The 144,179-nt window shown below is 37.8% G+C and overlaps 4 protein-coding genes across 7 annotated transcripts; 1 reads left to right on the top strand and 3 right to left on the bottom strand.

Annotated features, from left to right (window-relative positions):
* Positions 1–288: 288 nt before the first annotated feature.
* Positions 289–12,075, bottom strand: etnk2 (ethanolamine kinase 2). The gene is made up of 9 exons (XM_087800369.1): positions 11,726–12,075; positions 6,329–6,466; positions 6,129–6,250; positions 5,844–5,984; positions 2,577–2,719; positions 2,367–2,450; positions 2,150–2,310; positions 2,006–2,079; positions 289–1,935 (listed from the first exon to the last, which is right to left on the bottom strand). The coding sequence occupies exons 1-9, from the start codon at positions 11,870–11,872 to the stop codon at positions 1,863–1,865; spliced, it is 1,083 nt and encodes a 360-aa protein (XP_087656495.1). The 5' UTR covers positions 11,873–12,075; the 3' UTR covers positions 289–1,862.
* A 9,807-nt stretch (positions 12,076–21,882) lies between these two features.
* Positions 21,883–29,857, top strand: LOC148070463 (EF-hand and coiled-coil domain-containing protein 1). Of its 2 annotated transcripts, none has more exons than XM_087800686.1 (9): positions 21,883–22,506; positions 23,972–24,383; positions 24,450–24,584; positions 25,960–26,033; positions 26,135–26,276; positions 26,617–26,770; positions 28,326–28,433; positions 29,513–29,573; positions 29,651–29,857. In XM_087800686.1, the coding sequence occupies exons 1-9, from the start codon at positions 21,972–21,974 to the stop codon at positions 29,779–29,781; spliced, it is 1,752 nt and encodes a 583-aa protein (XP_087656812.1). In that variant the 5' UTR covers positions 21,883–21,971; the 3' UTR covers positions 29,782–29,857. The 2 variants fall into 2 exon arrangements, with proteins under 2 accessions (XP_087656812.1, XP_087656813.1); XM_087800687.1 differs by having other exon boundaries at positions 28,332–28,433.
* Positions 29,858–30,965: 1,108 nt separating this feature from the next.
* On the bottom strand, positions 30,966–55,179 carry slc41a1 (solute carrier family 41 member 1). The gene is made up of 11 exons (XM_087800450.1): positions 55,064–55,179; positions 52,344–53,407; positions 44,691–44,798; positions 40,651–40,722; positions 38,651–38,795; positions 38,318–38,464; positions 35,246–35,393; positions 35,086–35,165; positions 34,892–35,026; positions 34,582–34,730; positions 30,966–33,440 (listed from the first exon to the last, which is right to left on the bottom strand). Exons 2-11 carry the CDS (start codon positions 52,824–52,826, stop codon positions 33,255–33,257), a joined length of 1,653 nt encoding a protein of 550 aa, XP_087656576.1. The 5' UTR covers positions 52,827–53,407; positions 55,064–55,179; the 3' UTR covers positions 30,966–33,254.
* Positions 55,180–65,594: 10,415 nt separating this feature from the next.
* Positions 65,595–106,770, bottom strand: klhdc8a (kelch domain containing 8A). 3 transcript variants are annotated; one of them, XM_087800465.1, is made up of 10 exons: positions 105,999–106,770; positions 103,480–103,564; positions 95,054–95,176; positions 83,791–84,213; positions 83,051–83,261; positions 81,552–81,716; positions 79,612–79,830; positions 67,168–67,269; positions 66,833–67,008; positions 65,595–66,194 (listed from the first exon to the last, which is right to left on the bottom strand). In XM_087800465.1, the coding sequence occupies exons 4-10, from the start codon at positions 84,031–84,033 to the stop codon at positions 66,141–66,143; spliced, it is 1,170 nt and encodes a 389-aa protein (XP_087656591.1). In that variant the 5' UTR covers positions 84,034–84,213; positions 95,054–95,176; positions 103,480–103,564; positions 105,999–106,770; the 3' UTR covers positions 65,595–66,140. The 3 variants fall into 3 exon arrangements, with proteins under 3 accessions (XP_087656591.1, XP_087656592.1, XP_087656590.1); XM_087800466.1 differs by lacking the exon at positions 95,054–95,176 and having other exon boundaries at positions 66,860–67,008; XM_087800464.1 differs by lacking the exon at positions 95,054–95,176.
* Between the last annotated feature and the right edge of the window lie 37,409 nt (positions 106,771–144,179).

Genomic DNA, 144,179 nt, shown 5'->3' on the forward strand with positions numbered 1-144,179 from the left:
ATACGCATGGACAACAGGTGCTATAACTTTTAATTAAAAAAGTCATTATTCAACAAAAATAGTTAATTAATTTAATCATCAAATGGCATATTAGCAAACTATGTCCAGGTCTAAAAGCAAACTACTGCCATGTTGACTTGTTTTTCAGTCAAAAAAGATTTAAAAATGTTCCATGTTCTTAAAACACTGGCAGTATCCGTTTAATAACTGCAGGGCTCGTGACACCACAGCAGGAAGCACATCAACAACCTCTACAAAGAATGAAAAACTGAAGGTCCGTCCTTTGAATTGAATCTCCTAAACTTTATTGACAACTGTTAAATAAGTCCGGCCACTCGTATCCTTGAGAGAGAGTTCACTGTAGCGACAGTCATTGTAGCATTTTCTCACAGTATGTACACCCTCCGTGCGTCTGCAGTAGTAGTACATTTACATTGTGCAAAAACTCCTTCGACATCACTCGGTTCAGTTCATGGCAAAGCAATCGAGTGAGAAATCAACACGGAAAAGAAAGAAGAAAGTAGGTCATCTGTACAGTTTTTGTTTTTAGAAATAAATTGAGCACTTTTTTTGACACACAACTCTAATGCAAGGACTCCCTGAAGCCACTAGAATATATATATATATATATATATAAATATATATATATATTCTAGCTTAATTTGAAACCTCTACCGTTGGCTGGACACTATCTCATCACTGAGGACAACAACTTTAGTGATTGTCCTTCTTAAATATATGTATTTTTTAGCCATTTCTAGTAATTCAATGTCGCCTTCAACATGTATCCAAACATTCCACACTCCCGTTGATGCTTTTGGAAAGTTTTTTCCTAAAAATTGTGCAAAGGGCGTTGACTCGAGCTAAAAACATCCGAAATACACACGTTGTTTTAAGTCCACAGTGAGAAGACCAATGTTGATTTTGGTGGAAAACGTGATCCACGCGATGCTGGACCGAGGACTGAGGTTCACATTTAGAGCCGGTGACGGCACCTTTTTTTTCTAAATCTCCGTCCGCACAGATGAAGATCTCAAATCAAAAAGCGTCTGCTGGGAAACAGAAGCGACCGAGGCGTGACACGTTTAGCACCAGAAGGGTGAGGGGTGAGGAAAGGTCGGTAGCTGCCGGCGGACTGATGAGCAGATGTCCCCGAGAGGCTCGGAAAAACTTTCTCCACGGGAAAAGCCTAATGAGGTGAAACGCTACAGCCATAAAAGTCAAAAACGCGGAGGCTAAAAAGGAAGCCGGCTAGTGCACGGCGAGTTTAGAATGTTGGACGGACTCTTGGTTCAGTCGGCAGCGGTGAGACCTCGTCACCTGAAATGTGGGACATGTTAAAGCACGTGCAAGAGCCTTTTTCGATTGCTAGAACACAATCAACACAGAACCTTTCAATCAAACCATCCCGTTCACGACAGGATCCGCTTTTGCACACATCTTTTTCTTTTTTCTTTTTTACATTTCTAGCAGCGGCGGTTTGTTTGAGATCTTACAGGACGACGACACAAACGTCAGTGTCGATTGATGATGACATCATCAGCACAAAAACAAAACAAAAGGTCGCACAGAACAAGAGGGCCGATGGTGTCATCACGCTTCTTCCCGAGTTCATCTGGAGTTTCTACTGGAGGCACTGATTCATGCAACTACACCCCCCGCCCCGCCCCCTCTGGGTCGCCCCCCACCCCACCTTTATTTGTCGGACGAGGAAAGCAGAAACATCCATCATGTCGGATGACAAACACACACCTGCGGAGGCTTGCTAGTAAAAGAGCGAAGATTTATGACACGTAGCTACATTTTTTGGAGGAATGAAGGTAGTCCTGGCAGAGAATCCCGATGATGCCAGGGGGTCACATCTATTCCGGGACCTTCAGAGCCATGACGGCCGGTTTGGTCTTGAAGTACTGGTCGAAGCGCAGGACGGCATACCTGTCAAGGAAGAGGCGAGACGTGAAGAGAGACATTCAGACACATAAGAAGAGATGGTTTGAACACTTACCCCAGGAAGTCAAAGTCTATCTTAGAGTATTTTGCTTGGATCAAAGACCAGAAGCCCCAGAAGAAGTGAGACGCCTTTGACACAAACACATGGTTTAAAATTTAAATTAAGTGTGTGTGTGTGTGTGTGGCTGAAGGTTCTCACCAGTGCAAACTTGTTGACCTGGATATAAAGGATCTCCAGTTCCTGTGCGCTGACTTCCTCCGTGTTCTTGGTGAAGAGTTTGAAAGCCTTGAGATACACCGTCAGCCACTCCATCTGCATCTCCCGACTAGGATACAGCCCGTAATCCAGCTCCGCCATTCCTGTCGCAAACACCATTGATGGACTTGTGTTCTTGACCGTCTGCGATTCTACAAACCTGCAAACTCGTTGAAGTGGTTGCCGATGTCGAAGGCCTGGTAGTTGTAACTGGAGTATTCGTAGTCGATAAACCGGACGTGACCTGAAGCAGAAGAGAAAACAAGTTGATCAATTAAATTAAATATCATTTCTATTGTAAATAATATACACAACGGAGGCTGGAGAGCAAATTATCTTGAAAATTAACAGTAGAAAAACAAGTGTGTACCTTCTTTGCTGTTGTAAATGATGTTCTTGCAAAGGAGGTCATTATGGCAGAGGACCACAGGGGAGCCCAGGGTGGAGAGATGTTCCTTCATCCAGGACATCTCCTGTTCCAGCACAGCCCTGGTGGGAACCTGCTGCTGGATTCTGACGGGATTTAAAAAAAAAATTGATTTGTTTTTTTTACCCTTTCGTACCAGTCACTTTTCTCTAAGACGTCACAAGATTTCCATTATTTATCGGCTGCTACTGATCCACAAGTTACATGTGTAGCGTAGAAACTATTCAACAGTTTGATCAGACCATTTTTTCGTGATACATGTTTATTGAAACATTAGGACTGAGAAGCATCATGAGATGTCGTCTTCCTTCAGGGAGAACGTACAGAAACTGGATGGCAAGTTGAATTGAAGGATGCATCATCAGGTACAGAAAATACATTTGTGATTTTATGGCATTATAGAACATTATAGAACCTTTTTTTCCCCATTGTGTTTATTTTCTTTATTTCCTCCTGCACAATTGTTTTGGTCAATATTGTTTTTCTGTATCTATACCTCTTTTAGTTTTTATTAAAACCAATTCCGGAGACGTCCAAAACCACGGAAAATTAAAGAATAAAGCTGCTCTTGAATCTTAAAAACATTAAGTAAAGCTTGAATTTTTCACATCACATCACAAATAAAGGTAGTCGGCACATCCCACTATCATCAACCAATCACTCATTCTTAGAGGAAACCCCATCTTCTGTATCTAAGAGAGAAGATCTGGTTATAAAGATGGAAGAAAACAAGAAAAGGTACACTTCAATGAAAACACCTTTGGCCTGTTAATGTTGTAGATGTTCTCTGATCAACATATTTTCCCTTTCGATCGGATCCGAAAACATCTTAAAATCTGTAAACAGCGATTATAGTTTATCCGTTGCTTCAAGATTACAATCATTAATGGTTTAAGTTTTAAAAAACATGACTCACACAGTAGACATCTCTAGGTATTATTTTAACAATGCTCTTTGTTTGGAGAGAGTGTCCACCAAAGTGCTTTATAGCAGAGGCTAAGAGTCAATACTGAGAGGCTTGTTGAAGATACACGGAAGATAAAACAAGGAACTGACACAACAAGAACCTTTAGTGCAAAAATATGTCATCAGAAAAGATGACATTGATTTTTCACTGTTCTGATCTTGCCATTTCCATGACAATACTGGATTGGATTGACCAACAGTGTGGTGTTTGATTAAAGTATTAAAACAAATGAGGACAGTTAATGTGATTTAAATGGGATTTAGATTGATAAAAAAATGAAGCTTCATATCATTCATAATATACACGATTTATGTCTAATTAAACCCATTAAATGGATAATATGGTCAAGCATTAATATCTAAATATCTGCCGTGGACTATTGTGTAACAGGAGTCAGTTGTCCAGCACCGGGACACTCTAGCTGTCTGCATCACCAAGGAAAAACAGCAACCTGATCCTGAGCTCTGCAAACAACCGTGAGTCCACTACATACCTGAGACTCTCTAATCCACTGCACTGTTATTCCTGCAGTTATGTAAACCTCACGGTGAACTCTCTCATGTGCCTCGCAACACTGGTCAGTGGGGATCCTGGGTCTTCTCCACGGACAACTATATCACCTTCAGTATTATCTTTGGAAAGAGCTTCTCGCCTTTAGACAAGTTCTCAGGATCTCAATGACACCATGATATGCCAGTGTTTTCTTTTTACAGCTCCACAAGAACATCTTCATTTACAAATATTTATATATAATTATAATAATTTTCTTATAAAAAACACATGTGATCTTTAAGACTATATATAAAATGAATCATTCCACTTATATGCAGAATGTAAGTAAGTAAGTAAGTGAATAAAGATTATTTCTAAAGCACCTTTCTAGACCAGGGTCATAAAGCGCTTTAACAATCAAAATCAATAAACAGTTAAAATATATACTTTAAAAGGTCAAGAAACATAAGACAAACACATAACTCCCAGAGAATCAAGGAAAAGTATGCACAAATAAAAATGTCTGAAGATGTTTCTTGAAGGAGTCAGTAGATCATCAAACACAGAGAGAGAGGAAGATCGTTCCAAAGCTTAGGAGCAACAGCCTGAAAGGATTTCTCTCCTCTGGTCCTGAACCGTGTTCAGGAACCATCAGTAGATTCTGATCCACAGACCTCAGAGCCCGAGCTGGGGTGTAAGGCTGGATCAGATCACTGATGTAAGGAGGAGCCTGACCATGAATAGCTCTGAAAGTTAGAACCAGAATTTAAAATTGATCCTGGAAGAAACTTCTAGCCAGTGAGGAGTTTTAAGGATCAGAGAAATGTGAGTTCTTCTACTAGAGCGGGTGAGAATTCTTGCTGCAGAGTTTTGTATTAACTGCAGGCGAGACAGCTCCTTCTTGTTTAGACATGAAATTAAACTGTTACAATAGTCTAAACGAGAAAACACAAACGCATGGAGAGTTTAGACTCTCTTTACATTTGAAAAAAAGTTCTCTTCTTATTGAAGCCGCAAGAAAAAATGTAGAATTGTGAATCTCTTCTTAATGATTTTAACATTCTTACTTACTTTCAGCTGATCTAGCAATGCAGTGCATGATCAGAAAGGTAAGCAAGTATTTGCAGTTATTTTTCATTTAATATATTTTCCTGTTACTTTGTACATTCAATTGGTCAAAAAAGGGTTAAAGCCCAAACGTTAGCATTAATAGGTCCAATCTTTGTCTTGTGGCTTTGGCAACTATGGTTCAAGAGACATTTATGGTTCTTGTGGTCAAACACTGCTAACTCAGCCACAAATTGCAGATGTCCTCAGACAAAGTAACGTGAAAAAACAAAGGTTACATAAAAAATGTATAACATAAATAACTACATGGAGAAAATCATAAACAATAAAGACAAAAAACAAACAATAATAATAACATCATAATTAACATAAACAAAGACAGTAACATTAACATTATCACCAAAAACATTAATGAGCTCTGAAGTTAATGCTTTGTTTGGTGACAAACAAAAGTTATAACAAGCATATACTGTATCCGTCTATCTATCTATCTATCTATAATTATTTTTCTTCTGTCTTATCTTTAATGAATTTATGGATGATTACAGTTTAAAATTGCGTACAATTGTATGTCGTGTGTATTCCATAGAGATAAAACTGATGTCAGCCGACTCAAATAGAATGATGATAAATGAATATTGTAAAGGACAGACAGCTGTGGAAGGTGGAGGCAGATCTCTTACCTGATATTTGAAGCTTGCTCAGTGAACTCTACGGCCACCAAGGAGAAATATTTCTGCATCTTTATCCACAGGTTTGGTTTGGGAATGCAGCCATTGTGCGCGTGGATTGCATGTATACGAGCCATCTCCCTGGCTATCAGTCTGAAAAGACAATGAAACACAACTTTTTACCAATGTCTCATTTAGAAGACCTAAATATAGGACACAATGAACTTTAAGCCCCCCAAAAAATGTACAATCTCACAGATTAACATCAAGTCACATTTTTCATCTTGCTAACTGTACCTGAGTAATACAGGATCTCTGACGTCTTGCGTTCCCAGAGCATCCCCCTGCATAAACTCATAGCAGATGCCGTTCTGAAATGTGCAGTAGAGTCTGGGAGCACAACCGTTGGCACGCAACACCTGGACCAGACACATATTGGTAACAGAAAACACTCAAATACATTCACTACATTTAGGGTGCACATTAATTCACAGTACCTGAAAGCTTTTCAGTTCGTTGTCTCTGTCGACAATCAACTCTGTCTTGTTCCCGTAGACTCGAACCAGGACAACGTCATCTGGACTGTCTTCTAGATAGAGCCCCACCAGCTTGTTAGTCGTACCATCCGTGAAAAACTGCAGAAGTGAGGAAATCATTAATAGTTATTAAAAATTAATCCAACAAAAACACAATGTGAAGCGAAAGGTAAGCCGAAACTCATGTTGTGCCATTTAAAGCCTTTTATTTCTTTGTGTTACTGTTGTTTCTGTTTTATTCTTCTGCTCGAAAGAATCTACTGAGGTGTTAACCCTGGTCTACTCAGATTTTTAAAAGTAATCAAGCATTAAATTGGAATTCCAACAGACTTTGTATTCATAATCATAAGATCCATCTTGGTGAGAAGATAAAATGTTATAGGTTTTATGGGTTAGAGTCAGAGTAAAGAGGCCCAGACTTCTCGCCTTCTTCATCTCCCCAAATGTACTTAATATACATTAATACCTAATACACTGTTCACATGAATAAACATGGCCCTTCACTTCTTCTTCCCTAACGTGACTTGCCATATGTTGCCCAGCAAGACAGATTCCCATATTGCTAAGAGAGCCACAGAAAAAAGCAATAGGTGTTTTTAAAGTCTCTTTAAAATATACTTACTAATCAAAGGAACAGAATAGAATATTTAATCATGTTCCACTGAACACAGTGGTTAACAAGGTTTTAAAACACATTGTTTTTTTGTGTTCCAGGCATCCTGTTGATTTGAAAATAACCTCTAAGAAATGGAAACTAAAAGAGAAGATATAAAAAAAAAAATCAGATACACAGACTTAAAAAAAACTACAGAACAAGATATTGCAAAGAGCCACAACATATCCAATTTAGTCTGCATAAAGCCTGGTACACAATGTGCCTTTTCACTTCAACAACATACAGTAGATCGAATCCATTGCCTTTGTAATAAAAAATTAAAACTGCAAAGAGTCCCTATTCATATCCAAGCATAGACTGATTTGTCATCTGGGTTGAAGCTTTATGTAACTAAGAATTAATCACACAATTAAGCTACAAGTACTAACTCTTTTTTGGCGAGTAAATCATACACATGGTAAGTAACTTCTGTCAATCATAAATGACAGGGAGTTGAAAACAAAATGTGTTGTTAAACGGAGAGCTCCACTCCCACAATCAAAGCATTCGTTGAAAAATAAATACATATCAATGGATATTTGTCACAAGAACATTGAGCAGTCATTCTGGATCTCCCAGCTAAACAGTTGGCATGGGGGATACAGGCAACTCTTGTCCGGCTTTTAAAATGTGTCTCAGTTTACCTTTAGAGGCAAGTAATATTTAGGACCTTTCAGTGTTGAATAAATCTTCTTATGACCCCTTTAAATCAGTTTTTTTTTTGTTGCAGTAGATATGGTGTATAAACATACTTCAAGAAGTCAATACAATTTCTCCAAAGAAAAATCATAGGTTGCGATTCTCCTTTTGCGATCCTGAGTTTGATATAATTGAAAATGAAAAATGAAACAAACAAACACAATAATACCAGGCAAAACAAGATACATGCAATACAGATAAGACACATTTAATTTGCATATGAAAGCATGCAGGTGTCTGTCAATTGTGTAAGTAGTATGAAAAACCTAGCAACATGCTTAAAAAGAAGGCATGTAGCGAATTCTTCTGTCCCTCCTTCATTCGTTCTGATCCAACCGGAGCCCAAGACACAAAGCTAATTGTTCATCCCTGCAACAAGTGTTCCCTTTCAACAAATGCTGAGTACAGCGGCCTGCTTTTACTCGAAAATGTAAAACATTTCCCTTGAGTATAATGTCAAATAAAAATCTCAAAAATTATTTATATCCCCTTAAGCAAGAATGGGGGGCAAGTTTTACAAAAAAAAGTGTGAGTTAAACTGAAAAAATGGGCAATTTAGTTTGTTCGCGTATTGATTCAAAGGGAAGAAACCAGGTTTAGTGAGTCGGTTACCATAGCAACATATGCTGTGAATCAAACCTACTTGCTAGCAGGTTTTTCTTAACTAACCCTGGGTTTCCTGTAAAACAAAAACGTAGCAATCTCCCTGGGAAGAGTGATCAAACCAAGAATGGATCTTGTGTTTGATGTGTGCCTGTTACGTTGGTATTACCGTGTGTTTCACAAAATATGCTTTAGTTTAAAATATTGCACGTATGATTGTAAGTAAGTAAGTAAGTAAGTAAGTAAGTAATATTTATTTATATAGCGCTTTTCGAGACCAGGGTCACAGAGCGCTTAAACAATCAAAACAATACTCAAAAAAGTACATACTTTAAAGATCAAGATAATACTGAGAACAACACAGGAGTTCGAGAAATTCAAGGAAAAGCCTGAACAAATAGAAACGTCTTAAGATGTTTCTTAAAGGAGTCAGTAGACTCCATCAAGCGCAAAGAGAAAGGAAGATCGTTCCAAAGCTTAGGAGCAACAACCTGAAAAGATTTCTCTCCTCTGGTCCTGAGCCGTGTGCGTGGAACCATAAGTAGATTTTGATCCACAGACCTCAGAGCCCGAGCTGGGGTGTAAGGCTGGACCAGATCAGTGATGTAAGGAGGAGCCTGACCATGAATAGCTCTGAAAGTAAGAACCAGAATTTTAAAGTTGATCCTGAAAGAAACTGGAAGCCAGTGAAGAGTTTTAAGGACCGGAGAGATGTGAGTTCTTCTACTCGAGCGGGTCAGAATTCTCGCTGCAGAGTTCTGAATCAACTGCAGACGAGACAGCTCCTTCTTGTTAAGACATGAAAACAAACTGTTGCAATAGTCCAGACGAGAAGAAACAAACGCATGGATTACAAGCTCCAGATCATGTTCCGACAACATTTTCCTAAGTTTAGATATTTTTCTCAGTTGAAGGAAACAGTTTCTGGTTAGTTTTCTGCAGTGTCGAACAAGAGACATGTCTTTATCAAATACAACACCCAGGTTTCTCAGGCTCAGTTTGACAGACTGACCAAAATCACCCAAGTACTGACTCAACCCTGGAATCTTATCATCAGGAGCAATCACCAGTGTTTCAGTTTTGTCCACATTTAGCTGTAGAGTTTGTTTGTAGAGATTGTTGCTACATATGTTGATGAGTCTTGTTTTATCCAGGCTTTTTCAATAAAATATTTTTTCCTATGACTTCTGTTAAAGGACTTTAGCTACACAACACAACAATTGCTTGAATTAAATCTCACATTTCCTGGATTATACTTTAAAGATGCTCTATGCGATTTTTAGTCGAGCGACTCCAGTGGACTAAAGTGGTAGTGTTTAGCCCGATGGGAGACCACATTTCCCATGAGCACTTGCTAAACATCGCAAAAGTTGGCATGTTATTTTACATGTTTATGTAGCGTGTTCACACCATCCCCAAGAACTTTAACAGTGAAAATAAAAATCACACAAAACAACTCAAGTCAAGGTATATAACTCATTCAACTAGTTTTAAGTTTATGTGTCATCACAAGTTATTTTAGTACTAAAATATTAAAGGTACCAAAAACTACCCAGAGCTGCTTTAACATTCAAATCGATAATAGCTGACAAGTCTGTGTTTTTATAGTTGGGTGCGCCCAAACACTTAAGACAACATTTACTCTTTTTAAAGTAACACCTTTGTTGACTCCGGTACTATATTCTTTTTTTTTTTTAAATATCATGATATACATATGTGGTCATAATGTTTTAAGGATTTATCACTTTTCACATATGTGGCAATAATGTTTTCAAATATCATCACTTTATATATATATATATTTGGTCATAATGTCTTTAAAAACATTAATTTCTTCTTGAGGAGGACTCTATTCCCTCGGTCATGCGTTCACATGCACGGGCACTGAGCAGGGTAACTTTGAGCCAGGGTTGATTTAACTTACTGTGAACCCATTTTCTGAAACCAAAATTCCTGTTATAATAGCCAAGAGCTTAGTCAACCCACAGTTAAGGTATTGACTCCTAAGTTTGTTAAAGAGAAACTAATGGTGGTGATTTAAGTGTGTCTTAAATAGATCTTGGTCTATTGTACTCACCAGTATGTGTGAACTCTGTTCATTGAAATATTTACAGTAGAAATTGCGCTTAAGTCCACTGAAAACTCTGTTTTTCTGGAGAATAATTCTGTTTTTTTTACTATAGCCACGCCCCCTCTGATGTGATTGGTCAAGCATTCAAGATTTCTAAGAATCATCGATCCCGAGAAGTCTCCACCTCAAAGGGACTCATTGTATAAACAAAATGGGGAGTGATTATAGCTGGCTGGAGGACAGAAGACCATTGCGGTGTCTCAAATCGCATACATGCGTACTCAAAGTTAGTATTTTTAGTGCGTAAGTCCATCTCAATTCTTAGTCGCCATGCACACTAAATTGACGTACTAAAACGCCCACAAAACTGAGTATGGTTCGATGGACACTATCTACCCTAAACGGCTCCATCTTAGTGACGTTGTTAACGGAAGTTACGTCATATATATATATATATATATATATATATATGTATATATATATTCCTTTACGTACATGTGTATTTTCAGCAGCAGTAGAAGGATGAGACGTCTTCGGTGCTGATACCATCTTAAATATCTCTCGAATATTTCGATTCTCATATTTTTTCTTTATTTCTTTTTCCAAACTTGCAAAACGTGCTGCCAGCAGGTGTCGCAGATAGCGTTCAAACAGCTGGTTGCGAACCATCGCTAAATAGTAGTAGAAGAAGAAGCTGTCACGTCATTTCCTGTTAGTGCGTAGCAGCAGTGTTTGATTTGAGACATACTATCTGTGGAGTATTTGCGTACTAGTTAGTATGTACACTATCCTGATGCATACTAACTTCTAGTATACTAAGAGAAGTATGGGATTCGAGACACAGCAAATTACTGCGTCATAATGGGCTCTGCTCTCGTAACCTCTCGTTCGCTGAGATTGAGGGGGGGGGGGGGGGGGGTCAGGAAAAGTTTTCACATGAGTTGTCCTTTAAGTCAGACCAACTCAGTGGAATAAGCACCAGCACAAAAAATGTCAGAACACGTCGACAGCTACGTCAGCACCAGCTGCACACTGGTACCATGAGGATGGAGAACTTGAAACAGCTCGTTCATCATTCGTGAATAAAAAGAACATTAAATAACGGGAAATATGGAGGCAGGTGGTGTAGCTTGTCTGACTTCTTAAAATTAAACAATATAAATGATTATAATAGAAACAAAAGAGTGTACTTTGGGTGTAATTAGACAGTTTATATTCGCTAGTTCGTCTGCGTGTGCAGGAGAAGAAAGTCAGTGACGATGCTCCGTCAGAGGCTGTCAATCCTATTTAGCCTAGCAAAGCCTCCGTTAGCTTAGCCTGTTAGCCTTACCTTAGTCTGGACACGACTCATGTCCCACGCCGGTCTCAGCTCCTTTATGAGCCTCATGGCACCTTCTTCCACGTCGTGTTCGTCCACGAACACCGGAATCTTTGGAATAACCGGAGACCCGACGGGCACATGGATCTGCGTCTCCATCCTGCTCGCTCGTAGTCTTCTGGGACCGGGACTAGCCTGTTGTAAGAGAGCGTTTCTTTGGATGAACCGCCGGAGAAACGTTTAAGAGTGAATATTAAACACGGGTTTGGATGAGAGCTGGAGTGGCGAAGGTGTCAGGAGAGGATGAGCTGCGACCCGGTGTGGATGCTCGATGCCGGTTGTCTTGGCAGCTGTCAACCCACTGTAGCATTTCCTCCTACTTGGCTCCGCCCACTCCAGATCATCCGATTGTCACCGAGCCCGACTACTCACGATTATTCACGAATAATTCCGAATATAGAGAGTGTATATATATATATATATATATATATATATATATACATATATATATATATATATATATATATATACATATATATATATATATATATATATATATATATATATATATATATATATATATATATATATATAAATAATGATCTGTTTTCGCAGGGAAATAGACTCCAATTTTAATTAAACTATGACGATATTTTGTCATGGATGAATTACAATTAATACGATATAAAACAATGAACAAATAAATTAAAGACAAAAAATAAGTAAGTAAGTAAGTAAGTAATTTTTATTTGTATAGTGCTTTTCCAGACCAGGGTCACAAAGCGCTTAAACAATCAAAACAATATTCAATAAAGTATATATTTTAAAGGTCAAGATAAAACTGATAACACAACAGGAGTTCCAGAAAATCAAGGAAAAGCCTGAACAAATAAAAATGGGAAAGATTTCTCTCCTCTGGTCCTGAACCGTGTGCGAGGAACCATCAGTAGATTCTGATCCACAGACCTAAGAGCCCGAGCTGGGATGTACGGCTGGATCAGATCACTGATGTAAGCAGGAGTCTGACCATAAATAGATCTGACAGTAAGAACCAGAATTTTAAAGTTGATCCTGAAAGAAACTGGAAGCCAGTGAAGAGTTTTAAGGATCGGAGAAATGTGAGTTCTTCTACTAGAGCGGGTCAGAATTCTCGCTGCAGAGTTTTGTATTAACTGCAGCGAGACAGCTCCTTCTTGTTAAGACATGAAAACAGACTGTTGCAATAGTCCAGACGAGAAGACACAAATGCATGGATTATAAGCTCCAGATCGTGTTGTGACACATTTTCCTAAATTTAGAGATTTTTCTCAGTTGAAGGAAACAGTTTCTGGTCAGTTTTCTGCAGTGTTGAACTAGAGACATGTCTTTGTCAAATACAACACCCAGGTTTCTCAGGCTCAGTTTGACAAACTGACTTACAAGATTTATAAACGATCACACGCATCTGTTGGTGGGTTATCACTTTTACAAAATATTGGTTTAGTAATAAATTAAATTAATGGGTGATCTTGTTTCTTATTAACGAATTATGTTTTTTTTATGAAAAAATCAACAATTCTTATGATGGTGGTTTAATTTTAAAGGATCTTCAATCATTAATTGAATTTTTTTTTCCAATAGTTCTATAGCCAATGAATCCATTGAAAAAATAAAAATCTTGACACAGAGGAGATGACAAAATGTCCCTCCCTTAACAAAGTTAATATATTAAAAAAAAAAATCCACTACAATTTCAAAGTTAAAAAGTCAATTAGTCGTTAGTCAAAACTCAGTTTGCACATTAAACATGTATTACTACAAATTCTATTAATTCATTTTAAAATAGTTTTACAACACCGTTTAATGTAGGAAATTGACAAAATCAGTTACAGTTTTATAACTTTCCTTAATTTTCAATCCAACAAGGAGACAAAGGCGTGACTCGAGAAAGAACATGTTAGGGTCATGAGATGACCCAGTCAGACTTCTGACCTAATTCATATTGATAATCTGTGGAGGGATCCAAATCTTCAAGCTGCAACCTTCGAACCTGAAGGATTTTGAGAGAAACTGCAAAAAGGAACGATCCCAAATTCTTCCTGAGATTTATCAACGCAAAGCTAGAGCAGTGATTCCCAACCTGTGGGCCGTGGCCCCCTGGTAGGCCGCGAAGGTATTGCAAGTGGGCCGCAAAATCGTTTCCAAAATCGTATCATTTTGTTGTGGGAGGGTGGATGTATTACCGGTGATGTAAATGTACAATGTTGTAGCTCAACTCTTTAGTTACTTTCATGTGAGAACACACAACAACGCTAACAGCAATAAGGGATTCAAAAAATGTTCGTTTATTATCTTCTTCGATATCTCAACACACATGTCAAGAGAACAGCGCACCCAAGTGGTCATTAGGTTCCACTACAGTTATTGTTATCATCTGACATTAATGGTTACAGTTGCTTATAGAGTCTGTCATTGGTTTTGGTTTTCAGTATGGACATCAGTAATACGCTGACAAGAAAAAGTGAAAAGAAGAGCAAGCAGGAAGTAGCGCCATCCATGTCTATTGAAAACACAAGCAGTGAAAGTCAACCTGAACGATGGAGTGAACATTCAAACTGAGAGAGGCAGCTGCAGCTAAAGCCTTTACTTAAACTCACCAAGACACCTGCCTTGGACTATGCATTTGAGGTGGCTCACAACTTCCTCAGGACACAGATGCAAGAGTCTTTTTTCTTTTTTCTCCAGCCGGGTCCGATTTAATTATATAAAAATAAAAATACACATAATAATGTTTTAAATGTTAAAAGTCGTTAATTTGAAGGGATCAATGAAGTTCTATCCATCCATCCATCTATCTATTATTTGCTTCTTTTTTTTTATCCTTCGAGTATTATATATGTGACAAGGAAATGAGAGATAGGAACTTTTGTTGTTATCGGCTGGTCCACTTTGTAGACCGCATTGCACTTGACCTGTTTGTGTTTGCTGTTAGTGACTTTGGAGCTTCCAATAGGTTTATCCTTCATTGATTTCAGTCCTTTATGTTCAATCTTCAATAAAAAAAAGTGCTCTGATTATAATGCCTTCGTGTTTATGGGGTCGGAGGTGGGCCGCAAAGGTATTTGAGACTTAAAAGTGGACCCTGAGTTGTAAAAGGTTGGGGACCTCTGAGCTAGAGTAATGGCTTTCCTCTTTACTATCAACAATGTTTTCTTCACCAAGTACTATGTAATGTTTTGTTATGGTTTCAAATACTTAATGCAACTTTTTTTTAAATATGATTTTTACTATTCATTTTCTTTACATTTAGTCTCTCTCGCTGTTTAAACAAACCTACCTTTACTATTACTTTTATTACTACTCCTAAAACCCTACGGTTCTATAGCATATACACCTTTAATTGGAACTACAGGAGAGCAGGATTCACACCATGTTAAGCATGAAGATGTTTTGGGACAGTTGAAGGCTCACATCAACTCATATTCATATACAAAATCCCCCAGACAGTAATAAAGTATTTCAATCATGTTACTTAGTTTCTCCTCTATTTGTGTGAAGGTCTGGTGGAAGAAAAGCGGTGATCTCACTTTTAGATAACTTTTTTAAAGTTTTTTTTTTTTTTTTTTTAATAATTTCACTTGTGTTTTATTGGTATTTAATGATTAATAAACTGCCTCACTTTTATCTCTATTTCCATCTACTTCTCCCCCGAGATGGCGATTTCGGATTTATATTACTTTAATAATTTGTTTTTCTCCCTGCCATTCTTGCTTTATCAAGGGAACGCCTCTAGTTTGAATGCTTTAACACCATCCAGCCACCGGGGGGCAGCATACTGCAATGTATGCTAACAAGAATACCCACTATTCACAACCATGACCAAGTGGTCTGACGTTGTGACCCCTGGAAAAAATGTAATGAATATCCCTTCTAAAGAATTTTAATAATCTTAGAACAGTGGTGACAGTAAAATGTCTGGCCTAAGGGATGCAAGGAATTAGCCTTTTTGTTGTGGAAAAATAAATAAGATAAATTCTCTTTATTCTCCAATTCTCTCTCCCACGTTCCCTTTATAAAAACATTTTAATTAAATTATATTGTATTTTAAGTGGAAACAAATTAGTTATCTCAAGAGACTGTACAGTTTGTATAGCACCAAAGCAGAGAAAAAAAGGTCTCACAGGGTCACTATGAGCAATTGACATTTAACAAAAATGCATTTAACAGATTGTATCATGTGGGGTTCCCCTTTTGTGATGTGTGATGCATCACAGGATAATAATCTGGGTAAAATATGGGGACCGGTGGTATCTTTATCACCTAAGCCTGCTTTATTTTTTTCGTGACCCATTTGCTGGGTAGCAGTGGATTTAGAGCTGTTTGGGTTATTTTTACACATGGTTGGTTTAACTATTAAACCAGCATACTGGTGGGAGAAGGAATGTAGTCTTGATGCATTTTAAGTTGTCAAGATGATGGATTAAACCAAAACTGTAGTAGAAGATTCAGGATTAGACACAAGACTTGACAGTTTTAATAACAGTTAAATAACACAAGAGAGGAGTTCAACTGGGCCCGGCGAATCACAATAATTGACAGTGGCAAGTACAACTTTTAAGGAAGAAACCTCAGCAGAACCAGGCTCAGTGTGGACAGCCTCCTTCTGCGACAGGCTAGGATGGAGAGAATGAGGGCAAGGTATAAGTGTACAGGTGTTAAGACATGATGCCGGAAGGAAAACAGAGCGAGCTCAATGTAAACATTCTAAGCCTGTTGTAGCATAACAATGGGGCTGGTTAAGGTGCTTTGTAAGTTAAAAGAAGGATTTTAAATTGTATCATTAATTCTACTAGAAGCCGATGTAAAGAGGACAGCAAAGGAGAAATTGGATTATGCCTGTTAGTCTTGAGTTCTGAATAAATCAGGACCAAAACATCCCGGGTAAAGAAGTTGTTCTACCTTTCCATCGGAATCATGAAGTCTTCAGATCAATGATTTAGTTTTGTTTCATTTGAAAGAGTCTAATTTAATGTACGAGTCTCACTTCATTTAAATAATATTAATTTAATTCAATCTATTCAATACAGTCAACACTAGCAATACACATTTTCTGGTTCTCTCTGGTTGAAATGCTATTAGGGGGGAAGTAGGCGGTCCTTGGTATAGCTTTTATGTGTGTGTCCGTGAAGGTTCTCTTTCATCCAGGTCATGGTAATCCAAGTGGTTCAAAGTCAAGTCAAATGGACTGTGCAGAGTTCTGGGAAGAAACTGGAGGCAAATATAATATTAATAGGATTAGTCCAAGAAAGAACCTTACAGGACACCATAGCTGACCTTAGTGGGCGTCAACGAGAGGGGATTTATATGTACTCAGTGCTTTCTGTCTGATAGAAAGTAAGACTTATGAGTCGTTCATTTGAATGATCAACTCATGTTAAAGCAGCTCAAGTCAAGTGGTCAGAGGAATCAAATTCATTTTTTACTGTATATTTATGTACAGGTTCTTCAACAGGACCTTAGCCTGTCTCCTTTTTCTTTTGGTTTTTAAGTAACGTTCTAACCTCGGTAAACTGAGGTTGTTCTGATGTACAACATATCATGTCATGTTTAATATTCTACCTTTTTTTATTTTTTTTAAATATATTTTGGTTTTGTGGCATGTAAAATATATTTTTTAACTTTTTTTTTTTAATAGTTTTTTATTGATTGTTTACATAAAACAACCAGTACAGCTCAACAGTTTAAATGGAATGATACACAGGGAATATAAAAAAATATGAATGAAGAAAATGTCCATCAGGAGAAGGGAAAACATTTTTTTGCCATTGTAAAAATAAAAGTATATATATACTTTTTTAACTTTAACTTGCATAACATCTTGTAATGGAAGTTGTTTAGTGGTAGAATGGCCATTCTGCTACTGATAAAATACTATTTAATAATGTTAATATTTCAATTAAAATAAATGTTCCAAGATCAATTGAAGACATCCAAACGTTAGTCGCCCTTTAAGGTCCAAACGTAACGAAACATACTTGAGTTGACACACACGATAAAAGAATGAACGATCTGCTCGAAGCAGCACCTTCACCTGTAGACACATGTCTCCATTGATTTCCTTGAGCTGTATTGAGAAGAGAGGAATGTGGATTGTTTGAGGGCGTGTTTTGTGTAGCTACGTGTTACGGCAAATAGCTGGAGAAAAAAAAAACACGCTCATCCATCTCTCAGCCTTGACCTTGTTCACAGGTAAACAGCTCAAAGGTGTTCCTCCCATATCTGTGGAATGAGGAAATGTTGACATTCACACTCGCTCGCTCACGAATCATGAAGCGCTTCCTATTATAGCCGAGCACTCGGCGCCTGCTCCCCCGTGTGACCTCCTGTCAGCGGTGATGTCAACACGCCGGATCAGGGCGTGTGCGAGTACAGAGTTTGGAGAAGGATGTGGTCGAGGCCTGGAGTGGACAGATGTCTCACACAATGACCACTTTATGACAGACAGAAGAAAGTCGGCGGAGGGTCATTCAAGTGCGCGGGGCCATCTGGACTGAAGGACTTTGACTAATGACACTCTTTGTCTCCTTCATTCTCTTTTTCTTAACACCTCATATCTTGGTTGTATTTTTCAGATCTGGAGACTGAGCAAGACCAGCCACTGTTTAAATACAGTGTATTTAATTCAATTCCTGTTGATGCTGTACATTAATGTGAAAATTGTGACCTAACTTTCATTCAACAAAATGTTACCACCTGCTGTTCTCACTAACCTGTTTCTCTACCTTTTTACTTACCCATCCAAACAAGTATTTATGTCCAGATAGTAAAGAGGAAAGTACTGAGTCATGCCGTAAGATGAGTAGGTCTTTCTGGTTCTTACTTTCAGATCTATTCATGGTCAGGCTCCTCCTTATATCAATGATCTGATTCAGCCTTACACCCCAGCTCGGGCTCTGAGGTCTGTGGATCAGAATCTACTGATGGTTCCTGAACACACTTCTAGACCAGAGGAGAGAAATCCTTCCAGACTGTTGCTCCTAAGCTTTGGAACGATCTTCCTCTCTCTCTGTGTTTGATGATCTACTGACTCCTTCAAGAAACATCTTAAGACCTTTTTATTTGTTCAGGCTTTTCCTTGATTTTCTGGAACTCCTGTTGTGTTATCAGTTTTATCTTGACCTTTAAAGTATATACTTTATTGAATATTGTTTTGATTGTTTAAGCGCTTTGTGACCCTGGTCTGGAAAAGCGCTATACAAATAAAAATGATTACTTACTTACTTACTATATCCCTCATAGTAACATGTGTCTCTACACTGTATCGAAAATAGACAAACGTTAAACATGAGTAACTTCTGAAGACTAGTTGACTTCATTACTACTTAATGACTTTAAGAGAAAGTCCCATGGCCACCCACAGCCGCATGGGTGCCCCGCGGTGCAAGGACAGATGGTGCGCCCTCAATGAAAGACAGTAGTTTGTCACCTTTATTGATTTAATATCATTGTTTTACGTTGCATTTCTGTCTCTACAGCTGATCTCCATGTGATGTGACACATTAAGTACAAACTGCAAGTGGCAAATATTACATTTTCCAGTTGCGGGCCACCTCCAATGTGACTTGAACGTCGAAGGCTACGTAGTTTAAGATAGAAAAAATGACGGGATCGTCGACTACAGGAGTTTTATCACATTAATTTCCAACCAACCTTAATTGTGGCATATTTTAAAGTGTTAAAAATGACTTAAAACACAAATTAAACTAGTTTTTTTTAGTAATGCATGAGTCATTTTTATAAAAATATATACATTTAAAGGACACCTGCTAAGGCTCAGTTTATCTTAAGAGCCTTGATAATGTTGGATATAATTATTTCTAAAAATCTTTATCTGTTCTTCAGACCTCAAGGCTGAATTGCATAAAGAAAAGTCAAGACGGGATTGATGTTGTTGTTGGAACTATTGTGCTGGATATGGCAGGGACACAAACAATGGATCACATTTCTGTTTGTAACTGAAGTGAGTCCACTGAGAATGATTAACTCTATTTATATTTTGAATTTTGTCGAAAAAATTAAATATATTTTAGTGTCCATCTGTCATTACCCTGAGTTTCCTGTGCGTGGGCTGTGAGTCTCTGCCTAGAGCATATAGCAACCAACACAAAGACTTGTGGTCAATACTGGTAGACTCCTCCTCCCAAAGGTGAAATACAGGACACCAGGAGACACACACACACACACACACACATATCCACACTTAAAGTCCTCCCTAGTTTACTGCCCTCCATCGGGTTCTCCTTCTTTCATATACAGATCAGGTCCTTTCATTGAGAAAAGACCAGCAGCTGGAGGAGTGAGGGAGGCTGCACAGCAGCAGGACACAAACACATGCATGACTAACTCACTGAAATATGTGTAATTGTACTTCATTTTTATGATAGTTTTTAAGTTTGAATAAAAACGAATAAGTGACAACTGTATATACTGAAGTTGATTAATTTATTATTTGTTAGAAAGTGGGTTTTGTTGCACTGGAATTATTTGTTATTCTTTTTTTTTAAAGAGCTTGGTGTGGAAAGTGACTGAAGATTAAAAATGAACATTATTTTTTTCTTCTTTTTGTAAGAATTGATCCAAAAAATATTTTGGGAAAAAGTTACATTCAGGAACCCGTAGTGAAGGATAGGCATATGTATAAGTACTGGTACTGAACGTTTTCAAACGATACCCAGTCCTAGCCATCCCTATTGAAAACACGGCATTCATTTTTTAAATCTGATAATTGAAACCTTGGGACTTGACTTTTAAATTGATGCTCTAGACTTCTATAGATACCTCTATTGTAATCCACCTAAAAGGAAACGCCAGCCTTACTCTAAAACTAAGAGTAGGTTTCAAATGTCGATGAAAATCACCACCAACATCCGCACTAAAGACAGACATTCCAGAAGCTAAAGTACATTATATTTGATCTGATTGTAGGTCGTGTGTGACTCACGGGGCTTAAGGCGAAGCCTCGAACTTTCAGAATTAGTCACACTCGGATTGAATTATCTCTTCACTGTGTGACCCAACTGTGACTTTTCTTAACTCAAACTGGCAGAATAGAAAGATAAAACCCCTCCTGACATTCTATCTGCAGCTTCTGACACTCGTGCGCACACATGCACACACAGGCAGGAGCAGCCTTCACCACCATGACCTCACCAGCTGTCACTCACCTGACGGCCCAAACAAAGACGAGGAGGCGCTCACACACTTTCAGGCATGACTGGACCAAACCTTTCACAGCAAGACGCAGCCCTACACTTAACTACACCGTCAACACTTCCGATGATCGCTTCCTGTTGATGTTAACACAGACAACTGCAGTTGATACAAAACTCTGCGGCGAGAATTCTGACACGCTCAAGTAGAAGAACTCACATTTCTCCGATCCTTAAAACTCTTCACTGGCTTCCAGTTTCTTTCAGGATCAATTTTAAAATCCTGGTTCTTACTTTCAGATCTATTGATGGTCAGACTCCTCCTTACGTCAGTGATCTGATCCAGACTTACACCCCAGCTCAGGCTCTGAGGTCTGTGGATCAGAATCTACTGATGGTTCCTGAACATGGTTCAGGATCAGAGGAGAGAAATCCTTCCAGGCTGTTGCTCCTAAGCTTTGGAACGATCTTCATCTCCCTCTGTGTTTGATGATCTACTGACTCCTTTAAGAAACATCTTAAGACCTTTTTATTTGTTCAGGCTTTTTCTTAATTTTCTGGAACTCCTGTTGTGTTATCCGTTTTATCTTGACCTTTAAAGTATATACTTTATTGAATATTGTTTTGATTGTTTAAGCGCTTTGTGACCCTGGTCTAGAAAAGCGCTATATAAATAAAAATTACTTACATACTTACAAATAACCACCAGAATCAGATTTTCCACACATGGAAATGTATATGTTTTTGTGTATATCAGATATTTGTGTGTTTCAGTATAGCCTAGAGTACTTGGGCTGAACTGGACCAGTGCTTTCTAGTGATACCATGGGTGTTTGTCTGCGAGAGGTGTTTCCCTCAGTGATCCATCATGAGCAGTGCTGTCAAATAAAGAGCTTTTAAACACATCCTTTGTTTCCAGTCTGACTTCAGTGCAGGGGCCACATGTTTGCGCCGAAGGGAGGAGTTTAGCCTGGCTCTGTTTCCAGGTGTCTGTGAAGAATTATAAAGCGAGAGGAGCCTGTTCATATCTTGATCGTGGATACAGAAGCTTTTTTCATTTTTTTTTTATCATGGAGGGAGCGTCTCTGACCTCGCGGTGCGTTCAGGGACCACCGAGAGCCGCGCGGAGGAGCGAGTGGCTGCGGAGCGCGCTGCTCCACCACCACTGTCCGGACTCCGGGGTCCAGAACGAGATCGTGGTCCTCGCGACAGGGATCGACCAGTACCTGCAGGAGGTCTTCCACCACCTGGCCCACCCCAACGAGGAGGACACGGTGTCTTCGGAGGACTTCTGCTCGCTGTGCGCGCTGCTCGGAGTCTCCAGGAGAAGAAGCGCAGAAGATAAAGAAGATGATGATGAGTTCAAGGACATCTGTTCGGATCTCCCACCTCAGCTTTGTTTCAAAGAGTTCCACTCCAGACTCTGTGGCTATTTTCGTGCGGGTAGCTCCAGGACAGGTGAGGCACGTCTGCCGGTCACAGAGGACACGGAGCTGGTGGAGAGACAGATACGAGTCCGGTGGCCTCGTGTGAGGAGGAAGTACGTCAGCTTTGATCTGGACCAGACCACCAAAAACAAGGAATTACATTCAAGCCGGATGACAGGTGAACATTTATTTATAATTTAATAAAAAAATCATACTTAACACAACGAAAAAATACTATAGACAAAGTTACCATGGAAACACTTCAAACAGTTAAAATAAATTCCACTTTTTTCACTAATCACATCATTTTGGACAAAGACTAGACCTTTATTATACCTGCGAGGAACCATCAGTAGAATCTGATCCACAGACCTCAGAGCCCGAGCTGGGGTGTAAGGCTGGATCAGATCACTGATGTAAGGAGGAGCCTGACCATGAATAGTTCGGAAAGTAAGAACCAGAATTTAAAAATGGATCCTGAAAGAAAATGGAAGCCAGTGAAGAGTTTTTAGGCTTTTCCTTGATTTTCTGGAACTCCTGTTGTGTTCTCAGTGTTATCTTGACCTTTAAAGTATATACTTTATTGAATATTGCTTTGATTGTTTACGCGCTTTGTGACCCTGGTCTGGAAAAGCGCTATATAAATAAAAATTACTTACTTACTTACACAAACTGCATTTTATTAATTGCAATAATTTGCCTTATTAACAAACTATGCACTGTAGCAACTCTAATAACTTATATTAAAATTGAGTCCTGATCTTGAAAATAGGAATTTAATCCAAATGTGAAACAAATATTCACATATATATTCTACGAATTGTAGAAAAAGTGTCAATACACTGGTTACATGACATCATGGATGAAGAGCAGGTTCTTTTTATGGGGGGGGTCACCAATTTTGTTTCAACACCAGTGCTGGACTGACAATCAGGACAACCAGTCAATGTGTCTTCAAAAGACCAACGCTTGCAGTTTGAATTGACAGCTGACTGATCCCATGACATCGTTGAGCTCTCTGTCGTCATGGATAGATCTTATGACAAAGTTCAAGAGCTGCTCCAATCTTTCACAACATTAATTTCTTAATCAAGTAGTGTCAATTTACTTGTTAATTCACTTATATTAAAGGGCTACTAACGTGAAACTTCAACTCTCTTGACTCACCCACATGTTTCAAATGTTGAAGTCTTCCTCTCCAAGATGCAGTAAGTCTCTCATGAAAACCATGTTTTTAACTTATTACTTTATTAAGTTCTCCTCTGTCTGAAATCTTAGCAAACGAGGGGTTACGAGGGCAGTATGTGTTTCATGGCGTAGTAATGGCTGTAAACACGCCCGCTTTGTTTACAAAACGAGTCCCTTGGAGGTGGAAACTCCCAGGATTGATGACGCATGGTGACAAACCTTAATCATTGATCAATCACAGCACAGTGGGCATGGTTATTGTAAACAAGATTTCATCTCCTACAATGGAGGTCAAAGGTCAATTTAAGAGACACTTGTGGTTAAACAACTTTGAAAAACTGGTAGTAATCATTGCAAAAAGTACAGTTGTTTGGGAAAATACAATTTTTTTGTACCTCTTCAGAGATTTGTGAAAGAAAAGGTTATTCTTGTGTAACTGCTTCTTGTGTGTCCAGATGAGGTGTCGGCTCTCAGGGAGCTGGTCGAAGACCTCAGATCCGCCCTGCAGGGGAGCGACGCTCGCTGTCTGGCGCTGGAGGTCGCTTTGAGGCGGGAGAAGACTCGCGTGAATCCTCCTGCAGCAGCAGCAACCGTCTCCAGTCCCACCTCCATCACCTTCGCCCACGGGAAGTTAGTGCCGACGAGTCGGATCAAAGGAGACGGGGCGAGGAGGCTCGGTCGACGTCGAGATATTCGGGATCCCCTCGCGAGGGAGTTGAAGCTGATCCGCTCCTCGCGCGACGGCCAGTTGAACGAGGCCATCAAGTTCAACAAGCACCTGGAAGAGGAAGTGAGGTGGGCCTACCAGGCCGTACGCAAGCTGCAGGCAGAGGAGTCTGCACTGAGGAGGGAGAACACACTGATCAGGTCAGTTACTCTTATTTCTAATGCTGTGACTCAACTCAAGTGTATTTTTAAACTTAACTCCAACAGAAGGCGGGCTGAGGAGGCCAGAGAGGCGCTTAGTCTGGGCCTGCAGAGGGTCCAGGTGATCCAGAAAGAGGCCGAGTTGGTGCCGCAGCTGCAGACCAGAATCACACAGCTGGAGAAAGAAGTGCACGAGTACAGGTACGAGTCGTCCTCTCTGTGCATGTACATGTGTGCATGTAGTGTCAAATACATATTGAAACACGGAATGTTTTGGAATGGAGTGTAAACCTTAAAAGAAACTTTCACATTTATTAGAAAATTATGTTGAAAAAAATTCTATTTAATTCTATTTTTTGAAGTTTTTTATTAATCACACGATCATTTTCATCTAATGTCCAGTTTTCTCATCAATCTTTATTACATTTGAGAAGCATGACTTGTTCCGATGCTTGTTTGAATGACAAAAGAATGTCTTTGTGATGAACATATATGGTTTAATGACAAGGTTTACACTTAGTAAGTACATTCAATATAACGTTTGAATACAAATCATATCAGGAGCGAGACATTTCCCTCCCAATATGTAACACTTCAGGCCTAGTATTTGAACAGGTGCAGCCCCCCTCTCTACTGGAAAGGTTGTGCACTGATATTATAAAGGTTTAGTTGATAAAAACTTAACAAGACTTTTAGAGAATATATGACAAAAGCTCATACAACTCAGATGACAGCTTCAGCAAAATTGAAACAGGCCTGTAAAAGCAACACAATACGCTTCATTTATAGTTTGCATCTCAAAACACGGTTGAAAATACAAAAATGAAAACAAGAAAAAAAGAAGAAGTCCAAAATGAAGTGGCTGCCAGATGCACGACCCAATAAAGAAAAAAGAGGATGGTTATTAGAAACAAATAACACTGACTGAGAAACAGAAAATGCTGACAAAAAGATAAAGGGAAAAACATAGTCCAGAAAACAAGTCAACAAACAGTCGTATGAGCGAGGAGATATCAATGTGGTACTAGAAAGAACTGTAAAACGAGCTGACGCTGATCCATGGAAAGTCATGCATTTATGAAGAGCAGGTAGATTAAGGCTCTGTAAATTGTCGTGTCCCTCCGAAATAAAATGTCTTGTGCGGGGACCATAATACAAAGAAAGACAGGAAACGTAGAATCATTAAACCTGTAAACATTAACTGACACTATAACTAAGTTAGTAAGTAACTCATTTGTATTTATATAACGCTTTTCCAGACCAGGGTCACAAAGTGCTTAAACAATACTCACTAAAATATATACTCTAAAGGTCAAGATAAAACTGAGAATAACACAGGACTTCCAGAAAATCCTGAACAAATAAAAATGTCTTAAGATGTTTCTTGAAGGAGTCAGTAGATCTATTAAACACAGAGGGAGAGGAAGATTGTTTCAAAGCTTAGGAGCAACAGCCTGGAAGGATTTCTCTCCTCTGGTCCTGAACCATGTTCAGGAACCATCAGTAGATTCTGATCCTAAGCACAAATGAAACACTCTTGATTGACAGCTTCAAACATAGCTTCACCTCCACTCAGGTCCAGTTGCACCTGCACCCACAATCATCTTGATCCTGACCCTCAGGCAGGAGAGGACATCAGCAGCAAGTCAGGTACCAACAGAGCACATCTTTCTGTCTATGAAAACATCTGACCTCTGATGGCGGAAGGGGTGAACTGCAAGTGCATTTTTTTAATGGACTTTCATCGGCAGGTGAGACGTGTCTGCAGAGGGCTGTCGAGGGCAAAGATGCTTCTGATGAAGAGGAGGATGGTGGAGGGGGGAAAGAGAGAGCACTAGTCCGGGCAGTGGAGGTGAAGAAGTGCTCGGGGCGGCTGCACGGCAGCAGCGAAGGGTCAGTCAACGTCATCATCTGAAATGTTACGAATAGATTCAAAGCAGACTTTGTGAACGAGAAAAGTCATTAAAGATAAGTTGAGATAAGTAAGTAAGTAATTTTTATTTGTATAGCGCTTTTCTAGACCAGGGTCACAAAGCGCTTAAACAATCAAAACAATATTCAATAAAGTATATACTTTAAAGGGCAAGATAAAACTGATAACACAACCGGAGTTCCCATTATTGTTTCACTTAAAGCAACTTAAAGTCTCTGAGTAATTTAATATGCATGTTTTATTTCTTTCCGTTTTACAATGACATTATGATGTAGGTACTGATGACCTTCTCTGCTGCAGCTCCCTGGAGGTTAAGATCCTGACGACCCAGCAGAGGTTTGATCCTCAACACAGAACACATGTCACAGCTGACGGTGACAGTGAGGAACTCTGTAGCCAGAAGAGACGAACAGCAGAGCATCCAGTGAGCTGCAGGAACTATGGAGAGCTGCAGGTAAGAATGGATTTACTCCAGCTTTCTACAGTGTAATTGACTAGAAAAATTACATTTTTTATTGTGGTGCACATCCTAGATCCTACCATTATTATTTTACTATTTTAATGTTAAGGTAAGTTGAATTATTAAGTTTAGAATAGTATAGTTTGGTTTAATTAAGTGCTGTTAAAATAATGATCTATTGATGAACAAACTAATATTACCTGATATTTGCTTTCCGTCATGGAATACTTAAGGTGATCCAGATGCAAAAGGCAATACAATTACAACGGCTAAGGTGACAAAAATACAATTTAGTACAAAGACAAAGTGCAAATACAATGAATTTCCAGCAGATGGTGGCAGTGTAACTAGAGTACAATATTAAGTCTAACAATAGTGCGTAAATTAAAGAGACAGTTCAGGCAGGCGTGGCTAAAAGTCGTGAGATCCACGGGTGGTAGATAGGAGATACAAAAATGAAATCCAAAGAGAACAAAAAGCACTGACAAAAAAGTGGTGGGGAAAATGATCAACAAGAATTCAAGGCAGAGTTCAAAAAGTCAGGCAGGAGCAAAGACTAGGGTAAGAAGGGCAACGTCCTGACGCCGAATCTGAGAGGATTCTCACCTTTATACCTGCCAGTAGAATGCTCATCGTCTGCAGCTGTGGTTCTGTGGAACTTACTGTTCTCGTTTACAGCCGAGAGAGAGAGAGAGAGAGAGAGCAGGAAACCATGATACAAAATAAAAGCCCCTGAAAGAGTGACGTGACACCTTCATTTCAATGTAATATTAAGGCAGATCAAAATCTATTTGACAGTATTCTGTATTTGAGACTATCCCAGAGTCTTACTGCAACCTTTAGTTTCCACCAGCAGGGCTGAATATTGCTGTGTTATTTTGTCTAAATACAAATAAAACTCCAGGTCTATATAGTGAGTTAAGTTAACACATAAAAAACAAGTATTTTGTACGATTAAAAAATACCAAGTAATGTCCACTGGAGGGTGTGAAAAACGATTGTTTTCACCTGACAACTGAAGCACGAGGAGACCAACACAAAAATAGATTTTATAAAAATAAAATTAGGAAACGTATTATTAAATCAACATGATTTAAAAAAAACGGAAGCACTAATAATAATAATCACAAATAATCGTATAATTTGACCAGCCAGTTTTATTTAGTATGATATCGTCGTTTTACTATTATTGCTTTATTATTTTATTAATATGCAGGATTCAATAATAAATAATTGTTTGAATTGGCTTGTGTAATGCTACCAAAAAAAGTGTTGTGTTGTGTTCACTGGCAATAAGAGCTTCTGATTAATTTAATTTGCTTTAAAACTATGTCTTTAATACATTTTTATTTGATGTGAAACGGTTTCTTAATAAATAAGACAGCAATGATACTTCCCATTGACAGACTTAACAGAATGATGTCAGTTAATGGAACACAATTACATTGTTTTTGCTGATGTTCAGGAGATAAGAACACAAACACATGGCGTCAGTTGCTTCTCAAATTCTTTTTATAAATATGAATATTATCATGTGTTTTGTTCTGAGGCGCAGAAGGATACTGCGAGGGGCGACCAGCGAGAAAGGACATTTCTGTCAGCAGTGGAGGAGAAGTTCAGAGACGCACTCATGCTGCTGCTACAGCTGCGAAACAAGGTCAGAGGTCACGCTGCTCGGTCGAAATATCTACTATCAACTTTTCAAAGAAGGTCATTCTACTCTTACTGGTGCATCATGGTTCCGCTTGATTCCGCAAGCTCTCGAAATATACAAATGTGTCAAAATTTGTTCCAAAGGATCAAATAATACACATTTGAATGTCATTTTTAACATTAATTGTATTATAAAAGATAATGACCGTGATACTAGATCTTCTGGTATTGCTAGTATGTTCTATTGCAAAGACACTGTTTATTTGATTAACACCAAGGTCAGCAGATGACATCACTCAAACCTTTGCAAGAGCCAAGGTCACAAGCAGCAGGCATATTTCCACATCATTTTTATTAATATTATGTTCATCTTTTAATTAAAAGTGGTCAAATGTCTAATGGTGAGATTGTTGTTTTTTCCTGATACTGTTGAAATAAAAGATCTATAATTATAATATCAACTTGATGAGATGTTTACTAAAAATGTAGCTCAAACATTGTTTAGAAATACACAATTAATTAATTGTGTCTCTAATGGAGTCTATGTCGTTTTTGAGTAGTAAAGAGGAATTCATAGGTTCCAGGTTTGCCTGATCCAAAATAAAAACAAAAATGCTAAGTAAAACAAAAGATGCATGAGGTGCAAACTTGTTTTGTAGAATTTACATTTATTAATTTTATTAGAAAGGTTTTATTCATCAATGTACGCGTGTGGTGAGCACTGATAGCTCTTTAGCGCCTTCCAGTGGCCATTTTGTAGAACTTACACATATATTTTTTATTGTATAGTTTCTAACATAAATATCTGTTAATGTCGTGAGTTATTTCTGCATTATATGTTTGTAAAAGCCACATAAATGTGGATGTTACGAGCAACTACGAAATACAGCAAAACAACAAAGCAACGTTGTTTAGAATGAAAATGGAAATAGCCATTTCATTAAAGATATCATTTAATGAAGGACAAATACATAATTTTAAATGTAAAAAAAAATCTGAAGCACATCAGGATCAACATATTTAGCAGACGAATAAACAAGTTGATCAGAACCATCCTCACGCTGAGGTGAATTCTCTCCACAGAGTGTGTCGTGCTTGCAGATGGACAGGATCGTCATGGACGTCTGTGGGAAGAGTGGAGATTGTAAGCTTGACTCTCTGACTTTCAAAGTGATCGACACGTTAATATTTGAGCCTCAAAAGCTACATTTCTGGTTCCAGGTCCCACTCAGGTCCTGCATGTGGCCGACTCCCTGTGCCTGCACTTGTCTTCAAACGACACTGTCAGAGAGCAGAGAAGAGTCCTGGGGCGTCAGACCGGTGGTGTCGGCACACTGCTCATCTCTTGCTGAACCAACTTGACTGTGCTCTCAGAAAGCTGTCCTCTGATATATATCTATTTAACTCTCTTTGACTTGTTCAATGAATTAAAACACCTTTTTAATGCTGCGTTACAGCAGTGCAGGTTTGCCTTTTAATGTTGACCAAATTACCAGGAAAAGAAAGTGTATTCACGTAAATCATCTGTCTACAAATTATAATCCGTAGAAATGGAAAATCATTTGATGTCCTCGAATGATACTCAGGTTCTCAGAAATGATCAAATTTAGAATTATAAATATGTATTTGACTTATTTAATGACTATGTAGTAAGTAAGTAAGTGCAAAAAATGTAATTGCTTTTTAGACAAGGGTCACAAAGTGCTTTAACAATCAAAGCAATATACATTTAAAAATACCTACTAATTTAAAAACTCTAAAAGGTCAAGACACATAAGACAAACACAGGAGTTACAGAAAATCAAGGAAAAGCCTGAACAAATAAAAATGTCTTAAGATGTTTCTTGAAGGAGTCAGTAGATCATCAAACACAGAGGGAGAAGAAGATTGTTCCAAAGCTTAGGAGCAACCGCCTGGAAGGATTTCTCTCCTCTGGTCCAGAACCGTGTTCAGGAACCATCAGTAGATTCTTATCCACAGACCTAAGATACCGAGCTGGGGTGTAAGGCTGGATCAGATCACTGATGTAAGGAGGAGTCTGACCATGAATAGATCTGAAAGTAAGAACCAGAATTTTAAAAATTGATCCTGAAAGAAACTGGCAGCCAGTGAAGAGAGTTTTAAGGATCGATGAAATGTGAGTTCTTCTACTAGAGCAGAATTCTCGCTGCAGTCTTGTTTTAACTGCAAACGATGTATGTATATGATTTTTTAAAGTATATATTTTAACTGTGTTGTTTTTGATGGTTCAAGTGCTTTGTGACCCTGGTCTAGAAGGCGCTTTACAAATACCTATTACTTAGTTACTTTCGATAGGTTGATAACTGTGTATTAACTGTGAAAGGCCACCAGATGTCACTCTGTGCTGTATAATCTTTTGCTCTGATCTATTAATTCAATGAAAACTGGCATCATTTTCACTGAGAGTGCCATCTAGTGGCCTTTCAAACTGTATCAGCTCATCACTACTATGTACAATTTTTCCCAGTGTTGGTTCCAGGCCCGGACAGAAGAAGGAGACAGGGCTACAGTGGACTGGTATGAAATAATACAGTTCTTTATTTCCAGCAGGTCAGAGAGAGAGAAAGTGTAGGACAGCTCCCTCACAAAAAGTGAAGCCGATTCACATGCTATTGTTCGTTTAAATACTTCCCTGTGAGTACGAAGCACTGAGGTTAACCATGCAGCCACCAGGGGGACAGGCTTCTGGTTCTAGTGTGAAACATCTGGAATCACAAAAAAAGTCTTCCCGAGCCTCTCTCTTCTCTCGCCGCCGCCAATCATTATTAAATCACAGTTGATCTGTACAACATTAATCAAAGCAGATTAAAAAGACTCCTGATTGGTTACTCTTCGCTGGAGTTCTCAGAAGTTAAGGCCATTTCCATGTGACGCGTGAAGGCACTGGTGAGAGTCGAAATAAATCTACTGGCCAAACACCCAAGAAGAGAAAGAGACATTATAAACAACCTTATATATAGAATAAATATCATATGTACAAATTTGCTTTGTGTGCTTCTATAAATAAATAGACAAAGCATCCCCCGATTAGAAGTATTCACAACCTTCCGCCGAGGAGGAACAGAGAGAGGGGAATCCACTTTGAATCCAGAGGAGCCACTGCTGCTCCTTACAGTACAGTCCGTGGGGTCAGCGTGGAGACGAGAGCTCGTCGACACGGGATTAAATGATTAGGACATTGAAGGGATCGGGATAAAAACAATCAGTCGAGACACCGACGAACAGAAACAATCAAGTTTCTTTCCAAGTGCACTGCACACGTTCACGCTTCCTCGTCCAGGGGAAAAAGACTTTTCTCTGCGCGGTCCAGTGACTTGAATCCTTCTCATCGCCGAGAGTCTGATGAGGGTGTTGTTTGTCGAAGGCGTGACACAGGAAGCCAAATATCACCGTAAAGATCTGAGCTCAGTGACTTTAACATTCTCTCCGAAGAAACGTGAACAGTTACATCTGAACATTCAACAAGGTCCGCTGCTTTAAAAAGGGAGAGCCGCAAATGAAATCATAGATGACAAGAGCCTTTGGTAACAATACACTCAAAAAACCTTCTCCACCAGAACATGTCCAGGGTGTCGAACCTGAAACATACTCTGCTTGAAACCAACGTTCAACGATCACAACAGGTTCTATTGCAGCTGATTACGTGTTTCAAGTTTATCTTCATTGTCAAGTTATTAGTCATTATTAATAGAAATAGTCAAATGCAAAATACTCTGGGGTCAGATGAGGGCAAAGAAAGAAAAAAAAAATCAATTTAAAAGTTCTAAAAATATATATTTACAAATACAACTCTGGCTCTTCCGACACCTGAGCAGAGAGGGTCCCACACTTGGAGGCACTAGAGCGGGTGCATAGTGGTCACAGCAAGATATGTTTTAGTCGTGAGAGTGAGGCTTGACAAACTGGCTTCAGAGAGATCAAGGGTTCACGTGGCTGGCAATTGTTTCACAGATTGACTGGTTTGTTCTGGCCTCAGGGTTGAGCCAGTACTTCAATCTGTAACTCACTTCAAAGAGAAAAGGCAGAGCAAACTCTTTTTTTTTATGCACCTGATCAGGTGTTTTTTAAGTGAGTATCTTTTGAGGATCATACTTTCTCCAAGGTAACAAGATGCATTTTCAGTCAAGCTCGAAAAATAAGGCTGCGAACTAGTGAAAACACAAACTTTCAACGTGCAAATCTTGTCGCAGCCCCAGAGCTCCTGCTGATTCAGCGGTAATTTTTCTTGCACTTAAAGTTTGTTTTTCTGCTGGTTGTGCTATTTTATTTTATCTGAAGGCCGGTCCGTGTAAATAATGCCTCATTAAAGTGGCCTGTGGGGGGGTGGGGGGAGAGGTTGGGGGTTTTGCTGTTCTTAACCAGAGTCAGGATACAGTTAGTGTGCCGACCTTGAGTGTTAGACATAGTGAGTTAACACTAGAGTCATTTAAAAAACCGAAACCATGACTTTTTCAGTCGTAGTCCACTGATCTCAGAGCTCCGGTGTTGTGCTCATTGATTCGAAACTGACAAGGATCTCCAGATCTTTTTCACGAGTATTCCTCAAAGCACTTTGTGATTTTCAATTCAAAGCATGTTTTCTTTCCTGCTAAAGTTGTGTTGAAAAAAAAAAATGGGACCAAATCATTTGTATATAACTGATTCTTCGCCTTCACGGCACAAACATAAGATCAGGTAGGACTCTGCTGTTGTTTAGTAAAAAATAGAATTCGGGGGTAGCTATGCTAAAGACGTAAACCTCTATGAGAGATCAGAGTCTGATCGAGGATTAAGCCCTTTTGGAGTCCAGAATGTGGCTGGTTTCTCAGTTGCCCAGGTCAGAGTCTCTGTCTCCGATGAACCAGCGCATGTGGAAGCAGAGTGCCAGGAAGCCTGTGCCCAGCAGGTCGCCCAGCGCCGTCAGGTATGGGATGGAGAAATTGTCGGGGTCCATCCCTCGACCCCACATCCAGTGGACCATCCAGTCGGCCAGGTAGAGGAGGATCACCACCTGAGGAGGGCAGCACGTGTCAGGATGGAGATAAAAATTACTGAAATACAAACCAAAAATTGAGAGAATGATTTCTAACGATTCCTCTAATTGGTTCTTCTATAGCTGCTGATCTGCTGTATTTTTCTTTGAAGGAAGTAACCAAAAATATAATCTTTTCTTCAACTTTAAATGTGTTTTTAGTTCTTTGTGGTTGAATATTTCTGTCCCATGACTTCAGAGGCGGCAGAGGCTAGAGTCCATTAAACCACTTTTAGTTATATGAAACAAAGAAATAACTTTAAGGTTGATTCAACTTGATGGGTAACCCAAACTATGTGCTGTGTCTCAAATCGCATACTTCTATTAGTATACTAGAAGTTAGTATGCATCAGGATAGTGTACATACTAACTAGTACGCAAATTCTCAACAGATAGTACGTCTCAAATCAAACACTGTCGCTACGCACTAACAGGAAATGACGCGACAGCTTCTTCATCTACTTATATTTAACGATGGTTGCAACCAGCTGTTTGAACGCTATCGCCACCTGCTGGCAGCACGTTTTGCAAGTTTGGAAAAAGAAATAAAAAAGAAAAAATATGAGAATCGAAATATTCGATAGATATTAAAGCAGGTATCAGCGCCGAAGACGTCTCATTCTCCTACCGCCGCTGAAAATACACCTATAAGTATATGTATATATATATATATATATATATATATATGACGAAAAGGTCATTAAGATGGCGGCCGATTAGGGTAGATAGTGTCCATCAAACCATACTCAGTTTTGTGGGCGTTTTAGTACGCTACTTTAGTGTGCATGGCGCACTAAATTTCGCATACTAAGAATTGAGACGCACCTATGCACTAAAAATACTAACTTTGAGTACGCTAGTATGTTTTAGACAAAGCACTGGTGTCAGAGTCACCCATTTTTTTAAAGGTGTGCAAGTAGTGATGAGCTGAAGAAGCTTAATGAAACAGTGTCATGTTGTTTAGAGGTCAGTAGGTGGCGCCATTACTTTAAAAATGATGTTTCATTAGAAAAGTTTGTTAAAACAAAGTAAAGTAGCGCAGAGACCGCCATCTAGTGGAATATAATGACACTGCTTCATGAAGCTTCATCAGACCATCGTGAACTGTAGGTGTTTTTACCTGAAGCAGTGCAGCAGCGAGATAGAAAGTGACAAAGACAGGTGTGATGGTTGTGTGCCCCCCTCGCAGAGAGTTGATGGTGTAGAGGAAGACGAGGTGTCCCGGCGTGACCAGGAGGAAGAGCACTCGCGCCGAGCGGGAGTTCACGGCTGCAGGGGAGAGAGAGAAGTCACTCTTTAACTGTCGCCGTCAAATATTGACACGAGACAGGAACTGGTTGAGACGATAAACTGTTATTAAGAGGACGGAACGTGCTCGAGTCTGGATGGAAAAATGAAAATGTGGAATATTTCGTAACACGATAACTCACAGGAGCCGAAGAAGGAGTTGCAGGGCGTGGGGCACTTCCTGGGGTTGGGGTTGGGGTCACCCATGGGTATGCCGTTCATGTGCAGGTAGGTGGAGATGCGGCTCGCCTGAACGGCCACCAGGTTTCCTCCCACGCCTGGTGGACAAATGTACGTGAATACGAATCTCCACAGAGACGTCCGAGTCAGCGCTCACCATTTATCACAGGAGTGAAAACTGCCATGCCAGCAAAGTTCGGATCCGTCACAGTCTTGTCCAGGATCAAGCCGCCCATACTGAGATCAACACAGAATCCGTTAGAGTTTGAACTGACTTGTGGGAGACAAGTGAAGAGAGAAGAGTGAACTGTGGGGACCTGCTGATGGCCATGGCAATGATGACCGGCTCCCAGCCGGAGTACAGAACCTCTCTAGTGGACGGGATCTTCCTGGCGATGAGGATCCAGATTGGACAAAGAGCCACAAACACGGCGCACACCAGTGGGTTCGCATAATCGTTGAACTCTGTGAAGACAAGTCGGAGTTATAACATGAGTTGAGACATTGATCAGAGCACAAATTAGCAGAGTCAAGACTTCTGCTGATGATACTATTTCACAAAACAGATTTTATTTACGCTGCACATTTCTGCCTTAATAGCTTCCTCTGTAATTATCCTTGCAAACAGTCAATTTGAGCATTTTATCACAAACTATAATTAAAATAAGCACTGATCACATTAAAAAAAACGACTTAAATGACTCCACAAAAACACAACCTCTGAAGCCATAATCAGAAATTAAAGATGTGAACATACAACAGAGAGTAATACATCACCATACTGTCTAACATGATGGTAACATTTAAATGTTTTCTATCTATATGGATTATAAGAAACTAGGGCAAAAGAGTGTTTCTTTAGCTTAAAAATGACTGTTTCATTAACTTTATTGACTCTGTAACTACTCTGTTTGCCTCTAAAGGTGTGGACAAATGCAAAAAAGCAACCATATGTTTGATAATTAATTATAATGCTAATATTTAACATGCTTTTTTTTTTTTACTTATATGTATTTAAATTTTTTATGGAGAAAATGCTGATTAACCCTTGTGTTATCTTGACATAGCGATAACATAAGGGATAACTAAAACACATTTATTTTCAGGCCACCGGAGACAACACAATGGTTATTCATCTGAAAGGTTTTCTTCCAAATGTTACAACACTGGAAATATGGATGTTTCTTATTGGTTCACTGTTGGCAAACCTGATAACAAAAACCTTGAGAGTAGTTTAAAAAAAAGTGCTACAGTAAATTCAGCGTGTTTTCGTCCAAAGACAGTGAATGTTGACTCAGGGTGTAAAAGCCAGTGTTCAGAAGGACAAATCAAAATCTATTGAAATGTATTGTTTGAGTCGGCGACCACAACATTTCCTAAAGAAAAATCCACTCTCAGGTTTTTTTTTTTTTTACCTTTAGGCTCGTATCTGAAGTCAGTATTAGTACAAAGTCAAATAACACAACGTTTACTTTAATCACTAATGTGTTTGTCTAAGTATTCAGTAAACACGCAGTGCATAAGAACACACCAAACAAGAGGGTTAAATCCTCTGCCTTGACAGGAGATGGCAGTGTTTCTCATCACGTTAACACATCCGGACAAGGAAAACCAAACATAACAGCGAGGTTCTGCAGTGGGTTTTTCACTGGGTCAGCCTGAGAAAAGAGAATTCTCTATTCTCTGGTCACAAAGGCTTCATGGTTCCTGTGTGCTGGAGAAGAGATGTAGGTGCAGTGAGCTGCACTGTTGAGCATTGATCAAGTCCAACAAGGCAGGTTGTTTTTTAAAATGTTTTTTCAAATTTTTTTTTTATTTTGGATTTGATTTCGACAACTAAGCAAAATTTCAAACACCATATTTCTCCATAGTTACATTATTCAGCTTAATAACAACCTTTAAATTAAATATGCTTTATCATTAAAAACATATGTTTAAAACATAGTTCTTAATCTAAATCGCATTCCATATGAAGATCTAACCAATAGTTTTTCTCCTGCAAATTACCAAAATACATTTTTTCTCCTGTTAAACTCACAGATTATTTGACTTCTACATTGTCAACTAAATATCACAAGAAGGCGTTTCCTCACTGTGTATGTACACTTTTGTTCATGTGAGCAGACAACTACGTCACACAGCGACAGAGGCTCACGCCAGTGCTGACAAGAGTGACACGTCACGGAACTTCAAGAGGGCTTGACGGTTCATCAAACAACAGGTTTTCTTTTTAGTTCCCTGCCCTCATTCCTCACAATAATGTCTGGGACATGACACTAAATGAACCATTGCATAGTATGGATTACTCTAATAGATAAAAAAAAAGGTGAGTTGGTTGTTAGAAAAAGGAAGTTCAATAAACAACCTAATGGTCTCAAAGTGGTTAAATTCAGTTTAGTAGGCAGTGACAACACAAACATGAAAGCAACCCAAGACTAAGATTTCTCCTGTGCTGTCCTCTCACGTCGGCTTCCAGGAGATTTAATAACGTAATTTAAAATCATTCTTCTAAATTACAAAGCTTGACATGGTCCATTAACTCTACTCAGATCTATTAGTTATAGCACACATCTCTAAATGTAGATATGGAGCCAGGGTCTATAGTTTTCAAGCCCCTCTGTGGAACCAACTACCAGATTCAGTCTGGGGGGAAGACACCCTCTCTATGTTTGAGTAATCTTGAAATTTTACTTTTCCATAAAGTCTATAGTTAAGCTCTGAGTCAGTCTCTTTTTATCTGCATTATATTCATCGCCTGTGCAGTTTAAACCTATACTTTCTATTTCTCTCCCGGAGCCCAAGGCCTCCATCTCAGCATCTTCAGCTGGTCACAGCAGGATGCCATCAACACTGAGTCTGGTTCTGCTCGAGGTTTCTGCCTTCTAAATGGAAGTTTTTTCCTCATCACTGTCTTGCTGTGATTCACTCATTGTTGACTTGCTGGGATCTGTTTTTCTTTTCTCCAATATAGTCTTACCTAAACTATAAAGTGTCCTGAGATAACTTTGGTATTTGTATGACAATGAGAAGAGCAATAGATGGAGGATTGAGGAAATCCCATCAACTCTAAGCGAATAAATCCATTATAACTGAACTGCAAGCACTTCCCTAAATCAGAAAGTGACTGAGTCTTGGGCCCATTATAGGCCTGACGTCACAGATCATTCTCAATGAAAAGTCAACAGAAGAACCCGATAGAGTATGTTGCTATAACATTGTCAAGTATTTATATGAATATCATAAATTAAAGGAGTGATGGGTCAACGGACTGAAATGACTCTCCAACCTGGTTTCTAGAGCAAGGCTGTTTCGTGAAATGTCATCATCCCATCACAAGACACAACTTACAGTAAGAGACCAGAGAGTGTGTGTGTCACGTTATACGCTACCTAGTTCCTTGTATAGTCCTGTGGAAATGCCAGCCAGCAGAGACAGAGTGATAAGGTCACCCAGACTTGCAGCGATCGGCGTGGCCACATTGTCTGGGTTGATTCCCACTTTTCTGGACGCAATAATCACACCGATCATGATGATGCCTGTGGTCAAACGATAACAGACAACAATCAATGGAAGGAGGAATTTTCCCAACTGTAAAAACATATTTCCTGCACATTGGGTTTTCCAGTCATATTTCAAATTTCAGCCACAAAGTGGTGGATTTGTTATCAAGCTTGAGCGTTTTTTTTTTTAACGCTGTATTCCTCGGTGTGTGCAGGTCTCACCCAGCAGCAGAGATGCTATGAAGGCGGTGGCAACACTAGAGGCACAGAGCAGCACAGCATGACCCAGTCTGAAGTGTCCCTCTGGGATCCAGCCGAAGATCACAGCAGCAATGGAGGCCAGGAAGCCCACCACAGTGGCCTGGACCTGAGTAAAAGAAGAAGAATACAGTTGATAAGGCCATTAGAGAGACAATGTATTTAATGTTTTAATAAGATTTTAGAAACACAATGCTTATTTGAGTTACAGATGAAAATGAGCTCTGGTTGATTATAATTCTAGCCATGTGTGAGTAGACTGTCACGTTTCTGTGTACGTGATACTTCCTGTATGTATGTCCCTACAGTTATTTTAAACCCTTGCATTACTGGCACCTGCTCGTCCGTCTTGTTGAAGCAGTTTAGTGACAAGGTTCAAAACGCAAGATTGTCATTCCAAAAAAAAAAGTATCCACTAGGAGAAGTGAGCGCGATGCATAACACGGATCGTTTTACGTTGTTCCAGCTCAGTGTTTACACACACACAAACTCTTCTCAAACTTACACTTAACATATGACAGTCACCCGATGCCACTCAAGTAGACTGACATGTTCCAGGTAAATGTATTGTAAGAGGCTCCTTTATTGTTGTGTTTGTCAGTATACAATGAAACTAGTTCATGTTTTTATCAGGAGGAACCTGTTTTTCTAATCTCCACATGTTAAAACAATGTAGTGACAGTATTTTACTTCCTACTAAATGTAGATAGTAAAGTTACACACGGACTCCACAAGATTGCATGAAGTACATGTGCCAGCAACAACCAACACAACTCCACCCACAACCCTTTACATATGCTGCCCTGCACGTGATGGTCCAAACGACTTTGACATAATGTCATACTTTAAATACTATAATACTTCTTCTATGAAAATAAACTGCTAAATTGAAGAATTCACAAAAGGCCACGATATTATATTCACTTTCAGATATTGCTCGTCAAACAAGTGAATTTTGTTTTTAACAGTGTCTACAAGTCTTCATAAACAATCTAATGATTTGTTTAATGTGACTAACAAGGATTTTGGGTTTAAATTGCCCTTCTTGCTGACATACATTTCCAGAATCATCTTAATGGACTGGACTACAAAAAAGTTTAGGTGTTGAATTATATTACATAAAGACAAAACCAGGTAATGTATCTGTTAAACTGAAAAAATAAAAATCAATATTGGCAAGTTTGAACTTAGATTTGATTTTTTAAAAACTGCAATTTTCCAAAAGTAAGTGGTGCTTTTTTTCATTTCCGTCCATTTATCTGGAAATATAGAAATATATATCGTCTAGTCTTTGACACAGTAATACTAAAGTAATAATAAAGTACATGATTCTACCATGTTAAAGATGTATAAGTGATTAGAGTTAAACTCTCAAACAGGATGTACATTAGAGTTGTGCGTTTAGGTTTGAATACGTTATAATTCTGACTTGTGATCTATTTTACGCAAGTTTATATACTTATTTATTTGATTTTGATTGGTGGGTCTTTTCAGTTTCTCAAGGAGGGTCCAAATCCAGGAAAAAAAACTCTGAATTATTGAGGCTCCTGATTAGGAAACGGTCAATTCCTTGCATCCAATCTCGTGAACAGGATCTCTGTATTCTTGGAATCATTCTCATATTAAGTTCTTGGTGAAGTAAATGTTTTAAAGTTTGTCTCGAGGATCTTTTTTAATATCTTGCCTATTTTAATGTGGATCATAAGTGCTGTTGAATACAAGAACTTATCGTTGCTGCTTCTGGCTCAGATCCATACGATTACTATATAAGTTGGGTAGAAGGTTAGGTAGAACTTCATTGATCCCTCAGGAGGTCTCCTTCGGAGTTTTTAACTTAAGAAGTTCAAACAGTGTTGAAAGTGTTTTGGTTTGCTGATGATTCATCGATGTCTTCTGAAGAAACATTTATTTATTTCCCCACCATAAGTAAACTTTTTATGTTTTGCTTTAATGAATGGATTTACCTGAATGAGAGCCAAGTTCCCCATTATCATCTTCCACATGTCCTTGGCAGTGTCCATCTGGCCAATATTAGCCTGGAAGAAAGAAGAGTTTGGACATTAGATTCACAAAAACAACATGCAGAACACTTCATAGAAAACAATAAATAAATCACCTTCATCACATAGTAGTTGTTGAGAAGACAGTCATGATAAAGTCATTTGAAGTGTGTTTCACAGTATCATATATCATGATGCAGCATCTTCATTTTGATGGCACTCTTTGCTTATCATCTTAGGGTTTTTTTTTTTTTTTAACTCTGCAAGCTTCCATGTTTAAAGCTGAACTCAAGTTCAACCCAGCAATGTTTCCCCTCAGAAAGTTAACAAATGGAGGAAATCAGAGTCTCATGATATATATCAAGTGAGCTGAGCTAAAGTTAGTGTGTATATGTGTGTGCTTCTCTCACTCAAACAATCGGACGTCAGTTCTCCGGACAAAGATACTCTGATCTCTGATCACCCGCCCTGTGGCCGACTCCACTTATCTCATCTTTCACCGACGTACACAATCAAACGCACTAACACAAACACACACACACATCACACACACACACACGGCATCAAGTGGTCGGGGCTACAGTGGACCTCTGTGTCCAGGGCTGAAATAATGATTGCCACGCAGAGTGCAAAGACACAAACAGACATCCTCTTCTTCCTCTCGTATTTACAACTTACGTAAAGGGAAGGAAAACATCTGGGTCAGTGCAAACATTTGTGTTAGAATAGAAATCTCTGTTTACGTCTGATTTGTATGGTAAAGTAAGTAAGTAAGTAAGTAATTTTTATTTGTATAGCGCTTTTCCAGACCAGGGTCACAAAGCGCTTAAACAATCAAAACAATATTCAATAAAGTATATACTTTAAAGATCAAGATAAAACTGATAACACGACAGAAGTTCCAGAAAATCAAGGAAAAGCCTGTGCAATTATTACCAAAGATAATGTGATGGCAACACAATACAAACGCAAGATCTTTTTTTTGCCATATCTGATCAGACTAAAGGCCTCAAACATTTGTTTTTGGTGGTGAGTAAATAGGATTTATTTTCTTTTTACACCAAAAGCAGCATGTGATTTTTTTCTCACTTGGAAAATTGAACTAGAGGAAAACAGAGGACTTGCAGGACTTTAATCTATATTTATCAGACAGGAAATCATTAATTAAGGAAAGGAACATCCAGGTAATTTACAAAATAAAACACTATTTTCAGTTAAAATCACTTTTAACTCTGAAACATTTGTACACAACTGACATGTGCGCACCAACACATCCCTCTGTTAAGAGAGTCACTTATTTGAAACCATTGATAAAGAGACTGGAGACGGTGGGTCGTCATTTAAGTCGTTGCAATCATAACATTTGATCAGTATAATCCAGTGACGTGGCCATCGCTCTGCAGACAGAAAATACCTTTTGATGCAGGTTACTGCAATGATCTTTCGCAAACAGTGATCAAAAGGCTCATTGGATTAAATACGTTTGTTTTTCAAAGGAGTAGAAACCAAGTTCCATCCTTTTTCACTACCTCTTTCAACTGTGTGTGAAAACACAGCAGACAGTTGTTACAGACGCAGTCGTACGTTACATGATCCCATTTTTTATTATTAAAAAATCATTCACGGTTCTATTAATTCACAGGTCCCAGCTATTAGTTTTAGTTTGACCTCCGCAAGTGTTGCTTGATAATGGCTGGTAATAGGGACTTGTTGAAAAATACAATCAAGTCATTGGTTTTTGAACAAAGTTAGCTTTTCAGTTTGCATCAATGTATGTCACAGAAAAAAGAAGGTGACTGAATTGAAATTGAAAACCAACAACTATTGTCCTATTTATCATTTCCCACATAAAAATATGTTGGAGAATCTATGAACAAAAACATTCAGAGCGTTGTGGTTCACATTTAAGACAAAAGTCCCAAAAGAACCTCCTCTGTTTGATGCAAGGTTAGTGTGTTTTTATTTCACTACGAACCTTCAGGGGCAAGTAAACGAGTGGATGGATGGATGGAGGTCTTTTCAATAGAAGACCTCGGTGGTTATTCTAGGAGGGCAGTCTGCTACAGATAAGAAGGATTAAGACCTCAAGATAAGAGGCAGTCAAACATCACTGGAGATCACTGGACCCTCCGCGGTGTTCACTCAAGCTGCTGAGTATAGATATATTTATTTTCATCATCCCATAAAAACTATATTTTTGAATTTATATCTAACTTTACACAAAGTCTCAAAGTATAGTAAGATGGTAGAGAAAAGGTCAATTTAACTTCAACACCAAAAGGTTTTCCACTATGTTTTATACAAGATGTGTCAAAAATGAAACTACTTACTGAAATACAAGGGCTGGAAAATAACAAAGATACATCACCTATTTGAGACTTAATAGCAAATTGCAACCTTAAGTGTGTAACGTACTTTTGAGTTTTTTCTTTAAATCACTGGGATCCTTCTTGTTGAATCAACTATTCTTTCTGCTGAAACGAATAATAACCATAGAATCGTTTTTGCTGCGTAGATTCTGCCTAATAAATTGAGATTTTGTAGCTAATTTCCTAATAAGCAATATATATAAACTATAACATAATACAATTATAACTTCAAACAGTGAGTGTGGCTACATTAAAAAATGTTTTGCTCAGCATTTATTCTATTTCCTGTTCCTTTCCAGCTGATAAATAAAATGACAAGCAATAGTTCCAACAACTACCATGTTATTAAAACACAAGGAACAACTAAAGAGAATTAAACCTACAACCGTTCGCTAGCTATGCAAAGCTACAGACCATGAACTGAATTGTAAAAAAGAATATGGAAAAAGTGTCATCCCTAAAACTTCAGTACCTAAATCAGTCTAAAGAATAAGAATTATAAATTCACAATAGTGATGGCAGAACGATTGAAGAAGTGTCACTTTGTTTTCTTATTGTCTTTCTATCATTTAGAATTGTGATACTTAAGTGCACAAAAAGAGGAAACGATCATGCAGAGAGAACAGTCCAACAACCTGTCAGTACAAGCCATTGCATTCTTCTTCCAGAAATAAGAGCATTAGGAAACCTGGAGTAGTTTTAATCTTCTCATAATTAGCGACGGCATGGAAAGAAATGTGGTCCTGCTGGGGCCGGCCGACAAAGGCTCCCAGAAATGTCTCAGAACAAACTCCTGACACCAGCCAAGTGTGTTATGACGACTGTGAGAATCTTTGAACGGTGACCCTTAGCTGAGGAAAAGGTTTAAATTAACGGCCATATGATGAAGACAAGTAAGTGAAGTGAGTGCTGCATTATATTTAGTTAATTCCCATTTATTAACTTCAGTAACATGAAGCAAAGAAGCTTCAGAAAGAATGCAACTCAACGAAAATTAAGGATGGCAATGACAACCCAATGTCATTGATTATGTCAAAAAAAAAGTAAATAAAATACATTTGAACAAGTATTGATCTTCAGCTTGAGTTGCCTTGTGAGGTGAGACTGTGTACTACTACTGATAATCAGCTTTGGCTAATGTTTCCCACACACCGATGGAAAGAATGTGAGGATTGAACTTCTCAGCTGCACTACATCAGTAATTCTCTTACCCTTTCACAGATAAAATGTTTGACGCTTGAGGATACAGTCATATAAAATTAATAACTGTATGTCACAGACTTGAGGTGATTCGGATACTAAAAAAAAAACCTCTGCGTTTGATAAATAAGCACAGTTTGGACAGGAATAGAAACATCGCCCCCTAAAGAACGGCTTCAACAAACGAAGGACATGGTGAGAAGAACAAGCTCAGCAGGTTGAAATCTTCAAAAACAAAGAGGAGGGGTAGGAATGCTGCTATCAGTTTCTCTGAAACTAATGTGTTCCTTCAGCAATATGACCTTTGACCCCACAAAAATGATGTTCAATGTTTGTCACCATCTTAGGGTTAACTAAACTCAAACCCCCCCACTGCGGGACAAATCAAGTAATATCTTACTCTTAATCCAAAGACAGAACAGAAGACACACTCACTGCTGTGGAGAGTCGGGAGGCCAACGTCATCTCCAGGTTTCCTTTGAGTCCAAGAAGTGCTGGAACCAGGATGAACACCTCGGACACCTCTGTGAACACCGTCCAATGCTGAAACAACCACAAGGAGAATTTAGCAAGTTAATAAAAAACAAAGACATTTTAAATACACCAACTTCCTAAAAGCCCTGTCAACAATTATTACTGTTTGTTACTGGACTTTTCTAACTATATTAAAAACAAAATGAATTACAATAAGTTAAACAACACCAAGATACTTACATATATATATATATATATATATATATATATATATATATATATGGACTGTTTTTATTTGATGTCCCAAATACTTCAAAATTGATTTATTATAAAAAGAAATAAAGCTTAATTTAGTGTAAAAGTGAAGTAAAGAAAATGTTTTGTCTTAGAGAGAGAGAGAGAGAGAGAAGAGTTTCTGAAATTATACATTGGCCTGATAAAATACAATAATAAATATTTGGACAATAAATCAACCATCCATACTTTTCATTGTAGCAAAAGACCATGTAAGTAAGTAAGTAATTTTTATTTATATAGCGTTTTTCAAGACCAACGTCACAAGGCGCTTAAACAATCAAAACAATACTCAATAAAGTAGATACTTTACAGGGCAAGATAAAACTGATAACACAACAGGAGTTATTTGGCTCTTAGAATAAACCCTCACTGACACAGAAGGACCTTTCACCCATGTCTTTAAAATGGGTTTGACCTTTCAGAGATAGTTCAAGCCCTTAAAACAAATTATTGACTCATCCTAGAAGTACTGGAACAACCATGAGTCCAAGCCCTGCTGAATGCAATTGAATTGTATGTGTCAGAAAAAGTATTTTTAGACTCATTTTAAATAGAGTGGGAGACTCACTTTAGCGTGGACTTATGTAAGGCAATACTGGGGACGGGTTGCACAGCACGTGCTAGATCAGTGCCTTCTCATTCGAGTGTCAGGTGTCCAATGTTCAAACAAAATGTATATTTGGTTTTATTAGACTCTGACTTACACCGTCTAACTGCCCAGATAAGACTTTCCTCTCAGAACATGGGGTTCTCGCGCCTAAAGGTCCGTCTAAATTCTTACTGAAAGCAGGTTCGTGGTCTACTGCAGCCGAGAGCTTTTTGCTGAGGCTATCGATTGATCTCTCAGTAAAAGCCTCGATGAGTCTCATAGGACACCGGCATTTGCTGAATCGATACTCTGAGAGGCTGACCCACGTAAAGAAGGAACGGTAGAGAAGTGATGAGTGCAGGAAAAAGAGAGGAGTAGCTGACGTGGTGTCGACTCGCAGACACTCTGCTCACACTAGCAGGTCCTTCGACTGTGCTGCTCCCACTGTGCATCCAGATGTACTGAACTGTCAGGGGGGACACTTTTGTTATTGGAGATTTGTAGGCGGAGCATTCAAATTTTTCCCCCTTGGGTTGAAACTCCTTCTGTCGATCCCATTGTTGTCATCTGGCGACGTCGAGATCATTTTTTATTAGGTCAGTCCCTCGGTTTGAATCAGAGCCTTCAAGATAGAGCACTGCTGTGAACATTCCACTTCCTTTTCACATGTTTTTGGAGGCTAATCCATTCTCCTTCACTCTACCTCTGTCACACTATCTCGCTCTTTGACTCCCCTGCGGTGATATATGTTGTTGTCTCCATGGAACACTGGCTCACGGCCAAACGAGCCCTCTCCGCTCATGGTCTGTTCTTGGAACTTGACTGGACAACTCCAGTACCACTGTGTACAGATCTATAGGAGTCCTGGTATGTAAGCCCCGCGAGGGTCCGGTTGCCCAGTTGAGTAACATGGCCCCATTTTCCGTGTGATCGCTCCCCGTTTAACGTCATTGCATGTTATATATCGACACCGCTCGGTCACCTTTACCACCAAAAGGTGTCAGTTCATTTTGCTCAAGTTGCAAACAGCGTTTTAAGTTTGAGTTCAGTTTCTAAAAAGTTTTCACAATCCATTCTGTCTATTTTAAAAATAAAGTTACCAATTTCTCCATTTTATAAGATAAAAATGATTGCATCGTGAGCTGATAACCAACATTAAGGTAATTGAAAGAGTGCAGCATATTGCCCAGAAAATTAAGATTTAAGAGTCTCAGATGGCAATTAATCAGATTCTCATCTGCTGATTCATCAAAACCCATCAACCCATCACTATAAAACACTAACAAACAAATGTTGGGGCACATGACATGGGAGGCTCAAATGTTTTGCTGCAGTAAACCTCTATAATTCTGCTTCTGTCTTTACCTAATACTCGGACAAACCCCTAAAGTAAACCAAAATGTGTAATCTACTATTAAACATAGCAGCAGTGGCAGCTTTTGAGATATATTCTTGGTGGGTCTCTTTTCCAGTACATTTTCCTGCCCATACCATTGATAGAATCAGTTGAAAATAGACACAACTTAAACAATGTTAAACAGAATAAACCAAATTATTACAACAAAAGTAAAGGACAGCTATGAACAACCTGCACCGAACATCAGAGATACTTTCTACCAAATTATCACAAACACTGCAAATATTTACAACAACACACAATAATTTAAAAAACAAAACCAAAAACAACTTAAGTAAAAAAAAAATGTCCAGAGCAGGACCCTAACCGACGTAACCTCATGTGCTTTTTCATATTTGGAGACAACACTTTTCCTTTACTTTTGCGCAAGTATGATTGGCTGAGTTACAGTCACTTAAGTACTGCTAAAAAAGCGAAAAAAAAACGAATGAAGGCACAAACCAAGATAATCAGAACGTGAATCAATGCAAATATAGTTTATCAGTGTGAAGACTTCTACAAAAATACGAAAATTATAATTGTTGATGATTTTTTTAAACTAAAAAAGAATAAATACTAATAATAATATGAAAAAAATAAAAAGGTAAGTAAGTAAGAAATATTTGTGAGTGCTTTTCTAGACCAGGGTCACAAAGCGCTTATAAAATTAAAACAATACCAAATAAAATAAATGCTTAAAAGGCAAAGAAATAAAAAACACAGCTAGATTGCTAGGAGGGTATAGTACTAACTGAATAGAACGTAGTCAAGTAAGCAAGTAAGTAAAAGTCGTAAGTAGTGAGCAAGATGTAAACTTGCATCAAAAACTGAAATGTTATCTGTGGCATAACTTCTATGGCTTCTTAAATTATTCCAAAAAGTGGGGGTTTTGTTGCAACAAAAGTGAATACAATCAACCAAATAGGTTTCTGGTTAAATTGTGTACTCTTGTTTGGTTGGAAAAAAACATGCACTAAGTTCTACCTTTTCTGGATTAATTAAAACCTTATGTTATATATGGTATATTATTTTCATTCAAACATTTTTAAGAATTTTGCCATCGAAGAACTGTGAAAAAGATCACAGTTCACATGATTGATGAGTGTTTAAAACAGATATAGTGAATGAGGACATGAAGATGGTTGTGATGATCAACTTGAAATTAATTAGTTAAAAAACACTACTCAGAGTACTTTAGTTGCAACTCATCTTCTCTAAAATTCTAAGGTCTAAAGTCTGTTGGCAGAGGATTATATATACATATATGGAAAGAGGGTAAACACTGTGTATCATATCAGGAAGAGAGCAAACATCCTTTTCAAAAGTATCTTAAGATCCTTGTCCAAGTGAAAGATTAGCCAGAGCCCGGAACAACACGGAAAGCATTTAATCCTTCCAATCTTTATTATTCACAAGGAGTGGATCACAAGTTAAAACACAGACAATGATTGCTAATATAGAATAGAAAATGAATGCTTGTTTCAAAGTTTAAAGCGGTTCAGCCCAAATATTGCAACTACCACACTGTGTTTTCTGAATTATTTGATTATTTTAAGTATGGTTTTGAATTTCACTCACATGTGACCATAAAAACTACTGAGCAAATCAGAAAGTTCACCCATTGAGCTTAAAAAAGCACTATCTGCTTGACTAGGTTACTCAACCGAAAAGTAAATCATCTTAACCCTTGCAAACTACACATACCCTTTAACCTGGCCATCCTGAGTCACAGGATCCTGGCAACGGTTCTATAGGACAAATGGTTTTGGGCAAATCTGTCGCCAGGTCACTAGGCAGAACTATTCAGCACCCCTCTCCTCCATACCAAAACCAGACCTTTATTTCTAGGCCAACCCAGGTGGGACTCAGTCCAATATCTGCCTGTGTGTTCCTTGTAATAAGTCAGAGTAAGCAGTATTTTATTTGTCAAAAAAAAAGGGTTAAGAAAATTCTAAGCGACATAATATTTCTGATTATCTATGGAACTGTTTTCTTAGACTCTATGGATATAGAAGTTTTCATCAAAATGTTTGTGTTGAAAGAAGAAAACCCTAATTTTCTTTACTAGGTGTTTTTTTTTCCAAATTCAAGAACCCACCATAACAGGGAGTCTAACCTGATGCACTGTGAGCAGTACTTGACCTCTAACCTTTACTTGACTTCAACAGGATAGCATGATATAGATGTTTTTAGAACTAAGCCTCTTAGATTTACACGAAAACTAAACTAGACTTAGCACTTTACAGGTGCTACAAAACATGCTTCCGATACCTCTTCTCAAGTTCAGTACTGCACCCCCCCCCCCAGCCCTTATGCTGGCATTAGTATGCGAGTACAGACTGTGCCCAGGCTGGTCTCCTGGCAGCAGGACACCCCCAAACTTTATCAGCATCACAAGCCAACTTTGGAAGAAGAAATACATGACCCTTCCGTACGAACAGCAGCTTTGAAACTGATATAATGATGCAAATAGTTAACATGTAAGGACGACAAAAACATCCCATACAGTCATATCTGAAGAAAATGAAATGCAAAATCATCAGTTTAACGTTCAAAGGTCGAGTGTTAATCCTTTCATGCTTTACTAATGATCACCTACTGACAGGTTTTCCCCCCAGATGTGATTGTTATTACAAATGAATAAAAAATAAAATAATAAACTTGATTTTTATTTTTTAAACGGCCACCTTTTCTTGGATTTAATCGTTCTTAACCCTTGTCCAGGTCAAAGTGACCCGAAGGCCTGAAAACCAATGTGTTTGTGGTATCCCTTGTGTTATCTCAGGGTCAAGGTTTCCAGATATACATATACTGTGGTGGAGGTCGTTCATCTTGACCCAGAGATAATACAGGGGGTACGTAAGAAGGCCCCTAAGAAGGGTTCAGCAAAGACGGGAGTGCTAAGATACCCAACACAGTTCTTAACTGCCTCCTCATGATCAGGCCAAAGATGCTTTGTAAGAAGATCTTTGTGGGCTTTGGCATCACTTTATAAGACGGAACCTCTGTTGGTTAAACTAAATCAATATCCTTGATATCTTAGAAATGCCACAGGGTTGTTAATGTTATTCTTTGTGTAGTTGTTAGAAAGCCAATACATTGTATATGTTTTATTTGGTTTATTTTGTTTAAGTTATAGTATTTTTTCTCATTTTCTTATTGGATTTCTATGCCCTTGAATGCATCATTTGCATATGAAAATTAATGTAGCAGAGGTTAAGGCGTGTTCCTTCCAGTTTATTATGCGTATATATAGAAATAGTGAAGTGTGTAAAACGAGAGATAAATGTTGTTCAACAGATGAATTACACTCACAAAGACAATTTAATGTTTCACAGATTACTCATAGAAGTACTATTATCTTATATATGCAGAAGCGTATTATTAAATAAAATATTTTTTAGAATAATAATTTTAATGAAGGACATTAATGCAGCTATGATCGATTCCAACATTGAGCATTGTTTTATTTTTTTTATATTTAAGGTTGTGAAAAGTGTTTCTTTTCAGTTAAAGATCTATGGAGATACATGTATACATATCTAGAATTTAATCATTTTATATTTGGTTTAGTTAAATTTGGAATTATAAGTGTGAAAAAATGTAAATTGAATTCAAATTTAGTTCCGTGTTTCAATATGATATCCTGTGACACGCCTTTATGACTTTATGATAATGGCGTTAAGCAACAGCTCTTATTATTAGTATAACCAAAATACTACCAGCATTTTGTATCTAATATTTTTCACATGAAAACCCAAATATTCTGGAAACAGTATTTCGGGCATTAACCCATTTTAAGATAGTTTGGCGTTATATGCTGCTCTTAAGTGTATTTGAAAGAAAGTATTCTGTTATCAGTCTCATGATAACTATAGTCCCACATTAGTATGAATTCCCGCTTCTTCTTCACACCAACTCGCTTCTTATTCACGCACTACTCCAATTTTACAAGTCACGAAAACGATGCAATTTAGTATTAGGAAACAAGTATTGTACTGAATTTTAATCGCCAACACAAAATAGAAAAACTTTAATTCTTTAAATTGTGGTCTTGGTTGAACATTATTTATCAAAAGTATTTTTGTAGCACTGTATGGCATGACACAATTATGAATCATTCACTTTTAAATTTAATTAAATTCAATTTAGAAAATCTGCCTGTATACCAAATTTGATGCAATTGTGGACTTTACATAGAACTATAGGTTTTCTGCAAGGAAACATTTTCCAGCCAGTTTAAATATTGCTGTTTTATCCTATGATTTCAAATAAAAATATATAAAAACTAATATATTAAACTCCAATGACGATACATCACAATAGTCAGTCAACTCCCTATTAATTATAAAGCTATTTAGAAAACATTTGTTGACCTCCAAACACCTGAAAGTTAAGACTAAATACATAAGATCCTAACATCTCATTTTAAGTTGTGTGTAAAGTTATCAAATACCAAAAATGGAAATCAAATCCATTATTTGACTGTGTATCCTTTTCTTTGATCTATGTTCTTTATACTTGCTCTTTGTTCTTTTATTTGCACTTTCTTCTTGTTCCTTTTTTGTATGAAAATATTGTCTGCTGTGAACTGGAAACCCATTAATCCATCTATTCCATCTATCTATCTAAGTCTAATTCTAAAATCAACATTTTATGATGTCTAAAAATGGGCGAAGAGATCCTGTTTACTCAACATAACCACAACCAAAACTCTCCCTCAGATCCGACTAAAACATTTTATCAGTGGATAAGACAAAATGATAACTTATTTTACTGTAAATTGATAGACAGGGTCATAAATTAGAAGACATTGCTCTATTGTCCTTGATGATATGCAGTAGACACTTACTGCGTACACCCATTTGAAACTAGTAACACAATGGGTGACGTCACAAAAGGAGGGTTGGCTGAGCGAGTTCCTCAAAAAAATAGTTTTGGTTTTGGTGGAGCCTGTTCCGCCACACGATCACTCCTGCACAACGAGTTATCAAAACTATCTACACAACATGAACACAATAATAAACACATTTCTAAATTCTGTCATTTTGAATGATTTCAATGGTTGGATTTCCAACTTAAAAATAAGTATACTAAAGGGTTAGCTATGATAAATCAAATGTATCTTGATTTTAAATTGACTTTCTTTTTAAATGTGTATATTAAGTATATATTAAATAAAATAATTCCATCATAAAAACTTCATCAAGCAGTTATGAGTGCTAGTACTAGTGTCCAACTCTATCTCTGTCCTCTACAATCACATCTAGTTCATAAAAAGAGAAGGAAAACCAAAAAGTCGTTCGAGTATAAATAAAGTAGATTTGCTCACCTGGACGATATCTAGCACCATCCCCGCAGCCACCGTCCCAAACCCGGCCAGCAGGAATGGGAAGACCACCTGTAGACCAATGGTGAAGGACGTCTCCTTGAGCGGCGGCGGCGGTTCGGTGCCCTGGTCGTTACTGATGTCGTCGCTGTCGTTGCTCTGGCTGGCGTTCTCCAGGAGCGCGTCCTCCTCCCGCTGACCTTTGGCATTGGCCCTGCAGTCCATCACCGCCACGATCTCTGACCTCTCCTCGTTTCCCCCCGTCTCGCCAGTCCTCTCCGTGAAGGCCGTCACCTCGGTGAGCTCCAGGTCCCCCCCGTGTCCCGGGCTCACGTCCTCCGAGCCCTTCGTGAAAATCACCGGATGGACAGAGTTGGAGTTGAGGTAGGCCGGCTCCAGGGGGCCTCCCTCCTTCTTCATATCGTTAGCCCCAGAGGACATGTTGATGTCGGGGACTTTGTCTTGTTCTTTCGACCAAAGTACCATGCGGAAGCCTTTTAGGAGACAGTAAGGTTGATAATAAAAGCGTCCAGCTGCTGCACGGGGAGACTGAAACCGATCTGGTCTGACTCTGGACCCGATCACTTTCAAAAGTATTTATCCCATTAAAAGCGTCACAATAAGTAGAGGTCGCGTTAAAAAACCCGGGGAAACACAGATTCGTGGAGCGGAGAGCCTGCAGAGCCTGTGTTCCTCTCTGTGTTTGGGGAGCAGAACCAGTAGGTTCTCCATTCACTGCAGAGTGAGACGAGGACAAAAATAAGGAATATAACTGGGAAAAAAATTGGACTAAAAGATTAATCTTAATCCCTCACGCCGACAAAAAAAAACTCCAGTTAAAGGGTTGACCTAAGAGCTCGGAAGACGAGTCTGAAGTGTCCAGATTTTCAGCCGTGACCGATCTCTCGCTGACCATGACAGGCTGGTCTCGCTGCACTTGAAATCTCTCACCTTACACCACGTGGCTGCTGGGTGGGTTTTTCACGGAAGATATTTAAAGGTCTGCAGTACCGGGATTGAGTTACGGCCTGCGGAAAAGTACCTCTCCAACCACAGTGGGCGGTCACCTGAAAAGAAAAATCCACAGACTTGTAAGACACATTTAATATTCTCAATGTAAATATTTGTAATCTTAACAAAAAATAAACAACCCTATTTGTGTGTTAAAAAAAAAGAAAAAGAGTCTCAGTGTAAATACAATGTGAGCCACCTATTTGTCTTTGATCTATGTTCTATATCTTTATCTTTAAACTTAGATTGGATCATCTTGTTCTTTCTCTTTATTTCTCTTTGTCCTCGTTCTTATTTTAAGGTAAGGTAAGGTAAAACTTTATTGATCCCTCAGTAGGTCTCCTTCGGGAAATTGTTTTTTTCCAATAGCCAATACATACAGCAATCTTTTTATAAAAAATAAAAAATAAATCAAAATAAAATAAGAACAAGAACATAAAGAGAAAGAACAAGATGACACAATCTAAGTCTAAAGATAAAGACAAAGAAGATAGATCAAAGTATTTTTTATTTTTATTCATTCGTTTTTTTTATGAAAAATTGCTGTATTTGCTATGGCTAATTGGAAAAAAACAATTTTCAATAAAGTTCTACCTAACCTAACCTATTACCTACTTAAATGTTTTATTACAACCTTACCACTTCAGATGCAGGTCTCACCCACATAAGCACTTCTTTACGGTTTTGACATTGATGCCGTAAAGTTAGTACGTTTTTGTTTTTACTTTTAGTAATTGTGACTTAGTTTTATACTTCATAAAAGGAACAACAAAGGAGGAAAACTATCTTTGAACTCGGCATGACGTCAAACCATCAGCTTTATGACGCAACATATTATCATAATGCAACTTAAGCAGGATTATTAAACGCTCTCGTTCAATTATTTCCAAATCATTTTAAATAAAAACGATTCCCCATGACAATGCTATAACCATGTAAAACTGTCAAAAAAGTCAGAAGGACAGACATTCGTTTTTAAAATAAGCTAAAATATTTTTTACCATGAGTCGTAGTGCTGCGTACATCCTCTGAACTATTGTCAAGGTCACGTTCATGTCAAACACTTCTGGTTTGGCCTTTTCAAAATAACACTTGACATTTTTGCCCAATTCCTATCAGAACCGTCGGATTTAAACGATGAGAAAATATGTCGTGTAGATCTTACACCTTGTCAAATGGCAGTTGTAAATTTCCCGAAACAAATGTCCGCCCTTGAAGAATCGCTATATATTAAATAAAATGTTTTCTGAGTTTCAGCCTCACCTTATTGTATTTGTTATATATAAACATAACCACTTGCATCATTACAACCCGTCCACTCTGTGGTTGGAAGTTTAAACAGTTTTAAATTTGTCCGAAAACTTTTATTTTGAAAGTTCAGCCTCCTCCACTAGACGAGCGCATTCGTGCTACTTTCACGCCGCTGTCCTCCGCATGTTGCGACATCCACTCGGATTCTTGTCTTTCCCCCCCTTTCGACACAATCCTCTCTGTTTAGTAGTCAGGACCCAACACCATCCGAACCCAACATGGCACAGGCGTAAATTTAGTGCTGCTTCTGAATAGATTCGTTTTCTACTGCGAATTCCCTTCGGTTCCCTTCTGCTGTCACCGTAACTTATCTGCCACTTTTTTTTCTTTTAACTCCCTAGAAACTTGTTTGAAAGTCCAAAAAACAAAACAACCCACAAGTGCACAAACTCGTTTCTTACCTCCAGGATACGGATGGATGGACCCCACTGCGAGAGAGCAAGTGCGGCGGGTTTGGATGAGTCTGTACCTCCTGGCGGCGCGCTCGTGCTGAGGCGTGGACGCCGGTGCGCGCGCCTTAAGTATGGTACCAGTCCGCGCTGCGGCCCCTGCTGCTGGTTAATGGTTAATCCCTCCCTTCCTCTTCCCTCTCTCCGCACGATGGATCCTGCCTTTCTGCCGAACACCGTCACATCGCACCCGTGGCTCTCACCCCTGCCGCCCGTCTGCGTGGTGCTGCTGCTGGTGAGGGGGGCCCAGGGACGCCATAAGACGGGGGCCCCCCTTCCTTCAGTCACCCCCTCCTTGCTGCATTCACTTTGCACGCGTGCAACACTGATTTACCTTTTTTTTTTTCTGATGAGAGCTCAACGATTAGTACAGTCTAACCTGGAGGGTCGTGACTGATCCGTCAACAGGACTTACATAAGGGGCCCCGGTTACTCTTTTACTCACAGGAACATGTACAGTGGTGGAAAAAAGATTTGGCCCCATGGCCCCCCCAAACATGTCTGTATATTATGCACACAACTGTTATAATTAAAAAATTAATGGGGGAAAAATCAATTGTCACTCGACTTAATAGTAAGTAAGTATTTTTTATTTGCATAGCGCTTAAACAATCAAAACAATATTCAATAAAGTATATACTTTAAAGATCAAGATAAAACTGATAACACAACAGGAGTCCCAGAAAATCAAAGAAAAAAAGTGAACAAATAAAAACGTCTTAAGATATTTCTTAAAGGAGTCAGTAGACGTGCGACTAAGACGGTGTCTATGTGGCCCTCATGAGGTCAAAGATCATGACATTTTTTTTATTTCGTATCGATTGACGTTGTTCAATATTAAGTCCCTAAATATGGGCTTTTTTTCATTTTCATGTCTTTACAAGAAGGAGCTGCAGTTGATTCAGAACTCTGCAGCGAGAATTCTGACCCGCTCCAGTAGAAGAACTCACATATCGCCGATCCTTAAAACTCGTCACTGGATTTCAGTGTCTTTCAGGATCAACTTTAAAATTCTGGTTCTTACTTTCAGATCTATTCATGGTCAGACTCCTCCTTACATCACTGATCTGTTCCAGCCTTACACCCCAACTCGGGCTCTGAGGTCTGTGGATCAGAATCTACTGATGGTTCCTGAACATGGTTCAGGACCAGAGGAGAGAAATCCTTCCAGACTGTTGCTCCTAAGCTTTGGAACGATCTTCCTCTCCCTCTGTGTTTGATGATCTACTGACTCCTTCAAGAAACATCTTAAGACGTTCTTATTTGTTCAGGCTTTTCCTTGATTTTCTGGAACTCCTGTTGTGTTATCAGTTTTATCTTGACCTTTAAAGTATATACTTTATTGAATATTGTTTTGATTGTTTAAGCGCTTTGTGAGCCTGGTCTGGAAAAGCGCTATAAAAATAAAAATTACTTACTTACTTATATATGTTTGGTTAGGTAGATCTTTATTGATTCCTCAGGAGGTCTCCTTCAGAATTTCTTTTTTTTCCCAATCTATCCAATCCAATATATATTAGGTTCATGTAAAAAATGATTTGGGGAGAAAACAACATATTTTTCTTTTAATACAAGTTTTGTAAAATACAAAAAAACCCAATAATTTTAAGGATATTTAGCTTGATTCAACCCTTGTGTTTTCTCTGGTTCAAAATGACCCGGAGCCCTGAAAACAAATGCGTTTTTTATATTCCTTGTCTCTGGTTTTGCTTTGGCCCCTCAAACCAACTACTTAATAAAATGTGGCCCCTGAAGCAATTGAATTGCCCCGCCCTGCTCTAGTTGCACAAATCCTATATTCAAACAATATTTATTACAATCTTGTTTATTAAAGCACATGGAATTTGACCAATCAAATGTTTATATAATACATTTATTGTGTGTACTGCAGCTCTAGTACGCAAGAAAAAAAAAAACTCAACTTGAAACTTTGGCACCTTTTGCAAAATATAATGTAAAAAAGTCTCAGGAAACTAAATGTATGTTTGTCCGATCAGCATTATTGACTGAGCTGCACTTGTGTTTGTACCTGTGAACGAAAGTATTCAGTATCACCTCCTACCCTTCCTCCAGTCACAGTATCCACAGGGGATCATTCGAACTGTGGTTTACACTTTCCTCTCGACCTCGGGAACATAAAGATCTTTAGCGAGGGAGGATGTCATTTCCTGTCAGCGTTAGATAATCCCGACAGGACACGAGGACGATGCTCCGCGATGAATCATCAGCCTCAATGGAACTCCAGCTTGTTATTCATTCATTTTCATGTCACACCTGTTGTGAATATTTACATACAACTATACAAGGTTAAAAAGGACTCAGGGCAAATACCTCAAGCGAGGCAACATTTCTGGCAATAACGAAAAGGAATGGTTTAAATTATTCCAACCCTTAGTCAACATGAGGGTGAGTAGAAGTGATGATTAAAAATGTCACTTTCTCAGAAAAGAGAATGAGGGACTGAAGGTTAGTGAGCATCGGAGCCACAATCCACAATGAAACATATATAGTAAGTAAGTAAGTAAGTAAGTAATATTTATTTATATAGCGCTTTTCGAGATCAGGGTCACAAAGCGCTTAAACAATCAAAACAATACTCAAAAAAGTACATACTTTAAAGATCAAGATAATACTGAGAAAAACACAGGAGTTCCAGAAAATCAAGGAAAAGCCTGAACAAATAGAAACGTGTTAAGATGTTTCTTAAAGGAGTCAGTAGACTCCATCAAGCGCAAAGAGAGAGGAAGATCGTTCCAAAGCTGAACCGTGTGCGTGGAACCATAAGTAGATTCTGATCCACAGACCTCAGAGCCCGAGCTGGGGTGTAAGGCTGGATCAGATCAGTGATGTAAGGAGGAGCCTGACCATGAATAGATATATGGCTATAGAAAGAAAGATGGTCCCAAGAGAACCCAAAGAGAAGGTCTCAGACGATCAAAACTGTCAAACCATCGTGGGAGAAGAAAACCCTGCATGGAATGTAACACAGATAACTGAAGTGGCTGATATGAACAAATGGCTACCAATGGTTGGAGTGAGACCTCTGGGCAGCACATAGGCAGGTCTTGAGAGCTAGAGCTACATTCCAGCACCTAACGGGGGTAAGAGTCTGTTACATAAAGCATACATTAAACACCATAACTAAGTAGCAGGTAAATTGTACAAGAACATCTGTGCGGAATACAAACCGGAGACAAGGAGGTCAAGATGGGAACCAACCTCCCAAAGTGATGGACAAACCCAAGACCCTCACTGATTCGACCTCAGTACGTCAGGCTGAAAGACAACACGCCAACACTTCGGTCTGCAGTACAGGAGCACCTCAGGGTACAGGACTCTCTCCTCTTTACCATCTGATCCAGCCTTACACCCCAGCTCGGGCTCTGAGGTCTGTGGATCAGAATCTACTGATGGTTCCTGAACACGCTTCCGGACCAGAGGAGAGAAATCCTTCCAGACTGTTGCTCCTAAGCTTTGGAACGATCTTCCTCTCCCTCTGTGTTTGATGATCTACTGACTCCTTCAAGAAACATCTTAAGACATTTTTATTTGTTCAGGCTTTTCCTTGATTTTCTGGATCTCCTGTGTTGTTTTCAGTTTTATCTTGATCTTTAAAGTATATACTTTATTGAATATTGTTTTGATTGTTTAAGAGCTTTGTGACCCTGGTCTGGAAAAGCGCTGTATAAATACAAATTACTTACTTACTTACTTAGTTGCAGAGAGGAGATCTCTGGACAAACTACTGTCCATCATGGATGATGACAGTCATCTTCTGAACAGAGAAGCAGATGAAGCACGAATGCTTATTCCCAGATGCAAAACTAATAGACTCAGGGAGTCATTCATTCCTCATGCTATTAGATTGTATAATTATGAATTTGGTGTCAGGAGTGGAGTAATAGGATGATGTAGTCTATGTTAATCTTTGTATCCTTTTCTTTGATCTACGTTCTTTATATTTGCACTTTGTTCTTGTTCTTGTTTTTTGAAACTATCGTCTGCAGAGGGATTCATGAATTATATAATTATAATTATTATAATGAATAATTATTACATCTATCTAAGATCCTACAGACCGGCAAAGGGGAACCAAATAGACGTTGTGATTATTGATAAGCAATATCAAAATTATTTTACAGTAGATGTGGACATTCTGAGTGATTGAATGTTTATTGACAGAATCAATAGTGATGGTTTATATTGTCTATAATCTGGATTAGATCAAAAACTTTACAGACGATCAAGATAATACGAAAAAAATCAGTGTTTTTTGACTCAGAAAGTCTGTGTCAAATAATCTCCATATTTTCTATCTTTTAGAAACCAATAAAGTTAAGTTATGGAGCATTGAGAATTGTGCACTAAAAAAGGAAATTCACTCAAAATTAATTCAGGCAACGCAAATGACAGTTGATGTTTTTCTGAGATTGGAAATGTCAGAGTTGCCACATGGAGACTGTGGTAGAGTTGCTGGTATTCTCATTGGTGATACTACGCTGATCCTGACCTCTGACAAATGACTCATACCTCGGTAAACCTCTCCTTCCGCTTGCTGACCTGCATAAGTCATCTTCTTCCTTTCAAAAGTCACTTCCATGACCCTTGGACTAGGATTATCTACGGGGAAGAGCCGTCAACACAACAGAGGATAAAGTTCCGATAAAGTTGGTTGGTGCAATTTCCGCGGAGACGCCTAAATAACCACCACAGTGCTACTAATTTGCACATATTTTCTATTAACTTTAAGGGTTAAAAAAACATCAACATTTTCTAGCAGCTAAAAAAAGGGCATTTTCTTCGGTAGAAGAAAAGAAAAAACTAACATTATCTCGCCACTAAAAGTTATTTAAGTTTTCTCAAAAGTATTATCAAATTCTCACCTTGTGCTCTCGAAATTTCATTACATATCAAAACATATTTAGTTCCCTCCATGGAGGAAACAGTGCCTAGGAGGAATAAGTAGGGGCTACTGTAAGAAAAGAATGCAGGCTGGGAGTGAGTGGAAACTCACGGGTCGATTCTTAATAGGATTCCGTCGCTAAGAGGATTCATAAATTCAGCCCACATGATACAGTCATCACGGTGTGACCGGCTAGCCTCGCTTGGGTCAGCGCTGTTTAGCCTCATCACTGTCTACTGTGCATTCTCATCTTGACGCTGCTGCTTCTAAGGAAACACAGTTTTCTCACATAACCAAGAAGTGAATAAGGTGCTGGGCCTCTCTGACGCAATGGTCGGCTTGGCTGACCCTTGGCAACGGTGCCAGTTTAGGGCCACTTCTGTTATGGTGTTGATTTGGGCTCGGAAGAATGTGGTGGGGGGGGAAGATCTGGAAGTGTTCCCTCAACTCTGGATAAATTGTCACGGTCACCAAACACCCACCTTTCCTCTGCTGACTTCTACACACACTTTTCCTTCAGCTCACTCGAGTCAATCCATGCTGTGGTCGTCAATATTTCAACTTCCTCTCCACACAGTTTTACCCAAACATAGCACTAATCTAAATCTAAAGAAGGGATGGATTAGAAGCTGCCTTTTCAAAAGGCTTCTAACCTTTGATGGGTTGATGAGGCCTCATGAAGCAGCTGCCGCTGTATCATGAAACAGTTTGAAAGGCCACTTGATGGCACTCTCAGTGGAAAGAAGCCAGTGCTGTGTCTCAAATCGCATACTTGCGTATTCAAATTTAGTATTTTTAGTGCGTAAGTGCGTCTCAATTCTTAGTATGCGAAATATAGTGCGCCATGCACACTAAATTGGTGTATTAAAACACCCACAAAACTGAGTGTGGTTCGATGGACACTAACCACCCTAAACGGCCGCCATCTTAGTGACGTTGTAAACGGAAGTTACGTCATATATAAATGCATACATATAGATATACTTACAGGTGTATTTTCAGCAGCAGTAGGAGGATAAACACGTCTTCGCTGCTGATACCACCGTAAATATCTCACAAATATTTCGATTCTCATATTTTTTCTCTTTTTCTTTTTCCAAACTTGCAAAACGTGCTGCCAGCAGGTGTTGGCAACAGCGTTCAAACAGCTGGTCGAAACATCTTTAAATAGAAGTAGAAGAAGAAGCTGTCGAGTCATTTCCGGTTAGTGTGTAGCAGCAGTGTTTGATTTGAGACATACTATCTGTGGAGGATTTGCATACTAGTTAGTATGTACACTATCCTGATGCATACTAACTTCTAGTATACTAAGAGAAGTATGCGATTTGAGACACAGCACAGGTTTCATTGAATAAGTAGATCCGAGTAAAAGACTATAACGCAGAGGGTGCCATCTAGTGGAATTTCAAAATTAGGACACTGTATCGTGATACAGTGCTGATGCTGTATCACGATACATCACCCTAGATTCGGTGACGGTTCATCATAGGTGAACAACAAGATCAATTGTTAGGACACACTTGTGGCTGATTGTGACTGAATGAAAAAATATCTTTATCACATTTCTTGCCTTTTCCCTTTTCCTCCATAATCAAATCACACAAATTAGTCAGAAAAACAAAGAAAAAAAACAACCTTTTAAATGTTCCTATATTTTACTTTCTCTTTCTTTTAAAATGTTTTGATGTGTTGTCACTTTTTATTTGTATAAATTGTAACTTGTGCTTTATGTTATAGACTATTTCTGGCTTGGAATCCCACAGCTCTGCCTCAAGGACAGCCTCATATCCGGGACATTTATCTCTGTAATCTTTAAAACTGGTCCTGCAGGGATCAACGCCTTACGGATTACACAAACCAAATATTTGACTCCACGTCTTGATTTCACCTCTGACTCCACCTGAAGTGCTGACGGATCAGGGACGACCAGAAGGAGATCATACCGGACGATTGGAAAATAAAGAACGGGATTGTCAACACACACACATGACATTGTATTCGTTTACCTTGTAACCTCAGTGAGCAAAACATGTGTTCAATAAGCAACGTTAAAGAAAAAGAGATAATGGACAAATTAAAGCAGGTATGTGACAGATACTTTATTGAACATTGTTTTGATTGTTTAAGCGCTTTGTGACCCTGGTCTAGAAAAGCGCTATACAAATACAAATTACTTACTTACTTACTTATGTAACAAATGTCACAGTCCGGATGGAAAATATTCACGCTGACCTCTGACACCGGAATCCTGTACCGACGCTACGCTAGTCTGCTTATCAACCAAAAAAAAGGAAAAACTGTTAGAAAGTAACAAGCGTCTTCACCGATTAACTTTGTTTAGTGTGCGTGCGTGTGCACATGCGTGTGTGGTGTGTTTAGTGGCTTCACAGTAACTATTGTTGAGCCATTAAACTAAACATGGCTCTGTGCAACTGAGAGGAAGCTGACCACTGACTGACCCGATCCGATTAAGGACAACTTCGGTTTAATGTGGAGTAATTGGTGCGCAGACGTATTTTCCTACACGAGAAAGCGAAAATACATATAGATAGAGAGACTTTATTGATCTCACAGAGAGACTTTTACCGAGAGAATTAGATGAGATAATTAAAGGAGATAAAAAAGACACTTAAAAACATCAAAATAACATCCATCTTGTCCTGAAGCCTTAGCAGACGCTGCTAGCTGCTAGGCTAGCTGCTAGGCTAGCTGCTAGGCTAGCTGCTAAGCTAGCTGCTAAGCTAGCTGCTAGGCATGGACGTTACAGACGAGCACCATGGAGGTATTTGGATGTTTTTAAGTGTCATTTTGGAGGAAGATGAAGACAAGTTAGCATCTGTCGCTACATTAAAATGAACATATATCATTTTTTTCTTTATAACTCTAAAAGGAACAGATTATCCCAACCCTAAATCAACATGAGGGTAAGTAGAAAATAAGTGAAGCTTGGATGAACAAACCCTTTCAATAGCTTTCAACACAAATCCATTTGAGCCAGAATATATTATTCAAGAGATTTTAAGTTTCCATGGTTCATCATGGTTTCCAGAAGTTGTTCATGATTCTTTTGTCACTGGTCCTTCCCTCCATCTTCCTCACATTACAATACTGACCTTAGAAGACCTAAGACCATTTTTAAATCACGTATTCTTCCGAGTTTTTTCTAATCTTTATTCAAACAATTTACGTTGCATTTAATTCTAGTTTTTTGGGGCTTCTTTCTCCGGGGAGTCCATCTCTATGGTTGAACAACACATGATAACATTCACAATGTTAGCCACGGCTACATCTCACTTCCGTTGAGTTAGTTTAAGCTCAGTTTAATGTTCCTTCATTGCATCATGACTCGCAGAGTGAGATGTGGAAAATCACTGGAATGCCAGGTGGGAAAACTGATGTCTAATATCTGGGAGGAAATGGACTAAGAACATGTTTTTGGAGGAAAGAACTTTGGATTTTAAGTAGTAATAAGGTTTTCATGCTGGTTGTGGAACGCTCACCCTCAGCAGGATTCCTCAAGGTTCATGGGAATTTTCCAAAACCGGTCCACATTTTTGTATTGAGAGGACATTCTTTCTGAAGAGATGTTTCTGAAAGGTGTTACCAGAGAACGAAGCGCCAAACCATCGAGAACAGGTCAATGATTTCGGACGCTATCGATGACGCAATGAGAAAACGCTTGAGGAGAATTGAATGACTTGAATAAGAGCATGAAAGACGAACGTTTACGTGATAAAACAAACTGAACTTTTTTTTTTTGAAGAGGACAATGAGACTTGATTAAATATGTTGCTGGAAGACTTACATCCACATAAACAGTTTCAAGAAATCCCCGGATACAGTTGTTAAACAGAGGAGTTTAAGTCAACAATAATAAAAATGGTTTAAATAGTCCACAATTTGTATCTGTATCAATAGCGTGAGAGATTCATGATTCAGGACTATATCCTTATTTACATTCTTCCCTTAATCAAACATCTTATTACACTATGATAACATGTATTTCATCTCTTCATGAGCACTATTATGGGATGCCAGTTCAATTGAACCTCACGATTCCTGAGCTTTAGTCTAGTGTGCATTTCTTTTTTAATAAGTAAGTATTTTTTGAATATAATTTCAAAAGATTTCAGAAGGAATGAGAAGATATTATATATAAACTTTTCTTCTGTTCCAAAAGCTATTTTCTTTCACAAAAAACTGTTTTAATGCTTCATATAACAAAAGACTTTATTGTACATACAAGACTCTTCTTTTTCTAAATTGGACATAACACACTTTTGTAAGTGCTGTAGAAGTATTTTACTTATACATTTAACAATAATGGAAAAGATTATCATGAAGCTGAAATGCAAAATAATAATAATTTTGGGCTCATGAGGTTTCATCAAACAATCATGTTATCATGAGGTCAGTACCTTTCATCGAAATACTCGTTGATAATATTTAGCTCACTTTAGATCGCGAGTTGTGCAACTTATTTTATTCATATCATTTTATTGGGATACATTTCAGTTTGTGTTCAATGTAAACTATTGTTAAACAATGATCCTCACTTCTGACTTCAACTTTACTTCACTTGTTTTATAATTTCGTTTATTATAGTATTAATTTAGTATTTCCGCAATACCACAATATCGGTTCCGTAGCTGGTTTTACGTTTCTGATTCTGACTCAAAGTCAAAGATTATAGGACAAACAGTGTTGTCTAGTGACTTGTTATAATAATAATAATAATAATAAAGTATAGAAAAGAAAATATATATCTTCTAAAACTATGGTGGTGTGAAATATAGCAAACGTTTGAATTAAATAGTGACAATTAGATGAATTATTTAAACGCTGCCAGTTAGATTTTTGAAGATGAAATGGAATTTTATGGACTTTCACCTCTTGAATCTCATTGTCTACCATCTCGGGTCGGATCGTACTCACATCCTTAACGGAACGTTCTGACCCCGCAGTGGACAACAAACTGCAGCGGGGTCTGAATTTGATCAAGTGTTAAGTGTTTCTAAAATACATCTTGAACTCTATCGTACTTAGCAGTATGTGTCTGTTTCACCACGTCATTAATCCCGGAAGTCTCTATTTCCAAGAGACTCGTTGTATAAACAAAGCGGGGTGTGATTACAGCTGGCTGAAGGAGGAGTGAACACCATTATTAGTTCATAATGGACTCCGCTCTCGTAACCTCTCGTTGGCCAAGATTTCCGATGGAGAAGAAATTTCAAAGTAAAACATCAACGCGATGAATGACTTACTGCATCCTGGAAAAAAAAAAAACTTTTTGAAACATGTGAGTGAGTCAGTTGACCTTTAAACTGCAGAGTTAAATAATAGTGATCAGATCTTTTCTTTATTTGCAGTGAGTGATCATCTTGTTTCTTCCTATTTTCAGAACCTACTATTGAAGAAAGTGTTGTATTAATGTTGCGCTACTAGGATTATGTTACACTGTGGAATATTGGCGCTCTAGAAATAACCATTACTTACTTCCTTACACATTGATGTCACTACCGCTATCTAGTGGCCAATGATTGCATCACAACTCCCTCTTTTATTTTAAACCCAATTTTATTTCTCTCTTACATTCCAGAACATTCCAATCTCTACAGAAACACAAGACATGATCTGTATATAGACTATCTATATTATCTCTAAATTATCATGAATCGATGAAATAAACTATATCTTCTCAGTGAAGTCTTTACCGCACAAAACACTTGAAACTATGGAATTGTATTGCTGCAGGAATAAACAGTACAATGATATGCTCTAAAAATGCTTTCTGTTATTTACATCGCTGCCATTGAAATGGACATTCGTGCGTAACTTAATTAAATGTTAATGACTTATTCATTTCAGATGTGTGTCAATAACGGTTCTGCTCCATGATAAATACTAACTGGTGAAAGAATGCACATGAGTGACTGTATCTATTGTATAAAATTACATCAGCAGAAATGTGAGTTGCAAAAAAGTCGATTCTCTCCAGAGATGCACTACAACGTACAGTTTACAGAGTAATCATGGAAGAAAGAGCCAGCTCCTCCCTTTTGTGCTTGTAGGTGCGCTTCCGCGGTCAGACCAGCAGGGGGCAATGTTGCCGCGACAGTCAGGTCACTACAGGTACTCCTCTTCCTTCACGTAGAGGATCTCATGGGCCGGGCTCGGGACCTGCAGGGGTACATTCAGACATTCATTAAAAAAGTATATGATTCACTCACAGATGCGACAAACTGTCTGTTCAATTATTATTGATCGTTCTCTTGCCAGACGTAACATTTTGGTGTTGTTTAAAATCCACCGATAAACATGGTATAAATGACAAAAAGATTGAAAGATAAATAACAGGAAGTGAGTGAACTCTACTTGTGCTGCTTCATCTCACAGAAACCAGGACAAGAATCCATCATTAACCAGTGAAAATATGACTCTTCGGCGTCATCGTTTTTTAACGTTCGTACTCCAGACTCTGCTCCTGTGGAATTTCAAATAGAAACACCTGACTCTATTTTTAGGGGCGTCCCAAATGTTTCCAAAATGTGATAATATCAAGTCTGGTACATCTTTTTTTCTTCTCTCTCAGCCAGCGGGACAAACTAACTCTACTTTATTCATCTTCTACTATCTGTCATTTTTTTTATCCATTGTACCCTCTTCACTTCCAACGTATCTCTTTTTTTTCGACATCCTTTCCTCCATAAGCTGTTGCTGATAACGTTCCGTATATGAAGCTAACTCTCTCTCTTCATTTCATTTGACGTCATCCACCCTTCCTACGTCTATTCGTGTGCTCCACTTCAGTTTCTTACTGGATGTATGGAAACATTTTGGATGACCTGGTTAACTCCGCCCACCACCAGCAGCCGGTCCCTGATGACGATGGAGGAGGCGGAGCATCGGGCGCAGGTCATGGCGGCTAACCTCTCCCACTTCTTCTTCTGCGGATTAAAACCCTCCACCGTGTCCAGGGCTGACGGCTCGTGACCTGCACACACACACACACACACACACACACACACACACACACACACACACACACACACACACACACACACACACACACACACACACACACACACACACACACACACACGGACTCTCGGGTCAACACTGTGAATGTACGTTTGTCCGAGGGGTTCATTACCGAGTCCACCTGCTACGACCATCCAGCCCCTCAGGGAGGCGGCGACGAAGTCTGCTCTCTTGGTCTTCAGCGGGACCGTCTCCTCGGACTTTAACCACGTGCCTGGAGATGAAGAAGACGTGTTTGTGGGTCAAAAACTTGGGTCAGACCAACTGTTACACCATTATAATTACAATAAACTGCAACATGTGGGTATTGTAATACACCGTATTTTCCGCAGTTTTTTTCATAGTTTGGTCAGGTGTGCGACTTATACTCTGGAGCGACTTGTGTGAAATTATTAACACGTTACTACCGGTATATCATTTGATCACATGTTATTTTCACACTAAACCACAAGAGGGCGCTCTAGGCCTGTGTTGATAATTTCGACGTAGAAGAGGAAGCGGCGCATCTTCTACCTCCGGAGTTAGCGGAGTTGTTTAAAAGTGACACCGAAGGATGAAGATTTCATTGGATTTTTAGTTATTTGGAGTTACACGGATGGTTTGGTAAACTTCTTAGCATGTTATTTATGCTATAGTTATCTGAATAACTCTAAATATGTCATGTTAACATACCAGGTTCTCAGTTGTGTCATGTAACGTAAGTAATACCGTACAATTATTCAGCCTGTTGTTGCCTCTATTCTATTTTTATTTTAAATTGCCTTTCAAGATGACATGTCTGTTCTTGGTGTTGGATTTTATCAAATCAATTTCCCCCCAAAAATGCGACTTATACTCCAAGTGCGACTTATATATGTTTTTTTCTTCTTTATGATGCATTTTATGGCTGGTGCGACTTGTACTCCGGAACGACTTATAGTCCGGAAAATACGGTAATAAAGTTCAGAGTTCATCGTGTGGTACGGTCTAATGTTTGCATAATAAAGGGAATTTAAAAAGTGAATGTAAAACTTTTAAAGGGTCAGTTACCTGATCTCGGAATTAAAAATAAACATTTCATTACATTTATTATAAAAAAAATATTATATTTCAACGTGTGTTCTGTTGAATTAGAACATTTATAACTTTTATTATTATTATTTTAGAACTATATTTATATTTATACTTTATATGCATTCATTATTATATTGCACTATTTTTAACTTATTAATGTTTATATTTATACTTTTTATATATACATCTCTTTGCTGGTTTTTAACGGTTGCCAAGCAACGAAATGCTTTGTTTTCTGTGCGATGATAATAAAAGAAAGTCTAAAGTCTATTTAACAAGTAGACAAATGATTTGAATGCGAGTAAAGAATGAGGTTCAGTTTCACACGTCATGGTTTCCTGAGACACGACACTTTCAGCTCAATTTATATCTCGGTAGTAAACAGTTCAGCTTCCACATCAGCAGAGAAAGTGCCGACATGTTGCTCAGCAGCTGGTGTTTCAGTTGAAGCTCGTCCTCGTTCCCAGAGGATCTCACTCTCTTTGACGTATAGAATATGAAGTTCAGAGAACCAGGGACATATGGACATAAACATGCTTCTGTACCAGAAGAAGATCAAGTTCCTTTGTTCATGTTTCATGATGTGATCAAAGTGTGTCACGTCAGACAAACGAAGGTGTTTAGTTACGAGCTATAAACAAGAAATGGTTGGATATAGTTGTTCATACTTATGAAATGACATAAAACAAGTAATTAAATGAATACAACTAATAATAATTAACACCCAAAAAGAATGCATGACATGTGCATTAAGAAGAACAGTTTTTAGCCAGTGAACTAGAAAAGGAGCATTAAATAATAAAACTATTCTTCTCTCTGCTCTTTTCTTACTCAGACATCTTGATCAGTGGAAAATAGTTTGATTACAGTTGAAAATTGTTGAAAATGGTTTAATTACAGTTGAAAATAGTGTGTTTACAGTTGAAAATTGTTTAATTACAGTTGAAAATTGTTTGATTACAGTTGAAAATTGTTGAAAATGGTTTAATTACAGTTGAAAATAGTTTGTTTACAGTTGAAAATTGTTTAATTACAGTTGAAAATTGTTTGATTACAGTTGAAAATTGTTTGATTACAGTTGAAAATTGTTGAAAATGGTTTAATTACAGTTGAAAATAGTTTGATTAAAGTTGAAAATTGTTTGATTACAGATGAAAATTGTTTGATTACAGTTGAAAATTGTTGAAAATGGTTTAATTACAGTTGAAAATAGTTTGATTAAAGTTGAAAATTGTTTAATTACAGTTGAAAATTGTTTAATTACAGTTGAAAATTGTTTGATTACAGTTGAAAATTGTTGAAAATGGTTTAATTACAGTTGAAAATAGTTTGATTAAAGTTGAAAATTGTTTGATTACAGATGAAAATTGTTTTATTAACGTTGAAAATAGTTTGATTAAAGTTGAAAATAGTTTGATTACAGATGCAAATTGTTTGATTACAGATGCAAATTGTTTGATTAAAGTTGAAAATAGTTTGATTACAGATGCAAATTGTTTGATTAAAGTTGAAAATAGTTTGTTTACAGTTGAAAATTGTTTAATTACAGTTAACAATTGTTTGATTACAGATGAAAATTGTTTGATTTACGTTGAAAATTGTTTGATTAAAGTTGAAAATTGTTTGAATACATTTGAAAAATGGTTTAATTACAGTTGAAAATTGTTGAAAATGGTTTAATTACAGTTGAAAATAGTTTGATTAAAGTTGAAAATTGTTTGATTACAGATGAAAATTGTTTGAATACAGTTGAAAAATGGTTTAATTACAGTTGAAAATTGTTGAAAATGGTTTAATTACAGTTGAAAATAGTTTGATTAAAGTTGAAAATTGTTTGATTACAGATGAAAATTGTTTTATTAATGTTGAAAATTGTTTGATTAAAGTTGAAAATTGTTTGATTAAAGTTGAAAATAGTTTGATTACAGATGCAAATTGTTTGATTAAAGTTGAAAATAGTTTGATTACAGATGCAAATTGTTTGATTAAAGTTGAAAATAGTTTGTTTACAGTTGAAAATTGTTTGATTACAGTTGAAAATTGTTGAAAATGGTTTAATTACAGTTGAAAATAGTTTGATTAAAGTTGAAAATTGTTTGATTACAGATGAAAATTGTTTTATTAACGTTGAAAATTGTTTGATTAAAGTTGAAAATAGTTTGATTACAGAATCAAATTGTTTGATTAAAGTTGAAAATAGTTTGATTACAGATGCAAATTGTTTGATTAAAGTTGAAAATAGTTTGTTTACAGTTGAAAATTGTTTAATTACAGTTAACAATTGTTTGATTACAGATGAAAATTGTTTGATTAACGTTGAAAATTGTTTGATTAAAGTTGAAAATTGTTTGAATACATTTGAAAAATGGTTTAATTACAGTTGAAAATTGTTGAAAATGGTTTAATTACAGTTGAAAATAGTTTGATTAAAGTTGAAAATTGTTTGATTACAGATGAAAATTGTTTTATTAACGTTGAAAATTGTTTGATTAAAGTTGAAAATTGTTTGATTAAAGTTGAAAATAGTTTGATTACAGATGCAAATTGTTTGATTAAAGTTGAAAATAGTTTGATTACAGATGCAAATTGTTTGATTAAAGTTGAAAATAGTTTGTTTACAGTTGAAAATTGTTTAATTACAGTTAAAAATTGTTTGATTACAGATGAAAATTGTTTGATTAACGTTGAAAATTGTTTGATTAAAGTTGAAAATTGTTTGATTAAAGTTGAAAATAGTTTGATTACAGATGCAAATTGTTTGATTATAGTTGAAAAATGGTTTAATTACAGTTGAAAATTGTTTGATTAACGTTGAAAATTGTTTGATTAAAATTGAAAATAGTTTGATTACAGTTGAAAATTGTTTGATTACAGTTGACATTTTTTTAATTAAAGTTTCAAATTGTTTAAGTACAGTTTCAAATAGTTTGATTAAAGTTGAAATCTGTTTAATTACAGTTAAAAATTGTCTGATTACAGTTAAAAATTGTTTAATTACAGTTGAAAATAGTTTGAATACAGTTGAAAATAGTTTGATTAAAGTTAAAAATGGTTTGCTTACAGTTGAAAATATTTTGTTTACAGTTGAAAATAGTTTGTTTACAGTTGAAAATTGTTTAATTACAGTTGAAAATAGTTTGAATCCAGTTGAAAATTGTTTGATTTCAGTTGAAAATTGTTCCATTATAGTTTATAATTGTTCCATTATTGTTGAAAGTTGTTTTAATAGAGCTAAAAACTTTTAGTAAAGTTGAAAATTAAAAAAAATAAATAAAGGAAAAAAACAACAATAAAAATAAAACATTTAGTTCGAAATGCACAAAGTAGGAACAAAATAAGCAGTTGATATTGTATCTCGTAGAAAACCTATGATAGATTTTTAGACTTAATCAACCCTTTGGTGAACAATGTCACTATTACATACATGCAGTATATTGAAAACCTCTTGGCTATGAATCCAAACAGGTGGACAAGAATTCATGTTTGTGAAAACAGAGGTAACCCTGAATCATCATACACTCTTGAGATCTCTAATAATTGTCCATTATCAACTGATTCACGCGGCTGTCATGGTTTTTGCAGTGGTAAGATGTCCAACGATTTGCATTTGATGAAGATGAAGACCAAGAAACAAGTAGTAAACATTAAAATGAACATTCATTTTTGTTTATAACTCTAAAAAGGAACGGATTACTCTGAAAATAATCCAAACCTTTAGTCGACATAAGGGTGAACTTAATCTTTAAGATACCTATGATTTTGACCCTTAGGTTGTCAACAATGGTCCCCCTTTTTGGATTGAATACAATATGATGAACTCTAGGATGCATCACACAACTATATTTCTTCACAGCCAGAGAGGTAACAAAAATCAAGAGATTACTCGTATTAAACAACCTTTCTAGGAAATATCGCTGCTGCAGGATGTCTTTGGATGCTTCCGTCATCTCATATCTTTGCCGCTACTTCTGCCCGTTTCCTGAGTGTCTTGTTATTCAGTCGCAGAGGCGAGAAGGTCGACAGACACAACCGTAAAAGAGAATGAAGGAGGAGCGAGGATCCAGATGGTGACCCTTACTGGATGCTGCGGCGCTTTGTAATGAGGAACTTGTGTGTTGTCCTTTCCCGCCCGCTTCAATTACGTGGAGGACACTCGAGCAGTTTGTCCTTGATGCCTTTTTCCTTATCTCACCTGCTGCCTTGCTCACCTATTGTTTCACCGGTTTGATTTTTTTGTCCCGTCGCCCTGAACGACTCGGAAACCTTTCGGGATGAGGCATTTCTCCATTTTGTGTTTTTCTCTATTCTCTGTTTTGTATGCATTTGACACCAGATGTCTGCATACACCCTTTTTACTCTCAATGTCTGAAATGTTCATTTAGGACTAAAAAAAAAAAGACATAAAAAGACAGATAAGCAAGAGAATCGAGGCTTGTCCTTGCTTATCATTCCCAGATGCCTGAAGGCGACCAAGAACCAGGAGAATCACAGCTGTAGCAGTAAGACCCTCCTAGTCCAAGACTCTTGGTTGATATTTTGCTTTGTAAATGAAACACCTGCGAACATAACATTCTCCTCATCAGGATGCAGGAGAAAGAGCCAGTCGAGACGGAGACAATGAGGATGGAGGACAAAAGACGCAGAGAGAGACGAAGGTATTCTCCGAACGCCGGTCTTTGAAATATGCCGGTAACTCATTCCAGCGAAATCTCCTTCGCTTGTAATTGTCTCTCGTGACACAAATTAAAAGGAGGCTGATGCGTTCTGTGACCATGATAAATTCAGGGAAACCATTATCCCAACGACTGCCGGTACTAACTAATGATTACATGCCGGCGATAGAAGCACTTTCATATTTGGCTTTCCATGTCGCTGTTCTCGCGGACCCCTGAAGATTTCATGGTTGTTCGGCTGCAGTGGCTCATTGGGAGGTGAGTAAAGTTTTCTTCAGCGAGCCGAGGTAACTTAGCTGCTCTTTCTCAAAGTCATACACACATATGACGAGCAATGTCAGTGTTGGACTGTTTGCATCCTTCAAAAGAACCTCGAGAAAAGTAGTAAAAAGGCAAATGGTTTTGAAATGTAAGACATCAATTCAACTAACAAAGGGTCGAGTGACCAAACGTGTGGAAAAGGATCTAAAATGTACCTTAGAAGGTACTGTTTATGAGACAAAACTCAAGTGTGTGTTAACCAAAGTAACTGTAAGTAGTTGAGTAATATGTAAAGGTTATTTGTAAAGCGCCTTTCTAGACCAGGGTCACAAAGCGCTTAAACAATCAAAAACAATACACAGTTAAAATATATATTTTAAAAGGTCAAGACAACATAAGACAAACACAGTAGTTCCAAAAAATCAGGGAAAAGCCTGTACAGATAAAAATGTCCAAAGCTTAGGAGCAACAGTCTGGAAGGATTTCTCTCCTCTGGTCCTGAAGCGTGTTCAGGAACCATCAGTAGATTCTGATCCACAGACCTCAGAGCCCGAGCTGGGGTGTAAGGCTGGATCAGATCACTGACGTAAGGAGGAGCCTGACCATGAATAGATCTGAAAGTAAGAACTAGATATTTTTTTTAATTTATCCTGAAAGAAACTGGCAGCCAGTGAAGAGTTTTAAGGATCGGAGAAATGTGAGTTCTTCTACTAGAGCGAGTCAGAATTCTCGCTGCAGAGTTTTGTATCAACTGCACGTGAGACAACTCCTTCTTGTTCAGACATGAAACAAACTGTTACAATAGTTTAAACGAGAAGATACAAATGCATGGATTACAAGCTCCAGATCGTGTTGTGACATCATTTTTCTAAGACAACCGTGAGTACTGTGTAGAAAACGCAGGGATCAGAAGTACAAAATGCATCATGTGTTAAAGACATGTAGGAAAGTAAAACACTTTCCAATAGATCTATCACAAGAACAAGAGTCACTATATGTGACTCACTTTCTGGATGGAATGTACGGGAGAGGATTCAAACTATTGATTACAAAATCTGACAAGAATAAAGACTGTTAGTGTAAGGTTGAGAGACTACATCATTAGATGGATAATTAGAAACAGGCTGTTTTACACCGACATAATTGATCATTTGCCAGACTTAATCATTTACTCTGATCAATCAGAGATGACTGATGTTACACAAGTCAAAGGACATGAGACAAATTGATAACTTCAGAAGACGGGACTGAAAAATGATTTAAAGAAATGATGTGAAAAGTTCATATAATCAATTTATGGATACATATCAATTTAATAAAAAGTAAGTTAATTACAAATGCATACTGTTACAATACATATGATAAGATACCATTGGTTTGCCAGTAAAAATGCATAAAAGAAGATAAAAAACTTGGAAAACTAAAAGAGCTGAAATTGAGTATAAAATATGCAACAACAAACTGAATGAAATAACAAGGCAGGCAACATAGAAGTGCTTCAGACGATGTCTGCAAACTAGTTGCAGTAACATCAAAGACGATTTTAGATACAATTTATTATAGAAATGAAATAAAAAGCCAAACAAATACCTAATTATGGATCTATTAGGAAGAAGAATTGGAGATAAACAAGAAATAAGGGAGGACTTTAATGAGTACCCGGTAAACATTAGACAAAATAAAGAAGAGGACAAACAGAAAACTAGTTGAAAAGGCAGGCAAATATAACCAGGGGACAAGATGAATATCAATATAAAAACCATAGACTTCATCTGCGAGCGCTTTATATACAATACATATGCAATCTGTCATTACAAACAGAAACACTTCCAGCAACATCCTCTCCCTTCATAATAAACATGGTGGTACGCTTGTACTGATTGTTGTTTCTTCCACACAGTGTAGAAATGATGGGTAGTGACTTCCAAACTAATACAACTTCTTCTTCGTCATATCTATAGACAGACAGACAGACAGACAGACAGACAGACAGACAGACAGACAGATAGATGATAGATGATAGATGATAGTTAGATAGATAGATGATAGATGATAGATGATAGATGATAGATAGATAGATAGATAGATAGATAGATAGATAGATAGATAGATAGATAGATAGATAGATAGATAGATAGATAGATAGATAGATAGATAGATAGATAGATAGATAGATAGATAGATAGATAGATAGATAGATAGATAGACAGACAGATAGACAGATAGATGATAGATGATAGATGATAGATGATAGATGATAGATAGATAGATAGATAGATAGATAGATAGATAGATAGATAGATAGATAGATAGATAGATAGATAGATAGATAGATAGATAGATAGATAGATAGATAGATAGATAGATAGATAGATAGATAGATAGATAGATGGATGATAGATAGATAGATAGATAGATAGATAGATAGATAGATAGATAGATAGATAGATAGATAGATAGATAGATAGATAGATAGATAGATAGATAGATAGATAGATAGACAGATAGACAGATAGATGATAGATGATAGATGATTGATAGATAGATAGATAGATAGATAGATAGATAGATAGATAGATAGATAGATAGATAGATAGATAGATAGATAGATAGATAGATAGATAGATAGATAGATAGATAGATAGATAGACAGACAGACAGACAGACAGACAGACAGACAGACAGACAGACAGACAGACAGACAGACAGACAGACAGACAAACAGAATTGTAATTGTATTGGCTGAAGGAAATCAACCTGCATCCTCTCATGGATAAATCTCAGATAAATCTGTGTGTAAAACTCTGTAAATATTTGAGCAAATGATTTGTCATCTAAAGCTGAAGAATGTTTGAATATGTTCATGTTCATGCTCAGGCATAAAGTATAAAACCGAGGCCAAAAGTGACAGTAGAATCAGGAGAGTGTCATCCAACTGAACAGTTTTCATCATGCTGCTCTCGGCGGCTCTTTTCACCGAGACTTTACAGAAGTAAATAAAGCAGCTTGGGAAATACTCCTGCTTTGCATAATTTCCATATTTCATCAGCTCGCTAAAATATCAATAAATCGTCGTGTGACTGTCGAGCTGCCAAAATGTCGACGCGGGAAGAGAGAAGTGCTTCGTCTCGGATGTAATGAACAGCTATAAAGTGATTTGATGATTCTTTGTCTCTGCTCAGGGAACACAGAGGCCTCCATGTTGGAGTCTGTGATGGCAGGTAAAATGAAATCAACGTGTATTTCCGAGCACGAATAGACTAAATTAAATAGTAATTGTTATGTATCCTCTGAAAATTGTTCCATGAAATGAAGTAAACATCTATATAATTAAACTTTTGTTAAGCTGTACAGAATCTACAGCTGGCTTTCTCATTGCATAGCAGCACCTCAGAGCTACAGAGAAAACACACAAATTACACCAATTAACAAAAAGTTAATATTTAACTTTTCTTTTTTAATTACAGCAAGACAGATGTGTTTAAGATGTTTGTACAATAAAGTGCGTACACAGAGAAAGTAATCTAGCAACCACTGACAGAAGAAAACCACTCTTGTATTTGCTCCCAAACCTGGTTTATATCTGGTTTTTGATTCAATCAGGATAAAAAAAAGTGTTTTTTTTTCTGGATACCAGATTCTATTTTCCATCTCATTGTTACAATATTCACCGACCACAGAGAACAGAGACTTTGTGTTTGTAATTGGACTTATTTGGTCCAATTTCATCAACCTGCTGAGGATGGAGTGGGAGTGTGGAGGCAGCCAAGCAGCATATCAGCTGGGGATCAAAACTGCATTTTGTGTTAGTTTTGAAGTCCAAAGGCAATGGGTGGAGAGTTTAAAAAATGCTAGTGTACTCAATATTTTTAATGTGAAAGAGACTCCAAACTGAGTCTAACTAATCAACAGAAGTAGACGTGAAATAGCTGGAGATCAGGAAGTCCTGCCTCTCAAGATCATACAAAAGTAGATTAAAAAAAAAAAAAAAACTATTTTTTTTCTTCTTCTGCATAATTTATCTTCTGTTTATACCTACTAGAATTTTGTGGAGGGAGAAAGCATCGTCCAGATTTGTAAACTTTTTGTCTGACACCTTTCAATTTTTCAGTTCATTTTTTCATGTTTACATTTTCATTTTTACCGCTGGCGTTCGCACATCTGCAGAAGCCCAGCAGTGGAGCTGCTAATACCGCCGATATGGAGGAGCGCAGTAATAGAATATTACTGCACAACAGCAGATTGCGTGACTGTGTGTACGCGGTGATATCGCTGGAGATAGATAACAAAAGCAATCTGTTTCTGGATCTTGTAATTTAAAGCGCTCGTCATCCCCAAAGCTCATCTCCCGTCTCATTGTGACCAGAATTAGACAAGAGAAGCACCTATTTTCTGTGTGTGTGTGTGTGTGTGTGTGTAGCATGTAGTTCTACATGAGTACATCCCTATAATCCCTGGTGAGAGAACTCATCTCTCCTCAACACAAGGCAAATCTTATCCATCTTATCATACATTACCATCGCCGCCAACACGTTCAGCTTTTATTTGCCCTGTATGGTTTGCCTTCATTCCGCACCGTTTAGCGTATCCAACTGTCGAAAATGACTTATCGATTTTTGGCTCCCCTATTTCTCCTTCCTGTCCCGCTTCAATTTGTTCACCTGTTACTCCGGGATGCCTTTGCCACACCATCTCTGGAGAAAGCAGCGCTCAACGTATCTTTACCTGGTGGTTTAATGAAGATGCATGTTGACAGTGACAGCAGGATGATTAATGGATACACTCCTGCGTAATCATTTGCATTTTAGACTGTGGTAGGCAGGGAAAGCTGAATATGACGATAAATAAATAAGTCTTAACATTAGGGAATGTTTTGTGTTTCAGTTCAGGACAATGACAATATTTTGTGAGATTATTCCATGATTTGTTGTGTCTTATTTTTTGTCTTATGGTGTCTGAGTTAGTTTTTTTGTGATAAATCCACAAAGTGCTATAAATTCATGAAAGCTCCACAAAAAAAATCAAACAGAGATAATGAAACTTTTATGATGAAGGCCTTGTGAAATGGAAGTTTACCTCTTTACCAAGAGTTGTTTTCTGAGGCTTGAAAGTACCAACAGGTGTCGTGGGACTCACCTTGACACTCATGTCAGGCTCTAGTATCGATATAATTGAGAGGGTCGGGACTTTCTTTAACTCTGGTAAGAGGCAACGACCTGGGGTGTGCCTGCTTATACAGTTTCTTAACTAGGATCGCCCCAGCAGAGTACAGGTTGATGTGTTGTAATTGATAAAGACATGTCTCTAGTTCAACACTGCAGAAAACTGACCAGAAACTGTTTCCTTCAACTTAGAAAAATCTCTAAACCTAGGAAAATGTTGTCACAACATGATCTGAAGCTTATAATCCATGCGTTTGTGTCTTCTCACCTGGACTATTGCAACAGTTTGTTTTCATGTCTGAACAACCTGCAGTTGATTCAGAACTATGCAGCGAGAATTCTGACCCGCTCTAGTAGAAGAACTCACATTTCTCCGATCCTTAAAACTCTTCACTGGCTTCCAGTTTCTTTCAGGATCAACTTTAAAATTCTGGTTCTTACTTTCAGAGCTATTCATGGTCAGACTCATCCATACATCAGTGATCTGATCCAGCCTTACACCCCAGCTCGGGCTCTGAGGTCTGTGGATCAGAATCTACTGATGGTTCCTGAACACACTTCAGGACCAGAGGAGAGAAATCCTTCCAGACTGTTGCTCCTAAGCTTTGGAACGATCTTCCTCTCCCTCTGTGTTTGATGATCTACTGACTCCTTCAAGAAACATCTTAAGACATTTTTATTTGTTCAGGCTTTTCCTTGATTTTCTGGAACTCCTGTTGTGTTCTCAGTTTTATCTTGCCCTTTAAAATATATACTTTATTGAATATTGTTTTGATTGTTTAAGCGCTTTGTGACCCTGGTCTGGAAAAGCGCTCTACAAATAAAAATGACTTACTTACTTACTTACTTACTAACCTAAGGTTGTTGTTTGGGTTAAACTGCTTTTTGCCGCTCCACGCCAATAGAGTCTATTACTATTATTTCAGGAGTTACTAGAATAAGTTCTGGAAGTAGCCTTTCTGGTGACTTAACTACTATGTTAGACGCCAAGGCTTGTTTACATATATTAAAAAAAACACCCTGTTACAGTGTGTTCAAAAGTGCCTTAGCTGAAGTTTGATTTTCTTTTTCTGTCTCGGAACAGTGGACCAGCGCTGAGCTCATTGAAGGGTCTTTGTATGTTAATGGGAGTTTGCTCAACCAGAGTCTGGTCTGTTTCAGATTTCTTTTCAGTTTGGTTTGGATTCTGACACCGTTTTGCTATTTATTTGATATAGTAAAAAAAATATTCATGGTACTGACCAACATTATTGGTCACATTTCAGAGAAAATGCTGTCAAATCTATGTAGCATTGTCACATATCTACAAAATAAGGTTTACCTCGTCATTTCAAGACAGAATTTAGGCATTTCTGATGACTTTTATCATAATATACACAATAACTTTTGTTGTTTCGGATGCATTACCTTGGTTGGTGTCGAAAATGTTCACATTCTTGGTGAACTTGGAGCTCTGGTTGCCTCCTCCCTGCCTTAGTCCTCCGAGCAGACATAAGCGTCCCGCCGGGTCCCAGATCACTCCGGCGTATGAACGTCTGCAGGACATGGTGGGTAACGTCGACCAGGAGCGCGTCTCCGTGTCGAACATCTCGAAGATCTTGAGCGGGCGCTTGCACTGGCGGCCTCCTGTGGGACGGCAATACAGAGCCTTATGTGAAGAGCAGAGTGACTGCTGCAATTATGAGACATTTTTTAAACATAAAAATGAAGATCATTGAAAAAAGGAAAAGTGATACAACATTTTGACCATTAAAAAACTAAATCAATAATAATTCCTTGGCTTCTGCCATCCCATCATTCATCTGGCGATTAGGCTTCCTTCACCTTAACCTCGTCATGTGCATTCTCCTCTTTTCTTCATGTTGACTATATTGATGAAGCTCATATATTATATAATAATAATACATTGGTCTTCATAAGATAGTTGATGGATCCAAGCAAAGACAAGGAAAAAACTGCACAGACTCAAGGTTGTAGCAGTGGTTGAGTACATTTACTTTTCATAGGGATCAACACAGTACATTTATCTTAATCATATTTTAATAAATGTGTATGTCACATTTGTGTAAGTGAGATGTTTTGTTTCTATGTTTATGTAGTCATTTTGGATTATGCACATGAAAAGTTCTTGGTTTTTCACAGCAAGGAATTATTTAATATTTGAGATCTCTAAGCATAATGGGTGTCATGAGTGGAATTGTTATTCAAAACGATTCCTAAACCTTTTCGAAAACAACTGAAAGGAAATATGTTATCTTCCTGCTGGTGTTAGTTTGTAAAGAATGTAGCTCAAGAAAGTTCAGTTTTAATGAGATTTCCACAACTCTTTGGAGAAGTGCTGACTAAGAAGTCATTAGACTTTGGCAGGGTTCAGCATCCACATGTGGATTCTAGTATAAAGCGGTGTCCTTTTTTTTTGTTGAGACCATTATATAGCACTCTCTACTCTATAATCTATTACTCGGAAGAGCTTTTCTATTGAAACTTCAAATCAAGTGTCGGTTCAAACTACTGGCCTCTAAAATATAGGATGTTGTTTCATGAAGCTACTCATAAAGACATTAGAGAATACCATCGATTCACTAAAATACTTCTATATGGCTTTATCACTTCTTGGTGTGAGTTTAAGGTAGTTTTTTTATTTTTTTATTTTACTGTATGTTGTGTTTGTCTTTTACTTGGTAGACAAAATGCTCTCTAATACTACCATGCATACCTGGAGCTTTTAATCCATGCGTTTGTTTCTTCTCGTCTGTACTATTTTAACAGTTTGTTTTCATGTCTTAACAAGAAGGAGCTGTCTCACCTGCAGTTGATTCAGAACTCTGCAGCGAGAATTCTAACCCGCTCAAGTAGAAGAACTCACATTTCTCTGATCCTTAAAACTCTTTACTGGCTTCCAGTTTCTTTCAGGATCAACTTTAAAATTCTGGTTTTACTTTCAGAGCTATTCATGGTCAGGCCCCTCCTTACATCAGTGATCTGATCCAGCCTTACACCCCAGCTCGGGCTCTGAGGTCTGTGGATCAGAATCTACTTATGGTTCCTCACACACGGCTCAGGACCAGAGGAGAGAAATATTTTCAGGCTGTTGCTCCTAAGCTTTGGAACGATCTTCCTCTCTCTTTGCGCTTGATGGATCTACTGACTCCTTTAAGAAACATCTTAAGACGTTTCTATTTGTTCAGGCTTTTCCTTGATTTTCTGGAACTCCTGTTGTGTTATCAGTTTTATCTTGACCTTTAAAATATATACTTTATTGAATATTGTTTTGATTGTTTGAGCGCTTTGTGACCCTGGTCTGGAAAAGCGCTATATAAATAAAAATGACTTACTTACTTACTTACCTGCAACATAGAGCTTGTTGTCCAACAGGTATGAATTGACATCATATCGTGGGGTCGGCATGGAAGGAAGCAGCGCCCACACGTCTTTTCGGAGGTCGTACTGCTGCAGGATGTTTCGAGGAAGTAGATCAGCTCCCATCCCCCCAACCGCTAAAGCCCGGTTGTCTGTGGTCAAACAACACAAGTCAAGACTGAATAATAAGTTTTACACATGAAGTACAAGAAGGATAAATAATCGGGTGGAAGAGGGAAATTAAAAATGAGGAAAGGTGTGAAAGAGGTTTAAATTAATTACCAGCAGGAAGAAGCTTCAGGGATCCAACACCAGACTTTATCAATTCACGGTGTGTTTAACATCCAGAAGTTTCCAAAACAATTTGTATTCATTCAGGGGTGAAGTGAAAGTCATTATCTAAAGTTCATCGTCTGATATATTATCAGGAGATACGTCGTCCAGAATCAATAGATATGTCATCATTTTGTCAATGAGGTGTCTGACTATCCATTTGAAAATCCAATATTCGTTTTCATTTGGCTTCATCGACATTACAGTCACTGCAGCATTGCATTCACTCAAATAGTTTGGGGAGGAAACTGTACGCACAGGAGTGAAGATCGAAGTTTCTGCTAAATAGAAAAATGCAGCAGCACAAAAGTTGGCGTGCACTTTGACAGCATTTATCTGTGGAACGCTCTCTGGCAGGGATTTTCAGGCTAAACGGAAAAAGTAACAATATCTGGTTTTAATATATCAAATAAATAGATGTGTACTATGATTCATACTATACAGGAACATATTGCACCAACGTCCACTATTGTACTTCAAAGGAAAATATGAAGATAGATTATTTAACTACTAAATCCGGAAATGTTGTTGAGCTATTACGACTGACCAAGATTAATATGTTAAATACAATCTTATTTGAGTCATGTTAACAAAACTACTAAGTTTCATATCTATTTAAGTTGATTCACTTTTCAGCCATAAATCAAGTAGGAAAGGTTCATGAGAAAGCATAAACAAGTACTTCAGAGGTAAAAATATAGTAAAAGCTTCATTATAGATGGCAAGAAATATTTACATTATTATTATTATTATATGTTTTACTTGATGGTTCTTTCTACAACTGTTATAGAGGGGAAAAGAAAAATATCCAGCCACTGATTCTATAAGTTGTGCCACCAAAAAAAGAGGAGAATTCTAAAATGCACACTTCAACTGAGAGTGACAGAATGCAATGTAAATAAGTTAAACATGATAGTTTCAATACAATATAATGATTAAAAAAAAATATATTCAGCAGAATATAAACTAATAATGAAAATTATAATAAAATAACCAAAACACACATCCTTTTTTTTTTTAAAAAAAAGGATGTTTTGCTAAATACCAGTAATATAAGTCACCCACTCAAACAATTGTTTGGGTCTAAATATAGGAAGTAGACAATTCAATGAGGAAGTGATAAGAGTGAAACTCATCACCTCATTTTCGATACCTTTGACAGTAACGGACACGCCCATCAGTGCCTCTCTCAGAGCGCTCCTCTTCCTCCACCGTCCTTCGTCCGTGTTGTACATCTCCACCACCTTCATGGGGGTCTGGTCCTCTCCCACACCGCCCACCACCAACAGCTGTTTCCCGAGCACGGCCACTGCTGCTCCGGCACGTGGGGTAGTCATGGGGGGCAAACTTATCCAGCGGTCACCCTTGAGCAGTATCAAAGAAGTGGATTGAAAAGATGTTCATAAAAATAAAACAGATTTCACAACTCTACATAAATGGAGAGTTTATGATATAAGTTCAAGCTCATTTCTCTTTTTTTTATAGTATATTTATAGAAGGGTATCTGTTACTATCAATATGTCTAAGCATTTGTCTAAGCAATATGTCTAATATTTGATTGTCTAAGCGCTTTGTGACCCTGGTCTCGAAAAGCGCTATATAAATAAATATTACTTACTTACTTACTTACTTACTATGGTGGATCAAGCAATTATTTAATAAATGAATATTGAGTGTAGTACTGTACTTTTTTGTGATTTTTCAGGTGAAACAAAATCCTCGAAATGAACCAAATCAGGAGATCAATAGTTCAGAGAGAGTTTGCTTTTTTTATCAATACTGAGAAATATTGTATTTTTTATCCTATTATGTATCGGTTTCACCGTGTCATTAATTTCCTACAGACATATAGAATGCATATGGATCTTTCTCACATCGAACAGAGCAGCATACCTCTGGGGAATAGACGTCGAGGGAGGCACAGGGTCTTCCTCCGGCGTCGCACCCTCCCAGCATGTACATTTGCCCCCCTACCTCCGACAGGGTGTGGTAGACGCGTCCACTCGACAGCTGGGCCAGATTCTGCCAGTGGAACTCATGGGCAGCCGGCACCGCCATGCTTGCTGAGCTGTCAGAGCCTTTCCCAGTAAGTGAGGAGGGGGCTGACTTGACAAGAGGATCGGTGAAGGAGAGCATACGATGTAGGTGTGAGAGGACACGCTGGGCCAAGACAAAGCTCTCGGGGGATGAAGCAGTGGTTTATGGGATTGTAGAAGCGGTGGTAAGTGGCAGGAGTGTTGGATTAGTTAAAGGCCAGGCTGAACCCATCTCCCATGGGGTTTGGGGGGGTCGGAGCTTCCCGTCTAACACCAGGTCCTGGGCGAGATAGAAGGTGAAAATGGATTCAGAGGTGCAACATGCTGCAGAGTACAAGAGAATGTGAATTATATGAAAATTGCTTCAGAAGGTTTAAGTCTATTACTAAATATTAGAGCAGAGGCAGGTGTTTTTGGAAAGATAAATAAAAAGATGGACAGATAATTCGATTTGGAGAGACGCAAACACATGAGGTTACAGCACAGGATAAAGAACAGCACTAAAACTTTTCTTGTTTATTGGTGCTTTACTCATGAAAATAACACAAATTAAACACAAAAGAACAGTTGTCCATAAGAAGGTGCATTGATTTCAATGTGCTATTAAACACTAGTATTCCCAGAGCAGGATTCAAGACAGGTTTCTTTATTTTTCGCTGTCAATATGGGGTCAGCAAAATCACATTTATAGGGTGTAAGAAAAAAAATCAATAGACTGATATATATATATATATATATATATATATATACAGTATATATATATATATATTTAAATGTATTTGTCTTCATCATATTGTATTACTTTTTAACTAAATGTTTTGTTTTGTTTTGTTTATTACATCATGTTTTATTCATATCATAGATAATTTGGTTTATGTGAATTCAATAAAGTGTGGAAAATAAATCGATACAAATTTTTATTTACAATTTGAATGCAAACATTTGAGGCATTTTTGTACGTTTGTGTCGCAACTAAACTTCTGGCTGCTAGATGGCAGCAGTCATAACATCAATGAAACAATGAAAAAAATGACAATGAAGTCCCACTGGATCTTGGCGGAGACTGAGGACGAGAGGATACAGTCGATTCCAGCTGCTTTCAAAGCTGATGTTTGTATATATCTTGGCTTTCAGTTATATTATCTCAACAAAAATAGAGTGCAACAATCTAAACTTGAATCAAATCATACCGTGAGCTGAAGATATCATATCGCATAGTTAGAAACAAACTAGACATATACTATACCATACAATTCATGTGACATCATGAGCAAAATAATGTTTGGTAGATATCAAGGCACTTCAGTGATGCGGCGCAACACTTCCGAACGAATGAAACCATGACGCGTGCAAACTTTAGCATGCAACTTAAGTGCAACTTCAATTTCAAAGACATTTTGCTTTTGTTTTCAAAGTCCTTTGAACCTGGATATTTTTCAGTAATGCTCATGGAGAGGACATATATGTGTGGAACACATTGTACACACCAGGACAGTGCAGTTTTTCATCTCATAACAAGTCTGGATCATCCTGACATAAAGGCTCTAACACCAGAGAGATCTGGAACAGTCTGGAAAACCATCTTAGGCCATGAAGAACCTAATTCCCAGATTGGAGGAGGAGCAGGGTGGGCACACAGCTGAGGAGGATGAAGGCGAGGAAGGTCCAGATCACATCTGCTCCAGGCTCCTGAAATCCTAGCGGAGCAGCTGTGTGGAATTGTGCAGCACATGTTCAACCTGAACATTGTCCCACAGCTGTGGAAGACATCCTGCCTGATTTCCAGAGCCAAAGAAATCCACCTGAAGGAGCTCAATGACTGCAAGCTGGTGGCGCTGACCTCTCACTCGCTTGGTCATGCCAGTATGGACCATATAAATAATATATAATAAAATATTACGATATGGATTTTGGACCATCTTAAAAACTGACCTATACACGTGAGGACTTCTGCCGGACTCCAAGAATGGAGACGTTCTGGGGTTGAGTTGGAGTTGAAGCAGGTCAATGTGGACTTGTGTCAATCCAACCACAGAGAAGCATCAATGTTCTCGACCTGCACTGGTGAATCCAGGGTACATGGATTCACGTGGATAGTTCACCAGAACAACAGACTGGACTGGACTGACGATGCAGAAGCTCTTTTTAAAAAGAGATACATTTCCCCAATGAGGGAAGAATAAAGGGATATTGATGCATCATTTATTAAGTTTGCAAAAGCGACAGAATCTAGTAAAGAAATCAATCAAGTACTTACAAAAATATGAAATCAATCAACGTTTCAGACTCAGAGGTTTAATGTGAGATGAACAAGCGGCACTGTTTGTTTACATTGTTAACCAGTAGCCTGTAGCTATATTTAGCTAATTATGTGTAGCAACAGTAGGACCCGGGGGGGGAGGTTTGATACGCATGTTAGCCATGATTTACATTAATTTTCTCACATGAATGAAAATCCTACTGGCATTCTTGCTTACTATTCCCCACTGTTACTGGAGAAAGGGAAATGCATTAATATATATATTGTATAAAGCGGTGTTTCAATGCTACACATGAGCTCAGTGAACCATTTAGTCTTAGAGCTCATCATCAATATTGATAATCTAGACGTACTTCCAATCTATACTAGAGAACTGCAAATAAGTTTCTTCTCGCTTCTCTGCTTCATCAGAATGAACTTTACAAGAAGTTTACAAAACCTTTAAGAAATATCGATACATAATATCCATCTACACACTATGATCGGTGCCCAGTCCAATGTTTCTCTGTGTGTCCCTCACAGTTTCCTAGTATATAGAAGAGAAACACTTTCTGTCAATCGATAGAGCTTCAGGTTTTAGCCGGAAGAAAACTGACAGAAAAGAGTCTACAGTAAAATGATGGCTGTAGAGTAAAGAAAATAGTGTCGTTTTTCATTTGTCCCTTGTTCTCTGAACTTGCTTCATGTTTTAAAAGATTGCGATATGTCGGTATATCTTCGCTCACATTGAAGCGAAACTGCTTGTTTATATTGACACACAGGAATTAAACCAATTTTCTCAGGGACTTCAGGACATTTTAATGGATGAACCAACCTTGTAGATGATATAGTTCCAAGAGGCACAAAGACCCTATATCTAGTCATTAAAGGTGAATGTAGAGATTAATGGTATAAATCGCTAACTGACGGATAGAAATGTTTACTTCTTAAAATAGGCACATATGACAATGTTCTGCCTGTTCTGCAATTGTTCCTTGAATAATACAACAACAGAAAATGGATAAACATATAATAATACCAATACTAGTAATATTAACTAATTACTTATATTCTAATAAAACATAATAGTGGCAGTGCCAATAAATGTCAACTCGTCTTATATTATATATAATTACCAATAAAGTTTCTTCATTAAAAACCTAATATTTTATTCTTCTTTCTTTTCTCCAGTTTTCTCCAGAGAGAGGCAGTGCCACGTCGTTTTATCAATAGACATGTTACTAGTTGTTAAAACTATTTTGACTGCCTCATTTACCTAATCTTTTGTAATACTTTTTGTGCTTTTTGGAAGTTGTGCATTTGTAAATGTGTGAAGCAACTGCTCTGCCCCAATATATATATATACCATTGGATCTTTACTCTTCAACTTTGGTTATGGATCCTTTTATGATAGTGCTAGATATGCAATGCTGACACCTGAGCTTTTTTTGGCACAGTGAAAAAATGATTGACACATAGAAGACCAGTTCTTAGCAAATGTCTTCTTATGTTCAGCACACCAATAATTTACAAACACACTAAACTTGTTAGTCCTTGCATGTCATTTATTCACTTTATAGCTTTGATTTGACTTGAAAATGCATCCACTTGGACAAACCTTAAAAACACTGTGTTTTTCTTTTCCCCCTACCCCATAACAAATTCAGAATCCACATTTGTGTCATCCTTCTTCTTCTGTGAGCCTTTATTAACAGCAGTTTAAGCTATCAAGCAGCACAAGAATTAGGGAAAAATCCATACAAAACCAAATAGAAGCAGGTGGAACTTCTTATGGCAGGCTTCTTATCCATTAGAAATACACAATGTTTGTGTCGTTGTACATGCGTGATGGGTGTCTTCATTTTTAAAATCCACTCCATAATCTTGGGCTTTATTCTACTAATTCAATAACAGTCTGATTCGCACGGAATAAGTATTACCTGGGTATCTCTGGTAGTTTGTAATAATTGCAGAGAATATCTGAGTTTTAATCCTGTGCGAATGCGCCATGTCTGCGATTTGTAATGTAATAATTCCGCCCCAAATGACCTACTGTAATTCACCAAACACAGATGTTGGGTGATAATACCGGTCCTGTGCGAATCCGCATGTCTGTGTTTGTAATTCTAAATGCCGCATATATGCCACTGTAACAGACTTCTAGGCCAGTGTGTTAATATTTACTTCCGCTGTTTTATTTTGAAGAGGTTGAAAAGGAAGTAGATCGAGTTTGTTGTTGTTGGGGGTGTGTTCCACATGACGAAAATAAAAAAGACCTGCGCGCTGCACAGCTACAAACTAAGTTTCAGCCTCTTTGTTTCCCACAAAAATACATTCGGTTACACTATTGTAACAGATTCTGTCTCTTCTGTAAGAATAATGTTGGGGCAAATGTATGTGCAGGGCAGCCTGAGCTCACTCTACAATAACAATCTTCTTTTCTCTGGGCTCGGGGTGGCGGAAGCAATAGCTAATGATCTTTTCAGAGAATTGAAAACATTCTTTTTAAATAAACTTAGTTGTAATGACGAATGCAAGACTGTCCAGATCAAATCAATAATGTCCTTTTATATAACATACACTATAGTCATAAAAAATCAATCACAATCCTTTCTTGACGACGTTTACATCATAAACTTCTGAGTCTGACTCATGGACGTATTTGGGGAACAATGCAAACAATCAATAGCAACAAGAAAGGTTCTGTCTAGAACAGTGATGGGCATGAGCTGGTGGGTGTTTGCCTTGGTCTGTGTTACAGATGTAATTATTGTTGTTACTGCCTCTATTTGATTTACAGTAAAAATGAATAATGCACAGCAATTCATTTTCTGCCCTCCATCTGTTATGTCTCTGTTATGTCCTTATTTGACAGTTTTCGACTCATTTTTATCATTTGTAGCATTTGCCCATCATACTAGAGTATGCCAGAATAGACAGCGTCATTTAAATGATAGAAACGTTACCCAGAAAACTTGAATTTGCATTTACTGTCGTTCGCATATGTTTTTATTTTGGAGTGTGCAGATCTAACAATTCATAGGAAATATTGTTTTTTGTTGTTACACTTTGGTGTCTCGGATTGAACCAGTGCAATACAATGGTGCTCCCTGAACACTATAGTGTTGTGTTGTTTCTCTGTTTCTCCCTCAGACGTCTCTTCTGCAAGTAACCCACTTTTCTGCCTCTGTATGCATCCCAACAAGGTAAGTGGGTGGAAGTTCTGTCATTGATGTGGGAGGATTCATCCAAAATTAAACTAACCCGGGAATATGCTGCCTTAAATAAACCCTGCTAAACAAAATCAAAGCGAAAAAGGAACTTATTATCGTTGGTGGTGATAATGGAGCATTCATTATTGTATTAATGGTTCAGCATTTGTCTCTAAGGTCTCCTTTTTTATCCAATGATGTTTTTCTTCCACTGTCTAAATCTGTCACACCTTGGAAAAAGAGAAAGTAAACCAGAGAGGCTCAAGACAAACTGAGGACCTAGAGAGCGATTGCCATGGCAACGGGAGTCAGTGGGGGATGTCCACAGGTTTAGCATTTTTCCCCTAATTCTTGTGCTTCTTGATTGCTTAAACAGCTGCTCACAGAAGAAGGATGACACAAATAAAAGTTGGTGTTCTCAGCAGGGCTGACCCCGGCGGGCATGTGTTTGTTAACAAGACGGTCTCTGTCTGTGTCGGTCCGGCACAAAGACCGCATTAATTGCAAACCTGTATCTGATTTGGTTCATCACTTGTTTTTTCCCCCCCTTTTTTCTAATTAACTCCTGAACAGTTTGAGATCAACGGTAAGCCCACCAGCCTTGCCTCAAATCATTTACAATCAGCATGCCTCCAACTTGAAACTTTTAATTAGGCGCTGTGGTAAATCCCGTAGCTTCCGTAGCGCGGGGAGAAAACTCCAGACGTACGGCTTGATTTATTCAAGGAAGCGTAATAAAGTGATCGTTGATTTAATATCGCCCCCATCACAGAGTGGTATCGACGCCACTTAAGTTTTAAATGACAATTCACCTACTTTATTAATACAGAGAAAATGAACATCTGTTCCTGGTGCTTTTTTTATTACTCGAATGTAGAAAAACAACAACGAAAAATGCCAGTTTTACACTCTAGTGGCAGATGCTTAATGTCAACATGTTGTCAAAGCAATTAACATAAAACAAATGAATAGGGCTACGTATACAAAACAAAGGTCATAAAATTAGAGATGGAGAGATGAGAAAGAATAAGATAAGAAAAATGTATTTTAACGGCACTAGGCCTCTCGTGTTAACAAGCATCGAGCTGCAGGACATTCTAAGAGGTTTCTTGTTGTGTTAGAGAAGGTGTCTGGAGAAGTGTTGAGCAAATCTATCGCGCTCACGTAATAACGCTTTGCTAAATCATTGTCTTGGTTTGTGTTTGCTTCGGGGATGTATTTGACGACTGCCGACACGTGCACTACAACAGTGGTGAGGTTGAAAATGTTGCTGAAACGTCATCATTCTTTGGCTCTGGGTTGTGCAGTTTAGGTACGTGGTTCGTATTTAATCGGAATGAATTGGAGTAGAGTATGGATTCAGAGCAGCCAGGGATAGGAAGATCACCAGCAACAGAGACGTCTCTGAGGGATCAAATAAGGACAAGTGAACTGTTAAATTGTTCATGGATTGTTAAATCCTCTTAATAATTTACCTGTGTGCTTGCTGAGACCTCGACTGGGGTTCAAACGGTTCAGCACACAGTATAGATTATGTGGATGATGCTGGCAAAAGTGGCTTGCTATGTGGATAAAATGAGGTTTAAATTACATTATAACGTAACCTGTGAGATTAATAGTAACTTCTGATGTCAACAATTACAGATTCTACTGAATGAAAAGAAGGAGCATACAGTAAAAGTAACATGGTAGAAAAGAGTGAAACATTTGCAGCATGATGTACAACAAATATTAAATAGACTCAAAGGATTAAACTAATAAAAGAATTGAGGTACGAGCTGTACATATGTGTATTGACATTAGATAATGACTTTAGGTCATCGGTTTCCAAGCTCATGATGGGGAAAATAATGGTGACATACAAAGCATACAAAGTAATTAGGTAAGTTAAGTTTACATTTTAAATACACTCAATGAGATGCGCCTCTATGGTACACTTAAAAAGGCAAAACATCTTCAGCCTCAAACTTAAATTAATTTCTCAGACTTGTGAAAAGAAATTTTGTTTTTACTCTCTCTTATAAGCAACAATGAAGCCAGCATTGGGGAAAAATAAAACAAACAGGACGACATTACGAAGGCATAGCTGGTTCCATATAAACTCCATTTTTATATTTTTGTCTTTAAGCCGCAGACATTAAACACTCATGTGTATTTGCCTGGAAGTATAATAAATTATCCAATGGACCCTTTGATGCTTACCACAGTGGCACCACGATTTGGGGGCCCAGCAAGCAAGAGGGTTGAGTTGTGTTTGTGCTAAATATAAGTGTCTTCTAACTTCCCTGGTTCTATCTTATGTGCAGCAAGGGAGAGCGAAACCATCAACACAGTTGAAGTTTTGAGCAAACGGTAAATGTCTGAAATCCCTGTTCTTTCGTTATTTTGAAAAACCAGTCTTTGGCGACAGACTGAAGCAACACATTTCCAAAGCGCTCTTCTGCTGCTTTGATGCCGCTTAAATGGAACATCACACTTTCAGTTGCTTTTGCATGAAGCTTTTGAGGGTGTTGCCACAGCAACGGACGTAGATAGTAACACAACGGATGACAATATCTGAAGAAAATTCCAACTAGGCATGTTTGTTTATCATACACCTGTTATTGCTTTGTTGTGGGGACCATTCTCAGAAAATCTTCCCCTCATCAAACTTGCTCCCACTTACCTCTGCGACCGCTTCATGATACTTCCACCCACACCCTCTGCACGGCTTATCATCCCCAGAACACACCTCAGTGCCATAGATGCTCAAGCCTTCAGCTGCTCACCACAGATATTCTGGACCTCCTGCCTCTACCTTAAGAACCCATCACATTATTAACTATTAACTAAACTAATATTATAAATACAACTGTAGGTAGTTACTGCTTCTGATTAATGATCAAACTTCTATAGGGAGGTTAAAAGAAGGAACCTGGGAATCAACAATAAATAAGTTTCACTGTAGTAGAAAAGTGACATTGTAGATTTTAAGGTTATTGAATGTGTGTCACAGTTCCCACATTTTTTCATTTGGATTTTGGTTCCATAAACTATATGTTCCTAATTTGGCAGACTTATCTCAGTTAGAATATGGATTTTAGTGAACACCAAATTTATGAATAGTATTTATTTTTTAGGTAATCTACTTAAACACTATTTTAAGGGATGAGGAGTAAGTTTTCCCTCATGATCCCAAAACTGTAAACTTGTGCAAATAAATGATGGAATGATTTATTTCCCCTACATTTAATCACATTCTGGTTAAAGACCAATGAGTAAAAAAACAGCTAAATCTGCTTTGACCATCACAATACAGCCTCGGATACGGCATTCCTTTTGACCTGCGGTTAGCTTTGAACTTCTCAAAAATGCACCCCTGTGTCAGAATCCTCTAATCCTCCTTTCAAGCCGGCCCTGCATGTGGAAATGTGATTTGAACAGAAGCTTCAGTTGCTGGCTCCATCAATTCATCTTTGTAGCACTAAACATCTTTGATGGTTTGGTGAACAGACCAAATTCTACACAATTATGACATTTTCTCTCATCAAATCATAATTTACTTCTTTCTCTTCTTTGCTGACCTCAGCAAAGTGTTTTATTGATTCATTTTTGTCTTCTGGAAATTCAATGAGTGCACGTTTACTCTGTAGGAATATAATCATGTTACAAACCTTTAGGGATCAAAACTTCAAAATCCACTTGGTCTAAATAATCCCATCTCGTATTATATCCCAATCGTAAAGTTGAAGCACGGTTGATTTTCATAAAATGACTTTGGGTCAACATCGTGCTCACTAAAACGTACTCTTGGTATGTACGTGCTAGAAAGAGTGTCGGAATAAGCTCTAACCGTTTTTCACAGTGGACTGGCCATTTCGAAATTCATCTCCAGAGCTTTCACCTCACTGAGTCTGATAAAACCGCTCTGCCACGCTTCAACTAATCTTTATCCAGCAAAAATTTACTGCACAAGTCAGGACAGAAACTGCCAAAGATTGATTAAACCTGTCAATCTTAAACATAATAAGAAACAGCCTGAGATCAAGGAATCAATAATCCAGTAAATACATCATCTTTCAATTTCATATAAGAGAGGATTTTTTTTAATCTAAATTTTTTTAATAATCTATCATAATTGAAAGTAAAGTAAACTATTCCTGAGTATACATTGAGTATGTTAAAATGTGCACTAATTCTGTGTTTACCAGGACAACAGAATATGCCTATCACAGGACTTGACCTCAAGTTTTTGCTAAAATGTTATAGCACTGCTTTATTTTTGAATACATGCCGAACAATTTCTTAGTAGGAATTAAATCTGGGTTCTCTTATGGTTCCTTAAACACTGACTAGTTCATTGAACAACGTTGTTGGATTGAATAGAAACACTGTATCTTTAATCTCCCATTGTGTTAACTTCATTCATCATTGATATAGTTCCCAGTGGAACACTAACGTATGTTTGTTTGAATAAAACATTTCATAAATGTTTAATTATCTGCAATCTAAAAGCATTGTATCCTAACTCTCAGCCCCTTCGTTTGCTCTGCATTTCTCAAACATTAGCTAGAGCACAGGAATGAGACTTTGTAAAGAGGTTTGTAAACATATATCTCCGTCAAACCAGGACAAGCTTACAAAACTTGAAGAACTGAACAGACATCAATCTGGTCCCACAAGACCTGGTTAAGAGGATGGAAGCACAAACAACCTCATTAAAATATTTTATATTTTTTGAAATTCACAGGATAAATTGGGCACAGGTTTAGGCTGTTGTTTGGAAGATGGCATTTTAATGGGGAGTATGTGGTATGAAAGTGAAAATATGAATAAGACTTGTGAAAGGAATTACATTATTAGCTGGGTTTTTACACATTATTAAAAGAAAGACTAATGTTGCTGTAATGTAAACTTAAAATAAAATTAGCTTGAGATTGTCTGTTTTTTTTACTTTGCTATTAATAAAATACAAATAATTGTGTTTTTCTTACTGAGCAAAAAGTGCATGATGGGTTGAAGTCACAACTTTTGTATTAAAAAGCTACTTGTTTTCCTCCAACCAACCACTTCTGCAGTGTTTTTTGTTTGCAGATTAACAGAAATGTTTCAGTTGCACAAGCAGGCAATAGGCCTTTCTCTTCCACACAATAGCTGGTCCCTGACATTTACACAGCTCTTAACAAGAGCTCTTCTGCAGTGTGAACATAAAGTACATTTCACACTGAACGCACTGAGCTTTCCTGGCTGACTATGTCCCCAGCTCAGCCTCTCTCGACTAACTGAATCCACACCTCGCTCCACAGGGTCCCCACAACCTGCTGCCTGACCAGCTCCCAGATTAGATGTAGTCCCACATTACCTGGAGGCTAAGCCTTTCCAGACAGGATTAGGAGAATATGCAGTCAACTGTGCAGGTTCTGAGGCTTTGGAGATTCGGCTCGGGCAAGAATTTCGCTCGGAAGCCCAAGTCCTGCGCTCACGATCAATAGGCCAGAGAGAGAGCGGTGGCGTCCTATAGTCCCCTAAGAGCAAACGATGGCCAATGAACACCCCCCCCGCATGAATCCTATCTCCAGCCATCAGCACATTGCCCACGATTATAAATCACTCTTGACAAAGAGATGGTACAGTAAGAAATAACAATGCTCTACACTATTGTTGGTTTAACAATGGCGCACACAAATTACCTGCTTCTCTCTCTGGATCTTCGTTTAGTTGCCGCTGCGCTGCTGCTGGCTGCCTCACTGTCATTTACATATTTCACAGGTGATCAGCACGGCGAGGGCTCCAGCCCAGCTGTTCCTGTGTCTCTATTGGTAAAGATGAAGTGAATTAGCGAGCTACCACTGCCAGCAAAGGTTTCAGGTTGTAAAATGAGCGAGTTGAAACCAAATCAGTTGGGGCTGAAATTTGGCAGCAGGGTGGCGGAGCAGTTGGCCATCCTCTGGTCTATCGTTTGGAATAAACAACTCATGTCTGCGGGCCCCATGTGTGACACTATGTGGCTCTTTATGAACACTTTAGCTTTGTGTACGCAAGTGAACATAAGCCTTCAGGAAATCTGCCTTTGTAAGTAATTGGCGGAGTCGACCATGGTCGCACCTTAGGACAGTCAATATTTCAGGTATTGCAATATTGCAGTTAACCATTGGTTATAGGATGCCTTTATGAATTAGTTGGTACTTTTTACTTTATGTATTCGCTCATTTCCATTCCAACAAATTTAACAAGGTTGAATATGGTTGTAATGGAATTTGAGTTCCCTCCTTTTAACATCAGAATCAGAATCAGAAATCCTTTATTTGTCCCGCGAGGGGAAATTCAGTTTAAACAACCGCAAGCGCAATACCTCAAATAAAAAAAAATAAAAGACACCCAGAAATAGAATAATAAAATGAAAAGAAAGATCCAAATAGAATAGAATAAAAATGTGCCCTATATTATATATACACAATCATATTTACAAAAATAACAAGAAGAAAATAACAAGAAGAAAAGGTGCTGTTAAATATTTATCTTGCTGAGTTCTTATTGTGGAGTCTGATGGCAGCAGGGAGGAAGGACCTGCGGTACCTCTCCCTCACACACCTGGGATGAAGCATCCTATCACTGATGGAGCTCCTCAATGCCCTCAGTGTGTGCTGGAGAGGGTGAGATAAGTTCTTCCTCATGGAGGCCAACATTTAAGAGAATAAAGGTTGGTGTAATGTAGAAAGAGTGGTACCTGAGAGGAAATTCTGAAAGATAAATTACAAAAATGTGTTTCAGTTAGTAACTTTAAACGCGACTACTCTGACTTACTCACATGTTTTAAATGTTGCGGTCTTCCTCTCCAACATGCGGTAAGTCCCTCATCAATATAAAGTTCTACCCCATCTGAAATCTTGAAGAACGAGAGGAGTACATTATGACATAATAATGGTCCTCACTCCTCTTCCAGCCATCTGTAATCATGCCCCGCTTCGTTTATACATCGAGTCCCTTGGAGTCGTAGACTTCCATGATTGATGATGTGACATACATCAATGCTGGACCAATCACAGAAGAGTGGGTGTGGTTATGGTAAATGATATTTCATTAAAGGATGAAACTAGGAATTTAAAGATAGGAATTTCTTATGCTGTGTAGATAAATATATACAAAAGTTAAGTGGACCACACACTCCTCCTACTTTGTAGAATGGAGACTTTCGGGTCGTATCTTTATAAATTGGCATGTTTCAGTAGACATCCATGTCTTGTTTCATGACAAGTTTAACAAATTTTTGGAGCTTTGTTCATGTAAGACTTATAAACAAACTATAAGAGAAAAAGAAAAAGTAAGGATGATCTAAAGGAGAAAAAAGATGAAGAAGACAGGAGGGTATGGACATCTGCCCTACTATTAGATTTTCCACTTCCCTACATCATCTTGAGCAGAAATGTTAAACATCTGTATCCGCTCAGTTCAATGAAACCTGGCCTCATTTTCACTGGGAGTGCCATCTAGTGTTTTTTCCCAATGTATCGTGATACAACATCAACTGCATCATGAGGCCTCATCGACCCTTCACAAGTCGCTACATACCATCAGCCATTGACCAATACAGGCATCCATGACATTCAGCTTCTTTTCGCGCTGCTAACATTTGATGCCATAAAGAATCTCATCAAGACAGTGTGTAGAATGTTGCCTCGCCAGCGGCAACACAGACAGAAATAGATGCAGGCGCTTCAGCAAACACAGACAGTAATGCATGTGAAAAATGTTGCTATATGCAGGGTTCGAGAACATGCTCACAGAATAAACATGCGAGGTGTCAAGGATGCATTCAGGCCACAGTAGTACAGCCCCGCTGTTATGTAGGGGGAGTCAAATGAAGTGAGCTGATGTGTTGTGGCACGACTGGAACGCTGTAAAGAGCAGGAGAAGGAAGGGCTAGATCCAAGCCATGGCAAGGACCATGTAGTGGGGGTGTGGAGCGGGGAAGCAAAGTTAATGGATGGAGGATATTACATAGGGGCTAATGAAGGAATGGGAGCTTAATGGGGTTCGAATAGAGAATTGAGAGTAAAGCCAGAGGCTTAGATCTATCAGTGGCTCAATTACAGATGGGAGTTGGGTTCATTATAATCCCTGTGGCCTTATAAGTAATTACAAAATCATAGGGGGAGAAAGAGGGAGTGAGTGAGGAGTGGTGAGGGAATTATTTCTGAAAAGATGTGGGTATAGAAAAATCTATTGGAAGCTTTTGTGTGCATGAGTAATTTCTGGTAGGTCCAACTCCTTTTTTATTAGTTTTATTTATATATTTATTTCAACCTCATCTTGTCCTTTTCCATCATTGCAGCGATGTACATACGTGAAACTTAAAGACAAAATGAATAGAGACTAGTAAACAAAAAACTTGAAACACATATTTAATAAAGTATCTGCTAAATAACAAATGCAATACATGTATAAACATACAACATATAGTGGACAACATTTTACTTGTTCATTCTCAGTGTTTCCATTTTTTAAATGTTATATTTTACCTATTTACAAAATTGTAATTATCCTATAACACACATTCCCTTTAAATTTGACTACCATGGACATATTTTGTAATATAATTTGAATTCACACAATACTTTTTTTTAAGGATAACTTCACAACTATATTCCTTGGTAGATGTACACAAACAAAACAGGTCCACTACACTAAATGTTTTGATTTCATTCTATTCAACATTTTATCAAGGTTTTGCCATACATTTAAACACCAATCTCTTTTTACCTGTGTTGAATCATTAAACTTTAAAACATTCTGTTCAAGGCAAAATATCTTAATTCATACATTTCCTACTACTGTTCTTCTTTTTAGTGTGGCAGGTGGCTAAAGACTGTCCCATCTGGTTAGGGCATAGGGCAGGGGAAACCCTGAACCAGCCTGTCACAGTGTACACCGAGACAAACAACCATTCATATACACACTCAGACCTATTGACGGTTTATATTATTCTATTTTATTTGGAACCAGAGGGCCCAGAGTAAACCCTCGCAAGCACCAGGAGAAACAAACAAAACTAACACAGGAAGGAAGCATTTCATTCATAGTTGTTGGTTTAACTCTGCAGAATCAAAACATCAAAAAAGTGGACAAGTGGAAAATATTTAATTCATTTCAACCCACCAGTTGTGAATTAATGGTTAAAACTAAGACCCATTTTCACGATATCTAGTACTGAAATAGTGACCTGTTTTTAATAAATAATTAGCGGGACATATTTTTACAAACTGTTGATCCCTGTAACATATTGGTGGCAACTTGTCAGACCTCTCACAACTCCACTGGCACAGGAAGTACAGCAGACAGCCAGCAACTACAGATTTGCTATTGGCCACCTGATGGAGGCCATTAATCATCTCCACGGCATATTTGCTGACAGTGACATAGACTTGTTAAGTTACAGATAGAGAACTCATTTGAATACATTTCAAATTCATAGGATTTTTTTTCTCTCCAAGTGTAAGCCCTGAAGCACACAAACAATTCAATTGGTGTATTGACGTCCAGGAAATGGATATGTATGCATAAAAAGCCAAGCCAAGAGCTGTCAGGCGTCAATCAAACTGTGACACTGCTGCTGCAATTTAATGCTGGAAATGTCAGTTGACTTGTCAGAGGCAGATGGGAATCCCCACAGACCTTGAATGGGAACAGAGTTATTGGTTTTATTTGCAATACAAAAAAAGTAGAAGCTGCTGCGTTTAAAACCAATGAGTGGTTTCAATAATACACTGAACAATAATTTGATATAATTCATATATATATAATTCCTGTTGTTCTAAACCCAGGAGTCACACAACAGATTCCTTGTGGAAGGGAAACCAAATGCACACATTTATGTTGGTTCTATTGGAATAATGAGGAGTGTGAGTTTCTTGACGTGTCACAGGTTTTAAAATTAGAGCAGGAACAGGTTTTTCAAGGGGAGCGAGGTGTGATGGTGCTACGAAGATAAATCAACAGTTGAGTTCTCTCCTAAATGTTCTTTATTAACGCTACATAAAAAATGTATGTACAGCTTTAATCTTTTCTCAGTGTTTTAGGCAAAAAAAAAGATTCAAGATTATTATAGTAATATGGCGAAAATCTTTCCTAGTCTTTTATCATAATCCAATGTTTTTTGTTGTTTTATGTCTTGTGGATTTAACCCTTGTGTTTTCTCAGGGTCAAGGTGACCCGAACGTCCGAAAACAAATGTAATTGTTTTATCCTGTAGCTTGCTTCTGGGACAAGGTGAACAACCTCCCTGGCTTCCATGTGCAGCAGTGGAGGTTGTTCACCTTTATCTAGAGAAAACATAAGGGATACCACAAACATATTTGCTTTCGGGCCTTTATTCACCTTGCCCCTGAGATAACAAGGGTTAATTAAAGTAGTTATTTTGTGAATTTAGGACATTTTCTGTCCAAATGTTAGTTGTATATCTTTTTAGAAATATAGATTTAAACATATCTTCCTCATATATTCAGAACTGGAAGAAACAGCATCACAAATGACGTGATGATAAAAATCGGATATTGTGAAAAAAAGAAAAAGAGTCTCGCTTAGCCTGCACTGCAAAAATGAAGTTAAATCTCCTGACATCGCAGAAGCTTTCTACATTGCCACAGCCGATGTGTGTGGAAACAAAAGTAGCTGAACATAAGTGACAAACCAGGCCAATAATACCCGAGAAAAAACAAACTCATTCCTTAATTGCTGAGCTTTCAATTGATGAGGATTTTTGGAATAAAGCCACACTGAATTACACATTGGACACATGTTACAAATGACATTTTCGGGCTATTAAAAGCCTATTTGATTCTGCTCCGTGGTAACCAATATCATAGAGTAAAAAATGTTTAGTCATGTCACATATTTTAATCCCCCCCAAAAATGGAAAACAACTCTCTCAAAACAACATTCCTAAAATTCGGTAGCTGCAGCACACTCACAAAAAGCCCTAAAATGTCCTTTCATATAAATAATAAAATAAAAAGCAACAATAAAAAATGTATGCCAAGCTGTGCAGGCTTGTGTATTAAAATGTGCAAATGATGCAGAGTTTTTTGTGCTGCTCTACATAACTGTGGCCTGCAGTGATACAGACAATTATAGCACTGAGAAGGGAAGTGCAGAGAATAGATTTAGTATTTTATCGCCACGGACTTTCTAATTTGAAACACTATTACGGCAATTTAAGCTTCATGTTGACACAGTTCAGTATTTCCTGCAGCTGTTTTTTAAGATAGAAGTTGGAAAAAAAAAGATGATAATTCTTCTAGGAATTAAAAGAGAATGTGGGTTACATTTTAATCACATGTATATTATATTGTTTCACAGTTACATAATTAATATTCGATTAAAATGAAACTGATTTTTTAATTTCCTTCTTCTAACTGATGGATACTGATAGAAGTAAAAATAACCTTCAGGATATGAAGGAAGTAAGAAAAAATGGTCAGAATGAAGAAGACATAAGTATATGTTCAAGTAGTTAATCAATAATCCAATTAAATCTATATATCGAGGTGCCTTTGAACAGTCGTCAGGATTGTTTGAAATCAATTGCGTTACATTAAAAAAAGATGAATACTTCTGTTGAAGACGTTTTTGTTCCAAATCATTGGTCAATCCTTAGATTTCAACTGACTACTGACTCTTATTACTAAATCATTCATTTGTCTCAAGGTTGTTCTATTATGCTGCAAGTAAAGGTTCCCTCTCCGTCTATGTTAGTCATCCTCGGGAGAACTTTCCCCACAGTGTGTTATCTATACTTAAATGAATAAAACCCATTTAATGTTACTTTCTGGAGCGATTGACGCTGGTTATCGGACATCTATGAACGCCGTAGGGAAAGTTCTGTGGAATTATGGAAGGAATTTGGGTCGATTTGAAGCTTCTGGAACACTAGTCGGTGTTTCATAAGGAGAAAGCAGTCGTTGAACTTGGACGAGGACATCGTTGGAAGGTGGAAGGGACACTTGGAGGAAGTCCAAAATGCCAGTGAAACGCCCTTTACTGTGTGTCATTGGAGTATGAGCATCAACACTGTGCTATTCAGTCATGACTGGATAGATTCACATCTAGATGTTCTCAGACGTGAGGTCTCTGTATCAGTCCGTCATTTTAAAGAAAGAGCTGAGCCAGAAGACGAACTCTCAAATTACCGATTCACCTGTTGTATGTTCCCAACCTCATCTCTATGATCGCCTTTTGTCCTTAAAAAACAAGATGACGAAAAGAACAACAACGAGTTTTACCAGCGGCATGTCTTTACTCTCGCTCAGAAATTAAATCACTTCCTCCTCGACATGCAGAGAAGCCAGTAGAGGATGCCTATGGGAGGTGTTCGGGCAGATCCATCTAGCAACAGACCCAGGACACTTTGGACTTGGAATGTCTCAGTTTTCAGGCCCAGAGATTGGATGGATGGATGCGTTCCCTCATGTTCAGCATAAAGAATATGAATAATTCACAGCAAGTTGATGATGCATCGCTAACACTCGCCAGCATGTCATAGTAATAGGCGTACGCCCTGTGAAGCCGAGACATAGAACATGCCATCTGTAGCCATGTCTAAGTACATAAGCGCCTTCTCTCCAATGACATCAGAGGAGGAGATGGTGATGGAAGTAATATTTATAATTTTAAACAATCAGTTCATACATGTACCAAGTCAGAATAGAAGTTTGTATTGTTTCACAAATCCATCTTAAAGACGAACTCTATACTCTCCTCTTTTCTCTCACTGTATCACTCTTTTCTCCATCCATCTATCCACCCTTCCTCCCGCATCCACCCTCCCAGCCGGTCAACACGGAGTCTGGTTGTGCTTGAGGTTTCTGCCTTCTAAAAGGAAGTTTTTCCTCACCACTGTCTTGCTGTGATTTACTCATTATTGAGTTGCTGGGATCTGTTTTTCTTTTCTCCAATATAGTCTTACTTAAATTTAGATAACTTTTTTATGATAAGACACTTTACTAAAATTGAATTGAATGCCAATAGAACAATGATAAAATGGAATATGAATTTTAACTCTTATTTGTGTCTCGACAGTCTATAGTCTCTGGTTCTGTCTGTCTATGTAATAATGAACTTAAAGCATAATGAACTGGGATTATTTGTCTGCCAAAAATTTTAAAATGCATCCTTAAAACCGACTCAAATCAAATCAGTTGAAAGTAAAGCACATCTTCAAAATCTCACCTAATGTTGGTCAAGGCATCTGTGTTAAACTAGTGTGGTTTATAAACTACACCAAAACACCATTTTATTTATCAGAAACTAAACAAGACATCATTTAATTTCATTTTAAAACCACCACAAATTAACTTTCAATGCATCGCATTAATGCAGACCAACGGTGTGAGGATGGCCACGGTGCATTCAATATGGAGGGAAAAATACATGTACCGGAAAGTAAACGTTTACTGACAAAAACTCAACTGTGAATATTCTATGATGAACTCGAGACATGAAAATTATTTTCTTGACTATTTTCTCACACCAACTTAAGATGGTGTGCTAAATGTGTTTATTCAATCACTGCACGTATATGGTAGACACCTGTGTCTGGAATGGATTAATGAGTCGATATGTTGGTTACTTGGTTTTTGGACTGCGGGAGGAAAAAAAACCTACAGACACAAAGAATTTAATTTAGAGTTTCAGTTTTAACTTTTAACTATATTCAAACTATACTTAATCAAAACATTAAAATGCTAAAATAAAAATGTCCTCGACTTAAACAACATTAAAATCTTCAAACTGAAACTTGGCTAGATTAAAAAGATTATGGATTTGACTGAAAAAAAACCCACAAGCTTCATACAAGGAGTAGAATAAAAGTAAATCTAAAACAGGCTGTTTTAAAAAAGTGTTAAAACCCTCCAGTCTTATTCTTGGATAAAGTGGCATAGACTACAAGTCCAAATATTATTGGCAGTATACAGTATGTATAATAATTTAGACATAAAAATAAGACAAGCAGGGAAGAGTACTTCAATACCTCACTGAATAATTCACACAATGTTAAAACATTATCAAAACTAATTTGAAAACTAAGAAGTAGAAGCACCAAAAACAAAGATGGCCATACCAATTTAATGTGTATCCTGTCTGGAGTCGAGCCTTTTCTCCCACTTCTGTTCCAGGAAGTTGAACAAGAGGGTTGAAGTTTCAAACTGTGGACAGAAGAGAGTGACAATTGGCCCTCGGGGGATAAGAAGGACGAGGGATAAATGTTATTCTTCTCCTGTATATCTGGGCTGAACCCAACCAAATGAAGACAGTAGAGCGAGCAGAAATATCGACTGAGTGACCTTTCAGAACTGGCCTGGATGGTCTTTGTATTCACTGTCATCACTGTCAGGAGGATCCTTTCAAAGAATCCATCATAATCAATCATCATTCCACTGCGTGAAGGCCTTTAGAAATCCCTCCTCTGACAAATTATGAAAAGATGTCATAGCATTCACTCTGGAATGGAATAATCGCCGACTTAAAATAACATCATATATCTTTCTTTTAAAAGGTCATTGTGTAATTTAAGTAAGTGAAACTTTTCCGTGTGCAAAAGTTGCACTTCAGGTGAGCTGTTCCTCCAACTGCCTTTCATAATACTTCAGTATTTCAGAATACTGTGAAATCATCAAAAATCTATCCTGAAAAAAGGGCATTTCGGTGAATCATCATTTAGATTACTGTAAATTCAGTCAAAATCTATTATCTTATATACAAATTCTTTATACATACACATTTGTAAAACGTGTTTTAATCCAAAAGATAAAAGATTATTAATAATTATACAGAAAAGCTTGGCTATGCATCCTACATACAGCTGTTTTTTGACAACTAGAATCACAGTTAAAAAAAGCATATTGCAGTGAATACAAAGAAGTTATAAGTGGTATTCGTGAGGATTTAAAGAGTTTGTGAATAGTGACTAAGAAGAGCGAGTTGATACTCGAGGAGTGTAGCCCTTTTTATTTTAACCACATTGTTCAGGAAGAGAGGATGACTCAAACTTTTCAGAGGGTAAAGACTCTGGCATCCTCTAACAACCCTCTGAGAAGAGGAAGAACAGTAGAATGTGAATCGAAGCTATTTCAGCAAAAGGGTGGAAATATATTTAGTTTTATTTCATATATTTAATGTGCACACACTCGCTGATCATGTAAATAAAGTTCTGCTGCTTCTCTAGTCGGTTTTGTCGTGTTTATGTTCTTATCCTTATGAGCTGTTTTTTTTTTTTTTTGGACTCTCAGTTGCAAAGCCTATTTGTATCACGCTTTAAATCTAAATATATATATATACATGAAATTAGAGAGTGTTTTCCTGAATGTAACTAATTAAGTAAGCTTTTCCGGACCAGGGTCACAAAGCGCTTAAACAATCAAAACAATACTCGATAAAATATATACTTAAAAGGTCAAGATAACGCAGAGAAACAACACAGGAGCCATTGCAACCCAGTCTATGGTAAGACTGAATTTTTATGCACCTTTTCAATCGTTATCAGGTATTTTTGCATTCTAAACTTTAAAAAAAGCTAATTTCATACTCAAACTGTATCCTTACTTCTAACATTGTGCCACTTTTTAATGTCGATTCCATTCCACTTAGTAATAAATAAGATAAAACCCATTTCTATCCTGGTCTTTCAAGAAACATCTTAAGACGTTTTTATTTGTTCAGGCTTTTCCTTGATTTTTCTGGAACTCCTGTGTTGTGTTATCAGTTGTATCTATCTCCAGATAATATTTAACAGCACCTTTTCTTTTTCTTCTTGTTATTTTTGTAAATATATTTTGTAAATATGTTAGTGTATATATATAATATAGGGCAGATTTTTATTCTTTTCTATTCTATTTAGATTTTTTTCATTTTATTTTCATTTCTGGGTGTTTTTATTTTTTGTATATTGCTGTTTAAACCGAATTTCCCCTCGCGGGACAAATAAAGTATTCTGATTCTGATTCTGATTGACCTTTAATATATATATTTTTTTGATTGTTTAAGCGCTTTGTGACCCTGGTCTGGAAAAGCCCTATATAAATACAAATGACTTACTTACTTACGTATATGTGGTCAAATATGTTTTTATTCGATCACTACCAGCAGCCTGCTATGACAAAAAAACAACACTTTATTGACTTTTATAACGAGAAGGTTAATATTTATTATTAATTAATATATATGATGTTATTAAATATGAATGTATAAATAACAGGAAAGTAGGAAGGACGGGAGGAGGAAAACAAAAAAATAAAAATGTTATACACATATAATATATATATATATATATATATATATATATATATATATATATATATATATATATATATTATAATAATAATATAATAATAGGCATTCATCACTAATATAGATAGAGAAATCACAGGTGCATGTATCAATAAATAAATAATGGTTTGCCATTAAAACAGCCAAACTAGCTTAATAACCATGTTAGCTCTCGAGCTAACGCTGCTAAAGTTTACGTCCAAACATGTAACTTTTGGACGCGCTACCGTAACGAGCGCCAGAAGTATCCGTTACTTCGGTCGGTCAGTTACTTCTGCTGTGAGCCTCGCTCGCCTCCGTTTCAACGCCACTTACTTTGCCGTCGTGTGTCCGCCCGCCGCCGCCTCCTCCGCTCGGGTTCCGCGGCGGTGAAAGCAGGGAGGGAGGCGTCCAGGAGCGGCTGTTCTCCCCGCTGAAGCTGTGCTGCTGCACGGTGAGCGCGGAGCGGTGGAGCGGGCGGTCACACGGATGGAGCTCCGCCTGAAATCTCGGCATTATGTGGGTCAGAGATGAAGAATTTATCTCCTGCTTTTGCAGTGCAAAGGACGACAGTTTGAGAGCGAGGGAGTCTTGTGTTGAAATAACGGCGCTATAACTGTATAATAAAACCATGAATCCAAAGTGTGGCATTAAAATAAACAATTGTATTACATAAGAGCAACTTAATAATAAAAGAAAACCTTCCATCCACATTCAATTATTATATAACACATTGTTAGGTTAGGTTAGGTTAGGTAGAACTTTATTGAAATTGATTTTTTTTTCTCCAAATTATCCACAGCAAATACAGCAATTATTCATAAAAAATAAATTAAAAATAAAATAAGACAAAGAGAAATAAAGAGAAAGAACAAGATGATACAATCTAAGTCTAAAGATAAAGATAAAGAACATAAATCAAAGAAAAATAACAAAGACAAAGGATACAAAGACTAACATATAAAAGAACATCATGATACTTTTACTCCACTCCTGCCCCCGAACTCAGAATTGTACAATTTGTTGCTCCTAAGCTTTGGAACGATCTTCCTCTCCCTCTGTGTTTGACGGATCTACTGACTCCTTCAAGAAACATCTTTGTACATACTTTCAGACTTATTCATGGTCAGGCTCCTCCTTACATCACTGATCTGCTCCAGCCTTACACCCCAGCTCGGGCTCTGAGGATCTTTAAGAAACATCACAAGACGTTTTTGTTTGTTCAGGCTTTTCCTTGATTTTCTGGAACTCCTGTTGTGTTATCAGTTATATCTTGACCTTTAAAGTATATACTTTATTGAATATTGTTTTGATTGTTTAAGCGCTTTGTGACCCTGGTCAAGAAAAGCGCTCTACAAATAAAAATTACTTACTTACTTACTTACAATTTAATAGCCCGAGGAATGAATGAGTCCTTGAGTCTATTAGTGTTGCATCTGGGGAGGAGCATTCGTGCTCCATCTGCTTCTCTGCTCACTGATGACAGTGTTGAGAGGATGACTGTCATCATCCATGATGGACAGTAGTTTGTCCAGTGATCTCCTCTCAGCAACTGTCAATTGTAGTTTCAATTGTCAAAGCATTTGTATTAATTTATCAAAACGTTAGTAGAACTATTATTAATGAATGCAAGGAGCTGCTGTCAATATTGCATCTAATGTTGGGCTTCTAGGAGCTGCAGTGGCCAGCACCCGTGTTGACTGAAAAGAGTGACAAACATATTACACACAAGGTCATTTTCTTTTCTACAGAACAATCAGTTAAATTCATTTAAAGACAATTTCCCACGGAGGCAACTACATTACATGTTATTGCGCGGAAGCGGAGGAGGAAGAATAGAGCAGGAAAAGAAAACAATAAGAAAGAAAACCTTTCCAAACACACCCACACACATTAGCTGATGTTATTGAACTAAAGTTGATTTTTAGTGTGATTTTAATGTTGCTTGTGTTGTTGTAAATGAACCTCTTCAATCTGTTTTCCCAGGCTTTTAATTTGATATTTTCGATTCATATAGTTTAAAAGCGTTATCTTACACCCTCCCCCCCACTTTGTTTATTTCCCAATGGAACTGTCTCCAATTGCTGGATGTCAACGATATTGCCAATACGCAGACAAACGTTTTACAATATTGCTTTTTTTTGTCGACGAGTCAGAAATATTGAAGTTTTGACTCAAGTCCTCTTCATATAATCCATAAAATAATAGCTGTTGTCAGATGTAGGACAACCACAGTGCAACTACTAGTGTAAATATCCCAGTATAATGGAAAGAATTCAAGATATATGATTAAAAAATATATATCACACAGTGTGAAAAATAACCAATTAAAGTATGGTGGTCTCAACATTATCTTAATATTAATATTAAAGATTCTGTTTATCAATGGTTTTCAAGTCATATGTTCTGTTTTATATTATGATAATATAAATTATAAATTTCATATTGTTTTATGTATTAAGAAACGGATGTACAAATATGTATTTTCTTGTACCTATTATTATTATAATTTCCCTTCATTTTGACTGAATCATTTAAAGAACTTAATTATTTTACAAGCACATCAATGCAACAAAAGATGGCAAAAAAAACTGCCCTGCACAGAGACACTTTTTATTTAATTATTTATTTCAATTTTTGGTTTCTATAGTTTATCATTTTTTTTTTTTTTGTTCTATAAAGTCATACGCTTAGAGTCGCCCAGAATTTTCAGATTTTTCTGCACCATCATACAATATTCTCAACTTCAATCAGACATTTTTAACTGCAGTTTACCACATTTAAAGAACTTAAATCAAACATTTTCCTGTGGTAAACTAACAATTCTCAACTGTAATAAAACACTTTTCAGCGGATCAATCAAGGTGTAACTTGAGATTAAAGGGAATAAGATCTGTCCTGATATCAAAGCTGCTTATTCGTGTTTATCAATTTAACTCAACATACTTCAACTTACGTTTATTTATTTGTAATTAAGGTGACAAACACATGGTGACACAAATATGAAGTTTGATCATACTTGTGTTTCAGGTGAACATTATGTTTGTCATGTGATCATTATATATCTTTTTGCTTGGCTTTGTACATTCATATATTCTTGGGCTTATACAACAATTCATTTCTATATGCGCTATGCATACCTTATATATTGTTACACAATTAATTAACGTGTGCCTATCCCATTCAATTTAATAATCTCAGATAAAAACACAAATACTGTACCTCAGAAACCTCCTCCAGTCGATGTCCACTTAATCTTAATTATTTTGTTTCTTCAGTTTGAAAATTCCATGTTCTTTTGTATTGTCAATTGTAATAGTTTTTTATCCAACCAATATTAAATGTTTTAACATCCTCTCCACTGTTTACAAAAGCAAATAACACATGATTAGTTGTTTTTGTTACCTCAAATATCATTAGATCCACAATTTGGGCCCCAATTTTGTTTTCTATCTACGTAACTTTTTATCCAGCCTTGTATATGCACTCTACTACTACTACTACTACTAGTACTAGTTAAGATACAAGAACATTCTGGTGATATTGTTTCAAATGCCTTTTTTAAAGTAAATAAAAATACCTATCAGAGGATTTATTGAATTCTAATCTATTTTATTGCAGCTGTTAAATCCCCCGAAACATATTAATGACAATGTCCTTGATCCCTTATTTCTAAAGCACACTAGTTCTGACTCATTAACTTATTATTATCCATCCAATCTCTTCATCAACATGTTTGCAAATAGCAGGATCATCATCCTTTCAGGAGATATTGCTGTTTTTAAATAACACATTCTGTTCAGGCTGGTCTGATGTTGAAAAAATATTCATTTAATTCCTCTATTATTCCCGCTTTAATTATGGCTTCTTCGTTACTGATGGATATAATTTTGTGTTTGTGTTACTTGTTCTTATTTCTGTTTAAAATCTTTGAATTTCTGTGATGTTTTTAATACTCTCTTGCAATTCATTTTTATTCGGCTTATTATACTCAGTTTGTTCTTAGATATTGTATTGTTTTTCTCTTTCGTTTAAGAGGTTTTTAAAATGTTAAATAATTAAAAAATGTATTGTTTCTTCTTGCATGCCAGGGTTATGGGGATCTGTGTTTTTTTCTGATATTTTATATTTTGAAGTATTCTTTCCTGTTTCCATTTAATTGGAATCCACTTTGATAATACCTCACTTAATCACGTAACCTAGTTGATGGAGTAAATAATGACCATTATTTAATATTTGCAGACTTGTACAACAATATTAAAAAAAAGAATTCCATTTTGTACTTTATTACATATACTTTAGAGATTCTAAAAAAATATAACTTAATGTTAAGCTCACTGCAGATGCAGCTGGAGCAAGTCCACATCAGCGAGCCTCCCCCACAGCAACCACTTCTTAATAATGTTATTTTGTACCGACTATGGCCCAGAAACAGTGGCTGTGAAGATGAGTACCCTCTCGCTGTCAGCACTGCTGTCTGCCCTCCAGAGACCTAGCCTGATTATAGCGCCATCATTCTCTCTCCTCTTCAACCGGACAAGTACAGATACAATATCTGTGTTTCCTCTCGCCACTTTCCTCTGGAGACACATCTGTACTCTGACACTAGGTAAAGATGCTTTTCTAGGGCATACTAGAGCGTAATTATTCCCTGCAAGCCCCTCACCAATGCACTTTCACCCCCCCCCCCCCCCCCATGTCCAACTCCGGAGTGCAAAACTGAGACAACAAGAGAGGTTGCTGCTGTTGACAACTGTATAGTAGAATAATTGGCTTGTCATCAAGTCAGTCATTGATGTTTTTATTCCCCCGGAATTCTGCTCTTTGAGTAGAAGATCCGCATCATATCTGTTTTTCACCTATTGTTCAGCCTGTCAGCAGGATTTACTGTAAACCTAAAGTATTTCACACAGCAGAACGTTTCCTACAGTCAAACATTGAATTTTAATTATAATCATTATTAAGTGTCAAGTGTAGATTTACTAAAAAGTAAAAATAAATTGTCAAGAGAGCATGGAAAGATTTCATGTTCACCCCCAGTTTGTGTGCTTGCTAAGATCAATATTGAAAATGCAAGGTGTCTCTTTAAGTCCCAAAATATGAGATAAATACCAGCCATTTTTGGGCTTTTTCTGCTTTAAGAGGTTAAGGTATGTTTCTGCTTTAGGAGGTAAATGTATGTTTCAGCTTTAAGAGGTAAAGGTATGTTTCTGCTTTAAGAGGTAAAGGTTTGTTTCTGCTTTAAGACGTAAAGGTTTGTTTCTGCTTTAAGAGGTAAAGGTTTGTTTCTGCTTTAAGAGGTAAAGGTTTGTTTCTGCTTTGAGAGGTAAAGGTATGTTTCTGCTTTAAGAGGTAAATGTATGTTTCTGCTTTAAGAGGTAAATGTATGTTTCTGCTTTAAGAGGTAAATGTATGTTTCTGCTTTAAGAGGTAAAGGTATGTTTCTGCTTTAAGAGGTAAATGTATGTTTCTGCTTTAAGAGGTAAATGTATGTTTCTGCTTTAAGAGGTAAAGGTATGTTTCTGCTTTAAGAGGTAAATGTATGTTTCTGCTTTAAGAGGTAAAGGTATGTTTCTGCTTTAAGAGGTAAAGGTTTGTTTCTGCTTTAAGACGTAAAGGTTTGTTTCTGCTTCAAGAGGTAAAGGTATGTTTCTGCTTTAAGAGGTAAAGGTTTGTTTCTGCTTTAAGACGTAAAGGTTTGTTTCTGCTTTAAGAGGTAAAGGTATGTTTCTGCTTTAAGAGGTAAAGGTATGTTTCTGCTTTAAGAGGTAAAGGTTTGTTTTTTTTTGCTTTAAGACGTAAAGGTTTGTTTCTGCTTTAAGAGGTAAAGGTTTGTTTCTGCTTTAAGAGGTAAAGGTTTGTTTCTGCTTTAAGAGGTAAAGGTTTGTTTCTGCTTTGAGAGGTAAAGGTATGTTTCTGCTTTAGGAGGTAAAGGTATGTTTCTGCTTTAAGACGTAAAGGTTTGTTTCTGCTTTAAGAGGTAAAGGTTTGTTTCTGCTTTAAGAGGTAAATGTATGTTTCTGCTTTGAGAGGTAAAGGTTTGTTTCTGCTTTAAGAGGTAAATGTATGTTTCTGCTTTGAGAGGTAAAGGTTTGTTTCTGCTTTAGGAGGTAAAGGTATGTTTCTGCTTTAGGAGGTAAATGTATGTTTCTGCTTTAAGAGGTAAATGTATGTTTCTGCTTTGAGAGGTAAAGGTATGTTTCTGCTTTAGGAGGTAAAGGTTTGTTTCTGCTTTAAGAGGTAAATGTATGTTTCTGCTTTGAGAGGTAAAGGTTTGTTTCTGCTTTAAGAGGTAAATGTATGTTTCTGCTTTAGGAGGTAAAGGTATGTTTCTGCTTTAGGAGGTAAAGGTTTGTTTCTGCTTTAAGAGGTAAATGTATGTTTCTGCTTTGAGAGGTAAAGGTTTGTTTCTGCTTTGAGAGGTAAAGGTTTGTTTCTGCTTTAGGAGGTAAAGGTATGTTTCTGCTTTAGGAGGTAAATGTATGTTTCTGCTTTAAGAGGTAAATGTATGTTTCTGCTTTGAGAGGTAAAGGTATGTTTCTGCTTTAGGAGGTAAAGGTTTGTTTCTGCTTTAAGAGGTAAATGTATGTTTCTGCTTTGAGAGGTAAAGGTTTGTTTCTGCTTTAAGAGGTAAATGTATGTTTCTGCTTTAAGAGGTAAATGTATGTTTCTGCTTTGAGAGGTAAATGTATGTTTCTGCTTTAAGAAGTAAAGGTATGTTTCTGCTTTAAGAGGTAAAATTCCAGTTAAAATGTTGAATCACCCACAGTGAAGGCCAAAAGCTCAAAAAGTTTGGCAAAACGTTGTATTTCAACCATTGGAATGAATACATTTTTTGGGGGGAAATTAAGATCTGATCTGTGCTGGTATAACAAGGTTCTTGTGTAGCACTAGTCTATCTACTTACTCATCCTGCGTGATCAAACATCTGTACAGGAATCTTTGTAGATGAATGTCGGCCCTGGTTGTTGATCTGTGTTTATTATTACTTCGTTGTTATTCGGCTGTTTGTCAAAACTGTCATGTTTAACGTGCCTAGAAAGTGCATCTGATACAATTTACTTAGTTAATATGTTGAGGTGTTATTATCATTATCATTGATAGTGCTGATGTGCAGCCTAGAGATTTTTCTCCACCATTTCCATGTGGTTCAGTTGGATTATAAAACATAATTAATTTGCTGATGTTATTGGATCATTAACGTCTCATCGAGCTAGCGTCAGCTTTTTTGCCTCCTAACACACAGCTCCAGTTTCTTTAGATCAGGGGTCTTCAATTGATCCAGAGAATGTCAGAGTAAGTGCAGTTTCTTGTTTCAACCAACCTGCAGTTTAAGGTTTAACTCAGAGGGTGGGAAAACTTCTGGAATGGTGGGTCACAGAGTTCTAAAATTTGACACGGGGGGGGTAGCTGAAGTGCCAATGGATGTATTTATTTGTACTAATGTAAATAAAAATACTGAATGCAAGTATTTTTCTGAATTCATTCAATGATAGTCGACTGACTCACAACATGTTTAATTTTTAGAGGGTGTTTGTTCAGAAGTGCATTTTTTTATGGGGTTGGTTATGATGTGGAAATTATCAGGTTAGATCTGAGGTGCTGCCATCCATTTCAGAAAGTGGGTTCGGTAAAAACACTGAGGTTTTCTGGTAAGTGACTTTTTGGTTTTGTTACAAAGTCTGTACCCTTGGAAATATACAGTGGATGATACATGACATGACAAGTTCCTCTTGTATAACAGTGTCTCTCACTCAAAACATTAATAAATGATGAAGAATACTTTTCTCTCAGACTAGCGTCCAACAATAGGACTAGACGAACGATCAACCATGTCATTGTCTAATTCATTTGGCTCAGACGGGCAATGTTAAAGCTGCAAAGAAAAAAGGTTATATTTGTCATCTGTACCAGATGGCCAATAGAGATAAACAAAAAATGAGTGTGGCATTATATAAAACAAGTGTCTATCTGGAGGAATGAGGCAATTGCAGGGAAGTCAAAACTGGTTTAATAATTGTAATATATATATATTCTTCCATGTGTTAAACTCTCGTATTGAGGGACGCAGACAACTATATGGATCTTACTCCTGTTCATTCATTTATAACATGCCCGCTGGCTATAGATTGTCCATGCCTGGTTTAACCAATAAGATATATGCTTCGTGTGTTGGGTATATTGTGTGTACTCTCCTTTCCAGATGCTGTTTCGTGACTAATACCATCATCCAGGCTGACCTTTTCTTGATCAATCCAAGAAGACTCCAGGTCGTGTCTCAGATGTGTCTTTAACATTTTGGCTCATACTGTAGCAGCTCTCCATTTTGACCCCTCTAGGATGAAACACTCAATCATTCTGATGCTTCTGGATGTCTTTAGTAAAACAATTTATTTTGAATTCATTCAGGAAGTTTGCTGTGCAAAGACATGAGAAGACCATCATGGCTTGCTACCGTGTAGCAGCTGATGGTCGGTCACAGATTTGAAAAAAATCAGGTTTGTTTTCTAAAACGTATACTTTTTAATGACTGTGAGCAACATACTCACACTGTCTGTCATTGTTAACTTTAGTTGTCAAATGTTATGTTATATTATAGCCTGAGAAGACAAATAACATGCTGATACGCCATACAAATATTACTTACTTACTTACTTATAATAAATCTAAAATGTTGTGTACTGAGATATGCCTTTGTGGCGTAATGAGGAGACTTTCCTTACGGCTTATTCAAGAAGCAGTTCAGGTTACATATCTAAGAAATGCTTTAATGTTGGATGTGGAGTGGGCGTTCCAATTGCTGCTGTGGAAATATAAACCTGTTCTTGTTTAGATCACAATGTTGTTCAAATATGAAGCCTGAAGAAAAAGAGACAAACCATAAGAAACATTTTTGTTTGTACTCAGCAGTGATTTCACTGCATTTTAAAGGAGTTAGCCTTATACGATTGTTTCACACAATCGTGTTCTGAAAGCTGGTCATACCAAAGTCATATCTCAAGAAGGTGCCAACAGCAGAGAGGCCTCAGTATCACAAGTACAAGTAAGTACGTTTTTGTGTAAATTTGATGCTGTGTAAAAATTTGAACATGTTTTCTGTTTGTGTCTGTTAGTGATGTGTCGATGAGGCGTCGAGAAACAGCTGATGCTGCATCATGATACAGTTTTGATAGGCCACTAGATGGCACTCTCGGTGAATAATGATGCCAAGATCAGAGCCAAAGATTATAAAGCAGTGAGTGCCATCTAGTGGCCTTTAAACATTAAGACAGTGTATCGGGATACAACTGATGCTACATTGATTGACCCATAACTAGTGTCGCTATTTCACTAACCTCTATACCCTTGTACCTATGAAAGGGTCAAAGATGAACTAAAAAATAACTATTGGATTCCCTCACAACTTCCTTTGCATTATTGTTCTTAGCCAACCTTTTTTTAACCTCAGTGGTTCTTCTCATGAGGTCACAACAATAGCATTTGACTCACTTACAAAAACCGAAAATCCCAATTGTCAGTGGTCCCCAAGCCAGGTTGACCAGTACTGATAAGTGAGGCATTTTAATTTATGTTCTTTTGATTATAACTCTCTTAAAGGTGTTTTATTTTGGAAAAAAAATGGTATTTGCCCCGAAGTAACATTAGCTAGTGACTCTTTTTACACGTGAAGACGCTTTTTTCGGTCAAGTTTACACAAAATAAATAATAATAAACCTGTAAACGAGTGGCAAAATGTTTTTATATGAAGGTCGGTCGGTGAATACATTGTCCATATTAAAGTGGTGAATGGTTCAAAAAAGATCAGGGACCTCGGTCTTCATCACGATACACTTCAGGGCAGTTAAGAGAAAAATAAAATCACAGTCATTATTCTTGCTAATCCTGAGTTGGTTGAAATTGATGTTAAATATTCAAGAGGCGCAGACGATTATTAAGGCTAGAAAAACATTGCTTTTGTGTTTGTCAAACAATGAATGAAAGATTAAAAAAGAACAACAGTCTCTCCTGAGTCCTGAACAGCTAAAGCTCCAGGCGCAGACCCACTCCCGGTCCCATCCTTGCTAAGCGACTTCCTTCATCCACTTTGATCAGCTCTTGTGAGCGACAGAATTCCGGGGAACCCGACTTCAATCGTGCAGCGGCGCTCCGTCTGGGAGGAAAGCCAGAGTCGGAGAGAGTAGTCATGTGCTGGGAGACTTTTGTATGCTAATGTGTTATGGAGGAGGCTTGTTGTTCAAAGACGACTTTGAAGTTAGTAAGACTCACACACGGTTGGATATCAAGACGAGAAGAGATGGTGCTAATTGCTCTGTCCCGGGCACTGAGAAGAACTTCTCTGCTGTGACCTTCACGTATGTGTCAAACTGCTCCTGTGAAGATCAGATTAGGGGGATTGATCTGACAGTTGTGACGGTGGGCATCTTGCTGAGAGGACACTGCACACTGACCTGGAAGTTCTTTTGAAACAGCTGCCATCTTGACCTCATCAGCGGCAGCAAGTATCACATTGAAGATTCATAAGATTCAATGTAAATATGTCAATATTGATGATAACTACGGCATGTTGACTTGGGTTTTACCCAGAGGATCAGTTTGGCGCATTAAACAAAAACCTTGACTCAAAAGAATATGAAAAAAGTGGATTTTTGTCTGACTTGTCATTTATTTTTAAAACTTTGAATAATTTGCTTTGTAATGTATAAAGAAGAAGAAAAAAGTAAGAGATTATTTGTGTGTCTGCACCTTTTAAATCTCATTTTATATTATCATGCAACGCCAACCAGTAAGTAAGTAAGTAAGTCATTTTTATTTATATAGCGCTTTTCCAGACCAGGGTCACAAAGCGCTTAAACAATCATAACAATACTCAATAAAGTATATACTTTAAAGGGCAAGATAAAACTGATAACACAACCGTGACACTCTTAACTCTAACTCTAGGATCAGAGTACATCAAAAGTCAATTGAAACACTTTCTAAAGTTGCAGTATTTATTCAAGAGGTACTGCTTACCTTTGGGCCTATATTCAGGCAACTTGAAAGTCCTCAAAAAACATCACGTCGAGGGTTCCCCATCAGCCCAAGCCTGGTTACCCTGGTCTGCGTGTCCAGAATGTCTTCGGTAGCACAAGAGGACCAGAGAACCAGGATGCAGCAATCCAGGAGAAACTTTCGAGGACGTTTAACAGTTGACATTAAGGCCAGGAGAAGGAACTAGATTTTATCCGTTTATTGGGTCTTCATAGAACCTGAATAAAACCTCTTGAGCGCTGGACTCACAGACCTCACCGAGTGAAAGCCTGAACTTGTGATGTTAGCTGTGCTGTGTCTCAAATCGCATACTAGCATACTAAAAGTTAGTATTTTTAGTGCATAAGTGCGTCTCAATTCTTAGTATGCGAAATTTAGTGCGCCATGCACACTAAATTGGTGTACTAACACACCCACAAAACTGAGCATGGTTCGATGGACACTAAACACACTAAACAGCCGCCATCTTAGTGACGTTTTAAACGGAAGTTACGTCATATATAAATGCATATACATGCATATACTTACAGGTGCATTTTCCGCAGCAGTAGGAGGATAAACACGTCTCTACAGCGTAAATATCTCGCGATTATTTAGATTCTCATATTTTTTCCAAAGTTGCAATACGTGCTGCCAGCAGGTGTCGGCGATAGCGTTCAAACAGCTGGTTGAAACATCGTTAAATAGTAGTAGAAGAAGAAGCTGTCATGTGATCTCCGGTTAGTGTGTAGCAGCAGAGTTTGATTTGAGACATACTATCTGTGGAGAATTTGCATACTAGTTAGTATGTACACTAAACTGATGCATACTAACTTCTAGCATACTAAGAGTAGTATGCGATTTGAGACACAGCACTGGTTTTTGTAGCCTTCAGGGCTAACCTCGGTTCACACAACCAAAGGTTGGAATCTTACAGCTGCACAAGATGGTGTTCGTAGCTCTGCCTTGGCTTGGTTATTTTACCCAAACCCTCAGTATAAATGTGTCTTGAGTTAATTTATTTTGGTTGCATATTTTTTGGCAGCCACTGATTTTGCATTGGCTCTGAAGTGACGCCAGTGTCTTTCTGAAGCTGTTTCAAAGCAGACGGGTATTATTTTGAAATGTACTGTTCAATCCGCAGAGACTCATCTGCACATTTTGATGCGTCTATATGGGGGTTCAGTGGTGAGTCACGAGAGGACTAGAAAGTTAGAATGGGATGTATTGTCTTGACGTTGGCTAACATCCGGATTGTTTGAGATGTGCTATGGGACAGTCACTGAGTTGTCAAAGTGGATGCTGGTCAGGGTTGGAAGAGCCATTGGTAAAGCCATTAACTCAGTCATGTCTAGCTCGAATTTAGAATAGTGTATATCTCTTAAGAGTGACGACATCTAAGGGGACTCCAAGTAGTTTACAATATTAGGTTCCTGCTCAAGATTACTTAGTCTCTTTAAATAAATTAGTTAATGTTTGCCTACCTTATCAACTCACCAACATGAAGAAAAACATGTTATGGAAATCCCTAAATAACGAAATAAACATTTGTATATTTAAGTATTAATGGACCTGAAATGTTGAGGATAAACATAATGTGAAACTGGTCAGAAAAGAGAGAGAGGCAAAGAGAGTTTCATATCAATATATTAATGTCTTTAGATAAACTGTGGGTTGGAAAAGCCATTGATCTCCGATTCTGAACTAATTAAGCAATTGAGCTATACTAATTAATACACAAGCTATCGACAAATGTATTACTCTTAAGGTGAAAGCTGGTTTACTCTTCAGTCCAGTTCCTGGCACAAAAACATATTTTCTTACAACTTAAATTCCTCTCACACTCAACAAAAACAATGGATAGTACTAGCATTGATACAATTATAATTATGTTATATGTGGTTATGTAATTTTTTTTATAAAAAAATACTTCACATAGTGACATGTAGCTGAAATTGCGTTTAAACAATGCTCAATTGGTGCCAGTGTTAATCAAGCATGTAGATCTGTCATATAGATATATATGTATCTATAGAGTTGCATATATAATATATATTGCATATATTATATATATATACAGTATATATATAAATACAAATTACTTACTTACTTACTTATATATGGCAATGAGGCTTCCCTCTCTTGTTTTGTGATATAATGCTTATTGACCCAAAATAATATATAAATATAAGAAATATTCTAGTATTTATTTTTTCAATTAATCCTCAGACACAACACCCTGGCTTGATCTGACCTCGAAGCACAGAAAGTAGCTTCTCAGCTGCAGCCTGGTATTCAGTCATGACCTTTCTTGTGACCACGCTTTGGATACGTGACTTGGAATAAATATCGCCATCCAGTACTTGATCTTCCATTATTGTTGATGGCAAAACTAAGTTATTCCTATGCCTTTAGATATACTCCAGTATTTTAGTTTTTAGACTTATAAAATGACCATTTATTCAAGATGACAAGAATATATCTCATGCAAGAATTTATGATTTCCTGGTAAATAGACACATGTTTGCTTCAGAGAACATTATAAAAATACTGGAGGAGAATGTCTAGGTTGATGAGGTTGATGATAAAGCATCGGCTGTATCAGGATACGGTGTCTTAATTTCGAAAGGCCACTGGATGGCACTGCTATAATCCTTCATGGTACAGACCTCTAGATGTCAGGTTTCATGATGCTGTATCATGAGGTCTCATAGACACGTCACTACTCTCTCTATGTGCAAGTACAACTTGTGTGTTTATGTGAATACAACTGATATGTGAGACTTTTACAAAACGCTGTACTCAGTCCACAACTTTGTGTTTCCGGCTTCATGCGTGGACGTGATCCGGTTCTCTGGGTTTGCGACGGGAAGCGTTTGAAGGATTCATTTGCATCTTTCTCCACTTGACTGATTCCCTCCTAAGTGAGAAGCGTCATCCGCACAGCTGCTCATGCACGGCACTGATCACAGTAGGTGTTCACCGGTGTCAATCAACGGCAACCCCGCCAAGCTCACGGATGTTCGCCGCGAGCAGAGGTAATCACGGCTACCTTGAAATGACCAAGATGCCTCATCAGACATCCTAATGAGCTCATCCATCCATGAGCGCAGTGCTGGGCACCGGGCTGATGGATGATTAAGTCTGCCGCTGTTGTCTGCATCCTGACTCCCGTGTCCTCGAACCCAGTGGTGTTCACTGCTGACGTACACAACATTATCCTAAAATACAAGTTAGCTGTTTATTCGATCTCCTAATATCACCCTGCGGTTGGATGTTGCCGGTGTAATCAGCCTCTTCGCTTGATCAGGCTTCCTGAGCCGCTCAGCTGTGATGAGGCTCAACAGCCGTGAGGAGACACTTCGCTGTAAATGGTTCCTGGTTGATGATGTATGACCACTTGTCTACTCGTGTCTACTTGTCTCCTGAGTGTTTTTGTGAAAATGAATAAAATGGGAACATAAAATCGTATGTTCCAGTGAAGGCTTGGAGCTCGATTATCGATCATGAATCCATTTTATTCAAATATTACAATAATAATTATCGATTATCGAGGCAGGTTGAACTTTACGGGCATGCATAGAATATCCAGACCACCATTAAAACCCACTTGATAAGGTGTCATCCTGCGCTAACGTTAGCGTCTGACATCAAGCGGTCTCAAACTGAGAGAAAAACACTGATTTTAATGACTGTAATCTTTGTGACCATCGGATAAACAGGCATTGAAATTATGACTATACTCTGTATTATAAAATGAAGGATTGATGAATGATTCAATGTAAACATCTGACTGAAACAGTGATTCACAGCATGTATGAAGCATGTGTTTTAATGAAAATGCAGTCAGTAGAGGGAGTCGCTCTAACCTGTGACACAAGGAAACAACTTACTACTTATGAACAAACTCACAGGGCTTGACTAAAGTTTTAGGTTATTGTTCATATTTTATGATATCACTAAAATATGATATGTCTCATTTTTATATGCTACTTATTTTTGCAAATAAAACACCTGTGGTTCTATGAATATGGGTTAGCTCCCAAGGAAACATATAGTGACAGCCTGTAGAGGGCAAAGCATGCATGAGGTAGAATTGTTGTTTAAAATGAGGAGATAAAATAAATCAGATTGTTATATAATTAAGCCATTTTCATTATTAAAGAGCAGATTCGGAATGTAATCAAAATTAAATTTTATTTAAAAACTGAATAAAAACCTGAATCAATTTTGGAAACTGGCAATGATACCCAGCCCTTCTCATGACCTTCTGCGTTATTCTTTTTGAGAGAGGAGTTTAACACAGAAAAACTTTGACCCAGAAGGAAAAACAAAAACCAGAAAGGCTTGAGAGTATTTTTACTAAAGCAGAAAAAGGGATTATATGATATGGAAGTTTAATTGTGTAATGAAATAATTATGTGCTCATTATTTATTTAGATCTGTTTATCAAAGGAGGAATAGTTTAAGAATATGAAAATGAGTCAGTTTTAAAGTCTCATACTGCTATACTTTTCATGTTGTATTCCATTCTGCTTTTATTTCGTGTAACCACTTTCCATGTTGACCTAGTTTCCACAGCGTTTTAAGAATCGCGGAGCACCTCAGCCGAACACGAAGCACCTGCTACAGTTACACAATGTGTCAGAAACTTAGAAAAGAGGTCGGAATAACTTCCCTGCACTTTAATGTTGTGAACATCGTCCCTTGGCCTACACTTTCTTGAGTGTGTTTTACATTTTGGACATCACAACATTTTGGACAAGTTGTTGTTTGGTTAGTTGTTTCTTCTTCTGCCCCTTGCCCTTCTACTCTGTTTTTATTTCCCCAAGTGTTTGTTTTCCCACCACATGTATTTCACCTCTGATTTTTGTTTGTTAACTGTTGTTTTTTTGGGAATAACATGTTTCGAGAGTTGATTCGACTATTGTACTTGTATTCCTCCCTAGTGTAATTCCAGTCCAGTTCAAGTATGCACTGAAGACATTCATTCAAATGGACAAAAAACTAAAATGTTGTAATTTTTTCTTTTAAGGATGTTTGGTGGCTCAATAGATTTTACAGAGGGAGAGAAAAAAATAAAACAACATTTTACATATTTCTGGTTTAATACTGCAACTGTTTCTGCCACTGTATGGATGTTTTCTCCGTGTCTTTCATGCCATCTAAAAATACACTTACATTTGTATTTTTTACTTTAAATCAGTCCAAAGAAATTACTGTGACTAGTCTCAATACCTTACATAATGTTGAGCTTTTAACACTTATAGCAAAAATACATCGATCCTGGTCAATCCCCGTCAGAAAAGTCTATCTGCAATATCACATATTTCTAAATTTCCATTGTCATCTATATGTTTTATTTCAAAACAAGAAAAAATGGCTCACAAGGTGTCAGTCTCCGGCTTTATTATTTGGCTCATTTTATCTGCACCCCGCAGGGCTGGGGGCTGCTGCAATCTTCCAGGAATGTAGAGTATTATACAACCATCCTTCTTCTTCACCACCTATTGTTTTTCCATTTTGTTCACTTTCATCACACCTCTCATGACCTTCGCCAGCTGGAGCAGCTTCGCCTCGGCTCCATCAGTAAGTGGTGATAAGAGTTGGCGCACACAGGCAACGGACTAATTACTGAATCTGGTAAACAAGAAAGGTGAAAAGGAGTGTGAGGCAATCTATAACTCTGTAGTGTTTGATCGGTTGGAGAAGCAGCGACACACACGCACACACGCATACATGCACACACACACATGCACAAGTTCACAGAGGTTACTGTGAACAAGCAGATGAAGATGTGGGATCAGTGTTAAATGGTACTGGGTTGACATTAACAAGCAGAAAACTCTCAAAGCAGGTCTCCACTGTCTCTGACCTCAGTTTCCTTGTTTCCAACATTACCGTACGACTGAGTCCAACCTCCATTAAGAAGTACAGCTGCTACCGCGGCACATTTGGGCTGCTTCACTTGATCAGTTAATGGGACACATTTCTTTGGGAGAGCTTCCACCTGGCGCTGGTCCATCAGTGACCGTTTTAAATCACAAAACATTTCACAACAAGCATTAGAGAAACTGATTACATGGAAGAAAAGTGGCATTAAAGCCTTTTCCAAATCAATACTACATGCAGGGGCGAGTTATTAAACCACTGAAGTATACAAAATACCACCTGAAATACAAAGTGGTGACAAGGAAGTTGAACTTACATCCATCAATACATTTTCCTCCACTACATCACTCAGGATTTGAAGGAATTTGAAGAAATGATACTGCATTGGTAAGGTTTTCACAGCATCCAGCACCATTACTGTAGTCGCATTTTTATTCCAAAGTCAAACAGTTAAACAACAGATGAAATAAACCATAACATAAAATGTATTGAAATAAAATATGAAACGGTTACAATGGTAACTTCCTAGTCATGCTTGCTGGGCTGCCTCAACTCAAAAACACATTGGATAGACTACTCAAATAAACTTTGAGTTCAAGATTGGCATCAGACGAGGATGACTTTTTTACAAGGTAAAAAAAGAATTGCTTTTATACTAGAAAAGTAGTACGTAACATATTTATGTTCAATCGTAATGTTCATATGGCTTTGATGTTTTTGTTAATGGAATGCTACTGAACTGCTACAGAACTGGGATAACATTTTGATGTAATCCGAATTTCTCCTATTAGAATTGGAGATTGTCTCGGTAGAATTCCCATTTGTCCTAGTAGAGATTGGTATTCCCTAGTAGAATCTGGAATCCTGCTCGGACCGGTTGGAATTCCAATATTCAGATCTGAGTTCAGTAGTAGGATTGGAAGTTGAATGTATTGGAATTCCAATCTGTACTAGTAGGATTCCAGATCCTACTGGATTCCAATCTGTACTCTGACACACGCACACACACAGAAACGACAGAATATAAATATTAATCTAAATGTGTCAAAATAATAGGCAAATCTATGATGTTCAAAAATAAACTGCTAGTGATGCTTCAAAGGGCATAAATCACTGTTGCCTAAACACCAACTTATGGCTTGTTGCTGGTCCATGAAGCATTTGATACCACCCACAAATAAATTATTTTTTGAAATATAATTTCTGTTTTAATGATAATGACTGCCCGAACGATTTTTATTCTGAATTGATGTTTTCTTCGAGATAACAAAAGCCTCCGACAAGTCAAGGGACTTGTTTTAGCCATGTTTACTAAAAAAGAAATAAGGCGATAACATACAGAAAAATACAAGCTCTGTATGGAACCATAATGTTGCTTGGAAAGCACACTATGGGTAAAGACCAGAAGTATGATGTGGGGATTTTTTTTAAATGCAATTTTGCTGGTCAGAATGTTTCATTTTTGCTGTTTTTATCTGCCAGTTTAGATCAGTTAAGCCTTCTTCCGCGATCTGACCGTTATATGGTCTTGGGGCTGCTTGATTCTTTGGCTTATGTAGTGGAGAATGAATGGATGGGATTGTAGTTATGTTAAGTTTGATAAGGTGGACCGGAATTGTTTAATGACATTCTCAATTGGGTATAATTAAAGTGTTAATGGCATTAATGCAAATCAAAAAGTGGGAAATTGTTCTTGAGTCCTTCTGCTGAGAGCAAAATACAAAAAAAACCCAAAACTTAACTATCAGATTTGATTAAGTAGATTTCTAACACCACTGCGACTCCAACATTCAACTGTATTACATCAGCAGGAGCAATATGTTGCCGACATTAGTGCCTCCGACAAAAGTACTGTGGGAGAATGTCGAAAAAACAAAGCAGATGGTTCGCACAGAAACACCAAAGACGCTGATGATGGAAAGCGGCGAAGCTTTATTGTTCCAACTGAAATAGCAGTAGCAACGTCTCACGGATCGCACCAACAGACGAGACTTTTTTCAAGGTCACCTCCCTCCAATTGAGAGCATCTTCATTACTACTCTTGGCTGCTCCGTCGTTGCCATGGCAACCCTCCTGAGCTGACAGATGAGAGACATGAGAATCAGCCTCCCACATAGTTTTGAAAACACTTGGAGGCGTGTGCATGCACATTGAAGCACACACTCACACGTAATTGGAGAGACATGCTGCTCTGTTTAAAACCAAGCTGCCATCAGAGGCGACTGCAAAAAAAAAAAGGACAGATTGTTGTATACAAATAGACCATTATAGCTAAAGTGGAACACGATGAGTCTCCGTAAACAGTCAGCGCCTCACTTTTCATATGCTCTCTGAGCTTTCTTTTGTCACTCTCTCTGTGGGCACCACACAAGTCTCCGTGGTTATTATCAGGACAAACACAGCCGGGGATGGGAGAAAAGTGTCCACACCCATGTTTCATGGAGAATAGTGTCAAAAGGCAAAAAACGCTGAGGAAGAAATTAGCATTTCACTGGAGAGAAAATGTACCTTCTTCCCCAGGGAACCCAACCATTTCAGAGCATTGAAGAACCGGCATGAGCAATGCAAGCCTAACTTCAGATAAAGAATCCTGTGGCATTCCATTGTAAAAAAAAATAAAAGAGATCAGGGCTTCAAAGGCTGAGACGGCCCTGTAATGAATAAGACATTGCATCACAAGGAGAGAGACGGTGAAATCTGCTGGCAGCCTGTGGGGAGAGATGAGTTGTGTCATTACGCGTCTTTTTTTTCTTCCTTTTCGTCCTCGTGAAAACACAAGACCATCTGCATAAATCCAGCACATGGGTATTAGCCAAAAACCAACGAGCAGTAGCAGGACAGGCATGTAATTAAAGTTGTAAATTCATTTGAGTTCATTTATTGTATTTGAAAAGGCCAAACAACAACAGATGCAGATACGATGTGCATTGGTAATTTCAAGATGGTGGCGCACAGTCGTGGCTTCTTCAGCCTCTGGCTTGAGCAAACAACAGAAAAAGAAAAAGCTAAAATGATTCAGTCAGACATCAAGAACGAATGCTATGGAAATGCAATTTGAGAAAAATACAATTGAAGGGCATTTTCCTTGCAGTCTTGTGATAGTTCTTCTATCATCGAGTATTTGCTTCACTTCTTTTCACTTCAGTTGTTTCAAGCCATTTTATTTTGTCACTTTTTAGTGGTTGATGAGGACCATTAGTTTGTTTACTTTAAAATATTTGTTTATTTTTAATGGTAATCATTACAGTGCAACTAATGTGTTAATATAAGTGTCACTTAAATAGATCTTGGACCTGTACAAAACTCTCTTTTCCATTGAAACATTAGAAAATGTGCTTAAGCCACACCCACCTTATAAGTAAGTAAGTCATTTTTATTTGTATAGCGCTTTTCCAGACCAGGGTCACAAAGCGCTTAAACAATCAAAACAATATTAAATAAAGTATATACTTTAAAGGTCAAGATAAAACTGATAACACAACAGGAGTTCCAGAAAATCAAGGAAAAGCCTTTTTCTAGAGATAAAATGTTGTTTACTGTAGCCACGCCCACTCTGCTGTGATTGGTCAAACACAGACTTTTGTTACCGTGTGTCATCAATACCGAAAGTCTCCACCACCAAGGGACTCGTTATATAAACAAAGCGGGGTGTGATTACAGCTGGCTGGAGGACGAATGAAGCCATTATTACATCATTATGGACTTCGCTAGTTCGCTGAGACGGGGGAGAACTTTATAAAGTCATAACTTCAAACTATCATCATGATGAGGGAATACTTCTTGACAGAATTAAGATTCATCATTTTTGTTCTGCAGAATAAAACGAGCAACCACTAACATAACCTGTGACACACATAACTAAACTAACTAACTCTTGCCAATAACTCCAAATGCATTTTCCTGCTCACCCACATGGTGGGATGATTGGCTGAGCATTTGACTGGCAGATAAAAGTCACATAACTAGTTTGCTGAGAGATTCCTGGCAGCTGAGATGTGATGGACAGATGGTTCATCCAAAGTTCCTGCCCTTTCCCCAATCAGTTTCCAAGTGACGACTTCCCAGATGCTTGTGGGGAACAAACCATCTGGAGCAGCAGGTTCTGGCTGTTTGCGATGCTAATAGCTTTGCAGGTATTCAAAGGGGACGACTAAAGTTGATGCAAGTGATCCCAAGTATTTTTATTTAAGCATAGAACATGGAGTGGTTTGCTATGACACAATGACATCCAAACTCACATTGGCTTTTACTATGACAAGGCGTTCGTGCCTTCGGCCGTTCATTAATAGAATTTCAACCTCACTAGCTGATGCCCTTATACATTACTTATTGGGACTTTAAAACATTGTTTGATGAACAATAGTGTCTAATAGTGCTGACATCCTCATTATTATTGTGTGTCTAGTGGAATTGTTTTTTGTATTTTGGCTGTTACAGAAACTGTTGAATGTTTAGTTACTGCTAATGCTTTTTCCTCCGGCAACTGTTGCCTAGGAATTAAAATGCGGACTCAAGCCAGCAACCAAAATCTGGTTGGTTTAACTTTGAAGACACCAATAAATACAGTTTACCTAGCCTTAATCACATTATCACCAAATAAAGGGGTTATCTAACATAGCTATAAACACATTTTGAAAAATGTAAACAATGTATTTTTTTAAATATTTGAAACTAAATATTTTTAACACCCACTCGTTGACTGACATATGACACAATGCATTAACATAAAATCAGTTATTCAGTGGCTTCTGATGCAAATGACTTGCATTGGTCGAACCCACAACTCAAGCGTATGATCATCCATCCCATAACCTTGGTCACTGGGGTAAGATGAAGAATTAAGGATCGCCTTAGCGGTCACAGAGTAAAAAACAAAACATAATCATGCAAATAAAACTTAAAACACCTAATACAGTTTCATTCTGTAGGCCTGAGTTGCTCAGCATTTTGAGAAGGTTTAACTGGTTGACTTTTAAAGACACATAACAATAATTGATGGAAAATATAAATTACATAAAAGCTCAACATGTATTTATCTTATTTTACTCTAAAATGTTGATTAAGAAAGAGTTCGGGCTGTAAACATTCGTCCCTGCTGAAATGAGACTGGGCATCTTTTTCTGGAGTATGAAAACAGCCAAAATTCACCGATGTGGCTCCAAAAACTACTCCATCACTGGTGACAGTGTTAGTGTCGAAATAAGCCTTGCAGATAAAATTCAAAAGATATGACTCATCCAAATATCAAGATGCCTGGGGAAAGCAGACGTATTTATATTGAAAAACAAAAATATAGGGGAAAAAACATAAATAGCCAGCAAAGAAAAAAAGTTATTCCTCATCTCCACCATACCACTATTTACCATGTGGTGTCACTAATGCACCGAATAAAGAACAGAGCTGAGTTTAAGGAGAGGAAGAACCTATTTTAAACCAACCATTCTATTTTGGTTACTTTATTCACACCTTTTGCGGTCTTGGATGTATTTCATTAGATGTTCTGTTCAGGTTCAAGATCACCCCCATGTTACAAATGTATGTGTGCCATATTTAACGAAAAATAGTGGGAAGGGGAAACTTTTTGACTTCACACTGAATTGCTGATACTATACATAATTTAGAGTTGTGAGTATTTAATGTATTTTAAATTGAACACGGTATATATATATAGATATATATATATATACAGTATATAGATAGGTGGTAGAAAAATAATACATATATAAAACATAAAAATGATTTAAGGATACAAAATACAATACAGATTAGAACCCAATTTTGACCTGTTAACTTATGTAATGTTTGCGCAAGATCTAGCCGATAGATCTAGTACCTCTTGTCCTCGCCTTTCAACAGTAGTTTACCATCAGGCGCATCTGAAACTGGTTAAGACAAAGTTTAAAAAAAGCACTTACAAGGACAGAAGAACTGGTCTCTTTAAAGGTGTCGACCATTCTCGTGACCTCTGCATGGTTCACCTCCTCAGAGACACGCTCACCTTGGAGCGGGTCAAGAAATTCACCCTTCGGGCAACAAATTGAAGTAAAACGATTTCTGTTGTCTGAAATCTCAATCTGGTTAAAGACATTCCGTCAACATTACATTAATCGAATCTTATCTTTATGTCCTAATAGTGCTTTGGTCCCTTCCTCAGCTATTTCCACTTTTAATCCTCGTATTAGATTTTCAATTTTGTTATGGGATGAGTTTGTAATTTCACAAAAGAACAAAGCAAGATCATTTTCAGTCACATTATGTTTTTATTTTTAAAACTTAAATTATTGGGCTGATTTTGTATTGCTATTAATGGTTCTTTTCTAACCCTAGAAATGTATTTAGACTATTTCAGCAGTATACAAGTGTAGCGCTCTGAAAAATCCTTTGAGATATATATATATATATATATATATATATATATATATAGACTTTGAGCCTTTATGAAAAATTACCAAAGGTCTGAAGGCTGATTCATTCATTTTGTAAACAAGCAGTTCTGTTAGACTTTAGACTTTCTTTTATAGTCATTGCACAGAAAACACAGCGGTTCACATACCATTTAAGAAATGCAGACATGTTGAGTAGCAGCTGGTTGATTCAGATGCACATAATTGCTGAGCAGAAAGACCGTCCTCGGGTACTCGTACTGGATCATTTTCAAACATTAACTTTAGGAGCAACATCCTTCTGAGTCCCCTTAGGGCCTGAAGTCAAGACTTCCGGGTGAGCTTATTTGTCATATTGTCCCTCTCTTTTCTGTGCTGCTTGGTGTGTCAGATGTTTACTTATGCTATAAACTCATTTAGCAATAATTGCAGTTGTTTCAAGTGTACCTTGGTAACTAGTTTGGAGTTGAAGCTCATTGATCTACAGTGTCAGCTCCGCAATAAACTGTTAGATAGCCAGTTAGACTGTCAGTTAGACAGGAGACACACAGCTTAGATGTTAGCTCTCCTCCAGCAATTCCCGAGCAGCCTGGAAACCAAAGCCAGTGGGTGACTGTTCGTGGGAGGAAAGGTTTAACGTTTCAAATAGATTTTCCCTATTCAACGAGACACCAATTCTGTAAATTGGCGACTTTGTACTTCGAAACTTTAAATTAGTGAAGGCAGCAACCGTTGAATGTAAAGCTGCTGGCGAAAGGTAAACATAAATACAGTAAGATAAAACTGTATGTCTGTGGCAATGACACCATTGCACTAGTCGGTTGAGCCGGTGTGCTTATGCGCAAACAATGTTGGACTCCGTTGAGTTGGTTTAATCTGATATGGCCCAAAATGAAATTCAATAGGTACAATTATTTTGATATTTTCTTCTAATTAATACATATTTATGGAAAACAAAATTTGTGTTGGAATGACTGGCTGCAGAAGAAGCATAAGCAATGCCGACACCATCGATGGGTTAATGGGATGTCGGTGGACCAGGCTCGATATATTACGACTTTCTACTCTTATTAATCGATATGCTGCGTTACGTTAGTTGCTAGCTAAGTAATAGGTCATTGGTCCGTCTCGTTTTCCTCGGTTGCTTACAGGAGAAAATCACTCCTTAATTCATTTATCCATTGTAACCCTTTCAAAGACATCGAAGCTTAACCTTCAACTATATTAAATTGATTAAAATATAGTCAAGTATAAATGACTTCAAACCCTGTGCAAGTGATGGAATTGATATGTTCATAGATAGTATTTTAAGGATGGGCTCACATATTCACTTTTGAATTATTTTGAATATTCTTTTCAATGGTTATATAAACAACACCAGATCTTTTTTTTATCTCACCGATGAATCCTGTATCTTAGTTATTTCAAAAGTGGTTTATTATTCCCTGCTGGGTTATGGTTAGTTAATAATATAACTACCCACTTAGAAATGTCTGCAGTATTATTAACTGGTAAAAGAAGAAAATGTATGACGTAAAAAAACGAAGACAACAATTCAGTTGACAATTTTCAGCTCCGAGTTCATAATGCTCGCCAACATGCAGGTGTTCTGGTTCATAGAGATAAAGTGGAGACTTGCTCGCAGGCAATCCTTTCTCAGTCATTAAAAAAATATTAACATGAATTCTGAGTTAATCCCAGTTGACTGGAGATCATTAATGTACTCACATCATATCACCTCTCCTCACCTGCAGCACTCACTCGCCTTTAAAAAAAAAAAAACCTAAGGTAGCTGACTCAAACAATTAAGTTATGGTATGGTCCAAAGTCTAATTACCTTCTATGAAGTGCTTCGGATGTGCAGATTCAGCAATTCTACGTGAAAACTAACCTAATAGGAAAGAAGAAGAAAATGCAGATGTTACTGTATCATCACTTCACGTCCTAATTTCCCTCTTTTAGACTAAAACAATACACTTTTTTTTGATTAACCTCTTCCTTATTAACCAGAAGACTAATTCACCTGAACTTTAGTATTTCATATTCTGGTGTCTGAGAAAACTGGGCCACATCAACAGCCTCAGAAAGAGAACAAAAGCTTGTTACTCCAACTTTCAGTGTTAACTCCACCATTTTCCCCCGAGGCACCTGCTCCTGGGTGACCCCTGATAGGATATGACCCCGGTTTCTGTGTCTCAGAACTCACACGGAAGACTGCATGAAAACAGTAGCTACACATGATGGAAACAGAGACGCTGTTTTGCTCCAATGACAAATTGAACTCTACTTTTTATCCAGCATTTTTCTGATATTTCAAATTATATCTAAGTGTAACCAGTTTGATTTAGAAAAATGCTCTGTAGAACTAGAAATACAGTTCCTGCACACCCTTATACTGAAACCAGCCGTTTTATAATGAACTCAAAAGCATCCTTTACAGACCCCCAAGCCTAACAAGTGATGTACACTACTGGATAAAGTTTCAAGGGTTCCACTGGTGTGTTATCTATAAGAGTTGGGCTGTTCCAACTTCAAGAGGACCCACAACACAAGTGCAGAGAATTTGAATTAATGTTTCTTGTCTTTTGGTGTGAGTGAATGCATGCTCGCATCCAGCACACATACTGAACAGCATGAGACTTATTTTCTGTCAAACTGTCTTCTGGATTATAGATTCATAAGAGTCTAGTATTAGAGGAGCATTTATGGATCTCTACCTGAGAGAATCATTTTCCTCATCCATCTAAAGTCTTTCTGCTGGTCACTGACAGCTGTATAAGTAAGTTAGTAAGAATTTTTTATTTATACAGCGCTTTTCCAGACCAGGGTCACAAAGCGCTTAAACAATCAAAACAATATTCAATAAAGTATATACTTTAAAGATCAAGATAAAACTGATAACACAACAGGAGTTCCAGAAAATCAAGGAAAAGGCCTGAACAAATAAAAACGTCTTAAGATGTTTCTTGAAGGAGTCAGTAGACTCCATCAAGTGCAAAGAGAGAGGAAGATCGTTCCAAAGCTTAGGAGCAACAGCCTAGAAGGATTTCTCTCCTCTGGTCCTGAACCGTGTTCAGGAACCATCAGTAGATTCTGATCCACAGACCTCAGAGCCCAAGCTGGGGTGTAAGGTTGGATTAGATCACTGATGTAAGGAGGAGTCTGACCATGAATAGATCTGAAAGTAAGAACCAGAATTTTAAAGTTGATCCTGAAAGAAACTGGAAGCCAGTGAAGAGTTTTAAGGATCGGAGAAATGTGAGTTCTTCTACTAGAGCAGGTCAGAATTCTCGCTGCAGAGTTCTGTATCAACTGCAGGCGAGACAGCTTCTTCTTGTTAAGACATGAAAACAAACTGTTACAATAGTCCAAATAAGGAGTAGGTCTGTAAATGCACAAGTGGACTTGTCAAAATCTTCTATGGACACTGTCGCTTGTACAACTGTAATGTAAGTAAGTAAGTAATATTTATTTGTATAGCGCTTTTCGAGACCAGGGTCACAAAGCGCTTAAACAATCAAAACAATACTCAAAAAAGTACATACTTTAAAGATCAAGATAATACTGAGAACAACAGAGGAGTTCGAGAAATGTAAAAGTAAGTTTAAGTTTAAGGAAAATGCTAGTATCTCTGTACGAACTTTGCAACAGCTTTGAATGTCACTTGAGTGAAAGCATAATAAACTCTGGACTAATACAAATCCTACTTTTGTATTGTGGTGGAAGCCAATATAGTGTTTCTCTAATGGCTCGGTCTGGTAGTCGATGTATCTTCTAGTAGGTACGTGCTCCCTGCCGACATCGGGAAGAAAATAATGCCACTATGTTCACTTAATCACTTGCAGGCTCGAAAACCTACTACATCAAAGGTTTGTGTTGCTTTGTCACTTGTAAGTGATTAACAATAATCCAGCAATATTTATGTGGCTGCAGTTTTTGTTTACTTGCTACGATGCTGCCAACTGTCGTGAGTGGGTGGTTTCCTTAGCAGGCACGGGTAGGGTCACCCGAGTTTAAAAAGCCTGACATGGCAACTAATCTTTCTCTCTCGCTCTGTTCTCTCCACACAACTCGGATAAGGGATTAAACCGGGATGTCTTGGTTATCCTGGCTCAATTGATCTGAGACACGGAGGTACAAAAGCAAAATAGTGGAACTGCCTCCCACTATCATAAGTTACCATGGCACTTATCCTCATCCTGTAGTTACCCTGCTCCAGACCAGGCCACGCTCCATGATTTATTCAATCTTTTCCCACAGTTCAGCCTGCAGTCACCACAAACCCAAACCAACAGTTAAACAATACCCATTGATTTCACAGACATTATAGATTTATAAACACAGTATAAATATAAAAACACATTCAAGATTAACATGTTTTTTTCAGTGGGCGGAGCTTAAGATCGCTTTGTAAATATTGAAATGAAAAGAGAGTTTTGTACAAACGGACACATACTGATGAGTACAAAAGAGGTCCAACATCTATTTAAGACACACTTATATCAACCACATTGGTTGCCGTTTAACATAGGGTTAGAAGTTCTTATGTGGGAGTCTTCTTCTCTTAGCAGTTCCGAAGGGATTCTTGAGGATGAATGCAGAGTCGGACTGGTGCAGTGGCATTCAGGATGATTAATATCCTCCTGTTGAAAAATAATATAGCTGCCCTTTGTCTTTATGTAGTCCAGGACCCAGATGGACAATGAGATCTCACAGAAATCTGAGGTCCTTTAACCTTATTTTCTGATACTCCCAGAGCAGGCCATCTAGTAGTTGAACGTGACAGACATTTGCATATTAAACAAATCATTTATAGAGTATCTGAGGAGAAGAAGAAGCAGTTTGAGGTTCCAATGGCTTTGAAAAACATCAATTCATTAATTATTACTAGTTAATGGGGCTTCACACCGTTTTTCAGATTCCTGTTTTGAACAGATTACAGAAAAGTATTCAATGAATAGCAAGAGGGGAGCAAGAAAGGAAACACAAAAACATAATAGTTATTTTCTGAAAACTCGGCAAACGAGCGCAAGATCCAAGTGTAACAAAAAGCCGATTACTACCATCTGCCCAGCATGGAGGACTGTATTGATCAGGTTGGATCAGCCAAGTATGCAAGTAAATTCCATCTTTTGAAAGACTTATGGCAGGTACTACGTTTCTAAACCGGCACGATAGTGGTGAAGTGTTGATGAGAGCTGTATCATGTTACAGTGCCTAAAGTTTGACAGGTTACTAGATGTCGGTTTATTATGTACCGTTTCATTTTCACTGAGAGTGCCATCTTGTAGCCCACAGCATCACCTGCCGCATGAGGCCTCATCAACCCATTACTAGTATTCGGACAATCTGTATTTGATAAAGGACAGTTATGGCAGTGAAAGCCACAGATACTTATCTTGTCAAGGTTGTTGGTCAGAGTTTTGTCGGTCCTGTAGAAGCTAAAATCCAGGCTGTGTAGCAGCCCCTCTATAAAGAAATAACTCAAGCGCCTTCTTGGGATAGGTATTTCCAAGCGTCTCTAAGAACTTCTCTATGGCGGCGTCCCAGCTGACCAACAGGTTGAAAGCCAGAGCTTTTTGCTGAGAGGCTTTTCATGCAGTCAAGATGCTTTGCTCAGCTCCTGTGATTTGGCAAACCCTTTAAAATTGCTTGTGGATGCCGGCCAGATTGTTGCAGGTGCTGTACTGTTGCAAGACAACGCTTAAAATGTCCTGTCAGTTTTACCACTAAGAATTTAATAACACCAATTGAATAATTCAGTAATTGAAAATACGGCATTGGGTATCTTTTTGTTACATGTTGGTTCTGGTTTGAAATAATGGCGTTCACAATCTTAACCTCTTTGAAGAAGAAACCCAATCAGTGTGTTTTATATTTGCAGCCATGTAACCTTGACATAAGTCAGTGGGAAGGATAACATTATTGCTGAAGCTCTCTTTCCTGCTCCGATTCACCAGCACATATTTGTTTCCCTGCTCCCATGTGCTTGTTGCTGACCCAACTTGACCCTAGGTATCAGGGACTTGGAAGCGCTGACAGTCAGTTGGAGGATGAATGGTAATTTGAAAACGCACACAAAGGGGGAATTTAGAATTTTATTTATTGGCCATGCTAAGGATTACGTCGGGACTGCCGTTTTTAAGAAGGGGGGTGTCACCTTTGGTGTCTGTTTTTGGTGTAGGCATAAGCAGGGTCACCTAAGTGATGACACCTGAGTTTAAAAAATCCAGACTCACCAACTTACACTTTTGTACGTACATTTTTCATTCACACAAAGCAGATACCAGTGATATAACTGTTTTACTTTATTCTTTTGGTATTTGATTAATCTTCGCAATACATCAACACATTAATCTTTCTTTTTTAAATTGGTCTACTACTTCCTCAACCTCTTCTGTTTGTTACTTGCTTTAAGCCAGTTTTTGCACTACCATAGAGCCAAAATAAAATGACAAATATTAGAAAACCTATCCATCTATCTATTCAACATGGAGACAAAAGATCGAAGTATTTGGGAAACCTGGAGATGACGTTGGCAGTAGGGCAGTAAACTATAGGCTAGCCTTCCCAACTGTGTCCCCAACCTTATGAATTAGCAGTCCTTTTATACTTGGATCTGAGTTCTGTCCTTTCTATTCACTTCCAATGACAGCCAGAGTATCTCATTTCTGCCAGAATAAACTTTATAAATGATATAAATAGAATTGTTTTAATTTGGCAACAGTAACTGAGAAGTGGTGTTTTCTTTCAATTAAAAAAAAAATCATTTGCAAACTGATGCTGGCTTCAGACCATGTCATTCTATAAGCTCTTTCAGACCATTCTCCATCTCATCCACCCACCTGTTTTCTTCTGACTTAACTATTCCATAACAGAAATAGCTACTTGAGTGTGGGAGGAATTATCACAGCAAAGACAACAGTACACGATTGCTTGACTCGGAGGACTCGGCTTATTAAGGCAGCGACAGCAACATCCTGTTTTCTCACTTGCAAAATAATTAATTTACATCATTAGCAAATGAGAAAGTCATTAGCAGTTGGTAACCAGTCTAGAACAAACAATGCAACTTTGTTGTTTTTCGGCTCTTTAGGTTTTACATTCCTCTTATTTTGTTAAAGGTCTAATGAGCTCAAAAAGAGGTTTTCCTTTGATTATGTTCTTTTGTTACCCAATAATGTATTTTTTGCTAAGTATGAGTAAAGGAAAACAGGTTTGGATTTGATAGATCTAGTCTATTTTCATGTAGAGAATACTAGCCTTAGAGAAATATCAGAAGGATTAGAAAATAAACAAACTATCAAAGTATTTTGTTTTGGAGTTTTTTTTTTTAGTCGTAATACACAATATTACAAAACAATGCTACCTACTCTTTGAGAGATGTTGGCCAAGTTTGAATCTACACGTTGAGTGATTGGTATTTTTCAAGTTAAGTAGAAGACATGAATTAGTTCAAAATAAATGTAATGAGATTTAACTTTATTTTAATTGAACACATCGCACCAACAAAATGCATTTTGCATCCCGCCAGTCTCAGAAGTGCATTAAACACAAATGTACAGTTATCCACAATATATTATTACTTTAAAGTGCTGGAATGAAATAATTACTATGTATTCCATTAGATATACAAAGAATAAAACAAGTTAGAAAGTAAATACACAGGTGATATTTATATGAATGAAGTGTTAAAATTGAGATGATCCCAGTGTGTACTGTACATGAATGGAGATATTGATAGTGGTGCAACAAGGCAATATACAATTGAGATACATACAGTAGTGCAGTAACCTTGTGGTTCTTGTTCTTGTCTTGAGACTTTTGTAACTCCTCCCAGAGGGCAAGACGGCTAATAGACTGTCCGCTTGACGGTGGGAGTGATTTATCATTTCAGTCGATCTCCTGAGACACTTCCTGTAGATGCTGTCAATGGCAGAGACTGGAGCTCCGGGGCGCTTTTTTACCGGCCCAGACTGTGACAGCGGGTAAGGATGTTCTCGATCTTTCAGTGCTACAGGTTCACCAGGATATCTGAATAGTGGGTTTTTTTCTTTAAGAGGCCACACAGTTATCCAGGTATGGTTCTGTAAGATGTGGATCTCCAGGAATCTGAAGCCCCACTGTAGCACGATTGGCATCATTTCAGAACTGGGCTCAACTTTGTTGGAACTGTGTGCTACTTCAAGGGCATCGTGACACCCGAAGGGCTACCCTCAGTTCTTTTCACACTTCTGAAATGAATATATATATTTTTAAGGATGGTAAAATGTATTATTCTAGTACGCTAATCAAAATATTGATTATTCAATAAATAGCAACAGGGACGTTAATTCGATAATTGACCAGTCACAGCAGAGTGGGAGAGGTTGGGCTAAACAAGAATTAATCTCCAACCGGTCAGGACTTAAATAACATTTTCTGATGTAGTAATTTCATAGCTGAGGTTCTAATAAAGCAGCGCTTTGTTAAACTATGTAAACATACAAATTAATTATATAATTCTACTACAATGTTTGACCATTTGACCAATTTGTTAGAAAAACGAAACCACTTGAAAATGTTCTGATTCACCCACTAAACTGGCAACATTGCTTACAAAATGAAAACACATATTTTCCCACCTTGAAGCTGAAAAACATGCTTTTGTTTTAGTTATTTTTATCATTTGGAACTCGTTTTGTTGTTTGACTTCATCACGAGTCCACAGCTGCACCTGCTGTCTCTAATCGCACTTTGAGTGCCGAGGAAATCTTAATCCCCTAATCTCCAACATGTTCCAGATCGTCACAGTTCATACATTCTATGTGGCTGTTTTTTTATTCTTAAATGGTTGCTCTTGTTTAAACTCTGTGAACTGTTACCAAAATAAATACAAGTCCACACAGAACGCTCCTGAAAACCCTCCATTTTAGCCCCTAATGCTTCAGCCATTAATCATTTTAATAGTTGAAGTGGGTCAATCCTGGAGTTAATATAAGTAGTATTGACACTTCAATGGTCGTTCTTGTTTACCTTGATGCTTCGCTAAACTTTCGATTAACAGCACGTTAGCGGTAATAACATAAATAACCAGATTACAGGAATCTAAAACGTTTAATAAGGTAAATTCACAGTCGGATTAAACAATAAGAAACAACTCAGGGAGAAGGATGCAATTCACAAAATAAAAATACAAAGCCTAATACAAAATACAACAATGGGAATTACACTTTCAATCATTTTGGAATAATCAATTTAGAGACTGGCTGACAGCCGTCAAAAGGTGCATCAAAAAGAAAAATGCTAACCAAAGGCAGGTCACGCAAACTGTTGGCAATGTTGCAACAAACAAGTTAACATTCAAAAAACATACAAACAAAATGACTAGAGTTAACTCACGGACAGGCGGAATAATCGAAGTGGTGAGCATGGATACCAATAAAGTGCTCACACCAAACAACCTGATTATTATTAGCAACACGTTTTGAACAGGTGTGTGACAGCTAAGGTGATCCAGGATTGGTGCAGGAGGTGGTGATTGACAGGATCCCCCAATCACTGTGCAGGGCGGGCAGGTGGATCAGTGTTGGGAGGAGCCAGGAAACACAAGACCCAATCACGAACGAGCACTGGAACACACCTATTTGTGTTCAAACAACATTGAAAAACAAGTGGGGGGGTCAATGAAAAATGGGGGCGTCCATTTTATCGGTGACTTTTTTTTTCACTCAGCAACCAAACGACTGACAGCACGCACAAACAATAAAAACAGGTAAAATGTTGTGCTGGTGCAGATCGCTACAGTCAAAGAAAGAAAAACCCAAGAAACCCCACATGATTGACGCATTGGAAGAGTGTATGGGTATGAGTATGTAGTCGGTTCATAGACCACTAGGTGACAATAATGAGTCGTCTGAATGACTGATTCGGAGCCGAAGAATAAAGACCAGACTCACTACGGAACTGCCTCCAAAACAGAAATGTTTTGTGGTGGAAAGTGGAAAAAGCCAGCCAATCACAAAGGCAGCCATCTGCGGTGCAATGGATAGATTTAAAATAAAAAACAAACAAAAATAAAACCATCAGTTTACCCACAGTCAGATCCATGGAAGGCTAGTTTAGTTACAAAATAAAATAGATAATACTTGCTCTTATTTTAGCCCTTCCTTCCCTATAACCCACAGCTGTGCAAAATACATTTAAAAAACGTATAATATTAACTAACAAGTATGTGTTGTTGAAACTGCTGGATGAGAAATAAACTTTGAATTCCCAGATCAGTTGTGATTTATTTTGAAACTGTCTCCTACTCAAGTTGCCAACTGTGTTGTTACATATAACATGTATGGTGACTTCAATGTTCTCTGCCAGCTTCAATATTAAAGGCTTTGTATAAAAGAATATGTTGCAACGATGTAGATGTTTGTCAATCAGATTTTGAGGTTTGGTCGCCCAGTTTTGTAATAACTATAGAACGATCAGAAGAGATCAATGTTTAGGATCAGCAAAACAGATAAATTAATCGTTTTTAATAGAATGTTTAATCGTGAAAAATGTATTGTATTCAAAAAAATGTAACCCTGGATTTGAAGAAACACTCAATCAAACTTTCTAAGTAAGTAATTGGTTTACGGTAAGAGGGTAAAGCGGTTCGAAAATGTGTCAAACTATACTTTTCCTACAAGGAGATTCATTGTAATATCCGGGAGTTGGCGTTAAAAGCATTAATTGCATGGACCTGGTTGTTAATTAAAATGCGTTGCATAAATTAATACTTGAAAAAAGCAATTTTCCTCTAGGATGTGTAATTTACTAGCTAATTGTTAGTTTACTGATCGAAATTAATCGTGACATTTAATTTCCTTAATCCGTGCATCATTGACTTGGTCAAAGTGTTTTGAGATGAATGATTAATGCAGGATCACTAAAGGTGCTAAAGGGAGACAGATTAAAACATTGTATTTATATTTGATCAGATAAAGCTGATCAATAGGGGTTTTATGCCATGTCTGTTGAGGAAAAGATCAAACTAGACAAGTAAAAATCTGCCGGTGTTATGTTTAAGAAAAGTGGATTGTATCGCTGAACTCGAAAAAGTAGGCATTTTATGAGCTTTAAAACTTTTTTTCAAACAGATAGCGGAAGTTTCATGGAGGAAACGTCTGTAATTCTACACTAGAGGCTGTTTATGTTGTGATGGATAACGCGGTGCATGTCAGAGTGGATCTGTTCTGATTAAATGTTCCATGTATGAGCACCCACATCTGAAACAAATTGTATCACCACGAGTGAGAAGATTTATTCTCCAATCAGCGTCTCAAAACGTTTAATAACATTCCCGGAAAAAAAAAAAGCAATCTCACGTTGAGGACTTTTCTTGAATCTTTTTCGTTCGGTGGTTTGTTAAGCAGAAGATCTAGAAGATGAATTAATGCAAATGTCCTGCTCTTTGGTTTTTGTGTCATCAGTTTACACAAATATACACAAATGCAGTGGTCGTGAGGCATTTAGGCATATTAGGGCCACAGAGAAAGAAAAAAATATTCTGTTCTATTGCTTTTACTGTCTGAAACTATTTTCTTTTGTTTTACTTAAAAAAGAAACCTGTAAACTAGTTAAAATTAGTGATGTGCTGTTGAAGCTTCATGAAGCAGTGTCATGTTGTTTATAGGTCAGTAGGTGGCGCCATCGGTTTAAAAATGATGTGATGTTTCATTAGAACAGTTGTTCTAAAAGAAGGGAAAATGGGGGCAGAGATCGCCATCTAGTGGACTCTGAAAATAATGGCACTGCTTCATGAAGCCCATCACTAGTAAAATGACTGAAACACAAACTCTATATGATCTGTTTTTATTGCCTTTATCTGAAGGTCAGTCTGGGATAAGAATACCAACATTAAACTGGTCCATCAACCAAAAAGGTTGGGGATCCCTGGTCTAGGAGTGACTAAGAGGACTCACAAATGTTTTGACTGAACATGAAATCTGTGTTGCACTGACATCTCGCTGTGTTTATGAGAGCAGCAGCATCAGCCATCAGGAAAAAAGGGATTCCTGTCATATCCACAACTGCTCCAGTATCCCTGCATGTGTGTCAGGATGACTGAGCAACCGTTTCATTCTTCTTTACCGGCCATCTATGAGGACTGTCAGCGGAATCTAAATCCACATGTGAGACTGCTGAGACGCGAGGAAATCTGGAGTGAATGTTCCTCCTTATTAAAAAAGTGTGTTGGAAGAACTGTCAGCTACATACCAATAACAATACGCAGACAGACACGTACACAGTCAGTCAAGGTAAACAGAGTTGGCAGAGCAATCACAGCGACACACTCACATATACAGAACATCTCTTCTCCTGCGTTTCATCTCTTTCACACCGTTGCCCTCGTGCGTCTTTACACTTCCTCCTTTTTTTTTTTTAAACGCGTGCTTATAGCTTTTGACGGGTTCCCTGCAGCACTTGTTGCTCCATTTCTTTTTCCTGCTCTGTCAATTCTAAGGAAGAGAGAACTTCACTATATCCTCCTCCCTGTTGTGTGACTTCTACAAAATGGATGGATCGACAATTTCTTGGAGCGATAAAAGGTTTCTATCAGTCCTGACGTTAGGACATGAGAAGAAGGTTAGGAATAACCAGAATTAAAGCAAAATATTGAAAGTGTTAGTGTTAGGATTGTTTTAATTTGTCAAAATATGATGGCAGGAACAGCCGCAGTGGCGGAAGGCTTTCCGGTTTAATATATATATATATATATATTTTTGGATATGATTTTTCAAGGATTTTGTCTGTGTAACTGGCAGAAAATAAAGTGCTTCCAAACTCAATGTACTTATTGAAATTATTATTACATATTAAGTTGCTCATATTGTCGTCAGCTGGTTACTTGCAACTTTACTTAGGATCCGCCCTGTACAGAAAGTGACACTAACACTACTACAACAGATAAATTAACAAACCTGTATGAAACCAACAAAACCCTATTTTCCTGACTCACTCACATGTTTCAAATGTTGAAGTATTCCTCTCCAAGATGCAGTAAGTCTCTGATCATGACCATGTTTTAAACTTTTTACTTTATAAAGTTCTCCCCCGTCTGAAATCTAAGCGAACGAGAGGTTACGAGAGCGGGGTAAATTATGATGTAATAATGGCTTCACTCCTCCTCCAGCCAGCTGTAATCACGCCCGCTTTGTTTATACAACGAGTCCCTAGCAGATGAAGGACTTCTGGGATTGATCACGCAAGTTGACAAATCTCAATGCCTTGACCAATCACAGCAGAGTGGGTGTGGTTATGGCAAACTACATTTAATTTACCTTAAGCACATTTTGTAGTTGTGAATAGTGTAGAACATACAAAACAATGTAGTTTAATACATTAAATTGACATTACCTTAATTTGGTGAAAAACAAAATGTATTTCAAACTGAAAACAAAATGAAAAAAACAAATTCAAGAGCACAAACTTTAAATATATATGTCTTATTTTTATTTCCCGGTAATCTCAACCCGGACCTGCCAAACCAAATCAAACCTTAAAGCAATATTCTTTAAGACGCAGGCAGAATGAACACATACCACATGATATGAACTTCTTAAGGGTCAGTACGGTGCTTTATAAAAAGGGGGATTAATAAAGTTTATCTATCCATCTATTTGATCAGTTTGAATGTCGTCTGCTGTAAGGACGGGCTTTTAGGGAGAGAAGAGATAGGGGGATGGAGAGAGAGGAGAAGGGGGAGGAGAGCAGTGTAGAGCAGGGCAGCAGGGTACAGGCGGGGCCATGGAGGAGAATCTGGATCGGTTGGCACTGTCACTGCAAAGGTGAAGAAGATCCTGGATCCAGCAACACGGTCCACAGGTATCAAGGTCATCAAACACTTCTTCGATGAGAGTTCCGACATCTGCCAGGCCATCTGCGGAATTTCCCCCCTCCATCTTTGTGGCAAAGATACCCGGTTGGTTTGATCCAAGGCTTCTTGGTTGTGTTTAAAATCCTTAAATACAGAACAAATACACCTCCAGTAACAACATACACACCATTTATTATCAATGATAATCCATAAAAATATCTTAAGACAGTAGTTTTGATGAAAGGATTCTTGTCGTCTATACATTTAGAACCCAAGTCACTACGGAACTGGCTGCAAATACATTTTCTGCTCGATTGATGAGGCCTCACGATACAGCATCAGTTGCCTCATGAGGCCTCATCAACCCATCACTAGTGTTCATGCTGAGCCTACATGATATCTTATTCTTCTGTGTGAAATATTCTTTTATACGGGTCTTCATTGAAGGAAAGTATCCGTGCTTTGCTTCGACGGGCTCTTCTTGTTTCAGCACCATCATTATACGACAGAGAACTAGGGACATTGTGCAGCAATTACCACTTCAGATCATCACTCTCGAGCTGAACTGGTCAGACTTCACATGTCCAGACCTAGAGTGACCAGCTGGTACTTTTAAAGATTCTCACCAGCTGTTAAGAATGATGATCCAGCTGTTCCATGGATTTCAAACTCAATACTACATTGATAGTGCATGTAATCTGGTTCTATCTACAGACATTTAACATATATAAAGATTAAATAATATTTACACAATATAGGTGAAAAGAAAATCTAATGAATGCACCAAAAAATTGTTATTTAATCTTACTTCTGAGGGTTAACATTTTGTTCCCTGTTAGGTATTGTGTGGGTCAATGTATATAAATCCAATAAATTACCGTATTTTCCGGACTATAAGTCGCAGTTTTTTTCATAGTTTGGCCGGGCGTGCGATTTATACTCTGGAGAGATTTTTGTGTGAAATCATTAACACATTATTACTGGTATATCATTTCACATGTTATTTTCACACTAAACCGCAAGAGGTCGCTTTAGGCCTGTGTTGATAGTATTTTAAATTGCCTTTCAAGATGACATGTCTGTTCTTGGTGTTGGATTATATCAAATAAATTTCCCCAAAAAATGCGATTTATACCCCAGTGCGACTTATAGATGTTTTTTCCTTCTTTATTATGCATTTTACGGCTGGTGCGACTTGTACTCCGGAGCGACTTATAGTCCTGAAAATACAGTACTTCGAGAAGGATCTCCCTTTGTTTAAATGTTCACGGTTATTTTGCTTTTTTCACTCTAACCTTGTTAAGGCTTATAGGAATTCCCATTTAAATTGAGAAATCAGATATTGAGCAGCTTTGAGCTGGTTTGCCATTTTAAATTTCAATCTTATTTCCCCAC

The sequence above is a fragment of the Callionymus lyra genome, chromosome 10, assembly GCF_982586985.1.
Source record: "Callionymus lyra chromosome 10, fCalLyr1.hap1.1, whole genome shotgun sequence".
NCBI classification, from domain to species: domain Eukaryota; kingdom Metazoa; phylum Chordata; class Actinopteri; order Syngnathiformes; family Callionymidae; genus Callionymus; species Callionymus lyra.

Bases quoted from the DNA above. Each gene is read 5' to 3' on its own strand.
- etnk2 (XM_087800369.1), bottom strand. From the start codon at position 11,872: ATGGAGACGCAGATCCATGTGCCCGTCGGGTCTCCGGTTATTCCAAAG. The intron at 6,251-6,328 runs GTACTGTGAATT...TGTCTGGTCCAG, and splicing joins ACGAACTGAAAAGCTTTCAG to GTGTTGCGTGCCAACGGTTG. The intron at 2,451-2,576 runs GTACACACTTGT...CTTCTGCTTCAG, and splicing joins CATTTACAACAGCAAAGAAG to GTCACGTCCGGTTTATCGAC.
- LOC148070463 (XM_087800686.1), top strand. From the start codon at position 21,972: ATGGAGGGAGCGTCTCTGACCTCGCGGTGCGTTCAGGGACCACCGAGA. The intron at 26,277-26,616 runs GTCAGTCAACGT...TCTCTGCTGCAG, and splicing joins CTGCACGGCAGCAGCGAAGG to CTCCCTGGAGGTTAAGATCC. The intron at 26,771-28,325 runs GTAAGAATGGAT...TTTTGTTCTGAG, and splicing joins GGAACTATGGAGAGCTGCAG to GCGCAGAAGGATACTGCGAG.
- slc41a1 (XM_087800450.1), bottom strand. From the start codon at position 52,826: ATGGTACTTTGGTCGAAAGAACAAGACAAAGTCCCCGACATCAACATG. The intron at 40,723-44,690 runs GTGAGTGTGTCT...TCTTTCTTCCAG, and splicing joins CCTCCCGACTCTCCACAGCA to GCTAATATTGGCCAGATGGA. The intron at 35,027-35,085 runs GTGAGCGCTGAC...TTTGTCCACCAG, and splicing joins TTTCACTCCTGTGATAAATG to GCGTGGGAGGAAACCTGGTG.
- klhdc8a (XM_087800464.1), bottom strand. From the start codon at position 84,033: ATGCTCTCCTTCACCGATCCTCTTGTCAAGTCAGCCCCCTCCTCACTT. The intron at 83,262-83,790 runs GTATGCTGCTCT...ATACTGCTCAAG, and splicing joins TCGACGTCTATTCCCCAGAG to GGTGACCGCTGGATAAGTTT. The intron at 79,831-81,551 runs GTAAGTAAGTAA...GCCGTCCCACAG, and splicing joins CAACAAGCTCTATGTTGCAG to GAGGCCGCCAGTGCAAGCGC.